Consider the following 121,896-nt stretch of genomic DNA (forward strand, 5'->3'; position numbering starts at 1 on the left):
TTCAACTCTTTGTGACCCCATGGACTGCAGTACACCAGGCTTCCCTGTCCATCACCAACTCCTGGAACTTGCTCAAACTCATGTCGGTAGAGTCAGTAATGCTATCCAACCATCTCATCCTTTGTTGTCCCCTTCTCCTCCAGTCTTTAATCTTTCCCAGCATCAGGGTTTTTTCCAATGAGTCAGTTGTTTGCATCAGGTGGCCAAAGTATACATATATCCACTCTTTTAAAGATTCTTTTCCCATACAGGTTATTACAGAGTATAAGTACAATTTCCTGTCGTTCGATTTTTTTTTTAAGTTCAGGCTTTGTCCCTGCTGTGCTGTGGAGAAATAAGAAAAGGCATGTAGTCTCCCATGAGAGGAGCTTTGGTGATAGAAATGGTGCTCTAGAGGGCAATACAGGGTGGCTGCAGTAATTACTGTGATTTCCCAGGGACAGTACTCGCTTCAAGCCAGAGCCAGTCATCAGATATGTACTTACCCCTCCCAAATGGGAACTACCCCTACTTTGGGGCACGATGGAGGATAGAAGTTTGTTGTTGTTGTTTAAAGAATTCAGCTAACCGGTTTGCCTCCACCCTCTATCACTTTATTTCTTCTTTCAAGTGTAGGACCCATGTGTATACGTGAAGATCGTTGGAGGTTGAATTGTGCCCCTTCAAAAGATGACATTCTAAACCCCTAGTCCCTCAGAATGTGACCTTATTTGGAAATAGGGTCATTGCAGATATAGTTAAGATGAGGTCATGCTGGATTAGGGTGAACCCTTCATACAGTAGGACTGCTGTGCTTACAGAGAGGAGAGTATCCCCGTGGACTGGATTGTGTCCTCCCCAAATCCATTGTACATTGGAGCCCTAATCCCCTGCGTGATGGTATTTGGAGAAGGGTCCTTTGGGAGATGATTAGATTTAGATGAGGCCTTGAGGTGGGGACCTCATGACAGATTAGTACTCTTATAAGAGAAGGCAATAGTTATTAGTACTCTTATAAGAGAAGGCTATGTGTCTACCATGTGAGGTCCTAGCAAGAAGACCAAGCCAGGAAGAGCGCTCTCCCCAGGCTGGCACTTATCTTGGACTTTCAGCCTCTAGAATTACTAGAAAATAAATTTCTGTTGTTTGAGCCACCCAGTCTTTGGTATTTTGTTTTGGCACCCCAAGCTGACTAATACAAACACTACATAGTAACGGAGGCAGAGATTGGAGTGATGCAGTGGCAAGCCGAGGAAAGCCAGTGCTTGATGGCCATCACCAGAACTTGGAAAAGGGCAAGGAATGATCCTCCCCAGAGTCTCAGATGGAGCATGGCCCTATTGAATGGCCCTACTGACACCTTGCTTTTGGATTTCTGGCTCCAGAACTGTGAAAGAATTTATCTTGTTTAAACCACCTGACTTGTCACACTTTGTTAAAGTAGCCTCGTAGAATCTAATGAAAGTTGCTCAGTCATGTCCAGCTGTATGTGACCTTATGGACTGTAGCCTGCCAGGCTCCTCTGTCCATGGGATTCTCCAGGCGATACTAGAATGGGTTGCCATTTCCTACTTCAGGGGATCTTCTGAACCCAGGGATCGAACCCAGGTCCCCTGCATTGCAGGCAGATTCTTTACTGTCTGAGCTTGAAGGAAGCCCTAAAATAGGAGTCTTAATACTAGAGTCATTGTAAGGTTGGTGGAGGAAGGTTGGAAATGGGCAGGAGATGATTCAAAGTTTCTCTTTGCCTTATCTCAAGTCATAAACTGTGGTCAGGAGTCCCTCGCACTGGAGGTTAGTCAGAAATTAAGAAATCCACTCCAAAATTATTACATAAGGTATGGGAGGGAATTCAGTTTCCCAAAGGTCAGTTTATAGCTAAAATTTTGAGAGTCCATCTGTTGTATAAAACAAGGTATATCTTGTTTTTATTAGGTCAACATTCCTCCTAGGAATTGGATTGTGACTTTCTTGCCCAAAGCATTTCATCAAACTGTCTACCTGGTGTATGAGGAACAGTTGTAAGCCAGGAAGCTCTCTAAGGTAGGAAATCTTACCGAAATAAGCAAGGACAAACTGGGGGAAGGAGGGAAACAGTACTTTCTATTTGTCATTTCAAATTTAGGGAAATTTTAAAGCACTGGGCATTGAGACACCTTTCAGAACAAGGATGTGCATCTGTTTATAATATTTTTCAGGGATCAGGAGGAGAGTGCATATAAAACCTTAAAAATGTGTGTGAATAAATGTCTGTGTGAACATATGGAAGGGAGTGCAATCCTGTTAAACACTTTAGGTGCTTGGCAGGAGTAAAGAGCCAGAATGCCTGCTCACTTAGTTCTTCCCACCCCCTCAGATGTGAGTCTCAGCAGGTGGGAGGATCCGGTGCAAGCTTCCTGAGGCCTGTGTAGGAAGGATAAATTACAGCCACAGCCACAGCACTGTTTGAAGTGTTAGTCACTCAATCATGTCCAACTCTTTGCAACTCCACGGTCTGTCCATAGAATTCTCCAGGCAAGAATACTGGAGGGGGTAGCCATTCCCTTCTCCAGGAAATCTTCCCGACCTAGGGACTGAACCCAGGTTTTCTGCATCGCAGGCAGATTCTTTACCATCTGAGCTAACAGGGTTGTCCAATGCCAAGGCAGTATCAGGAGACGAATAGAGAGTATATGTTGCTATAAGAGTGGAGTCTTGAAAATGTGTGGAGGGTGCACAGTGACCTTCCAGTCACTGAGTAGCAACCGGATTGATGTATTTTTAAGGCTCTGTCAGTAGCTATGGGTGGCGTATTTCCATAGGATGCCACACGCCAAATCAAATGTCCTGCACACTCTGACCTCTCTGTCCTTGATGACCAACTTTATTTTTATTTACTTTTATTTCTTCGGCTCTGTTGGGTCTTGGTTGTGGCACATGGGGTCTTTAGTTGCAGCACATGAACTCCTAGATGCAGCATATAGGATCTAGTTTCCTGAGCAGGGATCAAAACCAGGCCCCTTGCATTGGGAGTGAAGAGTCGATGACCAACTTTAGACAAGTGCATTTAGTAAATGAAATGCTTGTGATCCCAAACCTCCATCCAGTAACTGGGAAGGCTCTAGGCACATGCTGTTTCTTTTGCACTGGAAACTCTTCATCTCTCCACTTAATCATCCTTCAGGGCTCAGCTTATACAGGCATACCTTGGAGTTACTGTGAGTTGATTCCAGACCACCTCGATAAAGCGAATAATGCCAAGAAAGCTTGTCACGTGAATTTTTTGGTTTCCCAGTGTATATAAAAGTTATGTTTACACTACACTGTAGTCCATTAAGTATGCAATGGCATTATGTCTAAAAAATGTACATGTAAAAAATACTTTATTGCTAAAAAGGGTAACCATCATCTGAGGCTTCAATAAGTTGTATTACTTTTGCAATAGTAACATCAAAGGTCACTGATCACAGATCATCATAACAAATATATAGTAATAGTGAAGTTTGAAATGTTGCTAGAATTACCAAAATGTGACACAGAAACAATGTGAACAAATGTCATTGAAAAAATGGTGCCAAGAGACTTGGTGATGCAAGGTTGCCACAAACTAACTGTTAAAAAAAAAAAAGCAGTATCTGCGAGGCACAATAAAGCTAAATAGGCTCAGAGAAGGGTCAATATTCATCATGTGCTTCCTATAATCAGAATTTTACACATTTGTGGTAATTCACTTGATTTTACTTATCACCATTGTTTAGTACTTGTCCTTCTCATCAGATTGTATGAGGTTCTTTTCATTCATTGTTGTTTTCTTAGAGCCTATAGAGTGCTTAATATATAGTAAGTATTTGATAAATATCATTGACTAACTGGAAGCCCAGTGTCCCCCCGCCTGAAAAATTGCTGCTTTATAGTTCATGCTCAAAAAAAAAAAAAAGAAGAGGGGTATGGTGAAGGAGACTTCAAAACATTTCCACAGATCTCTTATCTTCAGAGAGCTCCATCATACTAAAAAAAAAACAGAAACAAAAAAAAAAAAAAAGGAAGGGAGACAATTCAATGGAAAATGGGCAAAGGATACAAAGAGGCAATTCACAAAAAAGATTCAAATAGCCAAAAAATATACAAAAAGATGCTCATCTAGACTAGTAATCAGATAAATGAAAATTTAAAACAATATACCCTTGAATTGGCAAACATATAAGTGATTAATAATATTCATAATATTCATTGTCAGCAAGCATTTAGGGAAAAGAGAACTCTAGTACACTGTTGGTAGTTCAAACTGTGCAACCTATACAGAGTATATAGTTAGTACTTTAAAACTTGTGCTTTAAACTGTGTCTATTGTTGAAGGGAAAAATTGGAAACCACATTGCGTTATACGATAGGGAAATGGTTAAATTAATAATAGTACATTCCTGCTTTGGAATCTCTTAGCTCTAGATATTAACATCAATGAAAATCTATGCAAAATTTTTTAAAAACAAGATTGCAAAACAATATGTAGGATATGATCCAAAATAAGTAAAACTATATTAAAAACATATTCTCCAAAGTAAAAGCCACAAAGAATTCACACCAATTATTTAAATAACTATAAATAATTTGAGAACTTTTTCCCTGAGAGAGTGTGGCAGTTTTACTTTTTACAATGAACATGTACTGCTATTTTTTAGAACATTATTGAAGTATGTTGATGTAAAGTGTAAAAATTCAAGTGTCTGTTTTTATTGAAGTACAGTTGATTCACAGTGTGTGAGTTTCAGGGGTACAGAAAGTGATTCAGTTATATATCTTTTTCAGATTCTTTTCCATTTTTGGTTATTACAATATATTGAATATAGTCCCGTGTGCTATACAGTAGGTCCTGTTGTTTTATATACAGCAGTGTGTATCTCTTGCCCCTCCTCCTTTCCTTGTGGGAACCATGACTTTGTTTTCTATGTCTGTGAGACTGTTTATTTTACAAACAAGTTCATTTGATTGTTTTTTAGATTCAGCACGTAAGTGATAGTGTATGGTATTTGGCCTATTCTGTCTGATTTACTTCACTTAGTATAATAATCTCTAGGCCCATCCATGTTGCTACAAATGGCATCATTTCATTCTTTTTTATGGCTCAGTAATACTCCATTGTATTATCCATATCCACAATATCTTCTTTATCCGTTCATCTGTTAATGGACATTTAGGCTGGTTCCATGTTGAAGTGTCCAATTTTTAACAAAAGCATATATCTGTGATACCGTTGCCACAAGCAAGATAATGTCCATCACCTCCCCAAATATCCTTTATGTCCCTTTGCAATCTCTCCTTCTTGCCTCTTTTAAAAACAACCCCTGTCCCCTAGCAACCACTGATCTACTATCACTCGAGTTTGCATTTTCTAGAATGTTATAGAAATGAAATCATACAGAATGTACTTTACTTCCTGGCTTCTTTCACTCAGCGTAACTATTTTGAGATTCATCTATGTTGACGCAGATATCAAGTTTGTTCTGTTTTTATCATCTATCACAACTGGTTTATCCATTTACTTGTTGATGGACCGTTGGATTATTTCCATTTCTCAGCAAATACAAATAAGGATGCCAGTACAAGTCTTTGTAATCACATGTGCTTTTCCTCCTCTTGGATAAATAACTAGCAGTGGAAATGGCATGAGGCAGATATATGTTTATCATTTAAAGAACCTGCCAAAGTATTTTCAGAATGGTTGTACCATTTTACAGTCCCACCAGAGATGGGAGTATGGGGTTGAGGTTGTAAATAAGTGGATTCTTCACCATCATGAGACAAGGTAATGAGAACAACCAGCAGCTCACCAGTGTAGATTCAGAGATTGCCCAGCTAAAATGCAACTACTTATTTCTAGTCACAGAGTCCTTTGAGAATTTTATTAAGGTTATATGGTTTATGCGGGCTTCCCAGGTACTGCTAGTGTTAAAGAATCTGCCTGCCAACGCAGGAGACATAAGAGACCCGAATTTGATCCCTTAGTCAGGAAGATCCCCTGGAGGAGGGCATGGCAACCAACTCCAGTATTCTTGCCTGGAGAATCCCATGGACAGAGGAGCCTGGCAGGTTATGGTTCATAGGGTCGCAAAGGGTCAGACATTACTGAAGTGACTTAGCACCCCCATGGTCTATGCAGACTGTTGCTGCTGCTAAGTCACTTCAGTCGTGTCCGACTCTGTGCGACCCCATAGACGGCAGCCCACCAGGCTCCGCCGTCCCTGGGATTCTCCAGGCAAGAACACTGGAGTGGGTTGCCATTTCCTTCTCCAATGCATGAAAGTGAAAAGTGAAAGTGAAGTTGCTCAGTCGTGTCCGATTCTTCGCGACCCCGTGGACTGCAGCCTACCAGGCTCCTCCATCCACGGGATTTTCCAGGCAAGAGTACTGGAGTGGGGTGCCATTGCCTTCTTCGATGCAGGCTGCAGGACCACACAAACACACGCGTACACACAGGCACAAGGCACATAGGAATTATCCCCGTTGGAAATTGCCATGGCCTGAACAAAAGCTGTGACACTGGAGATGAAAGGGGAGGGCTGGAGTTCCTTAAAAAATTGAAAAGTTACAATTGTTGGGACTTGGAAGGAGAGGGGACAAAGAATGATGCCCCGGTTTTAGTGACTAGGCCATGGTGGAGACAACAGAGGGGAGGAGCAGCTCTGGCGGGAGGAAGCGGTCGTTTCTGGCTCGCTGCATGTGAGGTGCTTACCATCTTAGGAAAGTGGTTATAAAAGTATCTTGCTTGGGCGGAGATACAGACTTCCGGACAGTAAGGAGATCAAACCAGTCAGTCCTAAAGGAAATCAACCCTGAATATTCACCGGAAAGACTGAAGGTGAAGCTCCAATCCTTTCGCCACCTGATGTAAAGGTCCGACTCTTTGGGAAAGACCCTGATGCTGGGAAAGACTGCGGGCAGAAGAAACGGATGACAGTGGATGAGATGGTTGGATGGCATCACCCGACTCAACAGACGTGAGTTTGAGCAAAGTCCGGGAGATGGTGAAGGACAGGGAAGCCTGGCGTGCTGCAGTCCCTGGGGTCGCAAAGTCAGACGCGTCTGAGCGACTGAAAAAACAGACTTCCGGGGCAACAACATACAGATTTAGGTGAGCAGGTGCAGCTGTTATCACCGGGTTCAGTCAGTAAGTTCGCATCCTTCGGAGGAATCACCTCTACGCCTCAGAAAAACACACCTAGCTCCTTACCTGGGTCCCCAAGTCCCCTCCCCGAAAGTGCGCGATTGCGTCAACCTTTCTGACAAAACCTCCGCCCCGAGTCTGCGCATGAGTTCGGTGCATGCGCACCAGGCTCCCCGCGGCCGCTCCCTGCTCCTGGCGCCCAGACTCCTCGCCTCTCAGCGGCCCCGCCCAGGCGGCTGCCCGTGACCTGCCACGGCGCGGGGAACGGAAAGCCGGGAGGGGCGAGACGAGTTCAGTTCGCCATGGGGCTGTTTGGAAAAACCCAGGAGAAGCCGCCCAAAGAGCTGGTAAGGGCAGCGGCGGCGGCACCGGAGTGGGTGCGTTTGCGTGGGGGTGCGGTGGAGTTGGTAAACGACTGGACACTTCCACCGCGGCTGGCTAGGTGCCGCTCGGCCCCCATTTCCGGGGCCTCCCACTCGACCGAGGGGCCGGAGGAAGTCTTTAAGGAAGCGGCTGTGGGGAAAGAGAACCCCGGAGTCCCATTTCCACAAGGGGGCCGAGGGCCGGGTGAAGGGGTTCCGCGGTCTCGGCTAGGGGCGCGGAGGCAGCAGCGCCGGCCCGGCCCCTGGAACCCCTTCCCCGGCGCGCGTTGGTACGTCCCGCGCGGAACCTTTAGCTGGCGCAGGCCCCGCCCCCTCCCGGCGGTCTGCGGACGGCGGGCGGACCTGCAGGGTCCCTAGCATCTTCCCTAGGAGCCCATCCCGAAGTCGAGAAGGTTCAGGCATCTGTCGTCCCTTCCCCTCAGCCGCGCCTTATTGAGAGGGAGACTCAGGGTCTCTTTCCTCTGCCCTTCAACGTTGACAACCAGACGCACAATGATAGCAGGAACCCTACTTTTGGAAGAGTGGTACCTTAGTAACTACATCTGGTGTAGAATTCTGAATCTCCCTGTAAACTTCCATCACTTCCCGATACTGTGGAGCACTTTAAGAGTGCCCTGCCGAGTCCGGAGCCTAAGTTCGTATCCAGGTTCCGCACATAATCAGCTTTGTGATCTAGGGAAAGTTCATTTCTGCGTGCCTTAGTCTTGTGTGTTGAGTAGGAATGACAGTGTATCACTTCAGAGTCATAGAAGACGGAAGGACGTTAAGTTTTATCAGCTAGTAGTGTGCTGCTGCTGCTAAGTCGCTTCAGTCATGTCCGACTCTGTGCGACCCCGTAGACGGCAGCCCACCAGGCTCCTCTGTCCCTGGGATTTTCCAGGCAAGAATACTGGAGTGGGTTGCCATTTCCTTCTCCAATGCATGCATACATGCTAAGTCGCTTCAGTCGTGTCCGACTCTGTGCTACCCCATTGACAGCGGCCCAGCAGGCTCCTCTGTCCACGGAATTCTCTAGGCAAGAACAGTGGAGTGGGTTGCCATTTCTTTCTCCCAGCTAAGTAGTGGTAGTTTCGGTAAATATGTTTGTTTTAGGCCGCCCCATGCGGCTTGCGGGATCTCAGTTCCCTGACCAGGGATCAAACCAAGTCCGTGGCAGTGAAATCCGGAACCCTAATCACCGGACCACCAGGGAACTCCCAGAGTAAATTCTACATCAAGGGTCCCCAACCTCTGGAATCTAATGCTTGATCTGAGGTGGAGCTGATCCACAGTATTTGTATTGCTCTTCAGTGGTTCTGAAACCATCCCCATCCTCCTTCAGTGGAAAATTTGTCTCCCACGAAAACAGTCCCTGGTGCCAGAAAGACTGGGGACCGTTTTTGTACCTTACTTTCAAAGTGCAGACCAACAGCATCACCTGGCACCTTGTTAGAAATCTCAAGCCCCGTCTGTTGAACCATAATTTGAATTCTGACAAAATCCCCGGTGATAAGTGTGCATATTAAAGTTTGAGAAGCATTACAGCACCCAGTACATACTTATTCATAATGGGAAAAAAAAACCCCAAATCTTTCATTTAATAGGTGATCTCACCTGTTCAGCTGTGTGTGTGTGTGTGTGTGTGTAAGTCGCTCAGTCGTGTCTGACTCTTTGTAACCCCATGGACTGTAGCCGGCCAGACTCCTCTGTCCATGGGATTTTCCGGGCAACAATACTGGAGTGGGTTGTTTTTCCTTCTCCAGGAGGTCTTCCCTTCCCAGGGATCGAATGTCTCCTGCATTGCAGGCAGATTCTTTACAGTTTGTGCCACCAGGAAAGCCTGTTCAGCCCTAGCAGGCATATTTCAAACCATTGTCATGCATCAGGAGGTTGCTGGCACATCCTGTGTGTGTTGATCTTGATTGTATTCAATAATCATAGGTACTAAAACAGTGTTATTGTTCAGTTGCCATGTCGTGTCCCACTCTTTGCAACCCCAAGGACTACAACGCCAGGCCTCCCTGTCCCTCACCATCTCCCAAAGTTTGCCCGAGTTGATGTCCATTGCATCGGTGATGCCATCCAGCCATCTCGTCCTCTGATGCCCTCTTCTTCTGCCCTCAATCTTTCCCAGCATCAGGGACTTTTCCAATGACTCGGCTGTTCACATCAGGTGAAAGACCCTGATGCTGGGAAAGATTGGAAGGACTGATGCTGAAGCTGAAACTCCAATACTTTGGCCACCTCATGCGAAGAGTTGACTCATTGGAAAAGACCCTGATGCTGGGAAGGATTGGGGGCAGGAGGAGAAGGGGACGACAGAGGATGAGATGGCTGATGGCATCACTGACTCAATGGACATGAGTTTGAATGAACTCTGGGAGTTGGTGATGTACAGGGAGGCCTGGTGTGCTGAGATTCATGGGGTCACAAAGAGTCGGACATGACTGAGAGACTGAAATGAAAATCAAAAATTCAGTTCTACAACAAGCATCTTAGAATACATACAAGCCCCAAAATGTTCGTTATATTATGCTATTCAGTTTGCAAAGTAATGTCATACTCTTACCTCATTTAAGCACCCAGTTTTTGTTTTACCAGGGAGTAAAGCTGAGTAAGTTGCCCTAGGGAACTAATATTTACTGTTCTAGTATCTACTCCAGTCTAGTATCTGCTCTAGTATTTTGGTCAGTTCAGTTCAGTCACTCAGTCGTTTTCGACTCTTTGCAACCCCATGGACTACAGCACGCCAGGCCTCCCTGTCCATCACCAACTCCTGGAGTTCACCCAAACTCAAGTCCATTGAGTCGGTGATGCCATCCAGCCATCTCATCCTCTGTTGTCCCCTTCTCCTCCTGCCCCCAATCCCTCCCAGCATCAGGGTCTTTTCCAATGAGTCAGCTCTTCGCATGAGGTGGCCAAAGTATTGGAGTTTCAGCTTCAGCATCAGTCCTTCCAATGAACACCCAGGACTGATCTTCTTTAGGATGGACTGGTTGGATCTCCTTGCAGTCCAAGGGACTCTCAAGAGTCTTCTCCAACACCGTGGTTCAAAAGCATCAATTCTTTGGCGCTTAGTTTCTTCACAGTCCAACTCTCACATCCATACATGACCACTGGAAAAGCCATAGCCTTGACTAGACTGACTTTTGTTGACAAAGTAATGTCTCTGCTTTTCAATATGCTATCTAGGTTGGTCATAACGTTCCTTCCAAGGAGTAAGCGTCTTTTAATTTCATGGTTGCAATCACCATCTGCAGTGATTTTGTTATCTTAAATGTTCGGCCTTAGTTTTGCTGTTCATAAAATGAGAAGATTCTGGGGAAATAGTCTCATTACTATTTAAACTAGTGAAAACTGTGCAGTGAGATTGATAACTACTGATCTGAGCTGTGGCTAGATGATCTTGATTATTCCCATTTCTCTTACATAAGTTTTTCTTTCACAAAATCCCTTTCCATTTTGTAAATTAATGAAAAAATTTTGATGGGTTTAATGAACCTTTTTCTCTGACATTTAAAGACACATGTATAAAGTTTCTGTAGTTTTTTGATAAGTGTTTCTGATGACTGAGATTTTTATGGCTCTTCTTCACAACACATGTTTTATGCAGTTAAATTCAACAGATATTTATTGAGCATTTCCTTTGTGTAAGACATTGCACAAGGAGTTCGTGAATAAGAAAAGGTCTTTGACCTTCTGGAGTGTACAGTCTGTAATGTGTATGCACATTAATATCACTGTATTAGTTATATATAATTATATTAGTTTAATATAATTAACATAATGATTACAAAAGAGACTCAATGGACATGAGTTTGAGTAAACTCCAGGAGTTGGTGATGGATAGGGAGGCCTGGCGTGCTGCAGTCTATGGGGTTGCAAGAATCAGACACGACTGAGCGACTGGACTGAACTGAACTGATAGGGTTCTGTCTAGTTACACTACAGACGGGTTTAACTTACCCCAGGGGTCACAGAAGGCCTCCCAAAGTAACAATTAAGCTGAGACTCGAAGACCAAATTCAGAAAATATATTCTTTAACTACTTTTCTGACTATTGTTAACATTTGGGGAAAGCAAGATTTTCTGGTACTTGTGTGAAATTGTTGTTCAGTTAGTTGCCACCTTTTACATAGTTATCCAATTCATACTTCAATGCTTCTAATTATAGATATACTTTAAGTATAAACAAAGTAGGATTTATCATTTTTGGGTGTTAATAAAATGGACATTGTGCTTAATCAGCATTATTGGCAAGATTTGAATGTAGGGCATCCCAAAACTAGTTACTGTCCATTGTGATAAATATCTATTTGTTACATGATCAGTTGAGTATATTTGTGTGGGTCTAATTCTAGGTGCTCTATTCTGTTCCATTGATCTGTGTGTTTATTCTTTAGACAACTACTCTGTCCCAAATATTGTGCCAAGTTGCTCAGTCATGTCTGACTCTTTGCACCCTAATGTACTGTAGCCCACCAGGTTCCTCGGTCCATGGGATTTTTCAGGCAAGAATACTAGAGTGGGTTGCCATTTCCTTCTCCAGGGCATCTTCCTAACCCAGGGGTTGAACCTCCATCTCCTGTGTCTTCTGGATTGCAGGTAGATTCTTGACCTATTGAGCCATCAGGGAAGCTCGAATACTGTAGCTTTATATTAAGTCTTGAAATTGGGTAATAGGGCATCTTCCAGCTTTGTTTCTCTTCACTTTTATCTTGGCTATTCCAGAGCATTTGCCTTTCCATATAAACTTTTAAATCAGTTTGTTGATACCTACAAAATAGACTTTGGTGATTTGATTGAGATTGCATTGAATCTACAAATGAAGTTGGAAAGAACTGATATCTTAATGTTCAGTCTTCTAATACATGAACATGGAATATCTCTCCATTTATTTATATTTTTTTTTCCTTTCATTAGTGTTTTGTAGGTTTCTACTGGTAGATCCTATACATATTGTTAATTTATACCTAAGTGTTTTATTGTTTTCTTTGGTGCTCTGCTAAATGTTTTTAAATTTTCTGATCACTTATTACTGGTGTATTTGAAAGTGGTTAACTTTTGTGTATTAACCTTATGCCCTATGACCCTGCTGTATTTGCTTGTTAGCTCTTGGAGTCCTTGGTGATTTTTTTGGATATATGTATGTGTATGTGTATATATATATCCAACCCAAAGAATCAACAGAAAATATCACTTTAATTGTTTTGTCCCAAATTTGTATACCTTTTATTTCCTTTTCTTATTGTGCTAGCTAGGACTTCATTACACATTGAATAGGAGTAGACAGAAATTATATCCTTGCCTTGTTCCTGATATTAGCAGGGAAGGCTTCTAATTTCTTGCCCTTGGTTATATTGTTACCTGTAGTTTGGGGTGGAGGAAGCTGCAGTTTTTTTAAAAGTTAAATTGAGGGATTTTCATTTTATTCAGGTTTATAATTCAGTTTAGTCACTCAGTTGTGTCCGACTCTTTGCAGTCCCATGGACTGCAGTACGCCAGGCTTCCCTGTCAATCACCAACTCCTGGAGTTTACTCAAACTCCTGTCCATCGAGTTGGTGATGCCCTCCAACGATCTTATCCTCTGTCATCCCCTTCTCCTCTGGCCTTCAGTCTTTTCCAGCATCAGGGTCTTTTCAAATGAGTCAGTTCTTCGCATCAGGTGGCCAAAGTATTGGAGTTTCAGCTTCAGCATCAGTCCTTCCAATGAGTATTCTGGACTGATTTCCTTTAGGATGGACTGGTTGAATCTCCTTGCTGTCCAAGGGACTCTCAAGAGTCTTCTCCAACACCACAATTCAAAAGCATCAATTCTTCGGTGCTTAGGTTTCTTTATAGCCCAACTCTCACATCCATACATGACTACTGGAAAAACCAAAACTTTGACTAGACGGACCATTGTCAGCAAAGTAATGTTTCTGCTTTTTAAGGTGCTGTCTAGGTTGGTCATAACTTTTCTTTCAAGAAGCAAGCATCTTTTAATTTCATGGCTGCAGTCACCATTGGCAGTGATTTTGGAGCCCCCCAAAATAGTCTGTCACTGTTCCCCTTGTTTCCCCATCTATTTGCCATGAAGTGATGGGACCAGATGCCATCATCTTCGTTTTCTGAATGTTGAGCTTTAAGCCAGCTTTTCACTCTCCTCTTCCACTTTCATCAAGACACTCTTTAGTTCTTCTTCACTTCGTGCCATAAGGGTGGTGTCATCTGCATATCTGAGGTTATTGATATTTCTCCCAGCAATCTTAATTCCAGCTTGTGCTTCATCCAGCCCAGCGTTTCTCATGATGTACTCTGCATATATGTTAAATAAGCAGGATGACAATATACAGCCTTGATGTACTCCTTTCCCGACTTGGAACCAGTCTATTGTTCATGTTCAGTTCTAACTGTTGCTTCTTGACCTGCATACAGATTTCTCAGGAGGCAGGTAAGGTGTCTGGTATTCCCATCTCTTGAAGAATTTTCCAGTTTGTTGTGATCCACACAGTCAAAGGCTTTGGCATAGTCAATAAAGCGGAAGTAGATGTTTTTCTGGAACTCTGTCATTTTTTCAATGATCCAGCAGATGTTGGCAATTTGATCTCTGGTTCCTCTGCCTTTTCTAAATCCAGCTTGAACATCTGGAAGTTCACGGTTCACGTACTATTGAAGCCTGGGTTGGAGAATTTTGAGCAGTACTTTGCTAGCATGTGAGATGAGTGCAGTTGTGTGGTAGTTTGAGCATTCTTTGGCATTGCCTTTCTTTGGGATTGGAATGAAAACTGACCTTTTCCAGTCCTGTGGCCACTGCTGAGTTTTCCAAATTTGCTGGCATATTGAGTGCAGCACTTTCACAGCATCATCTTTTAGGATTTGAAAGAGCTCAACTGGAATTCCATCACCTCCACTAGCTTTGTTTGTAGTGATTCTTCCTAAGGCCCACTTGACTTCGCATTCCAGGATGTCTGGCCTTAGGTGAGTGATCACACCATCATGATTATCTGGGTCATGAAGGTCTTTTTCGTACAGTTCTTCTGTGTATTCTTGCCACGTCTTCTTAATATCTTCTGCTTTGCATGAAATGTTCCCTTGGTATCACTAATTTTCTTGAAGAAATCTCTAATCTTTCCCCTTCTATTGTTTTCCTCTATTTTGCATTGATCACTGAGGAAGGCTTTCTTATCTCTCCTTGCTATTCTTTGGAACTGTGCATTCAAATGGGTATATCTTTCCTTTTCTCCTTTGCCTTTCACTTCTCTTCTATTCACAGCTATTTGTAAAGCCTCCTGAGACAACCATTTTGCCTTTTTGCATTTCTATTTATTGGGGATGGTCCTGCCTCCTGTACAGTGTCACAAATATCCGTCCATAATTCTTCAGGGACTCGATCAGATCTAATCCCTTGAATCTGTTTTTCACTTCCAATGTATAATCGTAAGGGATTTGATTTAGGTCATACCTGAATGGTCTAGTGGATTTCCCTACTTTCTTCAGTTTAAGTCTGAATTTGGCAATAAGGAGTTCATGATCTGAGCCACAGTCAACTCCCCAGTCTCTTTATAGTTTTTGCTGACTGTATAGAACTTCTCCATTTTTGGCTGCAAAGAATGTAATCAATCTGATTTTGGTATTGACCATCTGGTGATGTCCATGTGTAGAGTCTTCTCCTGTGTTATTGGAAGAGGGTGTTTGCTATGAGTGGTGCGTTCTCTTGGCAAAACTCTATTAGTCCTTGCCCTGCTTCATTCTGTACTCCAAGGCCAAATTTGCCTGTTATTCCAGGTAGCTCTTGACTTCTTTCTTTTGCATTCCAGTCCCCTATAATGAAAAGGACATCTTTTTTGGTGTTAGTTCTAGAAGTTCTTGTAGGTCTTCATAGAACCATTGAACTTCCAACTTCTTCAGCATTACTTGTCGGGGCATAGACTTGGGTTGCTGTGGTATTGAATGGTTTGCCTTGGAAACAAACAGAGATCATTCACGGAGAGTTTTTATTGTGTATATAGAATATTGTCAGATGGTTTTTTCATGTCAATGCATATGATTTTTCTTATCTATTGATGTGTAGTGGATTATGGTGGGCAATTTTTGAATGTTGAACTAGCCTTGCCTACCTAGAATAAATCACACTTGGTTATGGTTTATAATTCTTTGTATATAATTTTGCATTCAATTTGCTAACATTTTGTTGAGTATTTTTGCATTCATGAAATATACTGGTCTGTAGTTTTCCCTTCTTGTAATGTCTTTATCTCGTTCTGATACTAGGATTATGCTAGCCTCGTAGAATGAGTTAAGAAGTATTCCCTCATATTTTCTTGAAAATTTTGTAGAGAACTGGTATCATTTCTTCCATAAGTCTGGTAGAATTCAGCAGTGAAACTGTCTGGGCCTGTTACTTTCTTTGTTGGCAAGTTATTAACTACTGATTCAATTGTTTTAATAATGATAGGCCTATTCAGATAATCTACTTCTCATATGGATTTTAGTAGGCTTTCAAGTAGTTGGTCCCTTTCATCTAATTTACTAAACTTGTGAGCATAGAATTGTTCATAATATTCTTTCATTTTTTATTCTCCATGGACTCAATAGCTGATGACCCCTTTTGTACTTCTGATACTGGTAAACTTGTCTTCTCTTTTTTTTTCTTTGTTAGTTTGGCTAAAGGCTTATTTATTTTACTGATTTGTTTAAAGAGCCCAAATTTTTGGCTTCATTGATTTGTGTTACTCTCCTCTCTTCAATTTCATTGCTTCTCTTAATTTTTTAAATTCTTTTCTTCTGCTTGCTTGATGCTTAAATTTCTATTCTTTCTTTCGTTTCCTAAGGTGGAATCTTAGGTTATTGATGGTTAGATCTCTTGTTTTCTAATACATGCATTTAATGCCATAAATTAATTTCCTAATGCTTTTTTTGCATCCTGTACATTTTCATAAGTAGTATTTATTTTCACTTTCATTTAATTCAAAATAATTTTAGATTTCTATTGAGACTTTTTCTTTGACCCATCTGTTATTTAGATGTGTGGTGTTTAATCTCCAGATATTTGGGGATTTTTCTGGTACTGATTTCTAGCTTCATTCCATCATGGTCTCAGAACACAGTTTGTATGATTTCTGTTTTTTTAAATTGTTGGAGTATGTGTATTATGGCCCAGAAAGAGGTCTGTCTTGAGAAGTGTTTCCCTGAAAGCTTGAGAAGTGTATGCATTCTGTTGTTAGAATATTCTGTAAATGTTAACTAGATCAAGTTGATTGATAGTTCTGATTAGGTCAGCTATATCCTTACTTATTTGCTCTCTGTTCCATCTGTCAAATTATATCAAGAGAGGTTTTGGTATATTGTAAATGTTGTGTTTATATGGAAATGTTGAATTACTCTTTTAAAAGTGTATCACAGTGATTTGATACCTGTCAGTGTTCATTTATTTGGAGAAGGAAATGGCAACCCACTCCAGTGTTCTTGCCTGGAGAATCCCAGGGACGGGGGTAACCCCAGTGGGCTGCCGTCCATGGGGTCACACAGAGTCGGACACGACTGAAGCGACTTAGCAGGAATGTTCATTTATAATCAGACATTTTTATTTCAGACATTTTTATTTTCTTTCTCCTTGAAAGGGGAATTTCTTTTTTTTTTTTTTACATTGTACTTTCTCCCATAGATTTCTCCTAAAGTAATACTTCTATGCTTAAAATAATTTATTATACTTAGAACAAAAGTATGTACATACTTTTTATGATAAAAATACTCAGAAAACTTGGAATAGAAGGAAACTTTCCTAACATGATAAAGGTCATTTATAAAAATCTGCAGCTAACATGATACTTAGTTATACATTATAAATTGTGAAAGATTGAAAACTTTTCCCATAAGATCAGGAGCAAGACAGAGATACCAGCTTTGCTACTACTAATCAACATTGCATTAGAAGCCCTAGCCAGTGCAGTTGGGCAAGAGAAAGAAATAAAAGACATCCACACTTATAAGAAGTAAACCTATTAATTTGTTGATAACACGATTCCACAAATAGAGCACTCTAAAGATTTCTGATGCACCAGAAAATTAGTTGTAGGTGATTCAACAGAGTTGCAGGTTTCAAGGTATTTTAAAAAATCAGTTGTGTATTTTACACTCACAGTGAAAAATCTAAAAAAGGAAATTTTGACATTTCATTTACAGTAGTATCCAAAAGGATAATATGCAAGGAATAAATTTAACAAAAGAAGCAAAACATTTATACACTGAAAATTGCAAAAAAGTTGCAAGAAGAAATCCCAAGTTTATAGATTGCAAGACTTAATGTTGTGAAAGTGTCAGTACTTCCAAAAGTGATCTGCAGATTCAGTGCAGTGCCTATCAAAATTCCAAATGTCTTTCTTGGAGAAATGGAGAAGTTGAGCTTCAAATTCATATGGAATACAACAGATTCCAAATAGCCAAAGCCATACTGAAAAAGAAAAACAAATTTGAAGGACTCATAGTTCATAACTACAAAACTTACTATAAAGCTACTGTAATTAAAATAGTGTGCAATTAGCATAAGGTTAGATATATAGATCAATCAGTAGAATAGGATTGAGACTCCAGAAGTAAACCCATACACCTGTGGCCAGTTGATTTTCTGTAAGAGTGCCAGGATCATTCAGTGAAAGATTGTCTCTTCAATAAAAGGTCTGTGACAAGTGGGTATCCACATGTAAAGAAATGAAGCTGAGCTCTTATCTCACTCCATACAGAGATTAACCCAAAATGGATCAAAGACCTAAATTAAAGTCTTTGACCTAAAACTATAAAACTCTTAGAAAAAAATGTAAGGGTGAGTCTCCATGACCTCATATCTGGCAGTGGATTCTTTTGTTATAACACCAGAAGCACAAGCAACAGAAGAAAGACAAATTGGAATTTCTCAGAATTAGTGCCTTTGTGCACCAAAGGACATTATCAAGAAAGTGAAAAGATGACCTATGGAATGGGAGAAAATATTTGCAAATTATATGTCCAGTGAGGATCTACTATCAGAATATATAAAAAATTCATACACTCAACAATAAAAAGGCAACTGAACTTAAAAATGGATAGAAGACATTAACAGACCTTTCTCCATGGGAGATACATTGATACAAATGGCCAACAAGCACATGAAAAGGTATTCAGCTTCATTGGTTATTAAGGAAATGCAAATCAAATTCACAGTGAGATACTCTTTCAATAGTTTCAGCAGATTTGCTGTAATGAAACAGTTGAAAAATAACAAGTGTTGACATGGACATGGAGAAGTAGGAACCTTTGTACATTGCTTGTGGGAATGTAAAATGGTGAAGCCCCTTTGAAAAAGAGTTTTGGAGTTTCTCAAAAATATAAAATAGAATTAACGTTTTTTGTTCAGTTGCCCAGTCATGTCCGACTCTTTTGCGACCCCATGGACTGCAGCATGCCAGGCCTCCCTGTCCCTCACCATCTCCAGAAGTTTGTCCAAGTTCATGTCCATTGCATGGGTGATGCCATCCAACCATCTCATCCTTGGATGCCCTGTTCTCCTTCTGTCCTTGGTCTTTCCGAGCATCAGGGACTTTTCCAGTGAGTCGGCTGTTTGCCTCAGGCGACCAAAATTATCACATGACCCAGCAATTCCACTCCTATATGTATACTCAAAAGAATTGAAAATAGTTACTCAAACAAATACTTGTGTTTGTTCATAGCAGCACTATTCACCAGAAAATGAAACCAACCCAAATGTTCATCAGTAGATGAATGGCTAAATAAGTGGTGTTGTATGTACATACCATGCAATATTATTCAGCCATAAAAAGGACTGAAGTATTGATAGGTGCTACAACATGGAGGAACCTCAAAACCATTATACTAAATGAAAGAAGCCAGACATGAAAGACCACATATTCTATGATTTATTTTATATTAAATATCCCAAATAAGCATATCAAAAGATACAGAGTAGCAAATTAGTAGTCACCAGAGAATGGGAAGGAGGGTGGTCAGAGGGGAAGATTATTTATAGGGTATAGTGTGTTCTTCTGACACACTGAAAAAGTTCTGAGACTAGAGGGAGTTGGTTTTCAAATAAAGTGAAGGCACTAAATGCCACTGAATTATACATTTTAAAATGGCTAAGTGTGTGTTATGTGAATTTCACTTTAAAAAATATATAAACCTAACATTAACTTTTTAAATTGTATAACCATGCAGTTTTAAGTTCTTTAATATTTCATCTGGAAATTAGAGTTGTTGTATAATAAATATTTTATAGATTTTGTTAAATAGTGGTTTTAAAGTCATTATAAATAAAATTTATTGGCAATTCATCCTAAGGGTATGAATTTTTTAGTGCCGTTTAGTTCATGTGTCCATGGATAAGTGCTAAAGGGTTCAGCATCAATTCCATTCCTGTTTTATTTTATTATTATTTTTGACCTTAAATCCCACAACCATTGTTTATTATAAAGGTTAACCCTGATCGTCATGATTGGTAGAATTTCTGGTAGTAATCGTGGGCACCAGGGTCTCCAGACATTTGAATTTGCAGCTACTAGCAGTGTTCAGTGTCCTCATCTTGGTTGAGGATGTCTTTGATTTTTTTTTTTTGGAAACCTATCTACATATTTCTGATAGTAAGATCACCAGGGCTTTGAAGGTGAACTGGTAGATTGCAAAAATCTGGGCTATGTGACCACCACCCTTTACATGGACACTGAGGTCCATGCCAGCTAATTGCTCCTTCCCAAGAAGTAGAACCGTTGCTGGGAGCTTGTATTATAGCTGTGTATGGGTGGATCAACTCTGGGGGTAACCCATTCACCTACAGAGACTGTTGCCGTCTTTGCAGTGTGCCGTGACTATGGCCATCTTCTTGTGTCTGAAGATCTGTGCCAACTTCCAAGGGCCCTTGGATGGCATGACACTGGTGTAGACAAGAGATCTTCATCGTGAGGTGCCTCAACTAGAAGAAAGTCCTATTTTATGTTTTATTAGACTCAAACATTGGGAAACATTGTTAATATTAATAAGTAGATGGTAGTGGAAAGGATTTTGTGCATCAGCATCACATAGTTCTTTGAACTTCTGGATCATATGCCAAAAAGCACATATTGATTTAATGTAAAGTTTAGTTTTAATGATTTATCAACTGATAAATGATTTTCCTTCATTTTTGAAATTGAAGGACTAGGGAAAAATGCATAAAAATGTGGCAGTCATGAGAGTCATTCACTACTTTCTCAACACCTGCACCAGTATTTCTAGTTGGCTCTATGTTAAGTGCTTCAGAGGTTTTTGCCTCTTAGGGAAATCTATCATAGTAAAAGACATGGAGGCTGGAGAAATATTTCTTCTGTAAAATGAAGTGGTGTAATTGTTAAAGGGGACAAAGAAAAGGTGAACTTTTATGACACAGGTACAGCAGTTTTTAAAATAATTATGTATAGAAATAAAAAAATCTGTTGCCCATAAAACCTTTCTATCCCCATGCACCTCTTGAAAAATTGTATATACCTGCAGGGTGTTGAACTCTCTCAGAGATTTTGTATAAAGTGCTTCATACTGCCTTCAGAATAGGAATCTTTGAATAGTTTGAGAATTCTATGCACTATGAATAAAAAGACTAAAAAAAATAGTATTTGGCCCCAAGGCAGTTTCTTTCAAAATAACTTATTTTGTTTCTAGATTGTGTCAGGATTAAATGTAAAATTGGCTTCTCTTATAATTCCTTTTCTAAAATTTTTCCCAGGTCAATGAATGGTCATTGAAGATAAGAAAGGAAATGAGAGTTGTTGACAGGCAAATAAGAGGTAAATTACTATTTTATGTCTCTTATCCTGTTGCTGTATTTTGCATTAGTTCATAAAAATAAGCTGACTCTACATATAGAAAACATAGTTTATATTATTTATAGCTCTAATTATTTGCTTTCTAATTATAAGAAAAATGAGATATAATCAACTCAAAGAAACTTTACATTTTAAAAGAAGTAAATCTTTCCTGGAGCCTGAAATTCAGCTGTTCAAGGGGAAGGGACCATGTTTATTCAGCTCGGATTTCCTAGAGTTTAGGTTCATGTTGGAAACAAAGCAGGTGCTCACGTTCTATGATAGAATAACGGCCTCCCAAAGATGTCCATGTCCTAATACCCAGAACCTGTGAATATGTTACCTTACATGGCAAAAAGGAACTTGCACATTTGATTAGAGATCTTGAGATGGGGAGATTATCCTGGGTTCTCTGGGTGGGCGCATTGTAATCACAAGAGTCCTTATAAAAGGAAAGCAGTATGTTGAGGAAAGGAGTTGTGACCACAGAACCAGATGGTGGAATGGTTTGCTTTGAAGATGAAGGAAGAAGACATAAGCTAAGGAATGCATTTGACCTCTAGAAACTAGAAAAGGCAAAGAAATGGATTCTTTCTTGAAGTTCCCAGAAGAAATGAAGCTCTTCCAACACCTTGATTTTATTATATATTTATTTGTGGTTGCTCTGGGTCTTTGTTGCTGGGCGTGGGTTTTCTCTAGTTGTCATGAGCAGGCTTCTCTGCAGTGGTTTCTCTTGTGCAGCACAGGCTCTGGGCACATGGACTTCAGTAATTGTGGCAGGCGGGCTCAGTAGTTGGCGAGTGTGGGCTCTAGAGCATGCAGGCTTCATTAGCTGTGGCACATTGACTCAGTAGTTATGGCTCATGGGCCCTAGGGTGTGAGCTCAATAGTGGTTGTGAACAGGCTTTAGTTGCTCTGTGGCATGTGAAATCTTCCTGGACCAGGGGTCAAACCCATGTCCCCTGCACTGGCGGGTGGATTCTTATTCACTATACCATCAGGGAAGTCCAACAATACTTTGATTTTAGACTTCTGTTCACCAGAATTAAAGAATAAATTTTTGTTGTTTTAAGCGATAAAAAAAAAAAAACACCTAAATAAACTTCTTCCTATTATAAAGAAATGGTTTTATGGAAGTCAGATTAAATAAATTGTACACTCATGTTCATAACAGCATAATTCTCAATAGCAGAAGGTATAAATAACCCAAATTTCTACTGATAGATGAATACATAAACAAAATGAAGTATATACATACAATGGGATATTTATTCAGTCTTTAAAAAGAAGGAAATTCTGATACATGCTAGCACATAAATAAGTCATGAAAGCATTATGAAGTAAAATAAGCCAGACACAATGGGACAAATACTCTGATTACACTGAGTCTAATTTATAGAGAAGAAAACAGAATAGTGATTACCAGGGAATGTGAAGAAGGAAAAATGGAGAGTCACTGTTAATGTGAACAGAGTTTCAACATGAGATGGAGGGAAAGTTCAGGAGATAGTGGTGATGGCTGCACAACAGTGAAGTGTACTTGATATCAATGAACTGTGTATTTTTAAATGGTTTGCATTCATCAGTTTATGTACATAGGATATCAGTTATATGTGGAATGTAAGCTATGATACAAATGAACATATCTATGAGACAGAAACAGACTCAGAGATAGAGAACAGACTTGTGGTTGCTGGGTGGTGAGGAAGGTTTAGGAGAGGGAAGGATTGGTCAAATGGTAATTAATTCTGTATTTAAATAAATTTTGGGGGGGGGTGGGCATTAGGAGAGGGAAAGATTGGTCAAGTGGTAATTAATTTTGTATTTAATTTTAGATATTAATTTTAGCCATGATAGCATTTTCTGCAGCACTGTATCATTTTACATCCCTGACATCAAGGACTAAGACAATCAGAAACAACCACAGGGACTTCCCTGGTGGTCCAGTGGCTTAGACACTGTACTTCCACTGCAGAGGGCCTGGGTTTGATCTCTGGTCATGGAAGTAGATCCCACATGCCACCACTAAGACTTGGTATGGCCAAATAAATAAAATATTTTAAAAATAACAAAGAGAAGCAACCACATGTACTGAGGAATATAGGTGGTCACTGTGCATGCCCAGGGAAATACACAGGTTCTGAAAAGACCTGAAAAGGCTAAGTTTACATCTCAGGATGAACTCAGTACAGAGACACCCTACAGCAATAAAACCAAACAAAAAAGCCTGTCAAACCCTGGGGAAGTAGGAAAATCTAATTTCCGGAGTTATCATCTTAAAAAGCTTAAATGTTCAGTTTTCAAAATAACAACAAGATCACAACATATCAAAAAAAACAGGGAAGTATGGACCATTGAAAGGAAATGAACAGAAAAGTTCCCTGAAAAAGACCAGATTGACAGATTTACTAAACAAGACTTTAAAACAACCATCTTAAACACATGCAAAGAACTAAAGTAAGGTGGAACAAAGTCAAGAAAATGATAATAAGCAAAATGGAAGTATCAGTAAAGAGACAGAAAACATGAACATGAAGCAAAAAGAAATTATGCACTTGGAAAATATAACATTCAATGAAAAAATTGCTAGAGTTGTTCAGAAGCAGAGTTGAGCAGGCAGAAGAAGTAATGAACTTGAAAATAGTACAATTGAAATGGTCAAGCCTGAGGAATAGAAGGAAAAAAAAATGAAGCAAACAGAGCCTAAGGGACCTGTTGGAAACCATCAGTTGGGGCAGCATACACATTGTGGATGTCCCAGAAGGAAAGGAAAGAGAGAAGGGGCCAAGAGATTATTTGAGGAAATAATGATAAAAACTTAACATATTTCATGAAAAATGTGAATATAACCACCCAAGAAGCTCCACACACTCTAAGGTGGAATGAACTCAAGAGGCCCATGCCAAGGCATATTATAATCAAACTATAGAAAGACAAGGGGTGAATGTTTAAAGCAGCAAGAAATGGCTTGTCACATACAAGGGATCCTGAATAAGACTTTGAACAGATTTCTCATCAGAAATATTGAGCGCCAGAAGGAAGTGAGTTTATATATTTAAAGTCCTGGAAGAAGATACCTGTATATCAAGAATCCTATATCCAGCAAAACAAAGGAGTGACTGTCCTTCTTAAACGAAAGCTCATTGGGTTTGTTATCACTAGACCTGCCTGGCAAGAAATGCTAAAGCATGCCCTTCAGGTTGATAGATAGTAACAACCTGTTACTGTAGATAGTTACAATAGATAGTAACTTGAAGCTATAATGAAAAAATAAATATCTCCATTAAAGATAAATACATGGGTAATTTAGAAGTTAATATTTTTGTAACTTTGGTTTGTAACTTCATTTTTTGTTTTCACATGATTTAGGAGACTTGTGCATTTAAAAATATATTAGGCTTTATTTTGTAACATATAGTGCAGAAAGATGTACTTTTGTGACATTAGTAACTGAATGGGGTGCAGACAAAACTGTAAAGAAGTAAAGTTTTTGTATAATATTAAAGTTAAGCTGGGTGGCACTTAGGAGCAATATTGTATCAAATAATAAGAGTAAACAAAGAAGAACAAGGATCTAGAACATTCAATACAAATGATCATAAAATGACCAACTTCCTTACACAGGGGGCGCCTTAGGAGAACTCAGGTCTTCAGAAGATACATTAGATTCAAATCTTCAAGCCCGCCTCCACTCTGGGAAATATGGGGAGAATCATCACTGATACTGCTACGTGAATGATAAATTTTTTCTCTCTCTGTTTTCTCTTTTGTGTTGTAAATTAAACGCGAGGCTGCAGCTATCACCTTGCCAAGAAAGAAAAACTAAAAAAAAACTAAAAAAAAATAAATAAAGTTAAGCTCATATAAATTCAAATTCGTGTTATCACATTAGTATATTAAGTGCATTTACCATGATAATCACAAAGAAAGTAGCTGTAAATTATACTCAAAAGCAAATGAAAAGGAACTTGAAATAAGAAAAGACACATAAGCACAGAAGAAGATAATGTAGGAAATGAAGGATAAAAAACTATAAGACCTACAGACAAAAGAGGCAAAATGGAAGAATTAAGCCCCTGCTCATCAATAATTACTTTTTTAAATTAATTTTTGTTGGCATATAGTTGCTTTACAATGTTGTGTTAGTTTCTGCTGTACAGAAACTAACACAACATTGTATACATATATGTATACAATGTATACATATTGTATATTATGTATATTATATGTATACATATATCTCCTCTTTTTTAAAGATTTCCTTCCCATAGTAATTACTTTAAATGTAAATAAATTAAATTCTCCAATCAAAAATAGATTTTGGCAGAATGGGAGAAAATGACCCTAGTGTGTCCTGTATATAAGAGACTCACTTTAGATCCAAAGATACAAATAGGTTTTGAAAGTGAAAGAAAGGAAAAAAGATATGCCATGGAAATAGTAACTTACAGGATGGAGGTTGCTGTACTAATATAAGATAAACTTTAAATCAGAAAAGATTATAAGAGTCAAAGAAGGACATTATATTTTAACACAATAAGATGTAACAGTTACGTACATCTATGCACCTAATGACACATGGTTAAAATATATGAAGGAAAGTAGATTCTACAACAGTAGTTGAAGACTTTAATATAACTCATTTTCAAAAGTGGATATATAACAACCAGACAAATTAGTAAGGATCAAAGATGACTTGAACAACACAACAATCAACTAGATCCAACAGACATATATAGAATATTCAATGCAACAACAACAGAATATATATTCTTAAGTGCACAAGGTACATTATCCAGGATAGATTTTCAAATTGTGGATGAAGAAGTTAAATTATCTGTTTGCCAGTAATGTGATCTTACATGTATAAAACCCTAAAGATTTCACAACCCAACTATTAGAACTAGTAAATGAATTTAGCAAAGTAGCAAGATAGAAAACAAAAATCAGTTGTATTATTCTGTATGCTAGTAGCTGGAAAAGAAAATTAAGAAAACAGTGCCATTTATAATAGTACCAAAAATAAAATACTTAGGAATTACCTTAACCTAGGAGGTGAAAGGCTTATGATGAAAGCTATAAGATATTGCTGAAAGAAATTAAAGGCATAAATACATGGGAAGACATCCTATATTCATGGATTAGAATAATTAACTGTTAAGATGTCATAGCACTCAGCGTGATCTATAGAGTCAATGCAATCCTTATCAAAATCCCAATAAAGTTTTTTGAAGAAATGGAAAAAGATCTATCCTAAACTTCATATGGGCTCTCAAGGGATTCCAGAGAGCAAAAAAAAAAAAAACATTGAAAAAGAACAAAATTGGAAATTCACACCTCTTTATTTCAAACCCTATTGGATATTTACAGAACATTCCATCCAAAAGAAGCAGAATACATATTCTTTTCAGGTACACATGGAACATTCTCCAGGATAAATCACACAGTAGACCACAAAACAAGATCAAAAGAGTATCAACCATCTTTTCTAACTACAATGCTATGAGACTGCAATACTATGAGAAATCAACTACAAAGGGGAAAAAACTGCAAACACAAACTCATAGAGACTAAACAGTATGCTACCCAAAAGCCAGTGGGTTACTGAAGAACTCAAAGAGGAAACCAAAAAATACTTAGAGTCAGGGAACTCCCTGGCAGTCCAGTGTTTTGGACTCTGTACTCTTCCCGCCTAGGGCCCAGGTTTGATCCCTGGTTGAGGAAGTAAGATCCCACAAGCCATGCAGTGCAGCAAAAGAAAAGAAAAAAATAATTATGTGGAGTCAAGTGAAAATGGAAACACAGCAATCCAGAATCTATGGCATACAGCAAAAGCAGTTCTGAGGGAAGTTTATAGCAATATAAGCCTACCACAGGAAATAAGAAAAAAATTTCAAATAAAGGAACTAGGATAAACAACTTGCAAACCCAGTTAGTAGGAGGAATGAATAAAGAAGATCAGAGCAAAAATAAATGAAATAGAAAAATTTAAAGAACAGTAGAAAGGATCAGTGAAAGTAAAAGGTGGTTCTTTGAGAAGATAAACAAAATTTAAAAGTCCATAGCTAGACTCGTCAAGAAAAAGAGAGGGCCTAGTAGATAAAATAAAATCAGAAAGGAAAAAGTAGAACTTAAAATTGACACTAGAGAAATACGAAGAATTAGAGGAGATTACTATGGACAGATTACTAGAAGAAATGGGTGAATTTTTAGAAATAGAGTCTTCCAAGATTGAATCAAGAAGAAATAAAAAATATGAATAGACCTATTACCAGTAATGAAATTAAATCAGCAAGAAAACAACTCCCAAGAAACAGAAGTTGAGGACCAAATGGTTTCATGGGTGAATTCTACCAAATATTTAAAGAAGAGTTTACATCTGTCCTTCTCAAACTATTCCAAAAATTTGAATAGGAAAGAAAACTTCCAAACTCATTCTTTGAGGCCAGCGTCACCCTGATGTCAAAACCAGACAAAGATATCACACACAAAATAGAAAAATACAGGCCAGTATCACTGATGAACATAGATGCAAAAATTCCCAACAAAATATTAGCAACCAAATTCACCAGTACATTGAAAAGGATTATACTCCATAATCAAGTGGCATTTTATCCCAAGGATGCAAGGATGGTTCAGTTTATGCAAATTATACATTGTGATATACCACGTTAATAAACTGAAGAATAAAAATCATACAGTCATCTCAACAAATACAGAAAAAACTTTTGACATAATTCAACATCCATTTATGATGTAAAACTCAACAAAGGGACTAGAGAAGGTACATCACTCAACATAATAAAGGCTACAGCCAACGTCATATTCAAGAGTGAAAAGCTGAAAGAAGGCATTTCCTCTAAGATCAGGAACAAGACAAGTGTGGCCCACTTTTGCGCTCTTTATATAACATAGCCTTGGAAGTCCTAGCCACACAATCAGACAAGAAAAAGATATAAAATGATCCAAACTGGCAAGGAAGAAGAACTGTTACTTTTTGAAGATGACATGATACTATGTATAGAAAACCCTAAAGACACCACCAAATAACTATTAGAAGTAATAAATGAATTCAGTAAAGTTGTAGGATACAAAATTAATATAGAGAAATCTTATGTTTTTTTACAACAAACCATCAGAAAGAGAAGTTAAGAAAACAATTCTATTTACAATTGCATCGAAGAGAATAAAGTGCCTAGGAGTAAATCAAATGAAGGAGGTAAAAAACTTGTATTCAGAATACTCTAAGTTGTTGATGAAATAAACTGAAAATGACACAAACAACTATACCATGTGAATGAGTTTGAAGAACTAATATTGTTAAAATAACCATACTACTCCAAGTCATCTATAGATTGATTTCAGTACCTATTAGAATTCCAATGGCATTTTTCACTGAACAAATAATCTCAAAGTTATATAGAAACATAAAAAACCTCAAATAGGCAATAAAACTGATTTTAAAAATGGGCAGAGAACCTGAATAGGCATTTTTCCAAAGAAGACATACAGATGGCCAACAAACAAATGAAAAGATGCTCAGCATCACTAATCATCAGGAAAATGCAAATCAAAACCAGAGTGAGACACTATCTCACACCTGTGAAAAATGGCTATTATTAAAAAGACAACAAATAAAAATTGTTGGATTGGGATGGGGAGAATGGGGAACCCTTGTGCAATATTGATGGAAACGTAAATTGGTGTAGCAACTGGAAAACAGCACGGAGGTTCTTCAAAAAACTAGAACTACCATATAATCCAGCAGTTATATGTCTGGGTATTTTCCCAAAAGAAACAAAGACACTAATTTGGAATGATACATTCATCCCTATGTTTACTGCAGCATTACTCACAGTAGCCAAGATATGAAAGCAACCTCAGTACCCATGATAGATGAATAGCTAATGATTTTGTATGTGTATACATATATATGCTAGAATATTACTCAGCCATAAAAAGGAATGAAATCTTGTTGTTTGTGACAGTATGATGGACCTCAAGGGAATTATGCTAAGTGAAGTGAGACAAAGAAAACACTATATGATTTCACATATATGTGGAATCTAAAAAACAACAAATGAACAAACATAGCAAAACAGAAACAGTTATTGAAGCAGAGAGCAAATGGTGGTCAGAGGGAGGGGTGCAGGGGAATGAATGAAACAGATAAGGGAGATCACGAGGTACAAACTTCCAGTTACAAAATAAATGAATCACAGGGATGAAATGTACAGAGTGGGAAATATAATCAATAATAATAATATATCTTTTATGATGATGGATGGTAACTAGACTTGTGGTGATCATTTTGTAATGTACAGAAACACCAAATCACTCTGCTGTGTACCAGGACCTATCATAGTGCTATAGGTCACTTATAGTTCAAAAAACCACAAACAAGCAAATTCATAGAAAAAGAGATAAGATCTGTGGTCACCAGAGGTCGAGTTTGCAGGGAGTGCGAATTGGATGAAGGTGGTCAAAAGGTACCAACTTCCAGTATAAGATAAATAAGCACTAGGGATGTCATGTATGACAGGATAAATATAATTAATACTGCTGTATGTTATATATGAAAGCTGTTAAGAGAGTAAATCCTGAGTTCTTATCACAAGGAAGAAATGTTTTTCTGTGTTTTGTATCTGTATGAGATGATGAATGTTAACTAAACTTAACCATGATCATTTCATGATGTATGTCAGTAAGTCATCACGCTGTTTTGTAATAATTTTAGCATGTTCAGGCTTTCCTTAGGTTGCAGGTTCCTTAATACCAGTACCAACAGATGTTAGAATGGGCTTGCAAAAGCAGTTTTGAAATTTTGTCTGGTGTAATAGGATTTATTTTTCTGTTTAACTTATATTGCTTTAATGTGATATTGGAAATAATATTAGAAATAATTTATTGTTTTTATTTGGTTTATATCCTCCTGTTTCCTACTTGACACATTTAGATCACAATGAGAACAGATTTCAGTGCTAGTAAGTCTCCTTGTTCTTCAGTCACTAAGTCATGTCCAACTCCTTATGACCCCATGGAATGCTGCACGCCAGGCTTCCCTGTCCTTCAGTATCTCCCCAAGTTTGCTCAAACTCATCCATTGAGTCAGTGATGCCATCTCCTGGTTTACCCTTAATCTTTTGGTGTTTTGTGTTCTGTTCTAAATTTAGATATCCAAAGAGAAGAAGAAAAAGTGAAACGATCTGTGAAAGATGCTGCCAAGAAGGGTCAGAAGGATGTCTGTGTGGTTCTGGCCAAGGAGATGATCAGGTCAAGGAAGGCTGTGAGCAAGCTCTATGCATCCAAAGCGCACATGAACTCCGTGCTCATGGGGATGAAGAACCAGCTGGGTAAGACAGCAGTTCTTACAACCACCTCATTAACTGAGGCTCTTGCCATATCCTAACACTAGTTTCCTTGAATAGGAAGAACAGTCTCAGTTCTGGCATTTATTCTTTTTTTTTTTTTTTTTTTTTTGCATTTATTCTTTATATTGTGTTAGGCGGGGAGTTACACGAATGCAAAATAATACTTACTATTTTCATTTTTATTTTACTGTTATTGATTTTCTTTTGCCAGTGTTGTTGAAGTAATGGGAACGTCTACAGCTTAACCCTTTTCATTTAGAATTTAGACTATTTCCTCATGTGAACAGTGTTGAAAAATGACCTGAAGGTTGGGTCCTAGGAATAAGAAGTGGGCCCAGGCCTTAGAGGGAGGACAAAGAAAGAGCTTCCTCTGTCCTGGACCCAGAGCTGCCTCAAGTAGGATTCTAAATAGTCTAAGCTTGGCTTTGGCTTTTACTCCCTTCCTTCTCTGCCTCATCTCTGGCTCTCAGCCTAAGGCTTTCTTACATCTTAGGAACCTGCCGGCCTTGTGTTAGGTATTTAGCATACATATGGACTTAATTTTTTTTTAAACTCATAATATCTAAGAAGAAACCTACTAATCTATTCAGCTTTCAGGATCCAGTATAATATGGTTTGCCATCTTTCACAGGCATCTGTCTCCAGGTCACTGACAGCTTGAGGCATAGGTTACATTTTACATCCAGTTGGTTTCTTTTCTTACTTAATTTTGGCTAAATGAAGAAATCCTAACCCAGAACTAGAGTTCTTTGAGAATGAATGGCAGCAAATGACTGTCAGATAATTTGACAGAGTACAGACTCTGAAATTACAGGGAAATTTTTCCACTAAAGAGCATCTTCAGGGAATTCCCTGGTGGTCCAGTGGTTAGGACCTCATGCTTTCACTGCCAGGGCCAAGTTCAAGCCTTGGTCTTGGGAACTAAGATCTCACAAGCTGTATCGCGTGGCCAGAAAAAAAAAACAAACAGCATCTTCAACTCTGTCAGTTACTATTCTGATGAGTACATCACATTCAAGAATTAGAAGACTTGAATGTTTCAGTGTAGAGGCTGGTGCCACATGTGTGCCTGATTCATTATTTGGTTGTATTTGGCTCTGAAAGTATTTCTTTATGTTCAATTTTAACATTTGGATGTGAGTTTTTATTTTTACTATGCCTAATAGTGAATATATCAGTTTCTTTCTCCAGATACTGAAGAAAATAATCCATGAATTGAGAAAGAGTTAAAAAAAAATAAGACAAGCTATTTGTACTGTAGCTTCTTAACGTTTAAAAACTGTGTTATTTCAGCCCTAAAGTGATGTATTTAGGCTTTTTAAATATTGGATAAATAACCTACATATATGCCTTTTGGACAAGCCAAGTATTCAGTACCAGAGAGAAACAGTGTAATCTTACTGTTATTTTGAAAACTAAATACACTTTACAGCCATCAGTGAAAGCTTCATATTTACTTCTGTTTTTTTCTGCAGCCAGCTGAAAAGGTACGTGTTCAATTGACCATAATAAGATTATTTAAAAGTGTTTCAGCATTTCCTTTAGTGGATCAACATCAGAAAATGTTTAGCTTATTTTGCGTTTTCTCTTCCTGTGAATAAGGCACTGGAAGGCAATGGCACCCCACTCTAGTACTCTTGCCTGGAAAATCCCATGGATGGAGGAGCCTGGTAGGCTGCAGTCCATGGGGTTGCTAAGAGTCAGACACAACTGAGCGACTTCATTTTCACTTTTCACTTTCATGCATTGGAGAAGGAAGTGGCAGCCCACTCCAGTGTTCTTGCCTGGAGAATCCCAGGGATGGGGGAGCCTGGTAGGCTACCGTCTATGGGGTCACACAGAGTCAGACACAACTGAAGTGACTTAGCATAGCATAGCATAGCACACATAGACTCTTCTCCTCAGTTGCAAAGATAATATATTGGATGCTTATGTACCTAACAAGGGCTTCCCTTGTAGCTCAGCTGGTAAAGAATCCACTTGTAACGCAGGAGACCCTGCTTCGATTCCTGGGTCAGGCAGATCCGCTGGAGAACGGATAGGCTACCCACTCCAGTATTCTTGGGCTTCCCTGGTGGCTCAGCTGGTAAAGAATCCACTTGCAATGTGGGAGACCTGGGTTCGATCCCTGGGTTGGGAAGATCCTGTGGAGAAGGGAACAGCTATTCACTCCAGTATTCTGGCCTGGAGAATTCCATGGACTATATATCCATGGGGCCGCAAAGGTCGGATAGACTGAGTGACTTTCACATGTACCTAACACCTAGAACCAATAGAATTTGACATTTTATTATATTTGCTTCAGTTGTTATATTAGAAAGCAGTATTACTAAACTTGAAGCTTCTCTGATATATCTTTCCAACCCCATTCCCTTCTCTTTCAGTCTCCCCAGAGGTAACCATTATCATAACTATTAAAATATATAAAAATGGTATTATATTTTGTTTTTCATTCTGCATTGTTTGCCATTTATCATTGTTAAGGTTGAAATATACCCATATAATAATATATTTTGGTATGATATTTACCATACCAACTTAATGATGAGTATTTTTGAGATGATAAATATATATTTTTTAACTCCTAGGTGGTATTGCATCCTTTGAATGTATCACATTTTATTTTTCTTTTCCCTATTGATGGACACTTAAGCTTTTCTCAGTTTTTACTATTACTAACAGTGCTGCTATGAATGTCTTCACTTTTGCACATGTGTTTCTTTAGGACAGTTATATCCTCAGAAGTGGAATTGCTGCATTAAAAATAGCTGGGTTTAAATTTTACTAGAACTGCAAAATTGCTCTCCAAAGAGGCTAATTTGTATTCCCACCAGCAGCAGATGAGGGTTCTTTTTTCTGAACCTTTTCATCAGTCCTTGTCAGACTTTTTAATTTTTGAGAAATGTTATATGTCTCTGGGAACTAGTGGGCTTGATCACGCTCTTCTGTTCACCTTTTCTTCCTATATACTGAATCCAAAATATCTTTTCAAGGAATTACAGCTCACAAATATTCACTAATCTACATGAAAAAAATCTCTTCTCTTGTAGCATGTACTTCCAATAGTGAACATAACACACAAACAGCGTAGTCAAGAGCCTGTTATTCTTTTTTTTTTTTTTTAACTTTACAATATTGTATTGGTTTTGCCATATATCAACATGAATCCGCCACAGGTATATACGTGTTCCCCATCCTGAACCCTCCTCCGTCCTCCCTCCCCGTACCATCCCTCTGGGTCATCCTAGTGCACCAGCCCCAAGCATCCAGTATCGTGCATCAAACCTGGACTGGCAACTCGTTTCATATATGATATTATACACGTTTCAATGCCATTCTCCCAAACCATCCCACCCTCTCCCTCTCCCACAGAGTCCAAAAGACTGTTCTATACATCAGTGTCTCTTTTGCTGTCTCGTATACAGGGTTATTGTTATTCTTTAAATATACACCCATAACAACATATATTGTTGTTTCAAATATATAGTCTTTGTAGCTTTATCACACCTGCAAAGTAAAATATTTGCTATTTGATACTTATGTTAAAATACTCTTTTCTAGCTCCTCTCCTCTTTTCCATCTTTCCTTTCTCCCTGTAGGTGAGCTCATCTAACCTCGTGCCTTTAAACGCCATTGATTTCCGGATTTTTATCTTCAGGCCTGACTTGTAGGGTATAGCTGGCATCTCCACTCATTCTTAATGGGTATGTCAAAACTAATATGCCCATCCAAGCATCTTGGCTAGCCTTACTTCATCCATATCCCCGACTTCACCCTATGTTTCCCCCTGAGAATCCAAGACTTCATGTAGTTTCTTCTGCAGATGTTTCCACACAGGTTTCTAAAAGACAAAGAGTTCCATCCTTTGTGTTCCTTGGTCTTTCAAGTCTCGGGTATGTTAATATGATCATTTCATTTCCACTGTATTTTCTGTTTCTTTCTGATAGGAAAAGATTTTAGTCAAATGCTAGATTTCCTGGGCTGATCCTTTATAATTTTTTTTTTTAATCTTTCCTGTTTTCACTTTGGAAATAATAATAGTACCTTCCTCATAGGGTAGTTGTGAGGCTTAATTCAGTGCCTGGCCCTTGGTAATTGCTATATGTGTGGGTTCTAAATATAATTTTTGTTACCATCATCAATTTTGTCTTTGTGTTCTGCCTTCTGAACACACTTTCTAAATTTTCTCTATTTTTTATTTCTTTTCTTGAATTTATTTTATCTGTCTTAATTTTAATTTTTGGAAAAGAGTTCTCTGATCTTTATTTGAAAAATATCATTTTATTCTTATTTTATGAATATAATATTTATTATTGATAGCCTTAAAATATACATTCTTTTTTATTATGGTTTACCCAGGACATTGAATATCGCTCCCTGTGCCATATGGTAGTAGGACCTTGTTTTCCATCCATTCTGTATGTAATAGTTTGCATCTACTAACCCTAACTCCTAGTCCATTCCTTCCCTACCTCCTTAATAGCTTAAAAAAATTTTTTATGTTCCTTGCGTTGTTTCTCAGAGCGCCTTCTCCCCACCACCCTTTTCTTCCTTATCTCTTTCCTCTTTTTACGAGAGAGGGAGGGAAGAGAGTGGAGAGGTTGGATTAGGTATGAGTTTCATAAGAAGCTTCTGCAGTCTTCTCAGGCAGGTAGCTTAAGCTACAAAGAGAAAAATTATAATTCATGTAATAAATCCATTTCTTTTAGCCACTATTATATGCCAGATATATTTTGGGGCACCAGACATAAAATAATGAACTGTAAAGACAGTCATTGGCCTCTAGTTTTGGAGTAAAAAGCAAAAATAAATAAATTTAATAAAAGAAGCATACCTAATAAAATAATAAACTTAGTAAGTAAATGGGTATTTATAAATGCACATTGTAATGAGCACTAGGAGACTATAAAAGGGAAATGCACTCAAGGGTGGCTCCTTTCAGTCTCTGATGATATCTGAAGGATGAGTAATTAAGGGGGGGGGGCTTATTCCAACCACAGTGTCAGTGACCTGTGTGAAGGCCCTAGGGCCAAAAAAACTATGTATTTGAACCCTGAAGGAAGTAGTTCTGGGAGATTGGGGTACCTGGGCGCAAGGGAGAAGGATGGCTGAAAAGGATGAGCAGGGAGGTAAAGAAGACAGTTGGGACAGCTGTAAGGAGAGCAGGGCTTTTCAGATTCCAGTGTGGAGGCCCTGCAGATCAGCTGCAGTGGGGGTGCAGAAGCAGAGCTCTGAGGGAGAACTAGAGGCATCCTGGTAGAGGAGTGGGGGCCTGGAGGCACAGGGGAAGTAGTTCAGACTGTGCTTAGCAAACAGCCCTTGATTCAGTGTGACACGAGTGCTTGACAGGGGAGTGGGAGGTGAGGCTGGAAAGGTAATCTGCAGTCAGAGTTTGGAGCGCTCAGCTGAGGGTGGTGACTTCATCTCCTAGACAGGAGAGAGCCTCATCGAGTACTGTGAGCACAACTGCAGGTGCAGCCAGGCAGGAGGCCAGGGGACCTGAGAGGGGATGGTCAGGGCCCAGCTGGGTTAGTCTGGTAGGATGAGTGGGAGAGAGGACATTGGAGAACTGCTCTGGATGCCAAATAAGTGAATGTGGTGAAGGTAGAAATAAGCCTAAGGTGCTCCAAACCCTGAACCCAGAAAGAGCACAGGGCATTTAAAGACTCTGGAAACCCAGAAGGAGGGAGAAGCAGGCCTAAGAGAGACAAGACTCTACTTGGGGCTGTCCAGACTGGCTCTGTGCAGGTCGCCCTGCTTCCCCAGCACCTCAGCACAGTGCCTGGCCGGAGGAATCCCCAGGGAGGGTTGTTGAGGGGGTTTATAGTTGGATGTTGTCTGTTAGCAAATTAAATACAACAGAGAAGGTAACTGTTAATAGAACCCAGAATAGAGAGGGAGAGGGACATCTACATTTTGGGAGTGAGAAAAGAGAAAACTAGAAATACTGTGACATGAGTTCCCATGTCCCCATCCCACCCTGAGCCTGTTATTGTTTGAAAAGCCACCATTTGATGAAGTCATTTCTTCTCCTTAAGATGTTTCTCTTTTCAAATGCAGATGTCCTTGGGAGGGGTGGTGTATTAAGCCCTGTCAGCTATTAATACATTGTCATGATTAGATGTTTTCCAAGTGTTACTTTCTGACAGCAGCTTCTTGCAGAAAAGACAGATGATGAGTATGTTTTGGTTGGGAGAGAAAGTTAAGAGAAGCTAAGAAGATGGGGCAGGAAACAAAATTATCATATGGTCCAGAAATTCCACTTCTGGATAAGAATTGAAAGCAGGGACTCCAAACAGATGTTTTTACATCCATGTTTATAGCAGCATTATTCATAACAGGCAAAAGGTAGACAATTCAGTTGTCCACTGAAGGATGAGTGGATAAACAAAACATGGTATATATAGTTCAGTGGACTACTGTTCAGCCTTAAAAAGGAAGGAGGTTTTGGGGACTTCCCTGGGTTCGATCTCTGGGTTGGGAAGACCCCCTGTAGAAGGGAAAGGCTATCCACTCCAGTATTCTGGCCTGGAGAATTCCATGGACTATATATATGTATAGCCCATGGGGTCACAAAGAGTCAGACACAACAGAGCAACTTTCACTTTCACTGGTGGTCCAGTAGTTAATACTCTGCCTTCCAATGCAGGGGGCGATGGTTCAATTCCTGTTCAGGAAACTAATATCTCACATGCTGCAGGGTGCAGCCAAATTTTTAAAATATAAAAAAGAAGGAGGAAGTTCTGACACATTACAACTTTGGGTACCTTGAAGGCGTTATGCTAAGTGCAGTATGCTTGTCACCAAAGGCCAGATGCTATGTGATTCCACTTCTGTGAGGTATGGAGAATAGTCAGAATCATAGAGAAAGTGGAATGGTGGTTGCCAAGAGGTGGAGGGAGAGGGGAATGGGGAGTTAAGAGTTTAATGGGGACAAAACTTTATAAATTCAAATTCTGTAGCGCTTCATCATTTTCATATGAAATATTTTTCCTTTGCACAAACAAAATACAATATAAACAGAAAAATTTTAAAGGGTAAAAAACATCTCCTTTGTGAATTGATTGTCTCCATTTGTTTTATAGTTGATTTTTGTCATTATTCATACGAATACTTATTTTACTCAGCTCTAAGTGTAGTGTGAGCGCCCATGGTAGGTGAGAGTGGCTGGAGGTAATCAGCCCTCTGGAATCTTAAGCCTTATCTATCCCTGTAGTGGGCTTCCCTGGTGACTCAGCTGGTAAAGAATCCTGCAATGTGGGAGACCTGGGTTCGATCACTGGGTTGCAAAGATCCCCTGGAGAAGGGAAAGGCTACCCACTCTAGTATTCTGGCCTGGAGAATTCCATGGTTTGTATGGTCCATGGGGTCAGAAAGAGTTGGACACTTTGTGACTTTAACTTAACTTTGTGAAACATCATTGTAAGACTCCGTATTTTCTTATAACTGTTCATTCTGCTTATAATGGCCATGTTTAAGATGGCTTTTGTGAGTGTGTTGCTCCCCTGGGCCCTTGCTCTCAGGGAATTGCATTTCGCTAAGAAGAGATAGCAAGAATACACAGAAGATCTTCAAGAATACAAAAAAGATCTTCACGACCCAGATAATCACGATTGTGTGATCACTGACCTAGAGCCAGACATCCTGGAATGTGAAGTCAAGTGGACCTTAGAAAGCATCACTACGAACAAAGGTAGTGGAGGTGATGGAATTCCAGTTGAGCTATTCCAAATCCTAAAAGAGGATGCTGTGAAAGTGCTGCACTCAATATGCCAGCAAATTTGGAAAACTCAGCAGTGGCCACAGGACTGGAAAAGGTCAGTTTTCATTCCAATCCCAAAGAAAGGCAATGCCAAAGAATGCTCAAACTACCACACAGTTGCAGTCATCTCACATGCTAGTAAAGTAATGCTCAAAATTCTCGAAGCCAGGCTTCAGCAATATGTGAACCGTGAACTTCCTGATGTTCAAGCTGGTTTTTAGAAAAGGCAGAGGAGCCGGAGATCAAATTGCCAACATCCACTGGATCATGGAAAAAGCAAGAGAGTTCCAGAAAAACATCTACTTCTGCTTTATTGACTATGCCAAAGCCTTTGACTGAGTGGATCACAATAGACTGTGGAAAATTCTGAAAGAGATGGGAATCCCAGACCACCTGATCTGCCTCTTGAGAAATTTGTATGCAGGTCAGGAAGCAACAGTTAGAACTGGACATGGAACAACAGACTGGTTCCACATAGGAAAAGGAGTATGTCAAGGCTGTATATTGTCACCCTGTTTATTTAACTTCTATGCAGAGTACATCATGAGAAATGCTGGACTGGAAGAAACACAAACTGGCATCAAGATTGCCGGGAGAAATATCAATAACCTCAGATATGCAGATGACACCACCCTTATGGCAGAAAGTGAAGAGGAACTCAAAAGCCTCTTGATGAAAGTGAAAGTGGAGAGTGAAAAAGTTGGCTTAAAGCTCAACATTCAGAAAACGAAGATCATGGCATCCGGTCCCACCACTTCATGGGAAATAGAAACAGTGGAAACAGTGTCAGACTTTATTTTTCTGGGCTCCAAAATCACTACAGATGATGACTGCAGCCATGAAATTAAAAGACGCTTACTCCTTGGAAGGAAAGTTATGACCAACCTAGATAGCATATTCAAAAGCAGAGACATTACTTTGCCAACAAAGGTTCGTCTAGTCAAGGCTATGGTTTTTCCTGTGGTCATGTATGGATGTGAGAGTTGGACTGTGAAGAAGGCTGAGCGCCGAAGAATTGATGCTTTTGAAGTGTGGTGTTGGAGAAGACTCTTGAGAGTCCCTTGGACTGCAAGGAGATCCAACCAATCCATTCTGAAGGAGATCAGCCCTGGGATTTCTTTGGAAGGAATGATGCTAAAGCGGAAACTCCAGTACTTTGGCCACCTCATGTGAAGAGTTGACTCATTGGAAAAGACTCTGATGCTGGGAGGGATTGGGGGCAGGAGGAGAAGGGGATGACAGAGCATGAGATGGCAGGATGGCATCACTGACTCGATGGACGTGAGTCTGAGTGAACTCCGGGAGTTGGTGATGGACAGGGAGGCCTGGCGTGCTGCGATTCATGGGGTCGCAAAGAGTTGGACACGACTGAGCGACTGATCTGATCTGATTGATGCCATTTTAAATATTTTTTTCTGATTTATTTAAATTTAGCTATAATTGCCACAAGAACCTGTGATAAGTGGAAACAACTTTGTAATTTTGTTGCTTTAATTATTGAAATCAGACTCAGAATATTTCCGTTGGTCTTTGTATCTGTGATTATGAAGCTAAATCTGTATTTAGCTGCTTTGTTTCCATATTTGGTTATTGTTATAATTTATAGCAGAACTTGTATTTGTGTGTGTCTTTCATTTGTATCTGTAGCAAGCATGGTAACATAATGTTGCTTTGTTTTTATATACTCTTTTCTGAGGGTTTTTTAAAATTAAGCTTTTTGAGAGAATTGTAGATTCACATACATGGAGTTGTAAGAAATAATACAGAGAGATTCTGTGTATACCGTTTACCCATTTTCCCCCAGTGGTAACATTTTGCAGAGTTAAAGTAAGTATTACAACCAGGAGGTCGGCATTGATACAGTCAAGCTTTAGAATTCTTCCCGTTTCCATCTTTACAGGGATATCTCATGCTGCACATCTGTAACCACGCCCACTTCCCTCCCACCCCCACCCCCTCTTTATATCTGGCAATCATTAATTTTTTTTTTTCTAACTTTTTATTTTGTATTGGCATATAGCAGGTTAACAAAATATAGTTTCAGGTGAACAGCTAAGGGGCTTAGCCATACATATACATGTATCCATTCCCTGGTGGCTCAGAGGTTAAAGCGTCTGCCTGCAATGTGGGAGACCCGGGTTCAATCCCTGGGTCGGGAAGATCCCATGGAGAAGGAAATGGTAACCCACTCCAGTATTCTTGCCTGGAGAATCCCATGGACAGAGGAGCCTGGCAGGCTACAGTCCATGGGATCGCAAAGAGTCGGACACGACTGAGCGACTTTACTTACTTACTTACTTACTTACTTATTCTCCCCCAAACTCCCCTCCCATCCTGGCTGCCACATTAATTTTATAATTTTACTATTTCAAAAATGTTATATAAATGGAATCAGCCCATATGTAAGTAACCTCTTAGGACTGGCTTTTTTTCTTTTTTATTGAAGTGTAATCGACATACACTATTATACTAGTTTCAGATGTACAGAATAGTGATTTGACATTTATATACTTTATAACTTGATCACCTCAGTAAATCTAATAACTGTTATCCTACAAAGTTATTGCATTATTACTGACTATAATTCCCTGTGCTATACATTACAGTCCCATGACTTATTTTATATTAAATACTATACTTATTTTATATTAAATTACTAGAAGCTTCATGGGCACCTTGTCTTTGACAAAGGAGGCAAGAATATACAGCAGAGAAAAGACAGCCTCTTTAGTATGTTGGTTCTGGGAAAACTGGACAGCTGCATGTAAAGGAATGAAACTAGAACATCTCCTAAGACCATACACAAAAATAAACTAAAAATGGATTAAAGACTTAAATAAGGCCAGAAACTATAAACTCTTAGAGGAAGTCATAGACAGTACACTTCTTGACATAAATCACAGCAAGATCCTCTGTGACCCACCTCCTAGAGTAATAGAAATAAAAACAAAAATAAATAGGTAGGACCTAATTAAACTTAAAAGCTTTTGCATAGCAAAGGAAACTATAAACAAGGTGAAAAGACAGCCCTCAGAATAGGAGAAAGTAATAGCAAATGAAAAGTATTAATCTGCAAAATATACAAGCAGCTCATGCAGCTCAATACCAGAAAAACAAACAACCCTATCAAAAAGTGGGCAGATCTAAACAGACATTTCTCCAAAGAAGACATACAGATGGCTGATAAACACAGGGAAAGATGCTCAGCATGGCTCATTATTAGAGAAATACGAATCAAAACTACAGTGAGGTATCACCTCACGCCAGTCAGAATAGCCATCATCCAAAGCACAGCGCGCTCTAAGTGTGAAGTGCTCATGTGTTTCACAAGCCCCTCTGTGTGACTGTGACCTTTCTCAGTTTAAATGTCAGCTAGCTTTTATAATGCTAGCTCTATGTTTTCTGTAGAATATTAACCTTTTTATTTTTGGAGATTCTTATTTTACTGTGAAATGTATACAGCTGAAAATTTTCTGTGCTCTGCCTTTCATCCCTCCCACCCTTAACTCCTGGCAATCACTGATCTTTTTACTGTCTCCATAATTTTCCCTTTTTTGAGGGAATCATACTGTATGTAGCCTTTTAGATTTTCTTTTTTTAAAAAATATTTATTTATTATTTATTTAATTTCTGTCTGTGCTAGGTCTCCATTGCTGCGCATGGGCTTTCTCTCATTGCCGCTGGCGGGGGGTACTCTCTCATTGTAGTGCACAGACTTCTCACTGCAGTGGCTTCTCTGGTTGTGGAGTACAGGCTCTAGGCCACATGGGTTCAGTAGTTGTAGTGCATGGGCTTATTAGTTGCTCCATGGCATATGAAGTCTTCCCAGACTAGAGATTGAACCCATGTCCCCTGCATTGGCAGGTGAATTTTTAACCACTGGACCACCAGGGAATTCCTAGATTGACTTCCTTCACTTAGTAATATACGTAAAAAGTTTCCTCCATGCTTTTTCAAGAAAGCTCATTTCTTTTTAGTGTTGATTAATAGTCACTGTGTTGATGTCCCACACTCTGTTATCCATTATTCTTCACTTGCAAGCCACATCTTGGTTGATTCTGAGTTTTGGCAATTATGAATAAAGTTCTTGTAAACATTCATGTGCAAGTTTTTGTGTGGACATAAGTTTTTAACTTCTTTGAGTAAATACCAAGGAGGGCTATTGTCGGATCATATGTTAAGAGTATATTTAGTTTTGTAAGGAGCTCACAAACTGTCTTCTAAAATGGCTGTACCATTTTGCATTCCCACCAGCAATGATTGAGAGTTCCTATTGCTCCACATCCTCACCAGCATTTGGTATCAGTGTTTTGGGTTTTGTCCAGTCTAATAGGTGTGTACCGGTACCTAATTGTTGTTTAAATTTGCATTTCCCTAATGACGTAGGATGTTGAACGTCTTTTTATGTGCACTTTTTTTGCCCTCTGTATGTCTTCTCTGAGTTGCTTGTTTAGGTATCCTGCCTATTTTTAATTGGGTTGTTCATTTCCTTATTGATGATAAATATAGATACTTATATTAGATAATAAATATGACATAGATGATATTTATCATTGATGGTAAATATGACACTTTAAAAGCTTTAAGAGTTCTTTCTATATGTTAGACCACAATCTTTTTCATCATAAATGTCTGATGAAAATCTTTTCTTCCAGCTTTTGGCTTGTTTTCTCATTGTCTTGTGGGGATAACTGTGTTTACTTATAAAATAATTTTTTTCTGAAACGTGCTTTTTTTCCTTATGTAACATAAAAAATAATTTGGTCCTGTCTTTTATTTTTCTCATATCTTTTTGGTTTTGAGATTCCAGGGTTCATATACATTTATTTTGTCCTTTTAAAAATCCACTTCACCAGTCCTTGACTGGTTATCAAATTAAATATTGTTGGAATCAGTTTTGTTTCTAAGTTTAGCTTTGCTTCATCTTTTCCCCACTGTATTGAGTCTTCCTTTTCTTATTTCTTTTAGCAGTCAGTAATTCATACCTTTTTCAAAATGGAAATGTTTCAGTATTTAACTTAACACTTGTCACACTATGTTTTTCTGTTTCCATTTATTTTTGCTATTTCAAAAAAGTTTACTAAACACATGTCATGTTCAATCCCAGAGCCACTCTCTCTTGGATGCGGACTCAGGATGCAAATTAGGATAAAACATCAGCCTGTGTAGACATCCAACTTTTATCATTCAAACAAAACTATGTGGAATTTGTTTCATTTTGACCTTTCTTCTCTTCCTCCCATCATTTACCTTTTTACAACAATCAGTAGTGACTTCAACACTTTAGAATTTGTCTTTTTTATGTCATTATAATTAGCCATACAGATGCTTCATACTGCCTCTTCCCTTTTCACAGGAAATTAAGAGTGCAAGGGAAGTGAAGTATTCTCTGCAACTAGTGAACTTCTTACTTCTATAGAAAATTCACAAAACGCTGTGTGTGTCAGATGGGCACTTACTTCTCTGGTCGTCCATTTCCTTGCCCCTTGTTTTCCTTAGCTGCTACAGCTTCCTGGAGTCTGGATTCAGACAGAAGTAGATGGGTGGTGGTTCCCTGTGTAGCTGGGGGGCCCTGTTTTAGCGAACAGTTGAACATAAGGTATTTCTCAGAACATTTAAGTCTCATGAAATTTCAGAACAGATTTGAAGGGTGGCCAACAAAGGTCCGTCTAGTCAAGGCTATGGTTTTTCCAGTAGTTGTGTATAGATGTGAGAGTTGGACTATAAAGAAAGCTGAGCACCAAAGAATTGATGCTTTTGAACTGTGGTGTTGGAGAAAACTTTTGAGTGTCCCTTGGACTGCAAGGAGATCCAACCAATCCATCCTAAAGGAGATCAGTCCTGGGTGTTCACTGGAAGGACTGATGTTGAAGCTGAAACTCCAAATACTTTGGCCACCTGATGCGAAGAGCTGACTCATTTGAAAAGACCCTGATGCTGGGAAAGATTGAGGGCAGGAGGAGAAGGGGATGACAGAGGATGAGATGGTTGGATGGCATCACCGACTCAATGGACATGAGTTTGGGTGGACTCTGGGAGTTGATGATGGACAGGGAGGCCTGGCGTGCTGTGGTTCATGTGGTCGCAAAGAGTCAGACATGACTGAGCAACTGAACTGAACTGAACAACTCTATTTTGACCTGTTAAAAACCTTAAGGGGGAGAAATCATAATTTGTTACTACCATGATTTCTTTTAAAGAATATAGGGATTTCCCTGATGGTCCAGGGGTTAAGAATCCACCTTCCGGTGCAGGGGATGTAGTTTTGATCCCTGGTTGGGGAACTGAGATCCCACACGCCTCAGGGCAACTAAGCCTGCATGCTGCACAAAAGATCTTGTGTGTCTCAACTAAGACTCCACACAGTCAAATAAATAAATATTGAAAAGAAGAATATATAGTATGTGTATGATCTTGGACTATAGAGAATTTTTTCTAACTGTAACCACCTTACACTGACACACATTTTCTCTTATTTTCCTATTGACCAGTGGCAGGTCCCTCCCAGAGCAGCCGCGATCCATCAGCTGGTGTGTGGGAAGCGTTGCTTGCGTTGCCTAAAGCCTCTTTTCCAGTCTGGCCCTGGCAAGGCCTAGAGACATTGTTCTGTGTGTGACTTGTCCTGATGTCACAGTTGTTCCTAGCTAGCTTCGTTCCCCCAGGGTCAGACTCAGGCCTTCAGGTGTGAGTCTTGGTGTGCCTGAAGAATTTGTACCTATTGGTGCCAAAGTAGCACCCAGTTTAGCAAAGTCAGCTTCGGTCAGCCAGCACAGTCATGCAGTCTACAAGCACATAAATAGCCCTGGGAGCCCGCCCACTCCCGCTGACTTTATTAGAGTAGCCTGTGATTTGCCTGTCTGTCTTTATTCCATCCTGTGCCACATTGTGTTGAGCGATCCTGTCATCTTTGCCTTTCAGCCGTTTTGCGAGTGGCTGGTTCCCTACAGAAGAGCACAGAAGTGATGAAGGCCATGCAGAGTCTTGTGAAGATCCCGGAAATCCAGGCCACCATGCGGGAGCTGTCCAAAGAGATGATGAAGGTGACCTGGGGCTGACCCTGTGTCCTCTTCCAGAGCACTAGGAATCAGCCAGCGGCAGAGCCTGGGCCAGTGTGCACGGGAGCAGACAGGTCACTGTGGCCCGGCAGAAATGATTTTGAGGATAGAAGCTGTGGGTTTTGTTTTTTTTTAACACCAGGACAAAATACAAAACAAAACAAAAATTGTATTGGTGTATAGCCAATTAACAATGTTGTGATAGTTTCAGGTGAAATGAAGGGACTCAGCCATTCTTATACATATATCCATTCTATGCCACACCCCCCTCCCATCCATGCTGGCACATAACATTGAGCAGAGTTCCATGTGCTATACAATAGGTTTTTGTTTGTTATCCATTTTAAATATAGCAGTGTGTACATGACATTCCCCCCAACAACCATGAGTTCCTTTTCTCAGTCTGTTAGTCTCTTTCTATTTTGTGAGTATGTTCATTTGGGTCATTTCTTTTTAGATTCCACACATAAGGGATGTCATATGATATTTCTCCTCTCTCTGACTGACTTCACTCAATATGACACTCTGTAGGTCCATCCATGTTACTGCAAATGGCCTTATTTCATTCTTTTTAATGGCTGAGTAATATGCCTTTGTATTTATGTACCACATCGTCTTTATCCAGTCCTCTGGAGGACAGAGGCTGTTAACACTGAAATTGTCTGAGCCGAGCATGGCATAGGCTGGGTCAGATTGCCATTTTGCCTTAGAAGAAGCATTGGTATGTCTAGATCTCCAGGGGAGGTGGATAACCCAGGAAGCAACTGTCTGTAGAGTTTGGGGAGCTCAGGATTATGGGCTCTGAGGTGAACAAGGAAACAGAAGAAAACCCAGGTTCCTCTGTTTGTACCAGAGGAGTGTTAATGAAGCAGGTGGTTCAAGACCAGGGGTTGGCAAAGTTTTTTTGTCAAGGGCTGGATAGTAAATGTATTTTTTATTTCCTGGGCCATAGATCTCTGTTGTAACTACTCAACTCGACTTTGTAATTTAAAAGTAGCTGTAGATAATATGTAAACAAATGAGCATGACTCTGTTCTCATAAAACATTATTTCTAAAAGTCGGCAGTGGATTGGGTTTGGCCTGTAGCTGGCTGACCCCTGTCTTAGACCAGAAAGTGAAAGTTTCTCAGTTGTGTTAGACTCTTTGTGACCCCATGGATTTAGCCCGCCAGGCTCCCCTGTCCATGGGATTCTCCAGGCAAGAATACTGAAGTGGGTTGCCATTCCTTCTCCAGGGGATCTTCCCAACCCAGGGATCAAACCTAGGTCTCCTGCGTTACAGGTGGATTCTTTACCATCTGAGTCACCAGGGAAGCCCAGATAAAGGAACTGAGAACCAAATAGAAAGCAGTAAACTGCTGCTGCCGCAGGACCAGGGCCTGGCAGGGACCTGCACCAGTGGCCTTTGGATGGGGGACAGGGCTTCGGAAGGTGCTGTTACTGAGCCCCCAGCCGCCTGTGGTGCAGCACACACGCTCTCCTGGAGAGTGCTCTCAGTCACCTTGAGATGTTGGTATTTTTTCCCCTATTTTACACAGGAGTAGGAAACTGAGTCTTCAAGTTGCCAGGTGACTTGCCTGAGTGGCCTTGGTAGGAAAGGACAGGTCTGGGGTTGGAGCACGAAGGCCTGAGCTGCACCAGAGGACTTGGTGCTAGGCGGGCCCCACCAGTGCTGCCGCACAGCTGTGAGCACGTGGCCCGAGAATCCTCGTGTGTGGCTGTGCAGAGAAGCTGCCTCCCTTCCTCCCAGGGCATTTGATGTATGAACTTGGGTTGTAAACAGGGCTCCTGGGCCCAGGAGAAGAAAGTTGATAGAAAAGAAAGGCAGCATCAAAAGCCCAGAACCCAGGTCTTTGGAAGGAGAAATCCCTGAGCAGTGATCAGGATGGAACCAGATTAGTGGGATGTATCCTCTGAGAGTGATGCATGGGTGTCTCACCTCACGTTGTGGTGTCTGTCTATCTAGAGCTGGGTAACACGGTCATTCTTCGAGTGACTTCATGCCTGCTCACTGACCCATAAGCCACTGAGATCTGAGGGTGGGGTCTTGATTTTAGAATCTGGAATCTCTTCCACAAAAGTTTCTAAGCACTAAAAATAATATAGCTTTGGAGGAAGGCATGTATGTAGTAGATAATATTAACTGAATTCATACAAGGATGCCTCTCCAGGTGCAAACGGAAGCCTCTGCTGGGGTCCCAGCACATCAAGGGCAAAGACACAGTCTTACTCATTCCATGAGTCCCCAGACCCAGGGCTGTCTGTGGCACAAAGCAGACATTTGGTGAATGACTGGTTGCTAGCTGGATGGATGAGTAAATGAATGGCCACTTACTCCTCCAGGATGTGGAAGGCTGTTAAGAGTCAGGTTCCCCTGGGCTCTTTTAACCGAGTTAGTATGTATTGATCCAGCAGTAAGATCCATTCTCCTAGGCCAGAGGGCTCCACTTATAACCTTGAATGTGAATTTGTTGGTTCATTTTGGTTGGGAGAAAAGGGTCTGAGCATGGGCAGAATACAGAACTAGCTAGATTCATACATTAAGAATCACCTGAGTGGTCTGACAGCAGGACAGAGGGCTTGCTTTAAATCTGATGCCTTCAGCATGGTCGGTGAGGGTCATGCCCTGCCTGAGTGCGGTGGAGCAAGGGCTGGAGCTGCCGCACGTGATCTCATGCTCGCGTGACATTGCTCAGCAAGGGGGACCGTTGGCCGGTGTTAGAGAGCAATTTTCTTGTGTCTGTAGTGGGGCTGTGCTCTTGAGAATGAAGTAGGCTGATTGGCTGGCGTCAGGCTGCTGGGCATGGGACTCACTGTAGGGAGTGTGGGCACTGCCTTGTTGGGTCCAGAAACGTTGACTTATCAGTTCTCTCAGGTCTTGGTGAATTGACTGATCCTTACCAGACCCGTCAGGCTGACTCCGGGCCAGCAGCTATCACTTGGACCTGCTGAAGTACAGGCCTTTTCTGGGTTCCATGGAGCCCCACCCTGCTCTTGGTATTTGTTATCATAGTGTCTTCTGTGACTCCAGCCTACTTTGATACTGTGTCTCAACTCCTGCACTCATAGATTTGCGACATCAGGGCAAATGCTTCCTGAGATAGCACCCTCTCGTCTCAGCAGGTTGTTCCCCACATGCTGCATTATCGTCCGAGTTACTCTGTGAAACTCTGCTGATAGAGGCCCCCCTCCAACCTTAGTACTAAATTTGGAGAGCAGTTTCCCTTTGGCTTTTTTCTTCCTCCAGAGAGGGCAGACAGCATGTGGTGTTTCCTGTGGCTTAGACCTGGGAAGGGTGGACTGGACTCACAGACACCAGAGCTCAGTTGTTGCACTGGGCCCACAGGGACATCTGCGAGGAATGGATTTAACAGTTGTGGGAAGTGACACGGTTTATTCTATATTTAGGCTGGGATTATAGAAGAGATGTTAGAGGACACTTTTGAAAGCATGGATGATCAAGAAGAAATGGAAGAAGCAGCAGAAATGGAAATTGACAGAATTCTGTTTGAAATCACCGCAGGTATGACCCAAGATCCTTCCTCTTTCTCCTCTCCTTTTATGGCCATCCTTCTTGCATTCACAAGATTAACTAGTAGCTTTTTCTTCAGATTCTAACTCCCTTCCACATTTCTTACTTTATTTTTAAAATTTTCATTTATTTTATATTTAGCTGTGCTTGGTTTTTGTTGATGCCCACAGGCTTTTCTCTAGTTGTGGCAAGCATGGGGACTCTCTAGTTGTGGTGTGTGGGCTTCTCATTGTGGTGGCTTCTCTTGTTGTGGAGCATGGGCTCTAGGGCACACAGGCTTTAGTAGTTGTGGCACAAGAGCTCAGTAGTTGTGGCTTCTGGGCTCTAGAGCACAGGCTCAGTAGTTGTGGTGCACAGGCTTAGTTGCTCTTCAGCATGTGGGATCCTCCTAGACCTGTGTCTCCTTGATTGGCAGTCAGATTCTTTACCAGATTTCTTTACTGAGCCACCTGGGAAGCCTCTACATTTCTTACTTTAGATTATGCAAGTTATTACTTGAAAAACAAGCATAATATCTGTAACTATATTTTATAAAATACAAAGATAAAGAATTTTTTGGTCCTATATTCTGCTGTCAGGAGCTTAAACTAGTATAGACTGTCTTGAAAGCAGTTTGGCAGTAGCAAAGCTCTTTAACTCACAGATTGGCTTCTGGGAACTTATTCTAGTAATTTAAGATTTAGCTCAAGGATGTCTGTAGTATTATTGATAATATTGAAAAGTTTGAAACAAGCTAAGTGCCTAATAATAGAATATTGGTTAAGTCCATTGTGTTACATCTACGGTAATGGAATATGTCATAGTTGTTACACAGAGATGTATTTATTGACATGGAAAGATGTTCATAATATATGAAGAGAGCACTGTTACTGAAATACACTATTGTTTAAAAAAACACATCTATTGAAAAAGTCTAGCAGGGGGATAAATAAAAATAATAGTTATCTATGAGGGATGGTTCATAGGCTTTTAAACTGTATTTTCACTTCTAGACTTTCTGAGTTTTATGTTTAATAACAAAACTCACTAGATTCAATTTTTATTTGTTTTCAACTATTGGGGGAATGAAGGCTACAAGAAAAATGTTTTGTAATGATTTAGAAACAATTTAGTTTTACTGAGAGAATATTTGACATCTTCATGAATCTTGAAAATTAAGTATTCACTAGTGTTTAGGGATTTAGATCAAGAGCCTCAGAATCAAAGTTCTTAAAATCAAAATCTTTAGTTACTGTGACTTTGATACTAGAAGTTGGTGTTTGTGCACATCTGTCATAGTAGCCCCACCAAAACAGCTGTTTTGTTGCTCCTATTCTGTTCTTGTCAAATTGAACCAGGTATGAAGGACAGAGAAAATGAGGGACCACTGCTTAAGCTGATGTTTTGTTGACCTGTGTACTGTTTCTTTATAGGGGCCTTAGGCAAAGCACCTAGTAAGGTAACGGACGCCCTCCCGGAGCCTGAACCTTTAGGAGCGATGGCTGCATCAGAAGATGAGGAGGAGGAGGAAGAGGCCCTGGAGGCCATGCAATCCCGTCTGGCCACACTCCGCAGCTAGGGCACCCTAGCCGGCCGCAGGCTTTCCTCCTGGCCCCGTCACCGGGCGCACACTCCTTGAAGCCTCTGCCGTTTCTGTGTCTCTTGCACTACACCTCTGGGTGAGACACTGCGTTCTGGAGAAGGTTCTCTGCTATTCTCTCTTCTCTCTCTGCAGAGGCTTGGGATTCAGTGAGATTGTTCCTGAGAGGTGGTGTAATAAATGCATCATTTTCAAGAGTATAAATAGAAGTTATCTTTTTAGGGGATGAGGGCAAAGAAGTCTTGTCTTCTCACAATGCACTTCAGAGAATAGAGTTGATTGCCTGAATGTTGAAGACTCTGTACTTTCTTTGTTGGTCTGTAAAACACTATATAAATGGGTTTTAATAAATTTCTGCTTTAACACTTGGTCTTATCATAGATTGTCAGGTGCAGTGAACTTGCAAGGTGTCTCTTGGCCCAAATTATGTCCTGTGTCAGCCATGAAAAGAGGAGCTATTACAGCAGGGCATGTGGGACTCGGAAGCTCAGTGGAAGGCACTTCTGCTCAGTGGACGCTGCTCCTCAGCCTCCACAAGGTGCTGTGCCAGCTACTCTTCCTGTGTTTGTCAGCTTTGTATAAGCAAAAGGATGCCTGGGAATTGTGACCCCTTGTTTTGTGGGCTGGGTGGCTATATTCCATTGGCCTGAGGCAGGTGTGTGTGTGCAGCTTTTTCCTTCCCACTGCAGATTATGGACAGCAGTGGGGTTAGGCCTCTCTCACCCTCTGATTGCCTTCTCCTGTGTTAAGCTGGTTGTCTTGGATGTATGGGATATGGGCGTACATATCAGTGCTTTCTCAAAGCCAGAAGCTGACCAATGAGAAGGGCATGGTGCAGTCATGCAGTGTAAACGATTCACACGTTTCTAAGTGAGGTTTTTAAATCATTCGGCAATAGCGACTTACATTTGTGTGGGCCTGACAGTTTACAAAGCTGTTGAACATATGTGATCATTCAGTCTTCACAAATTAGGAAAACACCTCAGCTTGCTGAAGTGACATACTCTAAATCATAAAATGGCAGAACTGGGGTTCCACCCAAATCCCTCTGGCCCATGTCTGATGTGCCCTACACAAGTAAGGGAAAAAACCCGGCCAGTGTCCCCCAGGTTGGTTTCCGTAGGTTGTATGGAGAAATGTGAATGTATTGGACGTGCTGCAGTGAGGACGTTTTCCTCTCATCCTACGAAATGGGACTCTCCAATCCAGGACACTGTCCTCTTACTCTTGATCTCATCTTCAGGATACAGTTCAGTTTTTAAGTAAACTTCTTTTGAAAGAAGTTTTAGGTTCAGAGCAAAATTGAGCAGAAAATAAGAGTTCCCATAAATACCTTTTGCCCTGACACATGCAGTCTCCCAGTTATATGTATTGACACATCACATCCCAGAAGTATGTGTATTCCTGGAATCCTACAGTATGTAGCCCTTTAAGATTGCCTTCTTACATTTAGTAATATGCATGTAAGTTTCCTCCATGTCTTTTTCATGGCTTGATAGGTCCTTTTTAGTGCTGAATTATATTTCATTGCTCACAGGTACTACACTATACATTCACCTGTGGAAGGACATTTTGGTCGCTCCAAAGTTTTAGCAGCTGTGAATAAAGCCATACATGTCTGTGTGCAGGTTTTTGTGTAGACATACATTTCACTCATTTAGGTGAATCACAAGGAGCACAATTGCTGGATCATATGGTAAGAGTATGTCTGGTTCTGTAAAAAGCTGACAGTTCCAAAGTGGCGGTATTGTTTTGCATTCCCACCGGCAATGATGAGAGTTCCTACTGCTCCATGTCCTCACCAGCATTTGATGTTGTGTTTTGCATTTTGACTGTCCTAGTAAGTGTGAAACAGAATCTTGTTTTAATTTGCATTTCCCTGAAGATACCTGATGTTGAACATCTTTTTATACACTTTTTTGCCATATGTATATATTCTTTGGTGAGATATTTATTTAGAACTTTTGTCCATTTTTAATGGGTTGTTCATTTTCTTATTGCTGAGGTTTAAGAGTTCTTTGTATACTATGGATAATAGTCCTTTATCAGAAATATCCTTTGCAAATGTTTTCTCCCAGTCTGTGGCTTGTTTTCTAATTCTCTTCATGCTTTTCTCACAGAGCAGTTTTTAATATTAATGAAGTCCATCTTACCAGTTATTTCATGATAGTGCCTTTGATGTTGGATCTTAAAAGTCACTGCCATACCCAAGGTCACTTAGATTTTGTGTTATTTTATTAGTAGTCTTATAAATTTTGTCTTTTACATTTGGGGTTCCCAGGTGTCTCATTGGTGAAGAATCTGCCTGCCAATGCAGGAGACGCAGGTTTGATCCCTGGGTTGGGCAGATCTCCCAAAGGAGGAAATGGCAACCCACTGCAGTATGCTTGCTGGGATAATCCCATGGACAAAGGAGCCTGGCGGGCTATATAGTACATGGGGTCGCAAAGAGTCGGACATGACTGAATGACTGAGCATGCATGCACTGTGATCTGTGATTAATTCTTGTAAAGCATGTAAGGTCTGTGTCTAGATTTATTTCTTTGCATGTCCAGTTATTCCAGCACCATTTATTGAAAAGATGGTCTTTGCTGCAGTGTACTACCCTCACTGCTTCATCAGAGATCCATTGACTGCATTTATGGGGGACTATTTCAGGGCTCTCTGTTCTGTTCCATTGATATATTTGCCTATTCTTTTGCCAGTACCACACTGTCTTGATTACTGTAGCTTTATAAGTAAGTCTTGAGGTCAGGTAGCATCAGTCCTCCAACTTTGTTCTTCAGCATTGTATTGTCTGTTCTGGGTCTCTTGCCTCTCTAAACAAACTTTAGAATTCATGTGTCAATATGCACAAAATAACTTGCTGGGATTTTGATTAGGATTGCTTTGAATCTACAAGTCAAGTCGAGAGGAACCAACACATTGGCAGGATAGTTTTATGACTGCATTTATCTGGCTGATTTATTCACGGAGTGATTTTGGAACTAAGGAATGCTCATAATCTCTGAGCACTTTTGTTCTTATGTGGATAATCAGAGTTTATCCAGGTGCATGGATGGATAGAATAATGACAACCACTCTTTCAGCAATTCAAATAAAATGATCTAAATATAGGGTTGGTTTGTTTTAATTGTTTGAGGGTTTTACTCCATTCCTATTTTCAGGCTAAGGAGAGAGCGCTGTTGGCTCATTATTAGGCCACACATCCCATTTTCCCCCAGTACTCTGTTGGGTATCATTGGAAACAAGTCAGATATTCTTCTGGCCCGTCGAAGTCAACACCTGCAATAAAAGTTTTCCTCTAAACCTCAAGCCCTTGACTTAGTTCCAGCACCAGCTCCTACTTGCCCCACCCTAACCACAGATGATTCTACTTGGTGCCCCCCCCCCCCCAAATTTCAAGGGTACTCAGAATAGCATTCTACACCACCAATTCATTTGTTTTGTTTTCTTCTCAAACACAGCTTACTCTAAAAATCACTGTCCAGCTTGTGGTGATCACCCAGCAGTTCACTCGAGGCAGATTATAACTTGACTCTCTCTGTCCCTGCCCATTCTCCCCGTATTGTCTGCCAGAGACGACTTCCTGAGAGCCCTTGCCAGTTGTACAGCTCACATGGCCTTAGGCCCTCTTTCTTGTCTGATATATTTACAGGTATGTCTTAGAACTCCTGGTGAGAAAGGGGTCATGACTTCTATTTGTTCCAAAAGAGTACTAGTCTTGTCTGCCTCCTCACCTATCCCCAAAATCCAGCCCCATAACTGTATTTATGGAAGCAACTGTGAAAAAGCTTTAAAAAACTGGACCATTTTTCTTGTCCCACCCTGGTGACAAATGCCCTTCAAAAGCTATTCTGTATTACCAGTAAGAAAGATTCTTAAGTGAAAATAAACTTGGGAAATGCTTGGTTGAAATAAACATAAAGTAGGCTTTAACTTTTCTTAGCCTTTCATATGCTTTTACCAAATTTATGTAACCAAGCACTTTTCTTATGAGGTGCCAGAATGAACACTGCTTGGCCACTGAGCCATTTCAGAAATTCAAGTCTAAACCACAGTAGGGAAATACCTTTTCTTAAGCTATGGGAGTTCTCATTTACAAATAATTATATTTATGTAATATGTACAGAATTATGTCAGCAAAATGGAGGAGTAGACAGTTTCAAACCCATATCCTTCCAAAGAAACATTGAAAAAGTCCCAGAAACTCAGAACTTGAAAACGAAGGTTTACAACAACCAACAAAATATTAAGGAAAAAGAAAAAACAGAAAGCTCTGTGGCATTTTTATTTGCCCTTGGCAAAACTCTGTCACAGTTTGGCAGCATCTTGAAGACAGCAGCCCACGTTTTCAAATGTGAGACCCTGGCCCCTAGTTCCAGGGAAAGAGAAGAGGACCTTACTCACAAATTACTGTGTTTGGCCCAATCTAAGGGCCATCCTGAAGGAATAACACAAGGTGCTGATCTCTGGTTTGCCTATCTTGGAATTTATCCAGGGTGGAAGAGCATCAAGTATTGCTTGAAAAAATGTTATGGTTTTTTTTTTTTTTTTTTAATGTGCAGTCACCTGGGGCAAAATTTTTCAGCTGAAACGTACAAGAGACTGCTCAAAACCTGGGAGGAAAAGCCAGGGAGATGTTTTTTGTTGTTGGTTTTTTTTTTTTTATATTAGTGCATTCAACAACAACTGGGTATACTGGGGAATTTAGAAAGCCAGGATAGGAATTATGCTCAGAAAAGACCTGAAAAGACCCCTAGGTCTAGGCTTGGTGCATTCAGAAAGTGAAGGTTGAGTTAGAACCATAAATGGTCTGGCTAAGTGGTAAAGAGTATCCAAGCACACAGCCAATCCATAGAAGACCCGAACAGGTATTTTTGTTTGTTTTTTAAGTTTCTGGCATTCAAGGAGATCTCTGTTAAAATACTGGCTGAACACAGCTAAGCCTTCAGAAACCAGAACAGAAAATCCTGGGGAAGTGAAAGATTCTGATTTTCAGTATTATTCAGGAATATTTAAATGTCCAGTTTTGAACAATAAAATTACAATGTATACAAAGAAATTTGGAAGTATGGCTCATTCAAAGGAAAAAAAAAATTTACACAAACCATCCCCGAGGAAGCCCAGACATCACACTAGACAAAGACTTTAAACCAACTGTCTCAGGTATGCTCAAGCAGTAAAGAAAACCAGGAAAATAATATATGAACAAAATGAGAATATCAATAGAGAAATTATAAAAAGGAACCACATAGAAATTCTGGAGCTGAAAAGCACAATAACATGAAAAAATACACTAAAGGGGTTCAGTATATTTGAGGAAGCAGAAGAAAAGTAAACTTGAATATAAAAAAACTGAAATAATCCAGTCTGAGCAGAAAAATGAAGTGCACACAGCTCAAGGGATTTGTGGGAGACCATCAACTCACCAACATGTGCATTATAGGAGAACCAGAAGGATAAGACAGAGAGGAGCAAAAAGAATATTTGAAGAAATGATGACTTAAAACCTCCCATATCTGAATTAATCTGTACATGCAAATAGGTCAACAAATTCCAAGTAAGACAAAAATCAAAGGGATCCACACTAAAACATTATAGTCCAGTTGTTAAACAATAAAGACAGAATCGTAAAAGCAGCAGAAGAGAAGCAACTCCTCACATACTAGAGATCTTCAATAAGATTAACAGCTACTTTCTCATTGGATACCAGGGAAGCCAGAAACAGTGGAGTGACATATTTAACATGCAGAAAGCAAAAATTGTCAATGAAGAGTATCATAAAAAGCAAACTTTAAGAATGAAGGAGGAAGTAAGATATGCCCTGCTTTAAAACATAAAAAGCTAAAGGGGTTCATTACTAGTAGAACTGCCCTACATGAAATGCTAAAGAAAGTCTTTCTGGCTGTAATGAAGACACTAGATAGTAACTTAAAGCCATATGCAAAAAAATAACACCAGTGAAGGAAACTACATTGGTAAAAGCCAGTACTGTACTTTTGGGTTTGTAACTCCTCTTTTGTCTTATAAAGGTTAAAAGCAGATGCATACAAATATACATTCATGTTAAGGGACACACAATGTATAGAATCTGCGTCAAAACAATATAAAGAGGGAGTGACTGAGATGTATAAGAGTAGAGATTTTGTATACTACTGAAACAAAATTGATATTATTCAAACTTGGTCATTGTAACTTTAAGATGTTAATTATAATCACTAAGATAACTACTGAGATTAAAAGAAAAGGAAAGAAAATGGAAATCAAAATGGTATAGTACAAAATTTGAACTAAATGTGAAAAAAGGCAATAATGGAAAAACTAAACAAAAAAATATATACAAAACCAAACACAATTATGTAAAGTTTAAAAATAAAATAAAATTTAGAAATAAAAAAAAAGAAAAAGCAGAAAAAAAAAAAAACAAAACAGGTAAACAGCTAAGTCCTTCCTTACTAGTAATATAAATGGATTAAAAGGAGATCGGTCCTGGGTGTTCAGTGGAAGGACTGATGCTGAAGCTGAAACTCCACTACTTTGGCCACCCTGAGAGGGTAACAGGCAGGAAGGCCAGGGGTCTCCAAATGGAGGAAATAGCCTGCAAGTGTCAGACATTTTTCTCTCTTAAGCGGCAGGAGGAAACAAACTAGCAATATTTTTTTCCTTCTCTATACAAATTTAAAGAGAGGTTTCTCTTAAAATACTGTGTTGCCATAATGACACCTGGTTGCCTGAAGTTAGCTATTCTTGAGCCTAGAGATAACCAATGCCTTTTTCTTATGGAAATGTTTGTCTTAAGCTATGCTAATGTACTACGCCTTTACCCCAAACTCTGTCTCCAAGTCGGTTCCGCCTCTTGGCCCAGAACCTACTTGACAAACCAGTATGTTATACTCAGATATTGTTCCCCTAATCTATGTAAATGAAACTATTTGTATGGTGGTCTGCCCTTCTTTAAGATTCAAGTTAATCATTTTATGGCCCAGGATAAACCATTTGGTGCCATTCTAAATTTTAAGACATTCCTTTCTTTCATTAACAGACTGCTAGTGACTATATAACATCCAGCTGAAGACTAGCAGGGGGGTACTCTTTCTGCCCCCTTCTGATGCCTATGTCAGAAGCTTTCTCTATCTCCTTTATACTTTAATAAAACTTTATTACACAAAAGCTCTGAGCGATCAAGCCTCGTCTCTGGCCCTGGATTGAATTCTTCTCCTCCGGGGGCCAAGAATCCCGGTATATTCGCGTGATTCAGCAACAACCTTTCAACCTGATGCGAAGAGTTGACTCATTGGAAAAGACCTTGATGCTGGGAGGGATTGGGGGCAGGAGGAGAAGGGGGCGACAGAGGATGAGATGGCTGGATGGCATCACTGACTCGATGGACGTGAGTCTGAGTGAACTCCGAGAGTTGATGATGGACAGGGAGGCCTGGCGTGCTGTGATTCATGGGGTCGCAAAGAGTCAGACAGGACTGAGTGACTGAACTGAACTGAAACCCCAATTAAAAGGCAAGAGATTAGAAGAACAAATAACATAATCCATCTATATGCTGATTCATTTTAGGTACTGTACAAAGATACAAAATATTGAAAGTAAAAAGATGGGAAAAGATATTGCATAGGAATAGTAATTGAAAAAGAAGTAGGATGTCTATGTTTATCAGATGGGCTTCCCTTGTGGCTCAGCTGGTAAAGAATCTGCTTGCAATATGGGAGACCTGGGTTGGGAAGATCCTCGGGAGAAAGGAAAGGCTACCTACTCCAGTATTCTGGCCTGGAGAATTCCATGGACTGTATAGTTCATGGAGTTGCAAAGAGTTGGACATGACTGAGCAACTTGCATGTTTATCAGATAAAATAGATTTTAAGTTTAAAAAGATTACAAGATACAAAGGAGAACCTTAAATATTGACAAAAGGGTCAATCTGTCAAGAGGATATAACAATTACATGTGCACCTAATAATAGAGCCCCAAGATACATGAAGCAAAGATTGCCAGAAATGAAGACAGACAGCAATAGACAATTCTGCAATAGTAGAACTTTCAATAATGAACAGAACATCCAAGCATAAAATCAATAAGGAAATAGAAGAACTGAAAACACTATGTACCAATTTGATATATACAGAATACTATACCCCAAAACAGCAGAATACACATTGTTCTCAAGTGGAATATTCTCCAGGAAAAATCATATGTAAGGCCACAAAACAAGTCTCAAGAAATTTTAAAAGACTGAAATTATACTAAATATCTTTTCTGACAACAAAAGATGAAACTAGAAATCAGTAACAGAGGGAAACTAGAAAACTCAACAATAAGTGAAAATGAAAATCAAAAAATTAAAAGAACTACTACTTGATCCAGCGCTTATATTTCTGGGTATTTATCTGAAGAAAAGGGAAACACTAATGCAACAATATATGCATACCCAAGTTCACTGCAGCATTATTTACAATAATCAAGATATAGAAACAACCAAAAAAGAGGTCACAAAAAAGACAAGGACACTTCCTTTTGCTATTTTTATTCAACATGGAACTAGAAGTTCTAGCCAGAGTGATTAGGCAAGAAAAAGAATTTAAAGGCACCCAGATTGAAAAGGAAGATGTAAAATTGTCCCTATTCATAGATGACACGATCTTATATGTAGAAAACTCAAGATTACACACACACACAAACACTGTTAGATACAAATCTGGCAAATCATAGTTTAGCCTTACCTACCTTGAATGTGCTCAGAACACATTAAACCAGAGTTAAGCAAAATCATCTAACCTAAGCCTATTTTATAATAAAGTATTGAAGGCTGAGCACTGAAGAATTGATGCTTTTGAACTGTGGTGCTGGAGAAGACTCTTGAGAGTCCACTGGACAGCAAGGAGATCAAACCAGTCAATCCTAAAGGAAATCAATCCTGAATATTCCTTGGAAGGACTGATGTTGAACCTGAAGCTCCAATAGTTTGTTCACTTAATGTGACAGCCAACTCACTGGAAAAAGACCCTGATGCTAGGAAAAATTGAGGGCAGGAGGAGAAGGGACGACAGAGGATGAGATAGTTGGATGGCATCATTGACTCAACGGACATGAGTTTGGGCAAACTCTGTGAGAATGAAGGGCAGGGAAGCCCGACATGCTGCAGTCCATGGGGTTGCAAGGAATAGGACACAACTGAGCAACTGAACACCAATTGAATCTTATGTAACTAACTGAACACTGTACTTAAAGTGAAAAGCAGAATGGCTGTATGGGTAACACCATTAGTGCTCACAGCTGAAAGCACACTGGGTCTGAAGAATGTTCGAAGCACCAAACTAAAATTAATTGCTGGATGATGATGCTACAGGGTCATCAGTCTTTCTCTTATATGAGGCTTGAGAATAGCTGGAAGAAGGAACTGGGGTACAGACCCTTGGTTTAGCAGATACAGTGTTCTTCAGGAAGATAACTAGCTTTGCAGTTTTTCTTCTCTATGGAAAGCAAGAGCTTCCTGAACCTACCTGCTAGGTCTTGCCAAACTCTTATAATTAACAACCATTTCTAACATCTGTACACCACTGGTGATAGTAGCAAACACCTCTGCTAAGTTTCTTTGCTGTGAACTTTTTTGGCGTCTCAGATAGAACTGCTCTTCCTCACCTCAACTTCTTTCTCCAGTTCAATCAGCTCTTCATTGGAAGGCTCTTCAGCCTCAATGCCGATGGTACTGCAAGTTTTCTTATTATGGTGATAATGGGAAGTGTATTCTTATTCAGATTTCTGAATGCTCTAGGGTTTCTTAAATGGTACATTAGGAAAGACTTTAATTTGAACCCTGCAACATTTCCACCCCAAAACAGTGTTAAATGGTCTCTGAATGCCTTGAATGCGGGCATTGTATTGAACTCTTGAATGTATGTATGTCCTGACATACAGTTCTAGAATAAGCTTGTTTCATCAATATTAACTTTTTCTTCTGGCAATTTTTAAAGAAACATTTACTTATTTGGCTGCAAGGGGTCTCAGTTGCAGCCATGGGACGTTCACTGCATCACTCAGGATCTTTTGTTGCAGCACAAGGACTCTCTAGTTGTCTGTGGACTTAGTTGGTCCATGAGACGTGGGATAAGTTCCCCAACCAGGGATTGAACCTGCGTCCCTGGCATTGCAATGTGGATTCTGAACTACTGGACCACCAGGGAAGTCTCTCTGGTCAGTATTTCTCACCCACAATTGTCCTATATAGCTCTTCCTTCAAATCATCAGCACCTTTTAGCATCAGGACTTGCTGCCTCACTGCTGAATTTCACACTATGAAAATCATGATGCACTTTGAAGCTCTGAAACCTAGCATGAGTTGCTATAAACACTTAGGTATAAAGAGTGAATCGAAAAGCCTTCTTACCTTAGCCTAGGGCATCGTTGGCTAAGTGGTATAGCACGTGACAATTTTTCAGTATCATCATTAGACCAGGTCTTTTGTGATGACAGTGTGTTTAATTGATGCTATTCACTGCATCAGATTCACTTCTTAACCTTTAAAATACTTGAGATCATCAATGGAAATTCCTAACTCATGTGCGGTGGCCATTACTGACTGGCTTGCTGCCTTTGTGCTGGGCAATTATCCTGAGTTTTATCTCAAGAGTAATTGCCTTCCTCTTCTTTTTCCCACTAGAAGCAGCAGATGCAGATGGGCATTTTGTAGACATCACAGGATGCAAAAACACAAACCAAGGTACATTTGAAAAAACGCCAGCAACACAGTACACTGAAGAGTATTGGTTGTTTACCCTTGAGGTCATATGGCTGACAGAGAGCTGTCTACATCCATTTCTAACGAAAGCTCTCCAAAGTGAATGTAGAGGGAATGCACCTGAATATATATCGTGTCATACATTACAAGGCCAGAACTAACATAAAACATACAAAAAATATAAATCATAAAATCTGAAGTTTTAGATCTGTTGAAAAAATTGAATCTATAGTTAAAATCTTTCAACTGCATGTTTTCACTGATGAAATGCTTCTACTACACATTTTAGAAATATTACTATAAATACATTTAAATCTGTAAATTCCTATCTAAGCACTGTTGTAAACTGAATTCATTTTTGAAGGTTGTGTTTTTACTATTGTTTCAACTATCTAATTTCTTTCTGATTTCTTCTTGGTCATTCATTTACTTGGAAGTATGTTGCTTAATTTTTCAACATCTGAGGATTTTGTAGTTATTTCCATAAACATAGAACATATTATTTTTTAATATTTAGTTGGCTGTGCCAGGTCTTAGCTGCAACATGTAGGATCTTCAGTTGCAGCTTGCAAACTCTTACTGTGGCCTGGGGGATCCAGGTACCTGACCAGGGATCAAACCCAGGCCCCCTGCCTTGGGAGTGCAGAGTCTTAACCACTGGACCACCAGGAAGTCCCTATTCCCCACTTTTTGAAAGTTTGCTTTACACTATTTCGCATTTATGAAATACCTATGTTAGTACCTGTTTTTGCTAATGGAAAGAAATCTGAAGAGGATTTTTTGTTTTTACAAAAAAATAAAAAAGGCAAAATGTGAAAACTGCATTCAGCGTTTTGTTTTGCAGCAAGCTGGAACAGCAGCAGCATACACGCTGAGCCGTGAAAGTGGCATTGCCATGCTCCTTTACACAAAACTACACTCAGCGTCAGGGCGCCACAGCTATGAGCTGTGTCTGTGGCACCTGTGCCTGATGTCGACTTACTTTGTGTGTCCGTTAGCAAGATGTGTTCTAAGGTACCTGCTTCTACGCGTGTGAAAGGTTTCACAGGTTGAAACCTGTTTTCAAATAGTGGGGGAAACCTGTACTTAGAAAAGGCCTACTTGTTCCTTCTACCTTTTTCATCAACTGAAAATAAGAATGTCATTTTCTCATTCGACTCCAAAGGTTTTTCCTACTTGGAGTTAATTTTTATTTTGGTTTAAAGATACATAAAAAAATGGATGATTTTCATCATTTTTAAGTGTACAATTCAGTGGTAGTAAGGACATTCACAATGTTGTACAACCATCACCACCATTCATCCCCAGAATTTTTTCATCATCCCAAACAGAAACTGTGTGTCCAGTAAGCAGTAACTTCCACTTCCGCTTCCTCTCAGCCCCAGCACCCATCACCGTACTTCCTGCTCTATTCTAGGAATATGACTGTTCCTCATATAAGAGGATCATATAGTATCTCATTCTGTGTCTGCCGTTATCTCACTTAGCATATTTTCAAGACTCGTCCATGTTGTAGTAGGTGTCCGAATTTCTTTCAAGACTGAAAAATATTCCACTGTATATAAATGCCTCTTTGCTTATCTGTTCATCTGTTGGGTTGTTTCCACTTTTGGCTCTTGTGAATAATGCTGCTGTGAACATGAGTGTACCAGTATCTGCTTGAATCCTTGCTTTTGATTCTTTTGAGTTTAAACATAGGAGTGGAGCTGCTGGATCATACGTTAATTCTATGTTTAAGAGGAACTTTATCCAGATTTACGAAAATACTGTTAAAATTGCTTAAGGTTATCCAGGAATTTACAACTTCCCTTGTGCACCATTTTTTCTTGCATCATGATGTGGGTTTTCTTTCCTGAGAAATTCTGGCTTTTATCTGAAAATGTCAGTAATGAACAAGGAAAATAATTTTTAGGGGTCTAGACTTAACCCATCCCTCACCAATCTCTTGATTCTCTGACTTATTGTCAAACCTGTAATTTTCTGTGTCTGGCTTATAAGTAAACATTTCTCTACAGTTCCCTGTTACTCAACGCTGAATTGTATCTTTTTACCAATCTTTTGGTTTGTAAAAGATCTTTTTTCTGCTCCTTAACTCATGTGCTGAATTTCTAATTTTAATGTCTCACTTCTGTATTCAGCTTCTTTCCCAATCTGGTCATTTATGGCAATCTCATTCTTTTATCATATCCCCATACACCCATTTCTTCACGCATACTACACGTTTCAGAATATAAAGTACTGGATCATTCCAGAATCTACAAACATTGCAGGTTTAATATAGCAGTTTGCAGGTTTGCACTGACTCTTGCTCATGGGAGCTTTCAATTTTTTTATTTGTGGGCATCTAAGTAATAAGTCCTTGGAATTATCTTTGGGATTCCTTTGAGGTCTGGCTTGATGGTGATTTCTTCAGTAGAGAATTCAACTTTTCATCTTCTTTTGGCTATTGGGGATTTCTAACCAACAGTGCCAATTCTAGATCCAAAACTGTATAAAGGAGCTTCTGGTAAGATGTTCCCAAGGAAGATGTTTCCCACTAATAGATATTTCCACTTATTCTTTTCAGAAAACTTTATGTTTTTGAAAGTTCATCTATTAAAGATTTTGGCTTGAGGTGGGTTGGCATTAGGTATGCATCTTTGATTTACCACTCTGAGCTCACAGGTAAAAACCCAGGCTCCAGGCTTTGTCTATGTTACTTGATTTCAATTTAATCATTTTAGTACAGCTAGAGCTGTTTACAAAATCAACAAGGTATAGAAAACTGGCTTCTTTATGAATTTCCTTTCTTCATAGAGATGATTATTTTTGAGACTTCAGTTTTAAAACTTCTAATATTTTCATTTTCTTTTGTAAACTCTTGAATTATAAAGGGTCAGAAGAGAGACAAAGTTTTTTGACCTCTTAACTTTTTAGAATCATTTAGCTAGTCACCGTTTGGTTTTTCGGTTAATTTTCATTTCTAAAGGTAGTTAATCAGTGGTGTTTCTTTACAAAAATGTGACAGGAGTTTCCACTTGGCTGGGGAGGAACTTGTTTCCATGTGAGCACTGTAATACCCATTCAGAAATCACTATAACATCGAATTTCTGTGCTTTTAAGACGACTTCCTGGCGTAAACTCTTACACCCATTAACACTGATGAAATGTGTGTTGACTCTGCAACCAGAGAATAATGCCAATAAACTGAGTCAAAACATTATATGAATACTTTAATGCAAAATGCTTAACACTTAAAATTAGCAAAGCTTCAATTTAAATTAAAACTCCATTTAACTAAAGATGGTTAACCCCAAGAATTGTACAGTAGTTGACTTCTGCTATATAATGCCAGTCCTAATGCGATACAGTATAAGAACTGCATTGTTGGTGGTCGCTTCCTCCACTGTTCTTCTGAACCCTAAGGGCTGGGGGAGAGGGTACTCAGACAGACACAACAAAACACAACCCAAATCAACTGCGTGGTGGTTCCTAAGAGTTATAATCCATTTGATTAAACTGTCCAACCACACAACTGGGGAGTAACTGCAGATGTTGTTCCAAAACTGAGAAGGGGTTCTGTTTTTACAGTTGGGTAGAAGCTCTGCACTAGGTGAGAAGTCACAGTTTTAAAGGATGCATGTTCTGTAAATAGTTACTACATATACACATTTAGTGTCTGTAAACACTAGAAATATACATTAGACAGAGTACCCCCTTACCAGGTGGGTACAGTTTAAAAAAGAAGATGAGGTAACATGAGTCTCAAAGTCCACAGGAATCCTGCCTGAAGAGTTTGAACAGCTGCCAGTAATTCACTTCCAATGTGCAGGGGTAAGGCGCCTCTGGGACCCTCACGGTTTGCCAAAACTGGATTCACTGGCTTTCAGCATAGCAACCGCATCTTTTACTGCATGGTAGATAACATTCTTCACCTGATCGAAATGAGAGAAAATATGGTCAGTTTAGCATTAAATCTAAAATCTGTCCACTGAGAATAAACTTTCCCCCTACCAATTTCATTACCATGCTCTCGGAACTTAAGACTCAAAATTCAATATGAAATGTTAATAATACTTGAAAGGCCCCTGGGATCCTTGGAGGCTTTTATACACATTTTAAACCCATGCCTCCTTTGAAGAAATGAAAAGCTCATTCTCCCCCTTCCATAGGCTTTGCTCCTATGTGGCCCTGCCCTCATTGAGTGCAGAGAGAAGCAACTCCCAGGGTACAGCTCTCTTTTTCAGGGTTTATATATGTCCCTAGTTTTCTAAATGAAATCACATGTTTTAGATCATTCACTACTGCAAGCCTCTAAACCAAAGTGAGATTCCCTTCTGGTTTATTCCTCCTTTGCCTAAGTAGGTAGTAGAACCAGCCAGTTCATCAACTCACTGTTACCTAGTGTGATATGGCCAAGTTCATGGACTATTTTTTTTGTTGACAGGAAATAAGGATTTATTGGTGGGCATGAGTAAGGAGGGGACAGCACCAAGGCTCTCCTGAGTGCAGGGCCCACCATTTGTCCAGGGGCCCAAGATTAAGGATGTATTTGACTCCACAGTGATCTGGGATGAGCTGCTTTTCTGCAACCATGTTTTTAAATTCATCCACATTAAACTTAGTAAACCCCACTTCTTGGAGATGTGGATGATCTTCTGGTGGCCAGGGAATTTGAACTTGGCCCTGTGGAGGGCTTCAATCATACGCTCCTTGTTCTACAGCTTGGTATAGATGGACATTCACTGATAAAGGGCCATGAAGTCAGAATCAGAGAATGCCCGGGATCACAGATATTTTTACCTGTAATTTATCTTCATGGTTTGTATGAGTCTGTGACAGATAGCGGAATTCCTGAGTAAGCCAGAAGCAGTGCTTAACATGTTCTGGAGAAACAAAATCTTCAGCCACCTTGATACAGCTATATAGGTTATGAACCTGGAAAACAAGAAGCCACATCAGTAACACAAGCCACATCAGTAGTGTATGGAGAATAAAGAATACAATAATTCTTGCCTGATGTGGTGCTCCTGCTGGGATAAATACCACATCTCCAAGAAACTGCACAATAGCCCAGCCTTGAACCCCATACTCTTGATGCAAACGCTTCCTCAGTGATCGGTCTAAATACCAGCTCTGATCATGAATGGGATCATGGTCGGCAGGATTTTCTTGACCTTGCTCTTCTGACACCTAGAATACATTCCAAAGGTTATGAAACTGAGTTACGTGCTAGGGCTCCAGGAGGGCATTTGGCCCCTTGAACAATGTGGACAGTCAGTAAACGTCAGGCCTTCTTCAACATAAGCCCTGGCTGGCAGAAAGAGAAAATAGTACTCAAAGACAATAACTGAATGGACCAAGAGGAGACTGAAAGAAAATGTGGGTTCCTTTGTCATTTCCTATAAACCACAACTGGCAGTCTGCATTATTTTTGTAAATACTGTGTTTGGACAATGTTTTGGCCTAGACTTTTGAATGTAAATAGACTTAAGCTCCTTAAAAACAGATTTATAGCTCTGCAGTTGTTAAAAACCTCTAATTCACTTAACAATTTGAGTTATGAAACAGTCCCAAAGATGGCTACAGATGAAACTTGTTTATTCTAGACCAGTATTGGGCAGCACAGACTCAGGGTGACACTATCAAAGGAACAACATGGTGACCACCAGGTCCTCTGGAAGAACCAAGTTATCCTTAGGAAAAGACATCGTGACTGAGGCAAACACTGGTTAAGGATCTAACTTGGCACAAGGCTAGGACCTTGCGTATCCATTCCTCATGAACAAATGAAGAGTACCCGCCATAAACATCTGTGTTAAAACTAGAAGCCTCAGTGGCAAACAGGTTAAAAATTGAACATGCCCATCTGTGTCTAGAACAAAGGATTCCACACAGAACCCTTGCTGAATAACCTAACTACTGGAATCTTGGGATCTTCAAAGTCCCTGTATACCTCTCCCATGACCCTTCGTAAGTTGACAGCCACCAGCAGGGTGTGAGGTCTCCCTGACCTACTACCACATGAGGGTGGACAAAACCAACAAAGACCTGAGTAACTCACTTGGAACACAGCTATCAAGGGCAAAGAAATGATACATGGATTTCTGAAGTGCTTAGGTTTTTAGGGCTGTAAAAATAGATATTATGTGATGATCAGAGGAACTACCATGAAGGTGAAGGCAGAGCACAAAACCCTCCAAATTCACTGGAACATAAAACACAGACATGAGAAACAAAACAAGTTCCCCCCCTTTCAAAGATGTGAGCCTAATCATCTAGAAACCGATGATCCTTAGAAACCAGCTTTAGCCTACCCAATCTGAGATGCACAGGTTTAACATTTGAGGTTGTGATTATTTGTCAGTGACCCAGTCAGGTCTCGACATGTAGTAATTAATAATACTGCCGTTCTGCACGTTTTTCTCTTCACATGCCACAGGGTAAGGAGCACACCTTTTTAAGAAATTCTCGTATCTTCTCTGTGTCCTTAGCAGCATATATGTGCCAGAGAGCTCCTGGCTTCTCTTTTCCTTCAATAAATCGCTTTATTGTGAGTTCATCAGAATCTCCATCTTGGATAGTTTTAAGGACTTCTGGAGCAAGAGAAGGCAAATATCAGATCACACATGTTCCAGCTCAGAGAGTAAGCCCCACTTTTTTTATGCTTAGGATCCTACCTTCTTCTTGGTCACACTGTCCTTTGGGAATTCCCACATAGACCATGACATTAGCTGCATCAGATACATCTAGGTGAAGATTTGTTGTTCCATATTTCCGATCTTCTGGAGTAATTAATCCTGCAGGCAGAAAAGCCTGAAATTTACTGAACTAGCACAGGCTGCCACAGTCTTTCCCACTCCCTGGAATGCTACTGCTAAGTCACTTCAGTCGTGTCCGACTCTGTGTGACCCCAGAGACGGCAGCCCACCAGGCTCCCCTGTCCCTGGGATTCTCCAGGCAAGAACACTGGAGTAGGTTGCCATTTCCTTCTCCAATGCATGAAACTGAAAAGTGAAAGTGAAGTCGCTCAGTCATGTCCGACCCTCAGCAACCCCATGAACTGCAGCCTACCAGGCTTCTCCGTCCATGGGATTTTCCAGGCAAGAGTACTGGAGTGGGGTGCCATTGCCTTCTCCAACTCCCTGGAATACTTGGCCACAAAATTTAAAATCTACCTTTCTAAGCATGGAAGAGTAACAGAATAATATTCAATATTAAGTTATTTTATCCTTTCAACTTTGAATAAATATTAAACGTTTACTTTTGTAAGAATAAAAAAAACAAGTCCTAATACTAGTTTCTGGTGCTATGCAAAATATCTGAAAATCTGGATGAAATTTAAATAAAATATGGATAAAAGAAAAGACAAAAGGGCTTTTTAAAAATAAGCCAGTATGCTGACAAGAAAAGAAAGTCAACACTAGAAAGTAGGACTTGGGAAGGTAAAGTGGACCACTGAGGCTGGGATTTGCCAAAAGGATGTCTGCTCAACCAGGCGAGCTCAAGCTTTCAAGCTTTGGTTGTCAAAGCCGAGGACTCTGGGGTAAGACATAAGATGGGGATTCTAACAGAACACCTCCCTGCCCCTGCCCCAAACAAACACAGAAAGCTAGGACCTAAAATGACTATGTACTCAGTCACACTTGGATCCCTCAATGATGGAAGAGGTTGAGCCAGGCAGAGGCTTCCTAGGTGGCGCTATTGGTAAAGAACCCGCCTGCTGATGCTGGAGACACAGAGTCACAGGTTCAATCCCTGGGTCAGGAAGATCCCCTAGAGGAGGACATGGCAACCCACTCCAGTATTCCTGCTTGGAGAATCCCATGGACAGAGGAGCCTGGCAGGCTATAGTCCATGGCATCACACCGAGTCAGACATGACTGAAGCGACTTAGCACACACACACGAGTCAGAGCATGAGGTCCATGCTGGTGCTCATAACCTGAGAATCTAATCTCCTCCCCCAGGAAAAAGCCTATTTGCTCAGCATTCACCTTGAGGCTCATCAAGCCTTGCGGTTACCTTGGATCCCCATCCTGACATGAGGACACTGCTTCTTAAGCCAAGCATGGCTCGGGATGGGCAAGCCAAGGCTGTTTTCTAACCCGCCAGGCCCTGCAACTTAAGCCCTGTCTTGTTTGGAGGCCAAGGAATTTCTCTCTGGCTTGCAGGGGCCTGTGGTTTAGGACCAGCCATACACACAGGAGCCAACACCTTATCATTTCAACCTGGGATCATGGCCCTAGGGCTCAGCTGCAATTTCCCTTCTTTCCAGTGTGCTGAAACGCCAGCCCTAGGAGTGAGTAAAGCATTAGATATTGGACAAAATCATAGGATATATGAGATTTTCTTTAAAATAGTAAAGGAAAAAGTATGAAGAGAAGAAATAAGGAAACAACTATGGAAAAAAAGTCTGAGAGCTGTTTTAACTGGGAGACGAATACATGGGAAGTCACTGTCCTAGATTCAGGTTTTCAGTGCATTTAATTTTCTATAGTAAAATGCAAACAAGTATAATTTGAGAAGAAAAAAGGCAGTGTGATAGGTGGCAACTGAATTAAATGAATAGGTATTAATGACAACATGGAGGAATATCCCTAAGTCTGATTCCATTCATATAAAGTTCAAAAGTAGGTTAAATACTGAAAAAACATTCTGCAGTAATACAAATATATGGTAAAATTATAAATGTAAGGAAATGATAAGCATAAATGTCAGGATGTGGGCTAACACTGGGAGCAGAAAGAAGCAGATGGAGCTGGGAGGAGTGAGGAAAGGTGAACACATCTCAGAGTGACATCAGAAGCTGCTTGCTGGTTTGGCCAGTGGAACCAAAAACAATGGTCCCAGGGAAAGGATTCCCATGAAAGAAAATCCTGAAACAAAACACGCCATGGACTTTCACGCAAAGAACATAAGCAGACACAGTAGGGGCTGCTAGGTGACAGACCACTGGGGCTGGAGATTGGTTCAAGCCTGGAAATCAGGAGACTTTAGACCTAGTCCCAGACCTGTTACTAGACGCCCCTTGGGTCTCCTAGTCAGGTCAATGTCCTCTCTATCATCCTCAAGTCCTGGTCCCTATTTGTAAATCTGCTGGTGGTCGTGGAGCTGGAAAGAGGTTGACTTGTGATCTTTCCAAAGAGCCTTTCACTCTACTTTGTCTCATGGAGAAGTCACTGCTCAGTCACCCAACTTTTGAAAAATGACTGCTTATTAGTGAGGTTTATCATGAAGTGGAAGATGTTTAAAAATGAACACGTTTTCATTATTTCCACCCCTAACTGGTTACTCTGAACGGGAACAATTTTGATACAAAAAGCTATTATATAGAGTGACACTGCCATCTATCAACTGGATCTAGGAGGAAAAGACCTCTATTAAGCTATTTAAACCAAATAAATAGACTATTAAAAACATCTCAGGTAACCACTTCTACCTTATACAGCTTTCTAATTTCTATTAGACCTGGATAATCATGATGTAACATTACACCATTTGCTTTAGTAGAAAAATGCTTCCATTCATGTAAATTTGTTTTAAATCCTCACTGTGAACAGAACACACCCTGCAATCCCAGCCATCCAGCTGCTCTGAAGGGCTCAGAGGAAGGTAGCACAGCTGCAGAACAGGCTGCTGCCCCATAACACAGGCAGAGCTCTCTAAACTGAGACCTGAAGAGCAAGGGGAAATGGGCATGGGCAAGGAGACTACTGCCAGCTGTGTCCTCTCCCCTAGACCACTTCTCAGCCCACCCTGGCAGAACTATCTTGGGCACCTGGACTGTGGGAACTCCCCAAAATAAAGGCCTCTCTGGGAATGTTCCCTGACCTCACTCCAGGTGGTTCCCGGGCTGACTCCACTGTAAAAACTGGGGGCTGAGGTCCAAACCTTCGCTCCTGCTCCCCCAACAGTGTCTGGAGAACATGGCAAAGATGCCAAAGAGGGTTTGCCACCCTCGAGTCTGAGACACTGGAATTGGGACTATGTGAGGAAGGAATAACAATGAAATACAAATTCAAAGAGTATGTTTAATACTAACTCAAATAACTGAATACTACCCACCAGCACAGAACACTGCATTTAAGTGCAGCTGATGTTAAAACAGCTGAAATTCCAGAAGACTGACCTAAATGTCCAGCAACATTAAAACAATGAATAAACTGACCTTCATTAAATGAGGTACCATGCAACCATCAAAAATGATCACACTAAAAACCACTGAGCAACATGTAAAACTTTTCTTGTATAATATTAAGTGTAAGAGAAAATTTTTATTAAAAAATGGCATATGCCCTACAACTGCAATTAAGAAAGAGAAATATACATACACATGGCCAAGGAATGAAAGGAAATATGCAATAATGAAGACCACTGCTACGTTAAGGGGTAGGATTACAGACATCTTCTCTCCCTCCCCCAAAACCAATGTTACAAATATTTTAATGTGTTTTACTTCTGTAATAATCTTTTCAAGTTAGCCATTTCTTTCTTACCATAAGCATTATACATCTTGGGACCCAGATCTGGCCTAACAAAGTAGTTTGGCAGCCGTGAGGCCAAGTTTAGTTTTCCATCTCTCCTTGTGTACTCAGGCAGTGGAATGTTGGCCATCAGATCATCAAACCTAGAAGAAGAAAATGAATTTGCAAAATAAGCTTGCATTTCTAATCACTTATATGTGGAATCTATATATGACACAAATGAACCTATCTGTGAAACAGAATCAGAGACACAGAGAGACTGGTGGTTGCCAAGGCAGAGGTGGGTGGGAGAGACCTGAACTGGGAGTTTGGGATTAGCAGATACAAACTGGTAAATATAGAACTGATAAATACCAAGGTCCTTCTGTATAGCACAGGGAACTATATTTAATATTCTATGATAAACCACAATGAAAAAGAATATGAAAAAGAATGGGTGTATATATATATAAACTGAATCACTTTTCTGTATAGTAGAAGAACACAACATTGTAATTCAACTATACTTCAATATAAATGAAAAAAACATTTAAGGTTAGAATTGCAGTGCTTATGAACAAAGTATTCTTTCTCTCCTACAGCACACATATGTATCAAAATAATCTAGAAATAAAAATCTAGAACACTGCAGACAAAAGGTCTGAGCAAAAACTTCCTGATATGAAGTAACACTAAGGGATATATAATTCCTTAGTTCTGAGGATTCAAGGTTCAAGTGCAAATCAGGAAAATGGATCAAGCAATTCCACTGTCTTGTCTAAAGCAATGTCACTACATTCTACCCAACCCTAACATGCCTGATCTCACTCCTGCCTACAAATAACATGCCTGATCTCACTCCTGCCTACAAATGAGTGCATGCATGCCTGAGTCAGCCTTTTCTCTGGCAGAGCACCACAGTGGAAACAAAGAGGGTTTTCATTAGTGAGCCAGATTTAAAAGTCAGTAACTTCTTCATCTCACCAGGATCATCATTTCTCAAGAAAAGGACCATCTCTCCCCCTCCCATAATCGTACCTGGAGGGCATCATATCTCTAAAATCTTCTCCTGGTGGCCAGTCCTTAAGTTTCAACACCATTGGCTCTTTTTCATTTTTCAAGCGGTCTGAAAGGTAACCAGAATTATTGAATTGTTACTATTTATAACTCGGAAACAGATCAAAATCAATGGCAATTAGCACGTTATGCCTTAATAATGCAAATAAAATGTATTTGTCTCTGCAAAATCTTTATAACCTGACACATCTGGTTCAGTTCAGTTGCTCAGTCATATCCAACTCTTTGCGACCTCATGGACTGCAGCACGCCAGGCTTCCCTGTCCATCACCAACTCCCAGAGCTTGCCCAAACTCATGTCTATTGAGTTGGTGATGCCATCCACCATCTCATCCTCTGTCGTCCCCTTCTCCTGCCTTCAAGCTTTCCCAGCATCCGGGTCTTTTCTAATGAGTTGGCTCTTCACATCAGGTGACTGAAGTACTGGAGCTTCAGCATCAGTCTTTCAATGAAAATTCAGGACTGATTTCTTTTAAGATTGACTGGTTTGATCTCTTGTAGTCCAAGGGACTCTCAAGAGTCTTCTCCAATGCCATCTGAACAGTTCAAAACCATCAATTCTGTGGCGCTTAGCCTTCTTTATGGTTCAATTCTCACATCCATACATGACTACTGGAAAAACCATAGCTTTGATTCTATGGACCTCTGTCAGCAAAGTATTATCTCTGCTTTTTAAGACGATGTCTAGGTTGGACATAGCTTTTCTTCCAAGGAGCAAGTGTCATAATTTTAAGGCTGCAGTCACCATCTACAGTGATTTTGGAGCCCAAGAAAATCAAGTCTGTCACTCTTTCCATTGTTTCATCTATTTGCCATGAAGTAATGGGACCAGATGCCATGATCTTAGTTTTTAGAATGTTGAGATTTAAGCCAGCTTTTTCACTCTCCTCTTTCACCAAGAGGTCTTTTCCTTTTTTTTTTTTCCTCTTTTTTCCCCCTCCCCTTTCATCAAGAGGTTCTTTAGTTCCTCTTTACCATAAGGGTGGTGTCATCTGCATATCTGAGGTTATTGATTTTTCTCCCAGCAACCTTGATTCCAGCTTGTGCTTCATCCAGTCCAGTGTTTCTCATGATGTACTCTGTATGTAAGTTAAATAAGCAGGATGACAATATATAGCCTTGACGTATTCCTTTGCCAATTTGGAACCAGTCTGTTGTTCCATGTCTGCTTGACCTGTATACAGATTTCTCACAAGGCAGAAAAGATGGTCTGGTATTCCCATCTCTTTAAGAATTTTCCACAGTTTGTTGTGATCCACACAAAGGCTTTAGCGTAGTCAATGAAGTAGATGTTTTTCTGAATTTCTCTTGCTTTTTCTATGATCCAACAGATGTTGGCAATTTGATCTCTGGTTCCTCTTTTATAAATCCATCTTGAACATCTGGAAGTTCTTGGTTCATATATTGTTGAAGCCTGGCTTGGAGAATTTTGGGCATTACTTTGTTTGCGTGTGAGAGAAGTGCAATTGTGTGGTAGTTTGAGCATTCTTTGGCATTGCCTTTCTTTGGGTATGGAATGAAAACTGACCTGTTTTCCAGCCCTGTGGCCACTGCTGAGTTTTCCAAATTTGCTGGCATATTGAGTGCAGCACTTTCACAGAATCATCTTTTAGGATTTGAAATAGTTCAGCTGGAATTCCATCACCTCCACTAGCTTTGTTCATGGTGATACTTCCTAAGGCCCACTTGACTTCGCACTCCAGGATGTCTGGCTCTTGGTGAGTGATCACTCCATCGTAGTTATCCAGGTCATTAAGATCTTTTTTGTAGAGTACTTCTGTGTATTCTTGCCACCTCTTAATATTTTCTGCTTCTGTTCCATTCTGTCCTTTATTGTGCCCATCTCTGCATGAAATGTTTCCTTCATATCTCTAATTTTCTTGAAGAGATCTCCGGTCTTTCCCATTCTATTATTTTCCTCTATTTCTTTGCACTGAAGGCTTTCTTCTCTCTCCTTGCTAGTCTTTGGAACTCTGCATTCAGATGGATGTATCTTTCCTTTTTCTCCTTTGCCTTTTGCCTCTCTTCTTTTGATACACAAATATTAACTTTAACATTCACATCCTGCAAATTACCAACCATTTTATTTATTCAGTATCAAGAAATCCATTATACCCAGCAAGGGGTAGTAAAATAAAGATCGCTGAGTAATTTGTATTAAAGCCCTGTCTTCTCTGGATTCTCTTTGACAGCCCTGTTTCAAACTGCTTCTTTGAGATCTTAGCTGCTCCCTTTTGTCCATGTTACATTGGTAGTGTTTTGATAGATCCAGTTTCCTCCTATACAGTATTCCAGAAGAAGCAAGCAGCTTCCCAAATAACAAACAGCATAGCACTTTAACAATCAAAGGTCATAGATGTCTAGAAACCCCAGTTTTCTGAGGCCAGCATGAAACAGAAATGACTTATTTTGCTCAGAGAGACTGAAACAACCTGATGTTCTGTCCAGAGACAGTGGGCCCACTCCCCCCAGCCTCCAACCACCCTCCCCCACCACCCCATCTTCTGGATGATACATAGAGGGTTTAGTCAGACTATTTTCCTGTAATAGACAATTAACCATTGCAGGTCATGTCAAGGAACTAAGAACCTCTAACTGAAAAAGATATGCTGAAATTACAATTTATAGCCATGACTCATTATGATTAACAGCAACGATAACTATTATTTCACACCTCTTACTGTGTTCTAGCTTCTGCTGAGTGTTTTAAATCCATTTAGTTCTTACAACTCAATCCAATATCCCAGTGACTTCTGGCACTACATAATATTCCTACTTTTGGATTAGGAAATTGACTGAGGTCAATTGACTGAAAGATGACTGAGGTCACCCAGCTATTAAGCAGTAAGAACTGAAACTGGAACCCAGGTTTGACTTCAAACCCTATATTCCTGAGGACTAATGTTTATATACAAGTGTTTCATGGTCAAACAAGTACTGTCCCATAATCTAACTTAAATAGGTGCACAACAAACACAGGAAAATACAGGATACAGTGTTTGCTCAGAACATCAGTGACATTTCAGTGTGGGTGGTGTGCTGGGGTCTGGCCAAAAGAATGATCAATATGGAAAAGGCAGGCTGCCATGGACTTTGGGCTGCCTTAACCATCTGCAGGCATGAGTAAGTGTGAGCCCTAGAAAAATAAATAAGCGAGTTCACATACACAGCAAGTACATATCAAGAGTCAAGATCTGAACCCAGGCCTAACTGGAATGCACACTGTGGTATGTGTGCCTCTATATCCCCTTTTGCTGACAAAGATCCCTCTAGTCAAAGCTATGGTTTCTCAAGTAGTCATATAGGAATGTGAGAGTCGGACCATAAAGAAAGTTGAGCATCCAAGAATTGATGCTTTTGAACTGTGGTGTTGGGAGAAGACTCTTGAGAGTCCCTTGGACTGCAAGATCAAACCAGTTAGTAAAGGAAACCAACCTTGAATATTCACTGGAAAGACTGATACTGAAGTTCCAATACTTTGGCCACCTGATGTGAAGAGTCAACTCACTGGAAAAGGCCCTGATACTGGGAAAGACTGAGGGCAGGAGGAGAAGGGGTCAACAGAGGATGAGACGGTTGGACAGCATCACTGACTCAATGGACATGAGTTTGAGAAAACTCAGGGAAGACAGCAGAGGACAGAGGGGCCTGGCATGCTGCAGTCCATGGGGTCACAAAAGTCGGACAGGACTGAGCAACTGAATGACAACAAGATCCCCTTTCAAAGGACCTGCTGCCCTCACAGCTTTGTGGTCAGCCTCAGCTGCAGAGAGCTACCCTGCCAGGTCTTGCCCTTCCCATGGCCTGAGGGAGGTGAGGGGATACAGGCCCTGACTCTTCCTCACTTCAGCCCAGTCTGAGACCACGAGGGGCGACGCTTGCTCCAGAGCTCCCTGTCAGGTGTGCCACGGCTTCACTAACTACACTGCACCTGCCTCCTCTTTCATTTCATAGACTTTGATTCCCAGGTAAACATCTGACATCTGAAACTCCACCTTAACCTTCATGTGTGGAAACCTCCATTACACTCCACTTAAAGTCAGCTATACCTGGTTATAAAGTTTGTTCAAAGTGTGGGCCATAACCTGTAAATGTGAGTAACAGACAAAAAGGAAGCAAGAAATTACAAGGTAAAGGTATACCTTAAAAGAATGAGAAATGAGCAAACCTGAATTGAGAATCTACAGACGAACTGGCCAAACCCTCTCGAGGGGGCGGGAGTCTGACGACAGGTGCTGGGGCTCACAGGGCGCTTGTAAACATGTTACTGACTGGCCAGTCACATAAAGCACCCAGCCTCAGCACCAGACACATGGCCCCCTGACCAAGTAAGGAGGCAGTAACCAGGCTTAGCTGTGTGGAAAAGGACTCATTCTCTGGCACTTTCAGCTCGGCTTGTGTTAAACATACTGACAATCTTCTTGTTAAATAGCAAACCTACATAAAACCACCACCCTGAGGCACAAGCCCTGGCTTTGTGTTCCCCGTCCCCCGTCATTGGGCACATGTCTGTCACAGGACAGACACGGAGTCACCTGAAGAAGAGGTGACTAAAATCTCACTCTCAAAGAACTACCAAGAGAATCTGCCTCTGTTCAAATGCACAGAATTTGTAAAAAGAAAGGGAGGAGGAGGTAAGATAGGAATTTCAAACTCCAGATTCACAGAAAATACTGCTGCTCCCACTGAAGGACAGTCGGCTCCTGCTGCTCCTGTGCCCACCCCCCACCCCACTTCACACCCTCAGCCCCTTAAAGGGTCTGTAATACGTACTTGGAACATCTTCAAAGCCATCCCAGAAGTCTCCTACTGTTGCTCCTGTGATGATTTCATTGGTTCTGCAGTTAACGAGGTCAACTTCCTGGTTTCCAAACTCCCTCCTGAAGGACTCCGGTTTCCAGAGTTCAGTGTTCAGCTTGTGGTGCACCCCTGACACCATCACTGGCTAGGAGAGGAGAATGAAGACTTCGGTTTGAACTCCCCCAGCCCTGTTCCCTCTCCCGAGGCCGCCCCTCCTCAAAGAGCTGCTGATTTTTTTCTCTGAGGCTGGTCCTTAGGCTCAGCTCCCAAAATGACATCATAGTCCTCTGTGTTCGTACAGCATTTCGTGTCTTTGCTTACCTGCTACACACACCCCTTGCTCTCAAATTAACTAGCAAGCTTTGAAAAGGAAGGATCACACTTTCTGACTCAGATCCCACGACTCACAGAACAGCAACGCCATGGCTCAGGGCCAGGGACATGCAGGAGAGACAAAGGCAGCGAGAATGCCCTGTCCGAGCTGGGTGTTGCCACTGGCCTGCAGCTTCTTGTTAATCAGCCAGGAACATGACCCTGAGATCGCCCAGTCTTTTGGTTACCCAAGACAGGCCAGAAGTCCTCATTTTCATGTGAAATAGCCTGACTAAAATATTAGCAACAAGTTCAACTTTTAAAAACCATTATGTGGAGATTCCTTAAAAAACTGGAAATAGAACTGCCTTATGATCCAGCAATCCCACTGCTGGGCATACACACCAAGGAAACCAGAATTGAAAGAGACACGTGTACCCCAGTGTTCATCGCAGCACTGTTTATAATAGCCAGGACATGGAAGCAACCTAGATGTCCATCAGCAGATGAATGGATAAGAAAGCTGTGGTACATATACACAATGGAGTATTACTCAGCCATTAAAAAGAATGCATTTGAGTCAGTTCTAATGAGGTGGATGAAACTGGAGCCTATTATACAGAATGAAGTAAGCCAGAAAGAAAAAACCAATACAGTATACTAATGCATATATATGGAATTTAGAAAGATGGTAACAAAAACCCTGTATATGAGACAGCAAAAGAGACACTGATGTATAGAATAGTCTTTTGGACTCCGTGGGAGAGGGAGAGGGTGGGATGATTTGGGAGAATGGCATTGAAACGTGTATAATATCATATATGAAATGAGTCGCCAGTCCAGGTTCGATGCATGATACTGGATGCTTGGGGCTGGTGCACTGGGACGACCCAGAGGGATGGTATGGGGAGGGAGGAGGGAGGAGGGTTCAGGATGGGGAACACATGTATACCTGTGGCGGATTCATTTTGATATATGGCAAAACCAATACAATATTGCAAAGTTAAAAAATAAAATAAAATAAAATTTAAAAAAAAAAAAAAAAAAAAAACAACCATTATGTAATCCTCAAAAAACCAAACAAGACCTACTGTACAGCTCAAGGGAACCTGTTCAGTGCTCTGTGGTGACCTAAGTGGGAAGGAAATCTAAAAAAGCGGGGATATATTTATATGGCTATCCCAATGGGTTAGTGGCAAAGGATCTGTCTGCAATGCAGGAGATCTGGGTTTGATCCCTGGGTATGGAAGATCCCCTGGAAAAGGAAACAGCAACCCACTCCAGTATCCTTGCCTGACAAATCCTATGGACAGAGGAGCCTGGTGGGCTACAGTCCATGGGATCACCAAGAGTTGAACATGACTAAGAGACTAAAACAGGAGCATTATAGCTGATTCACTCTTTGTTAGTACAGTAGAAACTAACACAACAATGGAAAGCAACTAAACTCCAATAAAAGTTACCTAAACAAAAAAATCAAGCAAGTCATTATATAATCCAAACAAAACATGTCAGTGGACTGTATTCAGTCTGTCATTGTCACCATGAGAAAATCGTGTTAGTAAACAGGATTGAAAAAAAATTTTTTGTTGTTAAATACATACATTTTTCTATTTGGCAATTCCCAAGTCCTGGCCTTGTCCAAGAGCAAACTATTCCTTTAGCGAGGATTCTGTTTGGTCCAGAAGAGAAGACAGAGATCCAGAAAACATAAACCAAAACAAGAACGCAAAAAAGCAGGTCCACAAAGCCAAGCATCATCGGTTAAACTGTCAACCAAAACTTCAGATGGAACATCACTGCCCTTTAAAGCAGGCTCCAGCCTGGGAGACTACACACCAGTTCCAGGCTGACACTACATGGCTCAGGGCCACCTAAAATTGTCTTCAGCATAAGGTTATAATTCATGGAAGAGGGACACCTGATTTTTATCCTATTTTGTCTAATCCCCCAAACTTCATTAGCCTCAGTCATACACCCAATTCTCCAATTGACATTCATCACACAAGAATCACTGAGCCCAGAGAGCATTCATCAAAAATCCAAAGATGGGGCTTCCCTGGTGGTCCAGTGGTTAAGAATCTGCCGTGCAATGCAGAGGACATGGGTTCGATCTCTGGTCTGGGAGGATATCCCACATGCTGTGGAGCAGCAAAGCCTGTGTGCCATGACTACTGAGTCCGAGCACTACAATACTGCAAGCCTGTGCTCTGCAACAAGAGAAGCCACCACAATGAGAAGCCTGCACACAACATCAAAGAGTAGCCTCCACCTCTGCAATGAGAGAAAACCTGTGTGCAGCAATGAGGACCCATCACAATCAAAAACAATAAAATAAAAAAATAAAAGATCCAAAGATGACTGGTTGGAAGCAATCAAAACCAAAACCTCATCAGAGAATACAGCTCAGGAATGTTTGCGGTAAGAAATAAGACTCACAGCCACACTCTGATTGCATTCACCCCAAACAATAAAGTACAGAAAAAAAGAGATAAAGTATATAGCACTTAAAATCCAGGAAGTGGGGAGGGGAGGGGCTGTGGGGTGAGGTTGTCAGAAGTCTACCAAAGGCACTGGGAAGGGGATGTGGTGGGGCTGGGCAAGAGGCCCCTTACCTGCCCTTGTTTCCAGCACTCTCTGAACACATTCCAGTTGCTCTTGTTGTTGGGATCTTGCAGGCAAAGCAGACGGTTATCACACAGCCAGTAGTGGGGAGTGTCAAAGCCCAGAATGCTGGGCTTGATGGTCAGTCCTTGGGGCCTCTTTGATAAATCAGAGCAGGTCTTATTTTGTACCAAAGAGGCAAAGATGTCATCAAGGATTTTTGGTGTATTCTTGAGTCCATTTTCTGTCTGAATTTGAAAAAGAACGTAAGTCTTAAACATGTCATTCCCTACCATCAATAAACCCTATATTCCTGTAACAGAAGGATGAGTACATACTACATAGGGAAGAACCCAAGTCAGAACTCTCACAGAGGTAAGTCTTCTTCTTCTACCTGATATCACAACTCTCAGAAGTGGTACATAAAAAAGTGTACCCATCAGCCAAGAATTAGAATCAGCCCATCAGTGTACTCCAAAGCCCATCAGCCAAGAATTAGAAGCTGTGAAGCCCATCTGCTAATGATACAGCCTTTGTATCCATGAAGGAAGAAAGCAATGGACTCACATCCTTCTTTCTACTTTCTATTTTAGTTTCTCTACTCTATTCTACTCTGACTCTGTTCATCTTTATTGAGGGGGGCAGGGAGTGGAGGAGAGTATAAACAGTAAGACAAATACATACCTTTCCTGTAGAGGAATTCAAGAGATTTCGGAGGAAACCCGAATTGTTGTTGCTTACAGGTGTCAAAATTGTGCTGTTAAAGGTGTGGAGGACTGTGCTGGATTTGCTCAAGGGGGGGAGGGGCGGAAGGCATTTGATTTCATTCTTTAAAATTGGCATCGCTGGTTGCTTTTCTAAAAAGGAAACCAAAAACATCCAGATGAAAAAGCATTCTGAAAGGCAGAGCCCTTACTAGTCTTCTATTAACAGAATTACTATGGAACCAGGAAACTTAAGAGGATAAATACTAATGATATTATTGATTTTGGTAAGGATTTCCAACTGCTATTACATATATTATATATAGTATATATATATATAAACATTCAATACCCAAAATGATACTATGGTAAACTGTACTTTTTATTTGTTCCTGGTATGTAAAATACAACTGATTTTTGTAAATAACATTGTAACTATCAACCTTGATAGTATTTATAAATACAGATTCTCTTAGAATTTCACATGCATAATTAGATTGCTCACAAATATCAACAGTTTTATCTCTTTCTTTCCAATCCTAACATCTTTTTGCTCACTTCATTGCAATAGCCAGGACTTCCAGTACAATGTTTAATGAAAGACTGAAGATAGGAATCCTCATCTCATGCCTGAACACAGAGGGAACAGCTTAAAAATTATTCAACTGATTAAAAAATTCAGTAATAATTTGACATGTTTGCTGTCAACTTTATCATGGAAACTCATTACATTAAGGATATTCCCTTCTGTTCCTAAGTTTTTTTCTTTTAAATATAAGCAGGTTTTGAATTTTACTCTTTTTCTGTATCTCCTCACATGACTTTTCCCCACTTTTTAAATGTTAAAACTGCAGCTGCACTTCTCAAGCCCTATTGGGTCACCACGTGTTAAGTCCTTTATTTACTGTGCTGAATTCTATTCAGTGAGATGTTTAATATCTCTGCGTGAAAGAAACTGATCTGCAATTTTTCTTTCTTGTAAAAGAGCCAGAAAGCAGAATCACCTAAATTCTAAATACCTGATTTCCAAACCCATGCTCTTTATACTATAATCAAGCATCCTGAGTCAACAGCATGGATGAGAAAAATAAAGTTGAAGACAGAGTGTTCCCATTTAGACAGAATAGGAAATATATACAAGGTAGAGATAGAAAGGCAAAAATTACTATTGAAACTAATAATTCTCAGCCCACCCTATTCTTGCCAAACAGAAGCTCAACAATGACTTCTATCACCAGCAAAAGTTCTCTCTGGGCTTGCAACTGTGTCAGGTCTCAGGTGACTACAGGGAACCCCTAACCCTCCACACTGCTTCTCACCACTCTGTTCTCCAAGTAACTGAGGTTTGCCAAGTCCCTCTGGGAACAGATCAAAGTTCTGGAAGGCAGGAAACACTCACCCTTGTTCTCCTTGTTGACATTGCCACTGGTTAGGTCTGCCAGCCAGTTCAAAGGAGATGTGCTGGCCGGACAGGCGGGTTTCACACTGCTGGCTGGTTTGGAGGCAGCCTCCCCACCCACAGTCACTGGCTCCAACCCCGAGGGATTCTGCGGGAGCATGGTACCGAGAGTCGCTTTTTCTCCAGTTAAGGAAGTCTGTGTTGAGTATAAAAGGAGAACTTGACACAGGCTGGAAAACTGCATTTTCTTATCTTTTCCCCTAACTGCTCACCAGTAGGAGAAAAATATCTGCAACAAAACCACCCAATAGCCCTGGAAATCATCACAGTTGCAGTAATCTTCCAATAACAGAACAGAACTGTGTAGAAGAGATTTTAATTTTTTAACTTTTAAGTATTACTAGAGAAAGTATAAGACGTGAAGGATGTAAATACATAAAGATACAACCCCACTATTGTAGCAGCATCTCATATTCATTCATACTCCTATCACTCCATCCACCATGTTTCTTTAAAATGCCCAGTTTGTTCCCATCACCCAAGTGTCATGAGTAAGCACTCAAAAACCAGTGACTGAAGAAGTAAATGAGGCAGTGTAGGAAATACAGCTGTGAATTCAGGAGGAGGTGGGAAAATGCAGAAAAAGGAAATGCTCTTTTGATTTAGTGTAGCGTAGGAAGCTTTAAAAAGTGATGAAGAGCCCTAACAAGAACTCAAAACACGAACCGAACATGAACAACGACAAAAACGACAAACAGACAGACAGACAGACCACACCACTTATTTTACTGGCATTATTATTCCTCTATTACTGATGAGGAAGCTAAAGCACATATACATCAGTTCATCTGAGCCAGAGCTATGCAACTAGAAAGTAGCAGAAAAAGAATTCAAATTCAGTTCTGATTCCAAATGATCAAAACTCTTCTACCAATGCTGCCTTCCACACCACAGCTTCATAAAAATGTAAAATAATTTCTGATTACTAAAAACAAGGAGTGAGGAAGAGTAAGGGGGGTAGATGTGATGACAGACATGAAGGAAATGTCACCATAAAGAGGCCTGTGAGCACCAAGGAAATGTACACATTTTTTACATTGAGAGATACAGAAAGGATTGTTTCAGTATTCTTTCCTTCAATTCTTTATATATTTATTACAGGTAAAATATATTTAGTAATTAAAAAATGTTAGGCTTATCTGAAAAATTTTAACTGTGTAAAACTATAGTAAGTTTAAAAACCTATACAAATTTGATAGCAACTTATTAAGTAGACTGTAACAGAAAAGGTTTTGCTTTTTCAAGGAATGAAAATTAAAATCCTACTTAAAAGAGACTACAAATAAAGCCCACAACAATAAATGTAAAACTTGAGAATGGGTCTATAAAGTGCCACATGAAACAGATGAAGCATTTCTTTCCACTGACAGCTCTCCCCATGTTCCTTTCTAATATCTATAGAAATCCTCGGGTTATTGAAAACAGACAGACAACAATTAACAAGGATGGTGAATCCAGCATAAACAGTAATACCTGTTTTATGTCTTCCTTTGAGGCTGGTTTTGAAAAGAGTTTGAACTGCCTGTTTGAACAGGGACAATTTGCTTTTATTCCCCATTTTGCTCTTACAGAATGAACAATGTCTCCAACATCATAGAGGGCTAAAAAAAGGGCACAGGCAAACATCTGAACAAGAATATTAGGTACTTTCAACCTCAACATTACAAAGCAGAAGCTGGTATTTCTAACAAGATAACTTGTTTTAGCAGGACTTATTTTAGAGTGGGCTTCCCAGGTGGCGCTAGTGCTAAAGAACCCGCGTGCCAATGAAGGAGACAGAACAGACGCGGGTTCAATCCCTGGGTCAGGAAGATCCCCTGGAGGAGGGCATGGTAACCCACTCCAGTATTCTTGCCTACAGAATCCCATGGACGGAGGAGCCTGGCAGGCTATAGTCCATGGGGTTGCAAAGAGTCGGATAGGACTGAAGTGACTTGGCATGCGTTTTAGGGTGCTTACACTCCCTCCTTTCCATTCTAAGTATACTTTCCCCTAAATGCGCCATTTTCTTTCCTTTTAAAGAACTATTCAGAAAGCCTTAATCAAAAACTTTGGGGGCATTATTTAATGCACTTCTGGACAATTTATGGTACACACTAAAATAAAGATAGCAAGTAATTATATTACACAAAGTAAAACCAAACTACCAGCCCCTATGAGCTAATCAAAACACAGGCAAAAGAAAATCATTGCATCCCATGAAATACCTTTTCCAGGAATGATCTGTGTAGGCATGAGGTTCTCTGGCTCATGTATTTGACTCTTCACACATCTCAGCCAATTGAAAGTCTTATAGGCAGCACCTGGAAAGAACTGATTTGTAGTTACTGCTCTTTATGGACTCTGGCCCCACAAGTTTCAGAAATCCATCACCCACCCATCAGTGAGAGGCTTAATTTAAGAGTAGAAGGGGCTGGGAGAAGAGTGAAGTCAGCTCTCACCTTGTTGGCAGTTTTTCCTCTTCATCCGATAGCAATCCACACACACTCCAAACCCACACCTGGGACACACCCAGTGCAGGTTGAAGATGGTGGTGTCACACACGTCACACATTTCCCGCACACCTTTGACGGCTCGCTTCCAAGCAACCTGTCCTACGAAAATCAATAAGCCACTTAGTCTTGGGGAGGAGAGGGCCCCCGAAATACAACATGAAGGGGGAGGGAGTTCATGCCATTACCCCCTCTCACTGGAGCTCCCGGTAACTGTTTAGCCTCCAGAGCCCACCCCAAGCCCCCGCCCCAGGCATGACGCTCTCCTAGACTCCTCCAGCATTCCCATCAGCTCTTATCTACACTCCAGACTCAGGCCTCTCTGTACATGGCACAGTCAAGGGCAATTTTGCTTCCCTTGAGGAGCAACGAAATTAAAAGACGCTGTTCCTTAGAAGAAAAGCTATGACAAACCTAGATAGTGTATTTAAAAAAGAGACATCATTTTGCCAAAAAAGGCCCATCTAGTCAAAGCTAGGTTTTTTTCCAGTAGTCATGCATGGATGTGACAGTTGGACATAAAGAAGGCTGAGGGCCGAAGAACTGATACTTTTGAACTATGGTGATGAAGAAGACTCTTGCAATCCCTTGGACAGCAAGGAGATCAAACTAATCAATCCTAAAGGAAATTAACTCTGAATATTCATTGAAAGTACTGATGCTGAAGCTGAAGCTCTACTACTTTGGCCACCTAATATGAAGAGCCAACTCATTGGAAAAGACTGGGAAAGAGTGAAGGGAAAATGAGAAGAGGATGGCAGAAGATGAGACGGTTAGATAGCATCACTGACTTAACAGACATGAATCTGAGCCAACTCCAGGAGACAGTGAAGGACAGGGAAGGCGGTGTGCTGCAGTCCGTGGGGTTACAAAGAGTCAGACACGACTCAGCAATGGAACAAGGAGGAGATTAAACTTCATGCAAGCAAAATTCCTGCTCAGATCTCCACTTCCACCCCACCCTCCAAGGAGTTCTGCACACTACTGGTGCGTAGGAAGTCCTGCTGAGTAAGTCAATGAAGAAAGCAGCATTGGTTATGCAAGTTGGGGTTTAAGACACAGGTATCAGAGAGCAGTGGTTCCTCACCTTTTGGGTCATGAGACCCTCTGAGACTATAAAGGCAGCACAGACCACACTTTCTTCAAAGAAAAAACATTTCACTCAAATCCACAAACCCAACCTTCAGTGCAGAGTGTCTGGTTATTCACAGATGCCCCGAAACCTCTCAGACTGCTCATTAAAAACCCTCCAGGTGCTTAGGGAACCTGGAGGGAGCAGCCCATTAACTAGCAAAGGTACAACGGTCCAAAGTTGGTTCCTTCACAGACCAGAGACAGAAACTCAATTTTGCTAGAGCCAGGAGTGATGTGGGACCCCCCAGGACCGACTCACACTAACCAAATAGTCAACAGATGGAGGCATAACCTAGACTTCTACAAAGTAGCATCTTCTGTTCCAGTGGTCAAGCTCTTGAGAACTGGAGGGAGGGGCCTTCCCCGCGATGGAGGAGTGCCAAATACAGCATCAGAAAGCTTCAAGAAGTAGGAGCAAAGGAAGGACATTTCCCCGGGACACAGAAAAGCCCAATGTCTAGATCAGAAGATCATTGTCTCTCTCTCTCCTGAACAAGACAGGATCAATACTGTCACATTTGTGTTCTAAAGAGAACATACATCTTTTTCTAATCCTGTCAGTGGTGACTTTTTTCTTCAGACTGACCACAAAACACATGACTAACTTCAGTTTGCTTCAAATTAATCCAACTGCTGAGTGAACCTCTGTCATTTTATTACAATGTGAAAGTTCAGTGCATAATACATAGACCTTCAGGCATTTTACAGACAAGATTTTATGAACTTCACCTTGGTCACTGGATTAGACTATTTTATTAGAGAGTAGTCTTAGACCTCTTAGCCATCTATTCAATGATTGTCATTGAAAAGACAGAATAAATGTGTGAAGGCTGGGACCTGCTTCCTAGCCTCAGGAGCAGAGGGTACCATCTCACCCCCCTCTAGGAAAACCTTGTGGTAGCATCCTTCAGGATCACTCACAGAGAGTTCCTCTCTCCAACTGACCAGCTTGTCACAGAGGAAATGAAGAGGAACAGGACAATCAAGAAGGAAAGGCTAATCACATATACATCTTTAAGGACCAAGTTTCTTAATTATGCTCTTAAAAAGACAACTGTGGTTTTTTTGGAATGGAAAAATAAAAATCCACATTTTCCAGACAACTTAACAATAGCCCTGCTGATTCAGGAAGCTACTAATATATTTCAAAGAAGTGTTTTTACTTTCCAATCACTCATATACCACCTGTAGATCAGTTACTTAAGAATTCTTTAAATCTTCTTTTACTTAAAAGTATGTAAGAAGAAAACTTTCGTATCTTTACTGAAAATGAAACACCAGAGTCACTTGTCCTAAATGTAAGATCACAGGAGATTCTTGACTTATCAGGGTCTCTATCGCCCAATAGAACAGAGTGATTCTAAAGCTGCTTTTCAATTCAGTAGGACTTCAGCCACCTGTGGAGTTTACAATGCCACTCCCCACCTAGTGCTGAACTTCCACTCCTGGGAATGCCCCAGTTTCCATTCCCTGAACTCTGAGATACAAGAATAATCAAACTTATCTAATATATTATTTTGGTGCTTAAACTAGCTTCAGTTAGTTCCTGGAACCAATGATAAAAATTCTTAACACTGGTATGTACAGATGCTTATATTGAAACATATATGGTTATACAAAGTCTGAAAAGATACCTACTAGAGCAATGAAAAGGCTTCACTTTTTACTTTGAACCATTTGTGGAAGACACAATGATGGAAGAAAGTGTGAGACTGTCTCACCCCTTTAGGTGAGCCCATACTGTTGGTAACGCTGTGCAAATTCCACCACCATCTCTCTTTAGCTTTCTTAACAAAAAAGGAGTTCCACTCCTTTAGTAAACAACCTAAACAACCTCCAAAGAGAGGTAACTGACTCTAATTACATCAACAGGCAGAATCTGTCACAAGGAAAAAAATGCAACCTCAGTATACCAAAGTCGTCTCAACTTCTAGGTGAAAATGAAACCCACACATTATTTGGACTTAGGTGTCATTTAGGAATGAAAGTCAAGTTGGACTCAAAAATCCTATCCCCTAAGAGGTGCTCTTACTGTGTGGCTCAATAGTTGACATAGCTTCCTTTTCAGAAATCACCATTTGACAGAAGTGGTCTCCAATGTTGGCCAGGATATACTTTGCTGTGTCCAAATCAGTCCCCACAACATTTCTGGTTAAAGGCAACCACAAGCCAATTGCTTCACTGTCATACTTGTTTGGTGTTAAGAAGCCTTCTACCCGCAATACACCATGTTTGTTGAACTGTAACCTAGAAGAAATGAAAGGAAGAAAGAAAAAAAAAAAAGCATGTTACATATATAAAATATTGATTTACACCTTGCTGTTACTATTTAAATATTTAAATCAATCCCATTTCCTTCCCAGCTTTCTATAATCTCCATGGCTAGTTACAGCCAATTTGCTATGTGGCAGCATCAGTATAAAGATTTTCCCTCAAAAAGACAAGAAGGACTGGAGGGGAGAGGAGGTGTGCTTTACACTCCAACCAGTTATCTAATCCTGTCACCTCCAGGCACAGCTACTGAACCTGCCTGATGCGGATGGAAGTTTAGCAAGAACAATCACAAGATGTCACAGAAGTAAACTGACAACAAACAGAAGGTGATAAATAACCTGATCAGATCTGAATATAACTACTGTTAAAAGATTAACGCTCAGCAGAGGAAGGCTAACCCTAGATATCACTGAAGCCAAAACCACATGAATTCATGAGGTATTCAGAATCCTTAGGAATTTTAGCTGTAAATTACCATGCAAGTTTCTAGAATAAGAGGCAGTGTTATGATGGGGCTTGGTACCTAGGAAGGTGGGGCCAAAAGCTGAGTATTATCTCAACATTCCCTTTCTAATACATCTTTGACATCTATCATGTTTTTTCCTAGGTTGTGCAGTAGTCTGGGATTTATTAAGAAGACTTCAGGTTAAGAGACAGTAATTAAGCTTGGCCTTGCAAGAACAGGTAGATATTATGTAACAGACGGCATGTCAAGGAAACACTATTTCATATAAAGGCAAGAAAAATGCAGGGACTGCAATTTCTTTGCTAGTCATTGGGCAGTTGCCAAAATTTTTTGAGCCCATGAGATGCACGAAATTGTGCCTTAGGAAAATCATTTGTCCAGAACTGGAAGCACATGGGGAATAGCATTAACAGATGCAAATGTATTTCTAGGACCCCACAGTTTTTAACTGACATTCCAAATGAGAGCTAGTCGTAATTCTAAAAAATAAATTTGGAAGACATTTCAAATGGGGAGGAGACGGTAAACAGGATATGGCAACTGAACTTCACCGTGACCCTCCCCTCCCCTATTTCATCTGCAGAACATAATGGGAAACAAACCTGATGGTACTTATGACAGTATCGATCATCACTGTAAACGTCAGGGGGAAAACGCTCTATTTTTAAAATTATAACATTCTTTTTACCAAAGAAGTGAGTTTGTTCCACACTGGCTTCTCTTAACACTTATCACAGTTCTAATGCTACACACACTTTACTGTGGTGCTTTTGCAATTTACTCAGGAATGAATAGGACAAACTACCTACCATCTAAAATAACTCTTGTTCATTAAATAACCTTCGATCTGAAAGTTACTAGCACAGACAAAATGATCTAAAATGCTTGTGCATTTAATTCAGTTCATCAGCAATCTTGAATCTTGATAAAACTAAATGGGGAGAGATAGGAAGAAATTAAAGGCAACACTTCTGTTTATGATTAGAGTTAGTTGAGCCTGAAATTCTACCTAGATTTCTGAGAAAATGTATCATATCTAAAAGCTCATCTATACCCAGAACAACACTGCTCATTTATATATCAAAAAGACCAGAAGGCTACCTTTCTCTTCACTCAGGATGGAAGAATTTGAAGAAAATTAAATTTGACTTTAAAATAAAAAAAGCAATGCAAAAATGAAAGCTTTTGCCTATAAAAGTAGAAAGAATTTTTTTTAAAGATACACCTCCTTCCTGCTTGCATAGAGACAGGAATGCTCAAAAGCTGCCAGGGGGCATGGATGCAGGCACAATATTCCTCCAGGGCAATGTAGCAGAATTCATGTATCAAAGCCTTAAAACACACACCTTCTGACCCAGTAAGGACACTTCCAGTCTCATCCAAAGTAAATAATCAGAGAGATGGACAACAGATGATCATCTCTGTATTTAGTGGCAAAAAATATGCAATAATCTGAATACCAACAAGGGAATAGGTTAAGTCCATTTTCAAACATCATTATTATGGGTTCTTTCATAGTTATTCAAAAGTATTTGATGAAAAAAGTTAGTATGATCGGATTTCCCTGGTGGCACAGCAGATAAGAACCTGCCTGCCAATGCAAGGAATGCAGGTGTGATCTCTCATCTGGGAAGATTCCAGGTGCCTCGGAACAACTAAAGTCCATGAGTCACAACTGCTGAGCCCACTTGCTGCAACTACTGAGTCTTAAGCCTTAGAGCCTGTGCTCTGCAACAAGAGGCCAGCGCAATGAGAAGCCCATGCACCACAACAAAGAGTAGCTCCTGCTCGCTGTGACTAGAGAAAGCCTGCATGCAGCAACAAAGACCTAGTAGAACCAAAAATAAAAATAAATAATTTTTTTAAAAAGTCAACATGATCAAGTGGTTCCTATTACGTACTGGGAAAGTACATATTGGGGAAAGTAAGATTCAAAGTATTTATACAACAAGTAGGTATGCTTGAATATATTCTATAACCACATAAACACTAAGATGCGCTGAAAAGTTAACAGTAGTCATTTGTGTGGTGGTTTTTTAGAACCTTCAGAATTTTTCTGTATTTGTTATTTCTAAAATCAGAAGTTTGTATTTTCAAGCTTCTTGCTTTAAAAAAAAACTGAAAAGGAGTATGAGTAGGAAATACCATGTAATAAGATCGAGACTCCTAAATCCACAGATCAGAAGTATCATCTCTAACTTTTCCCAGTTTTTGACTTAACTGTTGATAGAAGAGGAAGGAGAAAAGCACATTAAAGGGCTCAGAGTACCTCAGGCTTCCCCCACAGGCCTCACCTCCTGAAGTGAAAGAAGCGGCAGAACACAGGCGAATCTTTCTGCTGCTCCTTGTCCTTGCGCAGGCTGTCCAGGCGGCACTCACGGCACTTGGGCAGCTGTGCCACGATGTTCACGCAGGAGTCATCCTGGACAAAGGCCTCGCCACTCTGCTGCAGCTTCTTGAGTTTGGCTGGGTCTGTCAAGACTGACTTCCGAGATGGGGCTAGAAAAAAAAATGAAGGAAATGGCATGTCAGATTTTTTAAAAAATCACATCAATCTTTGACTGAATACTCAAAAGGTCAGATTTCCCAAAGGGAGAACTCATCGTCTCAATTACTGGTTCAACTGTAATTTCCGAAAATGGCTGAAGACAACTATCAGAACAATTGGAAGTTTTATTCTCTTTAAAATGCTTCTCATTTGGCGAATCCATTTGGCAACATAAAACCCCAGACTCACAATTCCAAGGTAATGCATACTTGTATTCACAACCCTAGATAAGATAAACGTTTTGGGGCTTTATCTGGTAGTTCAGTGGTTAGGAATCCACCTTCCAATGCAAGGGATGCAGGTTCGATCCCTGCTTGGGGAACTAAAAGTCCCACATGCCCCAGGGCAATGATGTGGTGCGCTGCAAACTACAGAGTCCACACACTCTGGAGCCCATGTGTGACAACTAAGACCCAAGGAAACCAAAAATAAATAAAAATATGTAAATAATTTAAAAAAAAAAACCCAAAACAGATAAACATTGCAGGCAGACTTCTCCAAAGCAGACTAACTCAAACTCACTGCAAACTTAACAGTACACAGGGATAGGTTTATCTAAATAGAGGACCACGTGGAAATCAATTCTGTCAGTTTTTACACTCAAAAAAGACTGGCTTAAGATGTGCTTTCTAAAGCATTCTGCAAAGCTAACCATTCCAAATATAACAAAACCCAAATAACATAGCCCCGCCCCCCAGTCTATAAGTTATTTCCTAAGTGCTTCCAAGAGCACTGACCCCTGCCCCTCAAACAATCTTAAATTTCCTTCACACATACTTTCCATTCAAGATTAAGAGCCTTGGCTAAAGACAGAATTTCGATTCTAAGTAAATGCATGTTTAAGTTTCAACTTAGAAGCTGGGAAACTTGAATGGAAATGTAACATAGTTTCTAAAGGGAGAAAAAAGTAGAGACCTAATTTTAAAGAGCAACACTCTGTTAGCGGAAATAACACAGAAGGGAATCTATTTCTAAGTCAAGAGCCTTTGGGCACGCAGTGAGCCCTCTGCATCTGTGGGTTCAACCAACAATGGATTGAAAATACTAGACAGGGACTTCCCTGGTGGTCCAGTGGTTAAAACTCTGCATTTTCAATGCAGGGAGCATGGGTCCAATCTACAACCAAAAATTTTTTTAAAAAATGAAAAGAAAACACTACACAATCTGTGGCTGGTTGCATCTGCAAATGCAGAACCCCAGTGTCAGAGGGGGGGAAGGGTGACAGTAGGGGACTTGTGTATTTGCAGATTTTTGGTATCTGTAGGAATCCTGGAACCAATCCCTCTTGGATACTGAAGAACAACTGTATTTCATACAAAACCAACAGAAAAGACCTTACCTTGGGGTCCAAGGGAGCTGGGAAAAGGAAAGTAGATTCTTAAGCAAACAAAAAAACCCACAACTTTGGGAGAACCAGTTGAGAGATGGGTGGGAGACGCTGGTAAGAGGTCTTGAAGGAAACTAGAAGAAAGACCTCAAACCAAAGGTGGCTTTAAATAAAATAAGCATCTTTAATAAATCACCTTTGATGTGTCCTGATGTTCTCTCTCTTTTAAAGCAGGACTAGAGTACACCTTAAAACGCTAAATGGATGCCATCAGGCCTCAACTCCTTAAACACTGTTATTCAGTGAAAGAGAAGGTAAAGTAAGGTAAAGTCAGAAAAGAGAGAAAATAATCAGTAGTTTAAAATTCCATCCTGATACTGAAAACACATCACCCTTTGAATGGGACCAGATTTTCCAAAGCTGAGTCCAGAGATTATCTTAACAACTGTCTTGCCTGGGCTTAAAAGAGGAAATATCTAGAAATAAGCAAGTTGAATTATCTAAAGCTAGCTCTGTATTGAGGAGTGCAGCAGTTGATCTCTCATCAATGATTCTCTTAACTCAGAACCAAAAGCAATACTGACTTCTGAGAAGCCATGCATCTACCAAATAGAAAAAAGGGTAGCTGTTCAACTCCAGCTTGTTTTTGTTTTCGAACCCCTAAGTAAGGTCACACAGTGGAGAAGCAGTGTCCAGTGGAGTCTTTCCAAATCCACAAGCAATACTGGTGGAAACAGTAGAGATCTCGGTAGGTTTCTAATCACACTGCCATACCCCTCAGCCAGAAGTCCCAGTAGACAGCACACAGCAGGATGTGACAAGGCCTCTCATTTCCCTCAAAATCATTTTAGTTGGAACAGAGTTGCACAATATATTAAGTAAGACAAAGGTGGACTCTGAAACTCACTTCTATATCTATAATGTGTTTACTGGTCTAGAACTTTTACTGCTTCTTCACATAATATGAAAATACTTTGCCTTAAAAACTAGCTGAATGTGAAGGCTGGTGACTCAAAAAGAATAAAGAAATAGAACAGGGACATGGTCATGAATATTCACTTTCTTGGGGAGTTATATAACTTCTGAGGAACAGTATAATCTTATGCAATTAATTTTATGCAAATTACCAGCTATATCAACTTAAACCTCAAGAATGAAGAAGCTGGGTTAGAAGAATTACTCAGCAAAGAAAGTTCTTTTCCAACTCCTCCAACTCTACTTCAGGAAGACCCCCAAGTCAAATCCACCCATCCTACCCTCTAGTTTCAGAGCCCTGCAGGAAGAGCTAGAGTGTGGGATTATCCATTTGTTACTTATCCAAATGAACAGCATTTTTATTAACTGTTTTTCAAGTTTTTTTATACCCAGTTGACATCTATCAAATCTATTTTTAAACTGAACCTTTTGACATACTGGAACCATTTAGCTCTGTTAATTCTAATAAGAGAGCTTCTAATAACTCCCATCACTGAAATGCATCCTCAACTTATAAGTATCGTGAAATACAATGTACCATTTTCTCTATATGAAGAGCACTGAGTTCTAAATTGTGCATGCAAAGGGACTTCCCTGGCACTCCAGTGGTTGGGACTCTGCTTCCACTGCAAGGGGTATGGGTTCAATCCCTTGTTGGGGAACTAAGATCCCACATGCTATGTGGTGTGGCCAAAAAATTTAAAAACAAACAAAAATCACGGGTGAAGCAGGACCTTCCCTTAAGCAAAGAGGGGATTCCTAAGTTAGCACTGTCCGCTAAATTCTTTAACTAAAAATCTCTTTGCTAGAGGTGGTGATGTAATTCCCTTTTTAAAAAAATTTCAAGTCTGAACTATCCCTGTGTGAGCATAAAACTTTAATCACTTCCTTCTCTCCAACATAGATGTTACAGAAAAATCAGTTATAGGATGACAATAAAGCAAGCAGATCACTTTAGATTTTTTTTTCAAAATTTTCTTACAACCAAAAACTGGGACCCACCTAAGTCATATGGTAAATGCATATATGGGTATCCTTGCAGCCTTTAAAACGCTGACAGACATCTACAACTAACGCACTGGGTAAAACTGTTGGTACGAACCCATGTGTCTCACAGCTCATCTGTGTTTCCATATACATAGAACCAATTCCACCAAAATATGAACAGTAATCACTTCTCAGATTTAGGGGTTTTACTTTCTTCTTTGAACTTTTTCTACTGTCATTTTCCTATTATTTTCTCATAAGGTAAGAAGAAGATAATGTATGTACTGACAACCATCTTACTTTCTACCAATAAACATATGCAGAAACACTCACCATTCTGGAATTTATTGTTGCTTCTTGTACAGCAGCTTTCAGGATCTACTTTTGCTGAAGACGCCTTTATATTCTGTGACTGGCAGCCTAAAGTTGAAGGTTCTCCCCTTTTTTCTATGCAACTATTAGGACTGTTACTATTGACAGCTGCTTTTTCTTCTGGCTTCTTTGAAAGGACATCAGATGTGGAAGGTGCATGTTCGAAATGCTTCTGCAGTTCAGGAGTGTTGGTGATTTCCAATTCTGCCACAGAAGCTGCCTTTATTGGTATGCACTCCTTAGGAGGATCAGTCGATGATGGAGGAAGAGATTCCACACTGCTTTCCTCGTCAGTGCTGGTCTTCAGCTGGGAACAGCCTCCCTTTGGTTCACTCAGGGTTTTTAAGTCTCCAGTTCCAATCTGAGAGGACTTTGAAGAGAGCACATCTACTTTGCAGGCAACATCTGGTTTTGTTCTCAGTATTTCAGGCTTTGTATTTAGACAGGAAGAAAGTTCTGGTAAAATCTGTTTATGACATCTGAAAAAGATTAATATGGAAAACTAGCATCTAGGCCTCTTTCATCTCTTCCCTACCTTCCAAAAATAATTGCTTGCTTTCCTAAAGTAGACAGTATGAAAGAGAAAATAAAACTGCTTATATCAGAGAATTCAGGATAGATTTCTGTGGGTTGGAGATAAAAGTAATCAGTCAATGGCTAGGCAAAAATATCTTAAGACATTAAGAAAAACACAACCCTAAATTCTATCTGCATGTTCTCATAGTTAACTACTTCATGTTAGTTCTATTTCTCATAGCAAAATGAACCTTAGCTTTCCCTCAAAACAGAATATCACATGAAACCAAAATCACCAGTAGCATAAAACTCTGTCTATGAACATGTTACCAGCCTAGCACTGGACAATCTCATGCTTGTTTGGTCAGTGATCAGGACCCAAAGCAAACAGAAGAGCCAGCTGATGGCGTGCTTGTTCACAGAACCATCTGGTACCCTCTCCACCCCTAATAGGGGTTTATCCTTCAAGAAGTTTTGTTTCTCTGAAATTCGTCATAAAGTTCTTTCCTCATCAGAATGCAAAGTCCTTTTTCCCTCTTACACTAGTTTTCCTGCTTCTACCAAAGGATCTCATCCTGGAGAAGTTCTCATTGATGCACTCATGTTGTTGAGTTGCTCAGTCGTGTCTGATTCTTTGTGACCCCAAAAAACTGTAGCCCACCAGACTCCTCTGTCCATGGGATTCTCCAGGCAGGAATACTGGAGTGGGTTGCCATTCCCTTCTCCAGGGATTCTTCCCAACCCAGAGATCAAACCCAAGACTCCTGTATCGGCAGGCAGATTCTTTACCATTGAGCCACCTGGGAAGCACTCATACTAGATATCTTTGCTTGGGTACCACCAAACTTCTTACTGTTACCTCTTTCTACTCTGAATAAACAACCGCCCCCCACCCTGCCCTCTCTCTGACTGTTCCATGGTCATCCTCTAAGCTCCCTCCCTGGCAGCCTGCTGTCCTCCCCCATGAACTGGTGTGCTCATGCACTCTCCCATTTACTACAGTGGTCTTCCAAGCCTACCTTTCTGCACCAGTTTCTGAGCCCTATCTTAGGTCTTTACAACTGCTTACACAGGCCACCATCCCTCCTAAAAAAGATCCTTCTCTTAAAACTCATCTCTCCATTAATCTTGTGGCCACTTTAAATTTCTGATTAGATTTTACATTTCTTATTCCACTCTCTTCTGTAAATAAGTAACTGTAAGTCATAACTACTGCTTCCTTGATTTTGTCTTACTATTTTCTCTACTGCTCTCAGCTATAGTTGAGGTCCAGGCTGATGAAGCTCATTCACTGGAACCCTGTGTCCCTCTACCCCACACTCCCATGGATCTCAGTCTTCCACATACAACCAACTGGCTCCCCTTTCCTTGAAAGTGGACATCTATTCTCCAGCTGTTTGTAATATTTCAGTAGACCATTCTCTCTACTATACAAAGTCAAGAAAGCTCCTCTTTCCTCACACCCCCTTTTCTTTTCTGTGACCTGTTTTATGTAGGTCTGTATACCAACTACACGTATCACCTCTGAAGGCATATGACCAATTGCAAACTAACCTCCCCTGACAACCTGAGATACACTGAATGGCAGGTTGTTACATCAAATTTTCACTGCACTAACACTCTCTCTCTAAACACTGAATGTAGGGTCAATCTTGCCACCTGAGCAATGTCAGCTCAGACAGAAAGAACCATGGCTAAAATAACCTTTCTGTATTATGATTAAACATCAGTACGGGCTTCCCTGGTGGTACTAGTGGTAAAAGAATCTGCCCGCCAATGCAGCAGATGTAAGAGATGCAGGTTCGATCCCTGGGTTGAGAAGATTCCTTGGAGGAGGAAATGGCAATCCATTCCAGTGGGTTGCAAGATTAAACATCTTTAACTTCTGACTCACCCCTGAGGGATTTTTGCTCCGAGGTTCGGTGGAGAGTTGGCGGCCTGGGGAGTGCTCTGCTGTCTCGGGTCCTTACTTGGCGGAGTAGCTGCAGTACAGCCAAGCAGTATCTCCTTAAAAACTGTTGTGGGAACAGACTGTACAGGACACACACTGGGAGAGGCCTAAAAGATATCAAAGCAAGCAGATATTAACAGGGAAGCCCCTAGTGCACAATTACAAAATGCTTGCAAGATTCAAATTTATTTGCTTGGTTTAGTAGTCAACAAGCACAATACCACCACCAAATAAAAAGAAAAGAACAGGAGAACAATGAATAAATCACAAATTAAGGACTTATACCTGAGGGCTATCAAATAAGTCACTCCAGCTTTTCACAAAACTTGAGTCTTCCTAGAAAAGACCACAAGTTGATCTTTTACAGACCTTTGAATACCAGGAAAACACAGCCCTGTGGCAATTACTTGACTAGTGCAAGGCACAGAAGTGAGCTTTTTATTGACTGTCTTCAAATGGTGGCAGCTTCACATGCATTCAGTTCAGCGTTACTGAGTGCCCACCACGCACTTACTGAGAGGACTGGCAGGAGACCAGACCACATAGGGCTCTTGCAGGCAGTGGAGCCTACTTGGTACCACATAAGCCTTTACAATGCAATAAAGGTTGAGGACATGGTTCTTGCTTGTAAGTGGCTCATCAAGTCACAAAGGTCATCCCAAGCTGCAAAAAATATCAAGTCATGACAGGCCTGTGGGACAAAGTTAAGACACTTGTCCCCTTCCCTTTTTGTGTACTTTTACCTTTACAAAAATATGAGTGACAGACCAACTTCTTCCCAGTTTATACTATCCAAAAAAGTAAAACTTCCCATCATGGAAAGAGAAGGAAGAAATTAAACTCAACTTCAGACAACTGAACATTCTATGGCTAAACCAGGTGAAATCCACAGACCATTTTCACCAGCCTCTTCACATGTGTGTAAATTTAAAGTCACTTGTCCTTTTCATTCATTATCTCTTTTAATGACCTTTACATTCACTTTACCACCAGATCTAAACCTGTAGAATCTTTTAAGTGTCTTCATCTTCTAGTTACTAACTCCTAAAATATGATGTAGAACTTCTCTTAGTAAGAGCTTTTAAAACCAGTTTTTAAACCTCACAATTCTGAATGTAAACCATGTAGCCTACATGTGAATCTTCTTTGCAGACATTTACTTTGATGGCCTTGAAAATACTGTCTATGTTAAATAAAAACATCTGAAAAATAAGAATTTACTTAATCAACATTAAAGTTCTGGCACAGCTTTCCACTATTTCACGGTGCCAAGTTATTTGATCATGTATTACACTATGTGAGCTCAGTTTTGGTTAAATATTAGCTTAGTGTTTCCCAGAAGTATCTTTGTGGGGAGGCTTTGGCTAGTCTAAGGACATCCCTGGGATAGCCAAACTTTCCCTCTGTGGGCTTCAGTTTCCTCATTTTTAAAATGAATTAAGGAAATAAGATATTTTTATTTTGTTACGATATCCACTGAACTGCTCGAGCCAGAAAACCCTCCATCTCATTTCCCGTATCAATCAGCCAGAAAATGCTGCTTCTATTTCCAAAATGTTTGTGGAATCTATCAACTTCTTTCCAGGCCACCCCTACCACCATCTTTCCCCTGGACTATCATATGTATACTAACTGGCCTGACCTCCTTCCATTTTTGCCTGAACTTTTTGCCTCTTCTCTGAAGTTAAAATTCTACCACAGAGCAATCTTTATAAATCAGTCACTCCACTGCCGACTAGAATTCTACACGGTCTGGTCTTCGCCAACCCCCTCGCCTCATATCACTCCATTTGTTAAAGGTGCTCCAACTAAACTGGTTTTCTTTCTGGTCTCCAAATGTTCTAAGCTCTTTCTTGCCTGCATCTTTGTACTTGCTATTCTCCTCTGGGTCTGGACATTTTCATGTGGCTGGTCCCATCCTTCAGCCTCAAATCTGCTCAACTGTCACCTCAGAATCTCTAATCACGCTTTCCAAAGCAGTGTCCCAAAGCATAACTGCCTTACACTTTATATTACCATGTTTCTATCTTCCATTGTACCAACACACTGTGCAAATACCTTAAGTTACTGTTTTATTGTCAGTCTCTTCACAATGAAACATAAGCTTCTATGGACAGAGACCCTGCTCTTACATCACTGTTAAATCTTTTAAAGCCAGGCACAGAGCAGATGCTCAATAAATAAGACCGGTGGAGTGCATGAACAGATAAATGCTCTTAGCACTTCTTATTTGAAAATGGTAATAGCTACAACTGTATTCTGAGTTAACTAAAGAGCCAAGCAGTAATGCTCACAAATGTCTAGCACATATTAAATGCTCAGTTAAGTATTAACTGGAAATAGGGTTGGCCAACCAGATGGAAGGAAGGAGGACTCTCTTCTTTTTACAATGGTGCCTCACCATACCAGGCAAAAGTTCTGGAGAGGAACGGCAACAACAGCACAGTGGCCAAGAGTGCTGGGTTTTGGTGTTAGACCCTGGTTGGAATCCAGTCTCTGACACTTGCTAGCACATTATTTAAGCTCTCTGAGCTTCGGCTTCCTCAGTCGTAATGAGGAGTAATAAAGGAGAGCAACGAGAAAAAAGGTGAGTAATGAAGCATATTGTATACGGCAGTGCTTCACCACAGTACCTGGCACATTGATTAGCTATCTCAAAGCAGAAACACATCATGCAAAACTCCTCGGTTCAGCCACCATGTGTTAGAATGATCATGACCTGGATCATTTCCTTTAAGAGACTGAAGTAAGTAGATCACTCTATAACTCTCCTAAGGTTTAACTTAACAGGCATAGCACTCTGATTCCAAACCCGTCTCCATGTGCACACCGCTGCACTGGCCTGACTTGGCAAGGGTCAAAGTTTCTTCTTACCTGAAGAGTTTTCCCTGAAGGTCTTCTATACCAGTCATGGCAATAGTTCCTCCCTGCCAGCAGACGGAGATAATATAATTGAGTGTATAATGATATTCCAAAAAGGATACTGCTGGCTCATACTACTCAGCAGACTGTCTCAATTAACCAGGCAACATCCTAACTCTGAGGAATAGTCTGCTAGGCAGAGAAGACCTTCAAGGAGCCAGATGCTACTGGCAAACAGGTTCACCTTATCCAGAAGTATTCATCAAGGCAATAAACAGTCTCATCTACCTAATCCTGAACTCCTGTCACCCAAAGACTACCAACTCTGCACACATCCAACGTATCTGCAAAGTGGAGAAACACAGTGAGACATGCACCAAGTGTGTTACTGTACTCACCTTTCACTCACACATTTAAATGAACTCTTTCTCTCCCCACGTCTTTCTTTACCTCTCCATCTCCCTGAAACTTAGGCTAGGCCAGTGTTTCCAAAAAACCTGTCTGATTACAAGGATGACCCATGACAAAGAAGAATATTTACTGATATGGAAAAACATTCATAATATACTGTGAAATCATGAAAGCTACACAAGAGTATGGCTTTTAGTTTTTTTCTTTTAAGCCTCTATGACTATACAGGAAAAAGAAAAACAAACAAAAACAGGAGGAGGATAGATATTCCAAATGTGAATAGTGAGTCTCTGAAAAGTGTGATTATGAGTGATCTTTTCTTTACTATGCTTTTCCAGGTTACCAAAATATTTTTAAATGAGAGTAACTTTTTCAAAAAAAGTAAGAACCTTTATTTTGAAAATAAGTGCAATAGAAAGGAGAATAACTTTTTATAATTAAAAATATAGTAATAATTTCTAAAACATCAATACCCAGGTAAAAATTTACCATCGCCAACTTCCTTTAGAATGAGAAGATAACTAGGATAGGTCTTTCATTTGCTTGTTGAGGCAAGGAATATGGCTTTATTTGGAAAGCCAGCTGACTGAAAAGATGGCAGACTAATGTCTCAAAATAACCATCCTCTAAGATAGGTCTTACGAGCTGAAACAGACATGCTTTTCTACATCAAATTTATTTTCACATTTTAGATGTCAAAGTTAAGGCTCAAATAGGTTGAGAGACTTATCTCCTAGCCAAAGTTCAGGCCTTTTTGAAAATAGATTCTACTGTTCCCAGTAATCAGTTCACACAAACCTACTGAGCTGGATAGGATGCTGACAGACAGCAGAGAGACATGCTCCCTGCCCTTCAAGAGTGGGAGTCAGTAAAAATTGTCATACTGAGTAAAGTAAGTCAGAGAAAGAAGGAAAAATACTGTATGACACCCCTTATACATGAAATCTAAAAAGAAATGATACCAATGAACTTACAAAACAGAGACTCACAGACAGAGAATGAATTTATGGTTGCCTGTACACACTGCTATATTTAAAATGGATAACCAACAAAGACCTACTCTACAGCACATGGAACTCTGCTCAGCGTAATGTGGCAGCCTGGATGGGAGGAGAGTTTGGGGGAGAATGGAGACATGTATATGTATGGCTGAGTCACTCTGCTGTTCACCTGAAACTATTACAACATTGTTAACTGGGTATACCCCAATACAAAACAAAAAGTTTTTTTTTTTAAAGATGCATTTTTAATACATAATATTAAAGCATAAAAGACTAATATTTTATTGATCCATGTATCAGCTTTTAATCTATGAATATGATATGTATTTTCATTAATTTGTGGCTTCGTTCAATACTTTCATGATTGTCTCCATTAAAAAAAAAAAGTGTGAGCCAGGAAGAGAGGATCACTTACATACGTATGTTACTATATTTTACAGGCACTACCTTTGCCTTCAAGGTCATATATTTACTTGCTCAGTTGCCTATCACTTCACTGATAAACTTGACACTTTGAAGAACTGGCACCTTTCCCAACAGGATGTCCCCAATGACCCCAGTCCCACTTGTACCCCAGGTTGATTTCTCCATGATCCATTAGGATGCCGTTTCCTGAGTCATGGTCCCCACCTCAACAGAACATCATGTTGCTCTCCTTTTCATCTCACTGACTGTTTACACTGATGCCTTCTCTATGACAGACAACACTCAAATAACCTCTCCAAACCACCCTTTATTATCTCTATCCAAGACTGCTAACAATTTATCCAGTGCCAAAACCTGACAGGTTACTATTCTACTGTTTCTCTTTCAGCTTCTAATACCCTGGATCACTTGATAATATCCCATGAGCTTACCTCTAAGAGACAGTAATCACTTGCCTGACATCCTCAATTTGCAATCCTTACTACACTATTACAATCTGGTAAATGTTAAGGCAAAATGAAAAGGGAGTAATATTGATTTCCGAAATGACCTCTCCATTCTTTCCTGAATTACCTGAGGTCAAGCCTTCACATATGGAAGAAAGACAGAGGTACTAGATACCTTGGTTTACACAGTTTCTGCTCAAGTATTACAGCTCCTGTGGCCTGTACATAGGCTTAAGCTTCAGGAAAATCGATCATCCTAGCCACCCAGATTTTAGTATTTGTGTGGTATGTGCTTGCTTTGGTTCTAGTTGATGTTGTAGTCCAGTCTGCCCTGATTCAGAATCTCAGATTCATTCAATGACTCTGACCACTCTCATGCCATCTCTCCTTGCCCTCTTCCTCCAGACGCCTAAATTTCCCTCCAAAATGCTGCCAACAATCTCAACTTGGTCAATTTTAAAATTCAAAACTCCAGCCTGGAGCAGAGCATCATAAAGGCATTTTTGACAATTGTAACACAGTAACATATTCATGTAACTTAAGTACATTTGGATACCTAAGTTGTGAGAAAGTTATCTGTACTGTAATAAGACCTAAGGATTCAACTCACTTAAAGAGCCTATAGTTTTTAACCCAGATTTCAAATTTTGACCCTGGTATTTATACTCCCTTAAGAAGTTTATCCCAGTCCTCCATCCCCTTATTAGGCTAGTCTGTCTAGCCCAATCTTTTGGGAATTCTGACTAAAACTTTCTGCACACTGTGATGTTCTAAAGACATGTACTAGTAATTACAAAGCATAATAAAACACAGAATTTGACCTACTCTGGGATATAGGTTAAAACAATGGTAGAGATGTTAGGTGAGGCTTCCCCAAGGAAGCAATATCACATTAGAAAGATACATGAGAGTTACTTAGAATGAAGACAGCATTAGAAGAGAAAGGGGAACAGCAAGTCCTGAGGTTGGAGAGAACATGAGGTACCTGAAGAGCTAAAGAAGACCAGCTTCTCCATAGCATGGAAGAGAGGGAAAAGCTGACAGCCTTAAGTTTCTTGACCCAAATCCTAACTACTTCAGGAGGATAGAAGTAAATCCAGTACTTGAACTCAACAGTGCCACTCATAGAAGCCTGTACTTTTCTCAGCAGAAATTAGAAATGGCAAACCAACTGCTTCCTTCAAAAAGCAAGTATTTTGGTTCACCCAATCATGAATGACCAATCCAGACCTATTATCCAGGTGGGAGTCCTATTTCAACACCAATCTACTCAGAATTCTAAGGTTCCTCCCCTCTTCTCATGGATGCCATTCTTTAGACTTCATACACACAACTCAATTTATCTTTAAAAATATCTCCATGTGGTGGAATTGTCAAACCTACTGAGGATTTTCAGCAAATATCAAAAATAGTGAACCAGAAACTTATATTATCTCCATCTGCTTGAGCATAGAAATTATGGCCAAGATCTGGGACCAGGAGAGAGCAGACACAACAGCACGGATGAGCAGAGAAGACAGCCTTATTACCACTAAACATACTGGCCATGCACTGCAAGAATTCAAGAGAGCTTCATATAAGTGACAGAGAAAAAGCAAGGCTACCTCGGAGCATGATTTTGCCTGTTTGGAAACCAGGTTTCCATTATTCTCTGAAGACTTGCGTTTCACAGCTCCCATTCTTGTAGAATTACCTAAAATGATTAAAAACAGGTAAGTCAGCCTCCCTGTTTCTCTTAAGATGAGAAGGATGAAGGGGAAAGGAGAATAAAAGTTTTAATCAAACAGTATCTTACCACATGTCACGAAGTTATCATGTACAACTTCAACATGAATCAGTGATGGATCCACAATTTTCAGTGCTGGAATCTTAAGAACAAACAAAACAAAGATACCAGGAAATTTAAAAAATGCTCAGGAATATACCAGAAATTACCTCTACCACTCAGTCGTGTCCCGACTCTTTGCGACCCCATGGACCACAGCCCGCCAGGCTCCTCTGTCCATGGGATTCTCCAAGCAAGAATACTGGAGTAGGTTGCCAACCCCTTCTCCAGAGGATCTTCCTGACCCAGGTATCATCAAACTTTGGTCTCCTGCATTGCAGGCAGGTTCTTAACCGTCTGAGCCACTAGAGAAACTAGTTAACAATAGGAGTTTCTTACATATAATTTCCTTTTAAAAAATAACTGATTGTTTTTTTCTACTCTGATATTTTAATGTAAAATAACAAAGGTATTTAGCTCCTATGTGAAAGTAAAAGTGTTAGTTCCTCAGTCGTGTCTGACTCTTTAACGATCCCATGGACCGTAGCCCACCAGGCTCTTCTGTCCATGGAATTTCTCCAGGCAAGAATACTGGAGTGGGTTGCCAATCCCTTCTCCAGGGGATCTTCCTGATCCAGGGATTGAACCCAGATCCTCCTACATTGCAAGCAGGAGATTCTTTACTGTCTGAGCCACCAGAGAAGCCCCATTTAGCTCTTATAAGATACTGTAATTTCTTTTTATAATTATCTTCTTCTGTCAACTTATCTTACATGCAATTATCATGATTTTTACCTCCTCACAGTTGACTTGAAGAGTTTTTGACATTGGGTTTCCATTTACAATGGTTGCAGAAAACCACTGAGTTGATGGGTCCAAGCTGTAAATTTTTACTTCTGAACCAACCAAATTTTTGTCACCTTAAAAAAAAAAAAAAAAAAAAAATCCTTAGAGCAATTTGCATTATCTCTGAACAGCACCATTTATCCAGCAAAATTTTTTCCCAAGTCTTTAAAAAAACATGCAATAGACAAAAAGGAAAAATTAAAAGATATTGCTATAAACTTAAGACAGACATTTCAGCAAAGGCAGGAGAAAAATGTAAACTTTCCATTTTAAAGCTTCAATTTCCTATTGCTTTATCTTAGACTTGGCAGTATATTTATCCTAGCATCTGTATCAGACCAGGTAGTATCAGATACCTCATTGAGACCTAACTCACTCTCCTATGCAGTTTTAGAGGATCCAAATTCAGGAACCTCATCAGAACTTCTAAGTCTCCTAAAACATTCACAATTATGAAACTGACCAAGAAAATCAATAACAGTAATTGACAAGATCAAGATCACTAAATTAATGTTTTACTCATTTTATAAGACTGAAATTCCAAACATATTGAATTTCATGTCAAAATATAGCTGAGCTTGTTCAGTATCTACTTCACTTCTACATCGTTCACATGATCCTCGGGCTTTCCAAATTTCAGAGACTTTAGAATACATTCTAGAATATAGTCCTCCACTCATCAAGCTGCATGGGAAATGCATCTAAAGAATTACTAAAAAAATGAGACATTTTAATGAGCAAATGAGTGAGAAGGGCTAAAACACAGCTTCTTACAAACTAATCACTGGTCAACTCATGAGCTATCACCAACAGACAATCCACATACCTTGTAAAAGATGGCTTTCATCTAAATGTTTCACAATCAAAGCTTGAAATTCTTTACTGACACTCTGATTATCCATCAGTGAAAGACGGAGATTGTTTACATCCTGAAAAATTGAAAATCATTGCATTTTAAGGTAACAAATAAGAACAGTTGTTTAAATTCCAGTGGATATTTCAATTCATTTAATCACAGGGATTAATAGTGTCAATTAGCCATTTGATGGCAGCAAACCACTGCAACTCCAATGAACTAGACAGGTCAAACAGTATGAAACCATCAAATGATCACAAATATAAGGCAGACAGAAGTGAAGCCACTTGAAGCTAAGAGTGAGACAGATACTAAGAGTGGCTCAAAGCATAATTTTAAATATGACAAAACTTAGGCTATGGGACATATAATAAGCAAAGTAGCTAGTCATGCCAAAAATACTCTGTATCCCAAACTCTAGGGATTAGGGAAGTCACAGATCCAAATGCAAGGGGCAGAAGACACATACATAAGAAAATACTTAGATCTGTAGTGTCTGAAATTGCTGTTTTTAATAAACATCATTTCACATAGATTCATTTGAAATGAATCGAATTTGAAACCAGAATTCCAAATGCATTCTTCTTTACAAATGGTAAAGGTGGGGGTGAGGAGGGACAAAAGCTGAAGCCTAGGTCTTCAGCTAGACAGTTTTGAAACATTCAATTCTTGGCAGCTCTATTTCTGGCACTATTCCACAGTGTTCTGGCTTTGTGTGTATACTCAGTTATGATAAATGTATACAGATTGTCAATAGGAATAACCTGTCAGACCCGAGAAACCATATAGCACAGAAGCCCTTTCAATACTAGGCATTCATGCCTTTCTGCATGTGAAATGGGTACACAGTGGCCAAAAATAGTTCATCCATTTTTCCCACTGGGAAGAATACCCTTTTAGAGAGGCCATGCTGAAAAAATTTCTTAAGTAACATTAAACTAGGGGCTTCGTAAGAGTGCAACATTAATTACCAGAATGAGCCATGTTTTGTTTTTTTCCCCCTCATGCTATTGCAATTTCAAAAAATTTAAATGTGTTCACCAATTCCTAGTACAAGGTAAAAGAGCATTAATGGGGAGAATCATTAACATTAAACGGCTCTTAAATAAGGTAGAATAATTGGATTCTGCCTAGAAGAGTTTCAAGGGCTTATCAAAAGTGCCAGGTAATTGAGCTGGACACTTAGTCATTTTTCTTATCCACCTATAACTGAGATGAATTCAATCCAACATTAGGTTTCAATTCCAACTTCTGCGTACCCCAAATAATTTTCAGATTCTCTATTCATTATTTAGGACAACCCTCCTACTGTGGTACCCATATCAGCCAACACCGAGTCTCATACAGTAGAAGCCTTACACTATCACCTGCCTCTAAAAGAGAATGCCCTGAAGCACTTAACTTTGGAAATCATCATCAGTAAAAGTCAAGAACACATGCAAAGTCTCCCTCAATCAGTATTATATTAATAACACTCACACTGACAGCACAGAGTGCACCTCCTTGAGAATAAAAACTTACTGATCTTTTCAATCTCAAGAAACAAAACTGAGTTCTACTTTAACTGGAAAGATGAGACACATTCAAGATGAAAAACAGAACTGTCCCGAAAACAATGTTAAGAAGTAAAAACTGCTCTCTGCTCAGTAGTAGTCTTCCACAGCCCCTCCTGTATGTTCCTTGGTCCTTAAAAGCAAGTATTCTGCATTTCAATTGTAGGAAAAATATCAAGATAACCTTCCTAGCGTGCATGCACGTGTGCCCAGTCTCTTTGGTCATCGTCTGACTCTTTGCAATCCCATGAACTGTAGCCTGCTAGGCTCCTCCATCCATGGAATTCTCCAGGCAAGAATACTGGAATGGGTTGCCATGCCCTCCTCCAGGGGATCTTCCCGACCCAGGGATCAAACCCGGGTCTTCTGTGGCTCCTGCACTGCAGGCAGATTCCTTACCTCTGAGGCACCGGGGAAGCCCCATTTACCTGATATATGAAGATAACTTGTGCCCACAACTAAGAAAAAACATCTTCCTCTATTCCATTCACCTAAACATTATAAAATAAGGTTCAGAGTATGAATCTTGTTTTCACTCACTTCCAGGATATGGAAATAAAAGTGAGACTTGAGCACAGAAAAGCCAATGCTTTGAGTTTTCCAATATAGACCCAGCAATGGCAATGACCCTTGGTCCTAAACTGTCTTGTAGCTCATAAACTGGTTTAATGGTTCTACAGGCCACAGAAACAAGTCAGGTCACAAAACCAAAGAGGGTGAAGAGGATAACTGAACTTTGCAAATGACATCTAAAACGACAAATGTTAATTTTAAGACCAACATTACTCCCAAGGTAGTTATCTGTGGAAGTAATGTGCATGTTCTTCCCCTCCCTCCCAACAAATGAGCAAGACCCAAGAGCCTAAATGTTGTGAAGAGAAAGGTAGTTCTGCAAGCTAAACTGGAAAGAATAGGAACACACACACACACTTGACTCATACTGTTTGCAATAGTTAGGTCACCACACACACTGAATTTGTTAATACTGAACCATTCTTAGGGGAAAGATGGGTTAGGTTTCTTGAAGCCTCTGGTCACAAGAGACATCAACCAATCACAATACATAACCTTGTTTTTATGTGTTTCTGTTGGAAAAAACCCCACTTCACAGTTTTTAATATATATAACTGCATTTATTTGCATGCAAAGTCGCTTTAGTCATGTCCAACTTTGTGCAACCCTATAGACTGCAGCCCATCAGGCTCCTCTGCCCCCCATTCTCCAGGCAAGAATACTGGAGTGGGTTGCCATGCCCTCCTCCAGGGGATCTTCCTGACCCAGGGATCAAACCCAAGACTCCTGAGGCTCTTGCATTGCAGATGGAATCTTTACCCCTGAGCCAGCGGGGAAACTGTATTACTGCATTACTAACTTTGAACTCACAGCTACCATACCTCATAGCTGAATGAAGCTTAGCTAACACATGTTCTAAAACTCACTTAGGAACAGTACAGACCACTTCAGCACTATCCCTGGGGGCCATTTTAAACATTGAATTAACCAACAACGCAGTACTAAACAGACTTTGAAAAGGACACTTGTTTACAGTAGAAGAGATGAAACAAGAAGGCAGAATGGCACCTTATTCAAACCTCAGCTGGGAACAGGTGTCAGACAACTCAAAATTTTCACCACTCTGCACATGTCTGTGAATGACCATAAAAGCACCAAAATACTAATTGGGGGGTTACAAATATATTTCAGCAAGTAAGCAAGTTCCCAAACATAGAATCCTTAAATAATGAGGACTTATATATATGCATACAGATACATGTATATATGAGTAACAGTTAATCTTTTAAAAATCACTTTCTTATCACCTATTTTAAAAATTATTTCGTATTACACACAAAAGCCATCAACAGTAGTACCTTTGTCCTTCCAACCCCAATAAACAGTACCAACCCAAAGGCTAACACTGAGCATTAATGTCTAATATCTGCTCATAAGATGGGTCCTTTTTTCTGCTAGATATCTGATCTGGAACAATCAACGTCAATACGTTAGTTCTCACATTAAAGGAGTTTATACTTCTATTTTTAGGGCTTAATATTGGTTCTCAAGTTTTACCTGTATAGGCTTTAAAAGGTCTTTAGAAAGAAATACTCTTTGTTGATCTCCTAAAAAGCGAATAGATGTTATGGATCCCAAACCAGCTTTGTCCAGTAGAGATTTGTACATCTGAAACAAAAGAAAATGTTTTGGCATCATAACTGCTATTAGTATCATTGTGAAAATGGGGACTGGCAATGTTCCACACAAAGATTAAACCATTCATTTGTTTTATTTACTACCAGTATCTCAATAATAACTATTTATGCGACCAAAACAAGAACACACAATTTTTATCCAGAATCAATCATATAAACCTGATACACATTTGAGAGTCATGTTAACATATAGGTCTGGGTTTACAGATGTATGGCTTGGCCCAAATTTATGCAGAATACTGTTTTAAGTTTATTTTTCTGGGGAAATGGGCCATGTTTTTAGCAAATTCTTAATAGATGGAGGAAAAAATACGAAAAGCAAAATACAACTTTAAACAAAACCCTACATCACTCAAAAACCCTTCCGAGGCTCATCTCATCCATGGGCAAAATCTCAATTTGGTTCACACACCATGCAGGTCCTTCACAAGCTGGCCAGCCTTTTAATCATCCTCTTGGCCTTTCAACTACCAAATCTGTCCCAGCTCACCTCTCAAATAGCATTAACTGTCCTCTCCAGATACAGAGCTCACTCTTTGCCTTTAACTGCACCAGACTTCTGGTGCGGAAATGGCACTATCATATACTGACTGCTGGTGTCTTTAAAGTCAAAGAAATATGAGCTGGGGGAACCTTAAAGATCATGAGACCAAAAGTGGAAACCTTGACAGGAGCCAGGCAACATCTACTATTCAGCTTCAGCCTACTGTTGCTAAAAGCCTGTTGCTACAGGCTTTAGTGTGGCCATATCTTACTGTTCTTTCAGTAAGAACTGGGAATCTAGATTTTTAAGAATATTCTCTACATTTTTTTAGGTAGACAGCTAATTTACATTTTTTTAAAACACTGTAAGGGGCAAACTAAAAAGATCTGTATGTCGGTATTTATCGGCTGGTTTCCAATCCTTGACCTAGAAGTTCCCCATATTACCCTCACTCCCTACTCTTCAAGTGAGGAAACTGAGACCCACGAAAGTCAAGGGTCCAGAATTGCTGGCCTCCTAACAGGGCTGACAGGAGATCCTGGGGCTTTTTCTGAATCTTCTGCAACATCATATCTCTGTACTATTATTTTCCAGAAGGCCAACTATAGATATTACATATAGATTTTCCCTGTTTCGTTCATAATGGATGAAAGAACTTCTCAGAGGTTCAATAAGCCCAAGTTTTACTTACTATTGCAGGCCACTGAACAATTCGCTCAGAAATTTCAGGAGACTTTCGTTCAGCCAAAACCAAGTTATGTTCCACTAAGAAGGCTCTCCTTAGGAGGCTGTAGACATCTATCCATCTTCTCTTCCTCCAAGATTCTCCATCAAACTCCACACATACCTAGACAAACAGAATTGAAGGAAAGCAGACTTGATTAACAAGAACATGAAAAATGCCTAAGATGAAATTAGACCCTGATCAGTCTATTCAGATCTGTATCTGTGAAATACGCTGCTCCCACTCCTGCTCTCTTACTTCCCTTCTCAACCCACAATAAAATAACCAGATATGAGGCTTCCCTGGTAGTCCAGGGATTAAGAATCCGCCTGGTGATGCACGTGACAGGAGTTCGACCCCAGCCTAGGAAGATTCCACATGCCGCAGAGCAACGAAGCCCATGTGCCACAACTACCAAACCTATGCTCTGGAGCCTGCAAGCCACAACTACTGAGCCCACGTGCTGCAACTGCTAAGGCCACATGCCTAGAGCATGTGCTCCACAACAAGAGAAGTCAGCACAATGAGAAACCTGTGCACCACAACTAGAGAGCAGCCTCCACTCTCCACAACTAGAGAGCAGCCTCCGCTCTTCACAACTAGAGAAAGCTGCACATAGCCATGAAGACCCAGCACAGTCAAAAATAAATATTAAAAAAACAAACAAAAACAGATACGTTAGTCTAGTCTAAATATCAAGCTTTGGCTCCCAGGCCACTTTGGGAAGCAGAAGTCAAAGGATATGGGGCCAATCTGTCCTCAAGTAATCTCTGGGAAGACCTAACAGAAAAGAAACCCCATGTAGAAGGTTTTTACATGTTAATTAGACATCAGAGCTTGGAGAATTGAAAGACAGAAATCTGAAACCCTAAGATGTACTTGTCACAGGGCATTGTAATTCTATGTTGACACGGTCACTAAGTAGTTGATGACCCCCAACAACACAATCCACCACTGGCTTTTACATTCCTCTGGTAGCAGCAGGATTCAGCAAGAGGCACTTACTTTCAATGCTTTGAGTTGAATAAACTGGGAAATTTACCTCAGAGTTTGAACTCCAAGAAAACTGTGCTAAATACAGAAGTAATTGATAAATGACACCAGAATTTTCCTAAACTACCTGTGTAACTTCTTATATGAAAATTAAACTACTTTTAAAATACTATTTTCCAAGTAACTATGAAATTTACTGCTTCTGATTTGTAAAATACCTTTTAGCCTTAAAGTTATAACCCCTGACCTAGAAGTTCCCCACATTATCCCCTTAAAACCTGTATAGATATTTTAAGATATAAAAGTAGAATTCAGTCTAAAAGTGGGTCTCTGACAGTAATGCAGTAGTAATCAGTCACAAAATTCTTACAATTCATGTGAATGTACCAAAACACCTTAGCTTCCTTAACCCATTAAGAATATGCTACCCTTTTACATTGTTGTTCAGTCGCTAAGTCATGTCTGACTCTTTGTAACCCCAAAGCACGTCAGGCTTCTCTGTCTTTCCCTATCTCCCAGAGTTTGCTCAAATTCATGTCCATTGAGCCAGTGATGCTAACCAACCATCTCATCCTCTGTCACCCTCTTCTCCTTTTGTCTTCAATCTTTCCCAGCATCAGAGTCTTTTCCAATGAGTCAGCTCTTGGCATCAGGTGGCCAAAGTACTGGAGCTTCAGCATCAGTCCTTCCAAGAAATACTCATTGGGTTATTTCCTTTAATTTATTCTAAGTCTTTTAAAATGTTTTTTATATTTTAACTGATACGATATATTCCCTCGGTATTCAGTGTAAAAATCACTATTTTTGATCTAAAAGCCCTCATTTTTGCCTTCAAAGAATTAGTAAATCCATCAACACTTCATAATTTCATAGACAATTCTACCTCCCTTTTCAGCCTTCAGGAAAAAAGTTTACTTATTTTCCATTCACTCATCAGAATCCAATTCAAAAATCCTTTTCTCAAAGATACTGTCCCTTACCAAAGAGCCCCTCTCTACCCCAAGAGAAGTCCCTTGCTAACTGTACTCAAAACTCTGTCCTTTTCCTTCCCAGCACTTATCCACATTTTGAATTATTTATTTGTGGTTAATTGACTGACATATTAAAAACTCGAATAGGTCAAAGTCTGTGTTGGCTTTTACTTACCATTGTATTTCATGGGTCTCCATGCTTGTTGAGTGAATAAATTTCTCTCTGAACTGGGCTCTTACCTTCTGTTTCTCTCATCCACTTGGAAGGCAGGAAGTTCCCAAGGGATATACCACTAGCCTCAATCCCAAACTTTTTCAGGTTTATGGCTATATAATATCAATCTTTAAAATCAATTAAATTTAAGACCAATCCTATCCTCCTCTCCCAATCACAAAATGTACATCCCTAATTTCTCAGGCAACTTCCCCTGAGAAGTGCATATCTTCTTGGTATGGCAGGCTTTTATCCTTGCAGTTATTACAAAGTGCAAATGTGTAAGTACCTATTATGTGACAAGGCCCCATGTTCTATGAATTCCATCCATCACCATAACCAACCAATGGTCCTTCAATACAGAGGTGTTCAGAGACTGAGTATATTCCTTTCTGTTTCTAGCCACAGAATCCGTGTCTTCTGATATCTTCCCCAGTCCTTCTGCCCCACCTCACATCAACTTCAAACCCAACCTAGCTCTGGATGACAGAGCTTTCCCATCAATGTAGTGTACCAGGAGTGTACATCTACAAACTTCAGAGCCACAGAGATCTGGGTTTGAATGCCAGCTTTGCTGAAGCTTTCTTAGAATGGTTTTATATGCATAAAATACAATGCAACCAATTAACTGTACCCAAGTCAAGAATGCTTGCCAAAATCTAAGCTCTCTGAATTTAGTGTTCTAGTGGCTTCAGAATACAAGTACTAACACCTACCCTTCATGGAATTGTTAGGTAGATTTTAAAGGCAATGTACATTAAGTATCTGGTAAGCAGACTAGGCAGCTTTAAGACCTTCATGAAAACTCAAATCTTAATTTATCAGAGTATCACTTCAGTTAGGAATGGGGGGGGGATAAAGACTTAAATATGATCACCTAACATCAATTCAGAAAAAAAAGAAGTAATCTAAGATCTTAAGTGGTTTCTCAAAACTTAAGCAATATCACAATTCTTATCATATCACTATCTACAAAGCTTATAATCAACCCTAAACCAAAATTTAGACAAGGTTCCTCTTTATATCTCAGTTTTTCAATAATTTGAAAACTAAGTTTAGCTCTTTAAAAATAAGTTTATGACTTTGAAGTATTAGATCACATTAATCAAAAATTCATATTTAAAAAGATGGCTTTTAAAATACATATAATGAAACCAACAAGTTGTGAGCTTTCTTAAACATGCTTTCAAAAGTTTCCTATCTATCACAACCACACATCTTTCTTTTGTGTGCCGAGGTTTGATGTGCTATATATAAGGACATCCCCCCTGCCACCGTCCCCAAAAAAGTCTCTTCTGCAGAAATTTCTATAAAAATGTACTAGTAAGAATTCAAATTCAGGGGAAACTAACTCGATGGATGTGAGTCTGAGTGAACTCCGGTAGTTGGTGATAGACAGGGAGGCCTGGCGTACTGTGATTCATGGGGTCGCAAAGAGTCGGACACGACTGAGCAACTGAACTGAACTGAACATGATTTTACTAAGCTCCTGCAAGCTGACAGATGCAGCTAGTTCTCATTGTAAAGAGTCTTCTTCCCGCCACAATCCCTTGGTCCAGAAAGGAGATGTTATTTATGCTATATGACTCCAAAGGCCAGAAAGAGGCCTATTTAATTATGATTCACTACCTGTAATTCCCAAAGTTCCAGATTTTTAACAGGGCATCTTGTAAATGTATGCCTATTAGCCTATCAAATTCATTGACCAGATGTTGGATATTTCAAGTTAATTATTTCAAGCTGCTGCTGCTACTGCTGCTAAGTTGCTTCAGTCGCGTCCGACTCTGTGCGACCCCACAGACGGCAGCCCACCAGGCTACCCCGTCCTTAGGATTCTCCAGGCAAGAGCACTGGAGTGGGTTGCCATTTCCTTCTCCAATGCATGAAAGTGAAAAGCGAAAGTGAAGTCGCTCAGTCGTGCCCTACTCTTAGCGACCCCATGGACTGCAGCCTACCAGGCTCCTCCATCCATGGGATTTTCCAGGCAAGAGTACTGGAGTGGGGTGCCACTGCCTTCTCCGATTTCAAGCCAGTTTTCCCCAAAAGAAAATCTCTTTAAGACACATGAATTAATAGTATCTAATCAAGCTAATTTCAAGACCTCCCACTTAATATACACTAATCTTACCTGAGTATATGATTATGAAAACTATCAGAATGGCCAAGTAAAATGTTTCCAGGTTTAAAAATAGGCACTTACACAAAGGCATGTTTTTTAATCCCAAAGTTTTTGATGACATTATCTACTCTATGTCCAGCACGATGATGCAGAAGGCCACTTATTTCACTACTTCACAAATCAGAAATTATCTCATTATGCTTCTATTTATGTCTTCTTCCACCCAGAATTTTATCTAAAATCCTAGAGTCAAGCATTCAATTGTAGGAGTAAACAGTTATTACACTGTGCTAAAAAGTTTCTCATTTTACATGGCTTGACAGGCAACAGAATCCACCTACATTCATTCATTCAAGTTTCAACTGTATGCAAGAATGAAAAGACCAGGCAGACAGTAGTCACGGCATTCAGCTGCTAATGAGTGGGAAAAACTATGACAAATCTAGACAGTGTATTAAAAAACAGAGACACTACTTTGCCAACAAAGGTCCATATAGTCAAAGCTATGGTTTTTCCAATAGCTGTGTATGGATGTGAGCATTGGACCATAAAGAAGGCTGAGCGATGAAGAGCTGATATTTTTGAACTATGGTGTTAGAGAATATTCTTGAGAGTCCCTTGGACTGCAAGATCAAACCAGTCAATCCTAAAGGAAATCAATCCTGAATATTCATTAGAAGGACTGATGCTGAAGCTCCTATACTTGGACCACCTGATGTGAAGAAACAACTCACTGTAAAAGACCCTGATGCTGGCAAAGATTGAGAGCAAGAGGAGAAGGGAGGGACAGAGGATGAGATGGTTGGATGGTATAACCAACTCAATGGACTTCAGTTTGAGCAAACTCAGGGAGATAGCAAAGCACAGGGAAGCCCAGCATTCTGCAGTCCATGGGGTCACAAAGAATCAGACACGTCTTAGTGAGTGAACCACAAAAGCAAGGAAGGGAAAGACCTAGACAAACAAGGTAGAGAAGGAGGACACTCTGAGCATGCATAATGAACAAAGCCAGTTAGAAAGCAAACTGCCTCACACTCAAATAAGAATGGGATAAAAATAAGGTTAAAGAAATTGTTCTAATCACACCTAATTAAGATCTGTTGTTATTCCAGATAAAGAGAACACCACTGTTCCATTGCAAGACTATTTCTAAACTGCTTTTCTATATATAAGTAATAACCATTTGCTTCCTTCACGTATCTGTTCAAATATTTTAGCAAAAACTACATGCCAAGCAATGTTCTTAGTTCTGAGGATATTGAAGCCAGCAAAGTAAGAGTCGTGTTAATTTCATTCTATCTGAATATTAAAGCTTAGTATTTAAGGTTTGCAGACAAAAATGGGCAAGTTATTTAACTTGTTCAAGCCTCAGTTTGTAACACTAAAAAGTGTGGTTTACTAGCTAGGATTTCTGTAAGAATTAAATAAAACCATTTACTGTTTCAGTTGTTCAGTCATGTCTCTTTGTGACCCCATGGACTGCAGCCCACAAGCTCCTCTGTCCATGGGGTTCTCCAGGCAAGAATCCATGTGGGTTGCCATTTCCTATTCCAGGGGCTGACCCAAGGATCAAACCCCTGTCTCTTGCGTTTCCTGCATAGCAAGTGGATTCTTTACTGCTTGAGGACCTGGGAAAAGGTATTTGTTAATTCTGTCTTCACCACTAAACAATGTAACTAAGTAAGTGGCTTTGTTACAAAGTCTTTCTTAAATGAACCAAAGTTAACAAGCCCTGGCCTTATTAACTCCTCAACCAAGGAAGCAAATCAGTCTAGACAGACTTGGACTACTACCAGTGCTAAAACAGGTGCACACGACTTGAATTTTATTCCTTCTTATTCATTATTGCCCCCAGTCCCAACCCATTCCCAAATCCCCCTAAATCTTACAGCAGGGTCCTACTCAGTTTCTGCCTGTATCTTGCCAAACACAATTGGTTTCAAAGTTTCCAAAACTGCTTTTGGTAATACATGTCCCTATACTTATGCCAATTACTTCATCTGCTACTCCATTAAGGAATGCGGCAATAAATCATGATTAGAAAAGACAAGTTGAGTAGATTTCTTACATGAAAGCTGAGTTGTGAAGAATGTAGGTAAAGCAAAAAATCCACTATAAGTGAAATTGTTCTTGAATTAAATCCCCCTTGCCTCCAGGTTAGGCACCTTAGCCCACTGGAAGACAAACAGCCAAACCTAGATTCAAGTGCTCTCTTTGTCCCTTAGTAGCTAACTATGCAAGTCTGGACAAGACTTCCTTTTTAAAATCTATTTCTTCTTTCTGAAAATGAAGCTATCACCACCACTTCAAAGGCTGGGGGTGAGGAAGATGCAGAGAAGACGACACATAAAGGACCTCCTAGACTGCCTTCCTAACCCAACAGGTCCTTGATCTCTGATGGGGAAGGGAACACCTAGTGTCTCATCAGTTGCTAAAGAACTAAAAACCGTGAAGCTTAATCTCATTTCCATTCAAATCAAATAAAAACAAAGGCAACAGAGAAAATTTTACTTGTGAAATAAACCATAACATCTATGATTAACATCTACTCCCCAAAGCCCATTTTTAATGGAGAAAGTTTATTAGCCTAAAGCAAACAGGTTGGCCATCCCTGCACCACACTAATTCTTTCTGTAAACCTCAAAACCCAGTTTTCAATGAGTGAAACCAACTTCACACTGTATGACAGGAATCCTTTGGTGGCACAGCCTTTGATTCGGGAGCACGATGATTAAGAAAGTAGGCTCAACGGTCAAAACTTTCTGGTGAGAACAATTCCAATTGTGACTTAGACAAGACAATCTACCCCAGGCCCAGTATTTTTGTCTGTAAAGTGGGGAATATTAGTACCTACCCTCAAAGAACTGCTGTTAAGGATTAAATATGAACACAGCCATCAACTGTTCAGCATGATGCCTAACACATGGTTAAGTACACAATGGTCACTCCTTTTTCCACATGAACATAAAGTAGACTACAGAAGCTTTGAAAATACATGACCACATATCCTTTCCTATAACCTTTTGCAAACTAATTACTAGTTGGGGCATGTACTGTCACCTTGAAAGTGTCCTCCTTGAACAGTGTTTCAGAAATCAACATGTATTCAACTGCTAGTGCGAAAGCTTGCTTCCCTTATCTGAGCAGTTTGCAAGAAAAAGCCAAGATAATGACCAAGTGAATCTATTACCCAGGATGGAAAGCTCTTCTGTTCTGACAAGCTTCCTTCAAGTTATCACCACTTCAGAGTTTTTGTTGGGGACCTCTCTTCAGTTATTTTTTTGCACAAAGGAGACTTTATTGGTACAATGGCTTTCTCACTGGTTGTTTCCAGCACCCTTTCACACCCATACTTCTATCAGGGAGTAAGAGCAGAACTCATCTCTTTTTGAAAAGATCTAACTGAAAAAGATTCTGCGTGTCATTTCGATTCAAAATCACCTGCCGCAATTGTTCCCATTTCTCCCTCCCTTCCAACACTCCAATGGAGTCTTTGAAGTCATTCCTCCCGCACACCTTATAAGGGGCAGCTCCACCCCAGCCCTCCATATATGGTCATATCCCACACCCACTTACAGACTCCTCAAAGACAACCAGGAGTGAGTCCTGCCCTGACCCACCATATACGGGCAAACACCCACCCTAACACGCTAAAAAGAGGACTACGCTCCTCCCTCTACACACACTTCTTTTCTCACAAGTCTGAAAGTTTAAGAAGTTGGGGGGAAGAAATTTGGAGGAACGAACCAAAAAACCCAACTAAAAGCACTTGCATCCGCTATTCTCAACGATCGATTCTCAAATATTCCAAATGTCACCCACCTGCCCAAGATAGTATTAACAACACTTCCCCCCCTTTCCTAGAAGGAACCGTACTGTCCTGAGGAAACACTGGAGAAGGAAATGGCAACCCACTCCAATATTCCTGCCTGGAGAATTCCCACGAACAGAGGAGCCTGGCAGGCTACAGTCCATGGGATTGAAAGAGTCAGATAAGACAGAGCAACTGAGCAAGGAGGCACAGGGCGGGTAACAACTAAGCATGTCTGAGCAACCCCTAAGCCCATTATTAAAAACAGGCAACTCCAGGCCAAACACACCTCGCTCTACACACCATTTCAAAGACTTTGAAGGTCTAGTTTTCTGCACCTTCAGATCAGATGCCAACTTTCTGGTCGCCTTTTCAGAAAAGGGGAGGGGGGAATGGGGGTGTGCTGGCTGTCTCGTTACCAAGGTAACTAGGAAACGTCCGACTGTCGAGGCTCGGGAGCCGGTTATACCTTCAGATCCTTCTTGGTAACGTCGGTGTGGGAGACGGCTCGAATGGTCCCGGAGAGCCAGGGCCACTCGGCGACGCGCTCCAAGTCCCAGCTGTCGTGGCCGCCGTCGCCGCCGTCGACTGCAGACAGACTGAGGAATCGCTTCCCCACCAGTACTGGCCAACTTTCTCCGAGCGTGAGCACCATGGTTTCCACGCTGCAGGAAGGGCTCCTCCCTGCAAAAACACAAAAACAAAATGCAACGGAGGCGGCCGGCAGGAGCGGGCCGGGAAGAGAGGGCAGTGGGGGCGAGGGGGTGGGGAAGAGGAGACCAGGGAGGAGGGAGGGTCCTAACCCCGCTCTGAGGACCGGACCCCGGGCGGCGGTGGCGAGGACGTAAGACTCAGCACCCGATCTCTCCACCCGCGTCTTCCCCGCCTCCCCCCCGCAATCTCTCCCCCACCCCAAACACGGGCCCCAAGCGCCGCGTGACCCTCGCTCTCCCAAGTTTCGCTTTTCCAAAACCTTAAACCTCACCACAGACTGAGTGAGGAGAGAATTATTTGCTTAAGTGGATCTGAAAGTGTTCGCCCCTCACCCCGGAAAAGAAAAGGCCCCAAAGCAGAGGGCCCGTCCCAGGCGGCCGGGTCCCCGCCCCGGGCAGCCCCGCGGGAGGGGCGAGCCCGCGGTTCCGCACTTGCCCCGCCGCCCCGCCCCGACACCCTTCTCCCCGGCCGCGCAACCCCCGGCCGGCGCCCCGGCGCGGGGATGGCGGGGCCGCGGGCTTGGCGCCTTCACCTTTCTTCCTCCGCTCCCCTCAGCCGAGGCCGCGGCGCTTTTACCCCGCCTCCCGCCTCCCTGAGTCACCGGCGGCAGCCGCCGTTTCCAGCCGCCCAGCCGACTCTAGCTCTGACTTGGTTCAAGAGCTCTCACAAGACACGCACAGCCTCCTGGGTCCGCCCCCTCGGAGCCGCTTCCACCGGTCATTGGCTGAGTCTGAGGAGCTGGGCGAGACTAGTAGGGAAAGAGCCCATCACCATTGGCCGTCCGAGCGAGGGCGGGGCGAGAGAAAAAAAACAATTCCTTGGCTGCCTCCTCCCTCTCCCCTCCCCCTTCCGACTCCCGGACGACCCCCATTAGGTTAAAGTACACCGAGCGTAAGCGAGGGATTCATCCGCCAGGGCCATTCTTTCCATTTGTTGCCTCACGGATGCAAAAAAGTCCCGCGAAATCGGTTATCAACTTTAGGACCCAGAGGAAAATTACTGCGGTGCACAGATAAGACTAGATGGCGAACCCTAGGGCTGTAAGTGCCTATTGGATTGCTTGTCAACTGCGTAGGGTGTCGACCGAAGATAGGTTTTCCACTTGGCGGAAGAATCTCACAGGAAAGGGGTGAGGGCGGTGCAGAGTCAGCGGGGGAGGGAAGGGACTGGAACGTGCGGTTTGAAGCGTACTCAGCTAGAGGGAGGAGCGACAGTGTTCGAGAGGCTCGTGCGCAGGCGCTTCGCGGAGCAGAGTCTGGAGCTTGGGCTGCTGGGCGAAATGGCCGCGGGAGGCGCAGGCGCACGTGGTGATGAACATGGAACGTCTGAAGTCCGCCATTTTGAAGGAAAAATGAAGAAAGGCATGGAGTCACTGGGAAATGATATTAATTATATCTAAACCAAAAGAGGCCATTCGTACAATACAAGAATGGGCTATTTTCTTTATGTTTTTTTTTAATGTAAAGGGAGAATGAGAAGATATTCTGAGTCTTACAAAGAAAATGAAAGACTAGATCAAGGTCATAATGATACAAGATATGAAGAGGAAGTGACTTTGAAGGACAAAGGAGTTGAAAGGTGATTGTGTCTGTTCCACCTCAAGATTTTTGGTTGAATGAAGAAAAAAATGCAATGAAGGAATTGAAGATCTGTTATTTTATAAAGGCTGGTGCTTGATGTAGTATCACATTTAATCTTTAAGATTAAATAAGAT

The 121,896-nt window shown here is 40.4% G+C and overlaps 2 protein-coding genes across 5 annotated transcripts; one reads left to right on the top strand and one right to left on the bottom strand.

Moving 5' to 3' along the window:
- The first annotated feature begins 6,914 nt into the window (after window positions 1–6,914).
- CHMP3 (charged multivesicular body protein 3) lies at window positions 6,915–50,952 on the top strand. 2 transcript variants are annotated; one of them, XM_055540304.1, is made up of 6 exons: window positions 6,915–6,953; window positions 21,210–21,270; window positions 30,462–30,641; window positions 45,340–45,461; window positions 48,885–48,999; window positions 50,421–50,952. In XM_055540304.1, exons 1-6 carry the CDS (start codon window positions 6,930–6,932, stop codon window positions 50,564–50,566), a joined length of 648 nt encoding a protein of 215 aa, XP_055396279.1. In that variant the 5' UTR covers window positions 6,915–6,929; the 3' UTR covers window positions 50,567–50,952. The 2 variants fall into 2 exon arrangements, with proteins under 2 accessions (XP_055396279.1, XP_055396278.1); XM_055540303.1 differs by lacking the exon at window positions 6,915–6,953 and adding an exon at window positions 7,243–7,467.
- Window positions 50,953–64,531: 13,579 nt separating this feature from the next.
- On the bottom strand, window positions 64,532–120,871 carry KDM3A (lysine demethylase 3A). Of its 3 annotated transcripts, XM_055540296.1 has the most exons (27): window positions 120,715–120,871; window positions 119,938–120,152; window positions 111,328–111,483; window positions 110,013–110,123; window positions 106,360–106,462; window positions 105,483–105,607; window positions 104,718–104,790; window positions 104,527–104,615; window positions 98,062–98,112; window positions 97,720–97,883; window positions 95,271–95,788; window positions 91,395–91,599; window positions 88,393–88,607; window positions 85,176–85,328; window positions 84,942–85,037; window positions 84,208–84,335; window positions 82,675–82,870; window positions 81,256–81,428; window positions 80,583–80,819; window positions 77,629–77,800; window positions 72,817–72,904; window positions 71,812–71,942; window positions 67,994–68,113; window positions 67,770–67,909; window positions 66,330–66,506; window positions 66,117–66,251; window positions 64,532–65,248 (listed from the first exon to the last, which is right to left on the bottom strand). In XM_055540296.1, the coding sequence occupies exons 2-27, from the start codon at window positions 120,121–120,123 to the stop codon at window positions 65,168–65,170; spliced, it is 4,023 nt and encodes a 1,340-aa protein (XP_055396271.1). In that variant the 5' UTR covers window positions 120,124–120,152; window positions 120,715–120,871; the 3' UTR covers window positions 64,532–65,167. The 3 variants fall into 3 exon arrangements, with proteins under 3 accessions (XP_055396271.1, XP_055396272.1, XP_055396273.1); XM_055540297.1 differs by lacking the exon at window positions 98,062–98,112; XM_055540298.1 differs by lacking the exons at window positions 98,062–98,112; window positions 105,483–105,607; window positions 106,360–106,462; ... (2 more) ...; window positions 119,938–120,152; window positions 120,715–120,871 and adding an exon at window positions 100,651–100,703 and having other exon boundaries at window positions 104,718–104,777.
- Window positions 120,872–121,896: the final 1,025 nt, after the last annotated feature.

The sequence above is a fragment of the Bubalus kerabau genome, chromosome 11, assembly GCF_029407905.1.
Source record: "Bubalus kerabau isolate K-KA32 ecotype Philippines breed swamp buffalo chromosome 11, PCC_UOA_SB_1v2, whole genome shotgun sequence".
Classification (NCBI taxonomy): domain Eukaryota; kingdom Metazoa; phylum Chordata; class Mammalia; order Artiodactyla; family Bovidae; genus Bubalus; species Bubalus kerabau.

Excerpts from the sequence above, each read along its gene's own strand:
- KDM3A (XM_055540296.1), bottom strand. The coding sequence starts at position 120,123 with ATGGTGCTCACGCTCGGAGAAAGTTGGCCAGTACTGGTGGGGAAGCGA. Across the intron at positions 97,884-98,061 it reads ACTTATTTGATAGCCCTCAG|GCCTCTCCCAGTGTGTGTCC; the intron begins GTATAAGTCCTT and ends GATATCTTTTAG. Across the intron at positions 66,507-67,769 it reads TACGAGAATTTCTTAAAAAG|GTGTCAGAAGAGCAAGGTCA; the intron begins GTGTGCTCCTTA and ends AATGTATTCTAG.
- CHMP3 (XM_055540303.1), top strand. The coding sequence starts at position 7,423 with ATGGGGCTGTTTGGAAAAACCCAGGAGAAGCCGCCCAAAGAGCTG. Across the intron at positions 7,468-21,209 it reads AGAAGCCGCCCAAAGAGCTG|GTCAATGAATGGTCATTGAA; the intron begins GTAAGGGCAGCG and ends AATTTTTCCCAG. Across the intron at positions 49,000-50,420 it reads TCTGTTTGAAATCACCGCAG|GGGCCTTAGGCAAAGCACCT; the intron begins GTATGACCCAAG and ends GTTTCTTTATAG.